This window comes from Lactuca virosa, chromosome 5 (genome assembly GCF_052849685.1).
Source record: "Lactuca virosa cultivar CGN04683 chromosome 5, Lactuca_virosa_CGN04683_v6, whole genome shotgun sequence".
Lineage (NCBI taxonomy): Eukaryota > Viridiplantae > Streptophyta > Magnoliopsida > Asterales > Asteraceae > Lactuca > Lactuca virosa.
Window position 1 is genome coordinate 12,410,046 of NC_136430.1, and position 144,179 is coordinate 12,554,224.

General features: G+C 42.2%; 1 protein-coding gene across 1 annotated transcript; it reads right to left on the bottom strand.

Moving 5' to 3' along the window:
- Positions 1 to 36,380: 36,380 nt before the first annotated feature.
- LOC145111001 (uncharacterized) lies at positions 36,381 to 121,436 on the bottom strand. Its single transcript, XM_079047305.1, has 5 exons — positions 121,328 to 121,436; positions 40,183 to 41,349; positions 39,341 to 39,528; positions 37,704 to 38,111; positions 36,381 to 37,376 (listed from the first exon to the last, which is right to left on the bottom strand). Exons 1-5 carry the CDS (start codon positions 121,434 to 121,436, stop codon positions 36,381 to 36,383), a joined length of 2,868 nt encoding a protein of 955 aa, XP_078903431.1.
- Positions 121,437 to 144,179: the final 22,743 nt, after the last annotated feature.

A 144,179-nucleotide genomic window follows, 5' to 3' on the forward strand; every position in this document is an offset into this window, starting at 1 on the left:
TAATATGATTTTATATTAATATATTAGGACTTATAATATATTAATAAATCATAACTTATACTATTCTCAAACGATTATCCATAAATTGTTCGGGTGAAGTGCAACCCAAATGGACCATGTCGGGTCGGGTCAAGTACATACCAAATATAGTTATGGACTTAGACACTATATCCAACAGAAACTTGTGCCTTTAAAGAAGGAGATTGGAAGGTAGAAGCGCTTGAAGAGAGGAGAAAGCTTGGGATCCAGCATCTGCTGGTTGTGAGCATCCATTTAGAGGTAAAAAGTTGTGAGCATCCATTTAAAGGTAGAAGCGCTTGAAGAGAGGAGAAAGCTTCTGAATGAGTGCAGTGAAGGATTAGGGTTTTGGTCGGAACGAACTTTAGTTTTCTGGACGTTTGATGAACTCGACGAGTCACTAGGGTGACTCGGCGAGTTGACTCAGGATTCAGTGGAATGGACTCAGGAGGAACTCGACGAGTTACAAAGGTAACTCGGCGAGTTGACAAGTCATGCAGCTAACTCGACGAGTTGTTGGATGTACTCGATAAGTTAAGGTCAACATGGACTGTTGACCTTGACTTTGACCAGGCTTGACCTTGACGTGGGATATATCTGATTTTAGCTTGTCAGATCAGCATTCGAGAGGTGAGTCTTCTCAGCATACCAATCGGTCTATGACACCAAGGCCGACCCATTTTATGATATGTGGTACACTAGTTGTAGTAGAGATATGTAGTATGATAGTTAGCTTTATGCTAAGTGGTATGCTAGTGATTACATGATATTTGCATGGAAGACCCCAGGGGGAGCCCGTGGCATTCGGATATTAGACCATGTGGGGGAGCCATTGGCACATTGGAATAAGACCCTGGAGGGAGTCCACAACATCCTTATATGTTTATGTATGAGTTATGTCGTATGATAGATACTTCTGTGATATATGATATGCTAGTTGATTATTATGTTATTGCATGGAAGACCCCGGGGGGAGTCTGTGACAGTTGGATATAAGACCATGTGGGGGAGCCCATGGCATTCCTAGGTAAAGACCATGGGGGAGCCCATGGCATGAAGGTATAAGACCCCGGGAGGAGCCCACGACATCCTTATATGTTAGTATGCATGGCTTATGTATTATATGTAGCTTTTATAGCTAATATGATATGTGTTATGTGGATTGTGTGTGGGGTATGCTTTGGGGGACTCACTAAGCATTAGCTTATAGTTTGTGGATTTGTTTCAGGTACATCTGAGCCCAAGGGCAAAGGCAAAGCTTAATGGCGTGACGTGCACTCTCTCTCAGGAGTTTGTGGGACACTCTGATGTTTTGGAATAAAATTGTTATTGTTACTAAATTGAAAACAATTGTATTTGGGGATTTTATGGTTTGTGGAAAATATTTGACTTATTAAAAATGAAAAATTTCTTTTGAAAAATTGGGTTGTGACAAGTTGGTATCAGAGCCTTGGTTTGAGGGATTCAGACACACTCTCGGGTGTGTCAGGACTCAAACTAAGGAAATGGTAAAATTGTTTTCAAAAATAGAATAAAGTTTAAACTTTTAAAGTATGGAAAATAGGAGAGTGCAACGTGCGTGATCGGCCAAGCCAAGTAAGTAGTTCCCCACTATGTTAGCCATGTTATACTGATATTTGAGCTATGATAATCGTATGGATCTTGCTATGTGTATGCTTTTAAAATTGTATACGGTGAGGAGCTTATAGCCTTAGAATGATTGATTTGGCCTTATTTCCTGTTCCTTATTTGGTTGTGGTCCTAGGGTAGAATCTATTATTCGAAAGTCTATTTGATCCTTTTCTGTGTATAATTTGCATGCATAAAGGCAACATGCTATGATTGGTCTGATTGATGTGAGTAGAGCAAATCTTAGGACAACCTAGGATTTGAGATATGCGGTAGTCTGTGGGATGTGATTTATTTTGGGACGAATTGGAGTTATCAGGTAGAGCCATGGGAAAGGTACAAGTAGGTGTGGAAGGTAGTATTAGGCCCTGACTACTGAAAGCACATGACCTGTACCCGAACCAATGTTAGATCTGATAGCTCTAAGGAGGACCGGTGTGGGAAGATCCCCTATATAGATATCCTGATCATTATAATTTATGACATTTCAGTTCAGCATGGTGGTGACACGATTGGGAGCAGGGGGATCAGGATCGGGATCTGGATCCGGGTCGGGCAGTGGTGATGAGAGGTTGTGCGAGCTCATTACAGCCGAGGTGACGAAGGGAATCCTTGATGATACCCCAGTGATCTTTGGGATGGTCAAGGAGGGCATGATGAAGATTATGGAGGAGAGGCTCAGGTCATTTAGAGCCGAGATTGTTGCGGGCCAAGTCGGGGCCCGAACTCCCTCGTTCCGGGAGTTCAAGGCGTGCGGAGCGCCAGAGTTTTTCGGGGTCAGGGACCCCATTGTTAGCCGATGCTGGATGGCGGATATAGAGAACGCCCAACGCACGAGTTCTTGCCCTGATGCGGCGAAGGTGGGTTTTGCTTCATGTAGGCTTAGAGATAGAGCCCGATACTGGTGGGGCGAGGTGACTAGTTAGGTGCGAGCAGCCGGTGTGGCTGAGATGATATGGGCCGAGTTTGTTCGGCAATTTGATTTGGAGTTTGCACCAGCTATTGAGATGCAGCGGTTGGTGAGGGAGTTCCAGGAGCTCCAGCAGACCACCGAGACTGTGGCGGAGATCACCGCCAAGTTTCGGGAGCGAGCATATTTGATCCCACAGTATGCTACCGATGAGGACATGCAGATGACGAGATACCATTCCATGATGATGGATGATATTCGGGAGTTTGTGAGCTTCACAGGGTGCAAGACCCTGAATGAGATGGTGGAGAAGGCCCATGAGCAGGAGATGGAGCTGGACTTCCGCACCAAGCGGAAGCCGAAGCAGGCACATGCAGCGGTAGGTCAGGCTAAAAAGCCTAAGACCTCAGATACTTCCAGTAGGGGCCAGCAGGGCCGGGTACGGTGTGCCAAGTGCGGTAAACCGCACAGTGGCGCTTGTCGGATAGCAGGCTCAGGATGCTACTCATGTGACCAGCCGGGTCACTTGAGCAGGGATTTCCCCAAGAAGGGCTTGATTTGTTTCCACTACAACCAGGCCATAAAAACGGATTGTCCGAGGTTGCAGGGAGGGGGAGGAGGAGTGGCGGTGCCCGCACCCGCCACGATGAGGATTACTGATGGCCGCCCTGCTAAGGCGGATGCTCCAGCTGTGAAGAGCCGCGCATTTCAGTTGACTACCGAGGAGGCTCGGGCAGCGCTAGACGTTATGGCTGGTACGTGTTTATTCTCCTCTGCTCTATGTTATTTGCATTGCTTATGTGTACATTGTGCTTGTATAGGGACCTTTTTGGTCAATGGAATGTCGGCACATGTTTTGTTCGATTCGGGAGCTACCCGATCGTTCGTGTCTCTTGCGCTCAGCAAGAAGTTTCAAGATGCGCCGGGAACTTTGGATTCCTCACTCAAGGTGGAGATTGCGGATGACCACACTGTGAGGGTGTATCGAGACTGTGTCCTGAATGTTCTTGGGGAGAGGTTTCGTGTTGATCTAGTCTCGATACCGTTGCGAGGGATGAAGGTGATTTTCGGGATGGACTGGTTGGGGGCCAACGGGGCCATGATCGATTGCGAGTGCCAGTTGGTGAGGGTTCGAACCCCAAGTGGGGGAGAACTGGCTGTTCATGGTGAGAGGGCCTCGCAGGGGCCAACCCTCTGTTCAACTGCGAGGGCTAGGAGATTTCTACAGCAGGGATGTACGGGATTTCTGGCTATATCTTAGATACGAGAGTTGAGCCCACGACAGATGTGGGTAATGTGCCGGTCATACAGGAGTTTCGGGATGTCTTTCCCGAGGAGTTACCGGGAGTGCCTCCATGTAACATCCTAAGATTTTGCAGGTATTTTCGAATCCTCTCTTCTATTATTATGTTGTCATTTGTAGTCCTTGGGGTTAGAAGAGTCGACCCATGAGAAGCCTAAGGGCTAAAGTTGCAACTTTGGGATAAAAAGAGCACACTAAGCGTACATAAGGTACGCTGAGTGTACTAGGCGTGCCCTAGTATGTTGGGCGTACTCACGTCAGGTGGAAACCCTAATATTTAGGGTTTGAGTGCTATATAAACAACCTTATGAACTTATAACCCTCCCTTACCTCAGCCTCTACTGTTTAGAGCCGTTTTCCCCAAACCCTAATCATTTCCTTGAGTGTGTGATCTTATATAGTGTATTTTGAGTAGTTGTTGAAGAAGGTGTTGCATCAAGGAGTTGCAGAAGGAGAACAAGCTTGTAGATCTGAAGTTGTTTGGTGCCCTAGAAGCTCCAGAAGGTAGAAAGCTTCAAACTTTATGCTTGTAAGATATAGATCTTGCCATTCTAGCTTTAAGGAACCATTTCTTGTCCCAAAAGTCCCAAGTTGGTGCATGATGTGATTTCGACGAGATGAGCTGTCCTTTCAGACCCTTGAAGGGGTCCTAAGTGATAAAAATGAGGTCCCAATAGCTAAATGCGTCTCATGCATGGAGTAGGAAGGTCTTAATGGATTAAGACCATGTGTTAAGAGCTTTCTGGACGTCCAAAGTGTTAAAGTTCGAGACTTTATGATTCTTAGGCATATTTGGTCAATGGATATGAAGTTTGGGTTTAAGTGCTTAAGCCATTAAGCACTTATTAGGGTTTTGGCAAAACCCTGCGTACGTCCCGCGTAATTTCTGTATGCCCAGCGTACTGAGTCAACTACCCCGATGGTGGTCAACGCAAATGGAAGTATGCCCAGCGTACTAGAGGAGTACGCCTCGCGTACGCCCTCTGTTGGGCTTTTGACAAATTGGGCTTCGGGGTTGGGCCGCTTTTGGACTAATTGGAATTGGGCCTTGCTGGGTTTTCTGAATAAATGATTTTTGGGCCATTGGTGGAATAGATCTTACAATGAGGCCCAATTAGGGAGTTGGGCCCAATTTGGAAAATTGGGCCATTAATGGGCTTATGTATGTGGACTTTTGGATAGTGAATTTGATATTGGGCCTTGGCACAAATTAGAAATGGACTATGTGGATTCTTAGTCAAGATTAGTATTCCCATTTGTTGACTTAATATTCGTTATTTTGGATAGTTAGTATTTTGGTGAGACAGCGATTCGGGAGTTCGATTCATCAGTTGAGATCGACATTGAGAGGCGAGTTACCCTCACTATACTAAGGGGTCTAAGGCACCAAGGCCGACCCATTAGATTTGATATCCCAGTAGTTGATTACGTGTTGAGTATGAGATGATTATACATGCTAGTTTGCTATATGCCAGTTAGGTAGATCTGTAGGACTACCTGTGTTACTGTTTGATTATCTGTATGTGCAATTAGTTGTATATGTAGACATGTTGTGTGGGTAGGGTTGAGGTTGCATTGTCTCGTGCAGGGACCAACAAACCCTGGAGTATGCCAGATATGAGTTGAGGGCCGGGAAGGCATACCAGACTCATATTGTGGACTCATTAGCATACCAGATATGAGCTGAGGACCAAGTGGTATGCCAGACTTGTACTGAGGGTTGATCGGTTATGTTTCAGTCTTAGGACCGAAGGAGGCAAGCCAGATGTGAGCTGTGGGCCCGGAAGGCAAGCCAGACTCACACTGTGGGCCCAGGGGGTAATCCAGTCTGTAGAGCTGTGGACCCATTACATGTTGTTATTATGTGTACTATTTGTTATGTATCAGTATATTGGGGGAACTCACTAAGCTTCGGGCTTACAGTTTCAGTTTTGGTTACAGGTACCTCAGATGATCGCGGGAGGGCAAAGGCGTGATCGTACCGCTCCTCACATTTTATGACTATGTTTTTGGGATACTCTGATATAGAACTATTTTGAAAACAAATTTGTAATAATTGCTGGTTTTCTAAATGTTTTAAAAAGTTTAAATTTGGCATGATTTTTATGGATGTTACACTCCGGAGAGGCAAGTGGAGTTTCGCATTGATTTAGTGTTGGGTGCTGCACCGATAGCAAAGGCACCGTACCGGCTAGCACCGCCCGAGATGCAGGAGTTATCTACGCAGCTTCAAGAGCTGCTAGACCGAGGGTTTATCCGACCGAGCAGTTCCCCGTGTGGAGCTCTGATCCTGTTCGTGAAAAAGAAGGATGGGTCACACAAGATGTGTGTTGATTATCGAGAGCTGAACAAACTAACCGTGAAGAACTGTTATTCGTTACCGAGGATCGATGATTTGTTCGATCAGCTGCAGGGTGCGTCTTGGTTTTCCAAGATTGACCTTCGGTCGGGATACCATCAGATGAGGATTCGGGATGAGGATATACCGAAGACAGCTTTCAGGACTTGGTATGGGCACTATGAGTTCGTGGTGATGCCATTCGGGCTCACCAATGCCCCAGCAGCGTGCATGGATCTCATGAACAGAGTGTGTAGACCGATGTGGGATCGGTCGGTGATCGTTTTTATTGATGATATCCTGGTCTATTCTAAGACTAAGGAGCAGCATCTAAGAGAGGTATTGGAGACCCTAAGGGCGGAGAGGCTGTATGCCAAGTTTTCCAAGTGTGATTTATGGCTGCGAGAGGTACATTTTTTGGGGCACATCATCAACCAGGACGGTATTTCGGTTGATCCAGCCAAGGTTGAGGCAGTGATACGGTGGGAAGTGCCGAAGAATGCTTCCGAGATCCGTAGCTTCTTGGGTCTAGTAGGCTATTGTCGGAGATTCATCCAGGATTTCACCAAGATTGTTGTGCCTTTGACCCTCTTGACCAAGAAGAATGTGACATTTCGATGGGGCACGAATCAACAGTTGGATTTTGAGACCCTGAGACGGAGGTTATGCGAGGTTCCGATTCTAGTACTACCTGAGGGGTTAGATGATTTGGCGGTGTATAGTGATGCATCGGTCTCAGAGTTAGCACAGTACTAATGCATAGGGGGCATGTGATAGCTTACGCCTCGAGGCAGTTGAAGCCTCATGAGGCGAATTACTCCACTCACGACCTGGAATTGGGGGCAATGGTGTTTTCCCTTAATATTTGGAGGCACTATCTGTATGAAGTACGATGCACTATTTATACTGATCACAAGAGTTTGAAGTATTTGATGGATCAGTAGAACCTCAACATGCGGCAGAGGAGGTGGTTGGATGTGCTGAAAGATTATGACCGTGAGATCTTGTACCATCCAGGGAAGGCCAACGTGATAGCCGATGCTTTGAGCCGCAAGGTAGCAGTTTCCCCGATTGGGAACATTTGTTTGAGGATGACGGTGATGAAGAAGGAGAATTGGAAGATAGAGCAGATATTGGAGAATTGGAAGATAGAGCAGATTCGGGGACAATATCAAGGAGGCTTAGTTCGAGGGGATGAAGAAGGAGAATTGGAAGATAGAGCAGATTCTGGGACAATATCCTTTGTTTGTTAAGGATAGCCGAGGTCTTCTGATGCAGTGTGGTCGAGTGTGGGTACCAGTAACTGGAGGAGTGAGACAAAAGATATTGGAGGAGGCACACAAGTCCAAGTTCTCTATATATCCAGGGGCTACGAAAATGTATAGAGATTTGAGACTGAGTTACTGGTGGCCCCGCATGAAGCAGGAGATCGCCTGGTTTGTGGAGCGGTGCTTGACCTGCAGGAAGGTCAAGGCTGAGCATCAGCGGCCTCATGGCAAGGTTCAGCCGCTACCCATTACCATGTGGAAGTGGGAGGAGATCACTATGAACTTCATCACGAAGTTACCGAGGATAGCGAGGGGTGTGGACGTCATATGGGTGATTATGGACAGGTTGACGAAGAGTGCCCACTTAATTCCATTCTCTGAGAGTATATCCGCTGAAACGTTGGTGGATATTTATGTGCGAGAGGTGGTGGCTAGACACGGGGTGCCAGTGTCGGTAGTCTCTGACAGAGATGTTCGATTTACATCTAGATTCTGGAAGAAGTTCCACGAGGAACTGGGCACTCAGTTGCATTTTATCACGACGTACCCCCCAGATAGATGGCCAGAGTGAGAGGATAATCTAGACACTTGAGGATATGTTGCGGGCATGTGTGTTGGATTTTGGAGGGAGTTGGGATACGTACCTTCCATTGGGAGAGTTTTCATACAATAACAGTTACCATGCCACTATCGACCGACCCCTGTTTGAGATGTTGTATGGTCGGAGGTGTAGGACCCCGATTTATTCGGGCTAGGTTGGACACCGGGTCATGGGGAGCACTGAGGTAGTGCTCAAGACTACCCGGCTGATTCAGCAGGTGCGTGACCGGCTGCGGTTCGCGCAAAGCTGTCAGAAAAGTTATGCTGACCGGTGGCGATCGGATCTTGAGTTCCACGTGGGGGACCTTGTGTTACTAAAGGTGTCACCATGGAAGGGAGTCATCAGGTTTCAGAAGAGGGGCAAGCTAGGGCCACAATATATAGGACCGTTCAGGATTACGGCCCAGGTGGGCAAGGTGTCCTATCGCTTGGATCTGCTGGAGGAGCTTAGCCAGATTCACAACACCTTCCATGTGTCACAGCTTTCAGAAGTGTGTCACCGACAAGGCTGCGGTCTTTTCTCTGGACGACATTCAGGTGGATGAGAGCCTAAACTACATTGAGAGGTCTGTTGCGATCTTAGATAGAAAGACCAAGGTTCTTCGGAACAAGGAAGGGAAGCTGGTGAAGGTGCAATGGCAGCACCGCAGGGGCTCCGAGTGGACTTGGGAGCCGGAGGACGAGCTGCGAGACCACCACCCGGATTTGTTTGGGCCAACAGACTTCAAGGACGAAGTCTAGTTCAAGTACGAGAGACTTGTAATACATGTTCCAGGTATTATTTAATTTATATAAGTTTTAGGGTTTTGTGCATGGACTCGGCGAGTTGGGGTGCTCCAACTCGTCGAGTAGAAAATATTATGAGGATGCGGGAATTGGATTCTACTCGACGAGTCGGAAGGCCCCGACTCGACGAGTAGGCATTGTAGAGAGAAACCCTAATTTTCAGGGGTTTGCACCCTATTTAAAGGACTTATGGCTCATTTTTAGCCTCCCTCATCGTCCTTACAGCCCAGAAAGAAACCCTGGCCGCATATTGAGCTTCCTTGAGTGTGTGTGAGCCTTAGAGAGTGAAACTTGTGCCTTTGAAGAAGGAAACTTGAAGGTAGAGGAGCTTGAAGAGAGGAGAAAGCTTAGGATCCAACATCTACTGGTTGTGAGCATCCATTTAGAGGTAAAAAGATACCACCTTGATCTCTATTTGCTTAGATCTCATTTCTTGGAAGGATGTGGTCACTTTTGGGTGCAAAATGGGGTCAAACTCGGATCTGGACTTATCACAAGGATATGGTTCCATATTTGGACCTCTCTAGGTCCCCAATGACATAAAGTTGCTCACTTTATCCAGCTTAGCCCCTTTCCATGCACTAAAACCTTGTAGGAAGCTTAGTTTTGATGTTATAGCCTTGGAGGGCCTTGCATGCACGTAAAGTTTGCAACATTACGTGGTATCTGTACTAGGGGAGGTTGGATCTGAAGTTTGGGACCTTAGATCCCACTGAAAAGGGCTGAACATGAAAGGGACTGAAGGAACTCGTCGAGTCCCTTAGTTGACTCGACGGGTCGGGGTAGGGTTTGCCCGTTTCTGAGTTTCTGAATGAGTGCAGTGAAGGATTAAGGTTTTGGTCTGAACGGACTTTAGTTTTCTGGACGTTTGATGAACTCGATGAGTCACTAGGGTGACTCGACAAGTTGACTCGGGATTCAGTAGAATGGACTCAAGAGGAACTTGACGAGTTACAAAGGTAAATCAGCGAATTAACAAGTTATGCAGCTAACTCGACGAGTTGCTGGATGCACTCGACGAGTTGAGGTCAACATGGACTGTTGACCTTGACTTTGACCAGGGTTGACTTTGAGGATAATTATGGTATTTCGGGATTGTGACAAGTGAATCACATGATGATTATAGGCAGTTGAGTTGGAGCGGGACGTGGGATATATCTGATTTTAGCTTGTCAGATCAGCATTCGAGAGGTGAGTCTCATCACCATACCAATGGGTCTACGACACCGAGGCCGGCCCATTTTATGATATGTGGTACACTAACTGTAGTAGAGATATGTGGTATGATAGTTAGCTTTATGCTAAGTGGTATGCTAGTGATTATATGATATTTTCATGGAAGACCCCGGGGGGAGCTCGTGGCAATCAGATATAAGACCATGTGGGGGAGCCAATGACACATTGGAGTAAGACCCTGGAGGGAGTCCACGACATCCTTATATGTTTATGTATAAGTTTTGTAGTATGATAGATACATCTGTGATATATGATATGCTATTTGATTATTATGTTATTGCATGGAAGACCCCGGGGGGAGCCCGTGGCAGTTGGATATAAGACCATGTGGGGGAGCCCGTGGCATTCCTAGGTAAATACCATGGGGGGAGCCCATGACATGAAGGTATAAGACCCCGGGAGGAGCCCACGACATCCTTATATGTTAGTATGCACGACTTATGTGATATATGTAGCTTTCATAGCTAATATGATATGTGTTATGTGGATTGTGTGTGGGGTATGCTCTGGGGGATTCACTAAGCATTAACTTACAGTTTGTAGATTTGTTTTAGGTACATCTGAGCCCAAGGGCAAAGACAAGGCTTAATGGTGCGGCCTGCACTCTCTCTCAGGCGTTTGTAGGACACTATGATGTTTTGGAATAAAATTATTATTGTTACTAAATTGAAAACAATTGTATTTGGGGATTTTATGGTTTGTGGCAAATATTTGACTTATTAAAAATGAAAAATTTCTTTTGAAAAATTGGGTTGTTACAACTTTATATTTAATATATGTTTAACATTTTAATTATAATAATAAGTGTCTTTTAAAAGTTTTCTTTCGTTTATTATTAATAATAAGTGGTTTTAAAACTAATGAACCATAATTATAAATAATAAAATCAAATTATAAAAATCAAGGATATGTCATGTTATCCCTGCAAATCTTTTTTGAAATGCAAATTGTCTATCTTATCGGTTTATTATTTAGTGTATGTTTCACATTTTAATAGTAATATTAAGTGTTTCTTAAAAGTCTTTTTTATCTTATTAATAATAATAAATTGTTTAAAAATAAAGAACAATAATTTTAAATGATAACAACATCAATTTATAACTTACATAACGTTAACAACAAACAAATTGTATTTTAAATGAACATCATTATTCAAATTAGAAAATAATTGCATAAGTAAAATTTAAATTAATCAATCATAACAATTGTTAAAAATAATATTAAATAGATAATTATATTTAATTTTATTAACGAGGAAGGTGGGTTGATGTCAATGAATAATATTGTTCAAAATATTTTGTCAAAGTTAATGTCAATAACATAACCATTTTAAACATATATTTTTCAACATTTTAACAATATATTGTTAACCTACGTTGCACAACGCGCGGTAATTCGTCTAGTGAGTGTATAAAGTTTAGTGTGCGGTCGGAATAGTAGGATTGTCAAATAGTACTAGCTTAAGGTAATATAAGAGTAAATTGCAAAATTGGTCCCTCTCGTATATCAAAAATTACAGTTTAAGTCTATTTTTTTGTCACATGGTTAGTCCAAAATTATAACTTTCATGCGGATTTGGTCCCTCGCGTTAACTGTCGTTATCTTTCTCCAGTTAAATTGGTATGCTCCTCATGTAAGGGTATATTTGTCATTTTACATGTATTTACACAACAATTAAATAAAAACAAAAATAAAATACTATTACCCCTCCTCTACCCTATCTCTCTCTTACAATTCTCCTATTGTTCATTTGATTTTTACAGCTAGAAGATACCACCATCGCCGCAATCCTCGTCCGAACGCCGCCCCCATCGCTGGAACTTTGCCCTCATCGTCGGAAAATCGCCATCCTCGCTGAACGTTGCCTTCCTTATGGGAATATAGCCTCCTGGTCATAACAAACCCCTTATCTCTCATATATGATCTTACCAGCTCCAACGACAAACATAACCACCAAGATCAATCACAACACAACCACCACCACCGGTTAACATTTCTATTTATAAACGACGTCGTCGTCATATATCTGGAAACGATCGTAACATCCCGAAAATCATAAGTAAAAATTTCATTTTTAATTCAACCAAAAATCATCAAATATTCATATTCAACCATCCAGAAGTATGTCAAAGTAAAAATAGATATCAGATGACAATCCCAAAATCATAAAAGTGTGAAAACATGGGTGGATGCGTTGCGATCAAGTCGAGCCATTTTCCTTCGAACTGGAAGTACCTAAAACAAAACTAAAACCGTAAGCACAAAGTTTAGGGTGTGTTTGGTTGTGGAAAAATTTCCAGTTTTCTAGGAAAATTTTCCAAGAAAAACGAAAATTTTGAAAACGCGTTTGGTTCTTTTAGTTTTCCAAGAAAATTAAAATTTTTAGTTTTCCAAATTGTTTATAAATTAGAAAAGTGATTTTTACAGTTTTCCAAATTTCTAAGATGGAAAATGAAAACTCCACCAGTTCCAACCAAACGCGTTTTCTAAAATTTTCATTGAAAACTAAAATTGAAAACGTAACTCTGTTTTTTGAAAACATTTTCTTGAAAAACGAAAACAGTTTTCCACAACCATACGCACCCTTAGTGATTTATCCCCAAAATACCACATACCATACATAAAATGGGCATCGCCCAACATCCATCGGGCCTCGTGAGACGTCCCAAATATTAAGACTAAAAATTTCAAATTTTAAATTAGTAAAAGAATTATCCAAAACAATATCATAAAGACCATAGTGAATCAGAGTTTATCAATAAACATCCAAGTACATCAGAGTCATGTAATATGCGGAGCAATGTGGTGTGTGCATTGCAATCATCCTGAGCTCTTCCCTTTCGAACCAGAAGTACCTGAAACATAAACTAAAAATCATAAGCACAAACATTAGTGAGTTCCCCAAAATACTACATACCATACACATCAAACATATAATGGGCCCCACCCGTCATCGCGCCCCACTCGGAACAGATCTGCCAGTCATCAGGCCCCGCCTGGCATCGGGCCCCGCCCGGTATACATCCAAACACATAAACACATGCAAAAATCACAAAGATAAATAACATACAATATAATCATCAGACCCCTGATGGGTTTTGAGCATTCTAACACTTCCTAAGTGTACATGCAACCCTAATAACCTTGAATCTATGTTTTCTCTATATACATGCAAATTTCTTTTACAATGTTATTTCCTAACTAGCATGACATGGGGATTTCATAAAACATAAAACTAGTAGAAATACATACCTTGTTGTTGCTTGGATTCCTTCAAGACTTTGTGAGCCTAGCACCCCAAATGTTGTGCCTGAAATGCTTCACACAACACCACAAAACTTGGAATAACTTGAGAGAATGCTTCTTACACTTGAAAATCGGTTATGCCCTCTCTAGAAACACTAGGTCCCAATTTTACTAGCCAAAGGGTTCCTTTTATAGTGTAGTCACAATTAGGGTTTTCACATGAATACTCTTAATTGTCATGACTCTTGATTTCTCATGACCCATGGGTTTGTAACTCCCATGGACTATCCATGGAGCTCCATATGGTTACAACCAAACCCATAAACCATGGATCATTAATCCACCATAAAAGAATTGATGATTGTCATAATCAACCCTTTGTATATAATTAGTATCACTTTGATCACCAAATTAATACTAGATTAATATTTGATCAACACTAATTAAATAATACTATTATTAATATATTAGAACTTATAATATATTAATAACCACAAGTGTCCTTTCTCTCATTTAGTCTATCCAAGTATTGCAATGCCATGCAACCCAAATGGACCATGCCGGGTCGGGTCAAGTACATACCAAATAAAGTTATGGACTTAGACACTATATCCAACAGTCTCCCACTTGGATAAGTCTAATAACTATATTTGCAAATATGACTTCAAAATCCGACTAGCAATCGTAACTCTTTAAAAGTCTCTCGGAACTGAGATGATGATGATACGCCATTTAAGATAAGTGATCATATAATCCTCTGTTCTCATGATATCAGCCGGACAAACACATGGAACATGGTCTTACTTATTGTCCAGCATTTGTTTCTCGATCTCTGATTTGTTTCGACATAGAACTAAATTGAACACATCAATTAGGTTCTGACCGGGCCCGGTACATAGGTCAAAACCAAATCATCAAGGGGCCCAGATATCGCTTCTATTTCTAGAAGGAACAGATAAACTTCGATTGATATGCTTGTACTAACTACTTGTTGACTTATTCACAAAGGCACGTTTTATGACATCGAGTTACCAATGCGTTTTCGTGCAATCAATGAATAACCAACTCATAGTCAACAACTCATATCTATAGGTTTGAAGATTTATATGATATTACCATCTCACGATCACTCGAGATAAATTCCATGAAGTGATGCAAGTGAGCGTGGGTTGAATCCAATACCCAGAACTTATGAGCACTCATGAATGTTGTAGCAACTATTGCTATGTCTAATACCCTTTAGACATATCATACAAACCAGATTCATGACAGTCTTAATTCATATATACTTCCGACATATGATCGACTGTGGAGAGTTCGAATAAAATAATTATTCTGGAAGTCAAAACATGCAAAATTGAAACCATAGTAAACGATTAACATAAGATAGTAACACTTTACTCATAAATAAATAACAACTTTTATTTAATCATCAAAATGTTAATTACATTTTACAAGTTTCAGAAATCTAATTATTGAAACTAATATCATCCTTCAGCCCAATGCGCCTCGCATGCTGTAAATGCTTAACCCTGCTCAGTCCCTTCGTGAGGGGATCTGCTGGGTTCTCATCTGATGATACCCTCTTAGCCACGAGGAGTCCTTCTTCTATTCGATGTCTGATGAAATGGTATTTTCTGTCAATATGCCTAGATCTCCCGTGATCTCTTGGTTCCTTAGCCAAAGCAACCGCACTTTCACTGTCACAGAAAATTTTCATTGGCTCCTTTATAACTGGTATAACTCCAAGGTCTCCGATGAAGTTCTTTAGCCATATCGCCTCCTTTGCTGCTTCACTTGCTGCTATGTACTCTGATTCACAAGTAGAATCAGCTACTGTCTCCTGCTTGGAACTTTTCCAAGTAATTGCCCCTCCATTTAGGATAAAGACCCAGCCTGACTGAGAGCGGAAATTATCCCTATCAGTCTGGAAGCTAGCATCGCTATATCCTTCCACTCTCAAGTCATCACTGCCTCCGAGGGTAAGGACCCAATCCTTAGTCCTCCGCAGATACTTGAGAATGTTCTTTACCGCTGTCCAGTGTGCCTTGCCAGGGTTCCCTTGATATCTACTGACCATGCTCAAAGCAAAGGCCACATCAAGGCGAGTACAAGTCATAGCATACATGATCGAGCCCACAGCGGAAGCATATGGTATATGACTCATCTCAGCTATCTCAGCCTCTGTACTCGGACTCTGAGTCTTACTCAGCTTGGCATTACTCTGGATGGGTAATTCCCCTTTCTTGGATTCTTGCATGCTGAACCTCTTCAGCACCTTATCCAAGTAATTACTTTGACTAAGTCCAATTAGTCTCTTACTCCTATTTCTCAATATCCTTATCCCTAGGATATAGGCAGCTTCCCCAAGGTCCTTCATAGCGAAACACTTCCCAAGCCAGGACTTAACCTCCTGCAAGGTTGGGACGTCGTTTCCTATGAGAAGTATGTCATCCACATACAACACCAAGAAGCTAACTATGCTCCCACTAGCCCTGACGTACACACAAGACTCATCCTCACTCCTAGAAAAGCCAAACTCTTTGACTTTCTCATCAAAGCAAAGATTCCATCTGCGAGATGCTTGTTTCAATCCATAAATGGATTTATCAAGCTTACACACTCTATTAGGGTATCTTGTATCGACAAAACCCTCTGGTTGAGCCATGTAAACATCCTCAGCCAACTTTCCATTAAGGAAAGCGGTTTTGACATCCATTTGCCATATTTCATAATCATGAAATGCAGCTATGGCTAACAACACTCTAATAGACTTAATCTTAGCTACTGGTGAGAAGGTATCATCATAGTCAACTCCCGGAGTTTGAGTAAAGCCCTTCGCAACCAGTCATGCTTTATAAGTGTGTACTTTCCCATCCATGTCGGTCTTCTTCTTGAAGATCCATTTTCACCCAACTGTCTTACGACCTGGTACATTGTCAACCAAGTTCCACACTTGATTGTCATACATGGACTGAATCTCGCTGTCCATAGCCTCCTTCCATTTAGCAGACTCAGGGCCTGCCATGGCTTCCCTGTAATTATTAGGTTCATTCAAATCTATTAGTGTACTATCACTAATAAATGTATCACCTTCAGTGGTGATGTGATAACCATAATAAAAATCAGGTGTGTTCCTCACCCTAGTGGAACATCTTGGAGGTACATACTCATCTATCGGCTCAACAGGAGTTTCCTCCTCAGGTTGGTCGATAGCATTTGAGGTTCCTTCACCACTTGAATCTTGAAGCTCTTCAAGGTCAATTTGCCTCCCACTGTCCCCTTGGCTTATGAATTCTCTCTCACGAAAGACTCCTCTTCTTGCTACAAAGACCACATTATCACTGGGTCTGTAGAAGAGGTAACCAAAGGATCTCTGTGGGTAGCCGATGAAAATACACCTCTCACTTCGAGGTTCAAGCTTATCATGAGTCTCACGCCTCACGAAAGCTTCACAACCCCAAACCTTGATGTGGTCCAAATTGGGAACTTTCCCAGTCCACATCTCGTGAGGTGTTTTGGCAACCTTTTTAGTAGGGACTAGATTAAGGATATGGGCGGCAGTCTCTAAGGCATACCCCCAGAAAGAGATTGGCAATGAAGTTCGACTCATCATGGAACGAACCATATCCAACAAGGTTCGATTGCTCCTCTCAGCCACACCATTCAACTGTGGTGTCCTGGGAGGTGTCAATTGTGAGACAATCCCACATTCCTTAAGATAGTCAAGGAACTCAATGCTAAGATACTCTCCTCCCCGATCGGATCGGAGCATCTTGATGTTCCTGCCCAATTGATTCTCAACTTCCTGCTTAAACTCTTTGAACTTTTCAAAGGTTTCTGACTTATGCTTGATTAAGTAAATATATCCATATCTACTGTAATCATCAGTAAAAGTCACATAATAGCGATTAGCTTCCCTTGTAGCAACTCTGAAGGGCCCACACACATCTGTGTGTACCAAGTCCAACAAGCCTTCACCCCTATCACATGTACCTGTGAAGGGTGATTTTGTCATTTTTCCAAGTAAACAAGACTCGCAACTATCATCTGACTTTAGGTCAAATGATTCCAAGACTCCAGCCTTTTGAAGTTGGCCTATGCGCTTCTTGTTAACATGTCCAAGACGACAATGCCACAAGGATGCTTTATCCAAGCTATTTGAAGAATCAATATACAACACATTATTCCCTAGATTGTCTACAACATTCACATCTTCATATACACCATCACAAGGTAATGCTTTAAAGTAAAATACATCATTGTAATAAACATTAATAGCACCATTATTATTATCAAATAAAAATGTAAACCCTTGTTTGTACAAGCCATGAAAGGAAATAATATTTCTCGTCATTTCAGGCGAGTAACAACATTTATTCAAATCTAACATTAACCCATTATTAAGCAATAAAGAATAAACTCCTATCTTGGTGACAGGTGATGCTTTCCTGTTGCCCATGACTAAGTTTATCTTCCCGTGCTCCACTTGCTCACTTCTTCTTAGGCCCTGCAAATCAGTACAAATGTGAATACCACAACCTGTATCAAGCACCCAAGAATTAGCATTAGATGAGTTATTAGACAATATTGTATAAATACCTGCATGGGTGGGTTTAACTTTCCCATCCTTCACATCTTGCAAGTATTTGGGGCAGCTTCGCTTCCAGTGCCCCTTTTCTTGACAATAGAAGCATTGTGCTTCCTTTGGGTTTGAGGAAGGAGTAATGGGACCTTTCTTTGTCCCACTAGAAGAGGAACCATCAAGGGGCTTACCCTTGGTACCCTTCGAAGGGGTTTTCCTCTTCTTACCCTTTCCCTGCCCAATCGCAAGAACAGGGGTTGCTGAAGGAGTAGAAGTAGAAGTAACAACCGCTTTACTCTTAAGGCCATTTTCAGCTGTCCTTAAAAGTCCTTGAAGTTTACTCAGTGTGACTTCCTCCTTGTTCATATGATACGTCATACGAAACTGATCATAACTTGGAGGTAAGGAATGGAGAATGATATCAATCGCCATTTCTTCAGGAAAGTCCACATTAAGCTTCAATAACCGGTCAACGAACCTTTGCATCTTCTGCAAGTGACCGGTGATGGGTTCACCATACTTTATCCTTGCGGTTATCATGGAGGAGATGATTTCATACCTCTCCTGACGCGCTCTCTGATGGTACCTTTCCATCAGATCCAGGTGCATCTCATAGGGGTAGAAATCTTCATAGGATTTTTGAAGTTCAGGAGTCATGGTGGCCATCATGATGCATGCTACTTTAGTAGCATCCTTTTCATGTGAAACAAACTCCGCAAACTCTTCAGGAGTAGCAGTGGCTTCATTCACAACCTTAAGCTCCCTATCAAGGACATATTCTTTGTCCTCATAGCGGGTAATCATTCTGATGTTTCTGATCCACTCATTGAAATTGGATCCATCAAAGATGACCTTACCACACAAGTTCATAAGGGAAAAGGAGCCTGTTGGGTTTGAGCCAGAAGCATTGTTGGAAGACATCTGAAAGGAAAGAAAGACAAGTTTCATTAGATTAGGAATCCTTAATAATTCACCCAAATGAAATATTAAGGCTAGGATCCAACAAACTATTTATAGTTGGAAGAGGGATGCCGTAATCCATACTATAAAATATTTGAAGGTAGGTAAATGACGATTTACCAATTTCCACCATAAGAACGAAATATTTTATTATTAGGTTTTATTGGTTTTGAAACTCCTAGATCTTTTGAGATACATTGAACTTTTCAATGGCATGTTTGAATCTCGATTGTGCCCTCTCAAGTTTGCGACTGGGATGCCGAGGATCACAAACAAGGTGTGAATAACCATACAAATTGACTTGGTACCCTCAACAATATTACCTAATCGATGTGCCGGTTAACCACACACGCTCCACCGATCTATAATAAAGTCAAGTTACCCTTTGCCACTCTTACTAGTCCATGTTAGTGTGCCGGTTAACCACACACGCTCCACTAACGACTTGGTAAGGTACAAAGTGTAATTTTATGGGCTAGCACCAATTTCACATTTTCCTAAAGTAACTAAGATTGGGAATTTATAATGTATAGTTACTTTATAATTCATTATACTTTTAATGAGAATTTAAAGTCGTATCCTACCCGTTCGGCTAACGACCCTCCACCAGTCAAGGAAGCGGTGGGTGAGAGTTGACACCCATTAAGTCGCCATTTTATAGGCAACAACCTTATACCCCCCTTATAGAACGGCTTCGTGAATGAGGCCTACTTGCGGTAAGTGTGACATAGTCTTATACATATCTATATAATAAAATTATAATAATAGTATAAGTGTTGATTTTTAAACCTTTTAAAAAAACTAAGGTTTAATTTGGAATTAAAGTATTAAAGTGTAAGACTTTTCAAATTCCAAAACTTGAGGGCATGATTTGAAACTATTCCAAGTCTCTTCAATTTGTAACTTATGAGTTTTAATGGTTCATAAAAATGAAGACTCTTCATTTTATGAAACCTCTTTAGTTCTTTAATCACAATTTAAAGAAGTGACTTTTGGTTATCCATAACTTGAGGACAAGTTATGGACACCATCATTGCCATTAAGATCATGAATTAAACACACATGGAGGTTACACATAATTCCTATGATCTTCTAAAACTCATAAGAACACAAATTCATGTCAAGTAATTTCAAGAAATCATATAAACATATACAATACTTGAAAATTGATAAAAGTCATGTAAAATGGGTTAACATAATCATTATCATTTTGAAAAACAGATTTTACAAGTCCAAAACAGATTGAGATAATGATTTTAATCCATTTCCAGCAACAAAACTCGGAAAACTGCCCAGCACGCTCCTACTCGCCGAGTGCATTATCCTACTCGACGAGTAGGATGAATTTGTTCATGGACTCGGCGAGTCCTCCCCATGGACTCGGCGAGTCCAGTCGTCAGAGTGCAAAATTTTCGATTTTTAAGCAGTTTTGCATCAAGTATACAGAAAACAATCCTAGGCTCTGATACCACTGATGAGTTTTGAGCATTCTAACACTTCCTAAGTGTACATGCAACCCTAATAACCTTGAATCTATGTTTTCTCTATATACATGCAAATTTCTTTTACAATGTTATTTCCTAACTAGCATGGCATGGGGATTTCATAAAACATAAAACTAGTAGAAATACATACCTTGTTGTTGCTTGGATTCCTTTAAGACTTTGTGAGCCTAGCACCCCAAATGTTGTGCCTGAAATGCTTCACACAACACCACAAAACTTGGAATAACTTGAGAGAATGCTTCTTACACTTGAAAATCGGTTATGCCCTCTCTAGAAACACTAGGTCCCAATTTTACTAGCCAAAGGGTTCCTTTTATAGTGTAGTCACAATTAGGGTTTTCACATGAATACTCTTAATTTTCATGACTCTTGATTTCTCATGACCCATGGGTTTGTAACTCCCATGGACTATCCATGGAGCTCCATATGGTTACAACCAAACCCATAAACCATGGATCATTAATCCACCATAAAAGAATTGATGATTGTCATAATCAACCCTTTGTATTTAATTAGTATCACTTTGATCACCAAATTAATACTAGATTAATATTTGATCAACACTAATTAAATAATACTATTATTAATATATTAGAACTTATAATATATTAATAACCACAAGTGTCCTTTCTCTCATTTAGTCTATCCAAGTATTGCAATGCCATGCAACCCAAATGGACCATGCCGGGTCGGGTCAAGTACATACCAAATAAAGTTATGGACTTAGACACTATATCCAACAACCCCGCCCTGTAAACATATCAGAAGACATACATACAGAGTCATGCAAACATCTAGCATCCTAATCATAATGAATCCCCACGCGCTAGCACTATCAAATAATATCCATATAATAATTGGATCTCTACCCATAATCAAGAATCTAAATTACTTGTTCAATATCCATGGTAAAATACCATTTTACCCTTTTCTTAATTGGCCCAAAACCAAGGCCCAACCCACTTGCTCGACAAGCCCAATTTCCTAAATGGCATCCCAAGGCCCAATATGGCCCAACTTTCTAATTGGGCCCAAAAACCATCATGGACTTAATTCCAAGAAAGCTCATAATCTATCCATGGCCCAAAGTCAGAAGTCCAATGGCCCAACAAGGCCCAAACCCTAAAAGGCCCAAAATAGACACCCAGGGGAGTACGCCATGCGCACCAGAAACGTACGCCCCGCGTACTCACCCCAAAGCACCGCGTACAAGCAGTCGATGCATAATACAAGCATTACGCCGAGCGTACTCCTACGTACACCCATCGTACTCATCAGAGGCCCAAAAATCCATATTAAGCTCTTATTGGGTTAAGTCAAGTGGTCTAAACACAGATCAGATCCCTATATAAGGTCTTAAACCATAAAGTTGCCAACTTTACTCCCTTACATGCCTTAATGGGACCTAAAACCCGTTTTTATCCTTCTAAACTCATAATATGAATACCAACTTAATCACGACTCACCCAAACCTATCAAGATGACATTTTTATGCACCCACAACCTTATAAGTGCTAAGATCTAACATTCTAAGCTCTTGAAGTAGTTCATACTCACAAGGATGACTCCAAGGACCAAAATAAACCCAATACATACCCTAGACTAGATCTAACACATAGAGTCATCAAGTTAGAAACTTTATACCTCCTGGGAGTTGATGAAGATGATTAGAGCTTGGATCCACAAGCTCCAAGCCAAGCAATGCTTCCAACAAGAACTCATTTTTCTCCAAGGCACACCAAAATCACACTAAAACCTCAAAAATGCTAAAATGAAAGATAGTGTTTCGAATCTAGGGTTTAATGGGGTGGAGGCTGAACATAAGAGGGATTGGAGTTGAGTTAAGATCATTAAACAATGTCCAAGACCCTAAATTAGGGTTCTCATGAAGCTGGAGTATGTCCTGCATACTCCCAATACGCCCAACATACTCTATAAGGTGCCCGCGATCCTCCTGCCTAGTACGCCCATCGTACTACCCATGTACGCTCATCATACCAGGCTTAGACTTGAAGCCACCAAACTTCCGAAAGCCATAACTTCTTCATTTTAAATATGATTTCGACGGTCCTTATATCCACAGAAAGGTAATGAGAAGCTCTACACTTATCAACTCCCCCTTGCCATAAAAATTTCCGAACTAAAATCCAAAATCCATAAAAGGCCCGAACTGCCACTTTACCGATATACCCTTGTGGAACACCCCGAATCTCAGGAATAAACTTTTCAGCCTTATATTCATTTTGAAAGGTCTACTCGACGAGTTGGATGCCCTGACTCGTCGAGTAGGAATGAATTTGGCTGCGTGTCTTAATTGACCAACTCGACAAGTTGGAGGATACAAATCGACGAGTTAGAGCTGGAGGAAAAAACCCTAATTTCTAGGGTTTTGCATCCTATTTAAAGGGTCATTAGCCTCCCTTACAGCCTCCCTTGAGCCCATAAACCCTAAATCGTGTTTACTCTCCATATTTGTGTGTTTTAAGCTTGGAAGGTGGATCTTGGTGAGAAGAACTTGAAGTTCAAGAAGCTTGGAACAAGGAGAAGTTGTAGATCTGAACTCTACTCCATTTTAGCATCACATTGAAGGTAACAAGTCGTTACCTTGGCTCTCCATTAGCTAGATCTCTTCATTCATGGGTTTAGAACCCTTTTTGGTGTATTGTTGTGGTATTTCCGGTTTTGGGGCAATATATGAGGTTACAACTTCAGAACTGGACTCCTTTAGCCCCTTATTGTCATAAACTCTCAGTCTTTGTCAAACTATGGCCTTCTCTTTGCCTTAAGCTTCTTCTTTAGCTTAGTTTTGGCTCTTAAGACCTTGCATGCATGTAAATTTTGCAACTTTACGTGATAACTAGGCCCTAGGAGGCTAGATCTACCAATTAGAGCTTTGGAGTGGCTCAAAATCATCTGGACAAGAAATGGACTGTATGAACTTGACGAGTCGGATAAGCCGACTCGACGAGTTGGGAAGGGTTTCCCGTTGTTTGGTTTCTGCATGGACTCGGCGAGTCAGTAAGAGGACTCGACGAGTCAGTTAGGGTTTTCCCCGACTTCTGGACATGCATGGACTCGACGAGTTGGTCGGAAACTCAACGATTCAGTGAGGGTTTTATAACTTTCTGAGTTCTTAAGGAACTCGACGAGGTTCTAGCTGCACTCGACGAGTTGGGTCAACATGGACTGTTGACTTGACCGTTAACTTTGACTTGGACCAAGGGTTGACCAGTTGACCTATGGGGGTATTTTGGTAATTTGGGAATTTATGGAAGTGAGGGTTTTATAACTTTCTGAGTTCTTAAGGAACTCGACGAGGTTCTAGCTGCACTCGACGAGTTGGGTCAACATGGACTGTTGACTTGACCGTTAACTTTGACTTGGACCAAGGGTTGACCAGTTGACCTATGGGGGTATTTTGGTAATTTGGGAATTTATGGAAGTGAGTCATCGGTGGATGTAGGTGTTGGATTTGGAGTTGCATTTGGTGGAGTTGACTTTATCATTTCGAGCTACTTGTGAGGTGAGTTCTCCTCACTATATCAACAGGGTCTAAGGCACCAATGCCGACCCTTATCGGATTTGCATCTGGGTTTATTGCATGATATGCTTATTGATTACATCCTGGTAGTTAGGATGGTGATATGCTTAGTGACCTGGTTAGGTCGGTATCCTGGTATATAGGATGATGTTATGTTAGTGACCTGTTAGGTCTGTATACTGGTTATAGGATGTTGATTTGATGGTGATCTGTTAGATTGGTTTGACTGTTATATATATATATATATATATATATATATATATATATATATATATATATATATATATATATATATATATATATATATATATATATATATATATGCTAGCGTATGATATTTATGTGCACATGTTTGTTTGATTGGGGGTTGGGTTGAGGCGGTCCTGCTTTGTGCTGAAGGCCAATATACCCAGGGCGGTCTGGATAGACTACATGCCCAGAAGGGCATGTTAGTCAGACCGAAGGCTCGACGAGCAGTCCGGATAGGCTGTAGGCCCTACGAGGCGGTCCAGACGTGCCGAAGGCTCGGAGAGCGGTCCATATAGGTTGAAGGCCTGTGAGGTTGTCCAGTCAGGCTGAAGGCTCATTATGCATGCTATTTGCTTATATGTTATTGATATGTTTTATGGCGTTGGTATTTTGGGGGTAACTCACTAAGCCTTCGAGCTTACATTTATCGATTATTGTTTCAGGTACTTCTGATGATCATGGGAAGGCGAAGGCGTGATAGTACAGCTCCTCATATTTCATTATTTTATGATTTGATTCTGGGATACTCTGACATTATACTATTTTGAAAAACAAGTTTTGTAATAATCATGGGTTTTGAAACGTTTTAAAAAGTTTAAATTTGGCATGATTTTTATGAGTGTTACACCTTGGGGTCCAAAACACAAGTCGAACTCCCAGATCATCTAACCTACATTATCCACACTCAAAGGGGTCTATGTCTCTTTCCTAAAGGCCCTAAGCCTTATGATAACCGGTCTTCGGGTCATGGCCCCGATTTATGAAATGATTCGAAACAGGGTGTTACAACTCTCCCCCACTTAAATTAGATTTCGTCCTCAAAATCATTCCTTACTACTTCCTCTGCCGTTAGTCGATCCTACGCAAACTTCCTGAATTCTGATTAAGACTGAAGAATCATCCCATACTGATGACCACCACCCAAACCTGCCTCCAGGCACTGACTTGGCAGAAATTTCTTATACCTCCGAAAGAATGAACCTTAACACTTTGTCCTCAGGCCAAAAGAAGGAAGCCCAGCTGCCCTGCCTGAGAAATGAAACAACTACCTTACTCTTGCTAACTGGAAGACCTCATAACACAACGATAACCACTCGAAGCAGGAACTTCCCGAAAACATGAACCCATCAATTAAAACCCTAGAAGATTATTCCCTAGGACTATTTATCATCCATTCATCGCACCCACCCCCTAGTACCTGACTAGGAATACCATTCTACTATGCAAAAGGAATGCTCAAAATATACCGATACTAGATTACACCAAATCCCCAATTCGAAGGTTGCGCCTAACAACCTCAAATATGCGCTTGACGTCCTGACAAGTCATCACCAACCTACTGATCCCACAAGCATAAGGATGGTTAATCCAAAAATTCTCACGCCGCATCCAAATACCATGTCAGCTCAGGTGTACCCCCACCTGACGAATCGTTCGAGACATTCACAATGTACTTCATGGCTTGAGATTCCATAACCGATGCCCAATATTGGTAACCGAACTCCTGATAGACTGACCTCAAGCAACCAAAGTTCACAATTCAAACACTCTGCAAGCGGCTACTGGTGCACAACTATCATTCCTAACAACCTTTAGCTGCCCTCATGATCCAACCCAACTGGTCACCGAATCTCCCGACTCCCAAAATGCACTAACACCTAAATAAGCCAAGAAAGCTAATGATCCGAGACCTAAGAGTCTCAAACAAAAGACTATCGGGATTTACCCATATAATTCATACAACCACTGGTTCACAATACATCGTGATACCTGCTATCCCCTAAAGGATAAGCTCACGATACCAAACCGATCTTGCCGTCATCATATCCGTAGCCTGAAGACCCGCGACCAGTACCACAGGGACCTAAAGATACCAAACCATCAGTCCACCGACTTGCAGGAACCCAAACAACGTCCCTCTCAATGCTATTTGAACACAACATGGTCCATACTCTTCTATCACGTACAATTCCTTTCACAACACATAGTGATATCAACGCAAAACTAGATGAACCCCAACTGATAACGGAAACATCCTCATGAATGATCGATACAAGAGTCCACACATTGATTGAAACTGAACAGGTTCCACCAATACACGACTAGCTCGAGAAAACTCCCAAGGTGATCTAGAAAGACTGAGAAAACCTGAACCTGCTATGCAGCGAAATCCCACACCACAATTGAGGGTAGACATACCCAGAAACCAAATAAAATATAAAACATACGGAACTTGACGATAGGTTGACGCATCCATTGATCTTCAACTGACACAACTTGAAACTTTCAAAGAACCTCCACCGTTGACGATGAACGAAAAGACCAACGATCGAGAATGCATTGACAACTAACCCAATACATTAATTGAACAAAACCCATGTGAGACTAAATATACCAAACTCTAAAGTTGATTTACCGATCAATACTGCCCACCCTAGAACATGGATTGCAATCTATACATCGAGTTGAGGAATCCCTCAGTACTCGATGCTCAACCTGAGCGTCCCAAACACCTCTTGATTTATTCAACGACATTCTGAAAGGAACCATTGGCTACAACAATATCTTTATCCAACATATTCTTGCCGCGAAGAGGAATCTTGCATTCCTTAACATATACATCTGATGATAACCTGCTCTGCACCTCCGTCCTGACCAAATCCTAAAACAAAGTTCCGCATACCCGAACCATAAATCCCGAAGACCCATTCTTCTGAAATCATAAAATCAAACATAACAATGACCCTTCAACCAAAATAGTTTGTTCTCCCCCACCCAGGGTTCGAACTACCACCAAATGACGTTGCAGACATACCACATCTCAAATCGGTCTTCCAGATAAGGACCAAGCGAACACAAAGTTATCCCGAATCTCAAATGGAAACCTCGCAAACCTCCTAATCATAACCACCTCTAATATCATAATCTCATGAAGATGCAGAAACAATAATTATATCCACTCATGAAACCAATTCTGCATCTAGAAACAAATGAACTACCACACACCTCGCCTAATTCCCCAACAAACAATTCATCGCGAGCATTACTCATAATGATAAGAAGTATCATTCTCTTAGTCAGGATACATCAAAGACAGTAGAAGTTGGTCTTACTGATTCACTTCCCTTGGTTCCTGAAACAATCAACTAGCATCTGCCTTAACTAAATTCAAGAAAGCAGAACCCTGATCTCATCTCAAGGCAACCGTACCATAAAAACCTTTTATGCATTCCTACGCTGCCATACACGTCAACAAAGAAAACCATAATCTTCTAGACTCGTGTGGGGACTACATCCCATCTCTAAAAATCGCATGTCTATTCTCCCTTTCCTCCGACCACGGAAAGATGGAAGTACATAACCCCTGTCGATGATAGTGACATCCCAATCCATCTGCCAATCACTTAATCTTCGGCTGTAATCCTCGAGCCATTCATCACAATCGCTTCCTTCTTGAGTCCTGCGATTCAACTGTCACTATTTGAGCAAGGCCCTCTAGACCTCAAAATCAACTACCTCTCATGTGTTTACACCATTGAAACCCAAAAGACATGGCCACTAAGGTCCAAACAATCATCTGACCCAACCTCAACATGGACGACCCTACCTGGTAAACCGATAAGGGCGGAAATACTCTTCAATGAATCATGGTGCCAAACCATGCCATCTTCCATAACCAGTTCCATAGAATCCCCCAAATTTTCCTCTAGTCGAGTATGGATCCTGTGCTTTCGGTAGTACGGGCCTAATACTACCTTCAACACCTATCCATACTTTCCTCAAGAATCATATCAGATCCTCTAAGTAAATACTCCTACCCACATCCATCATATCCATTCTTATACACCCGTTCTAAAACGAATACCCATCGCTAAAAAGCGCGAGTGAATCCACTACAGAATACCTTAGGCTCTCCTAGGTTCCCGACCTCATCCTATCATCAGCTGCTGAAGGACTCCCGATAATGCTAGTTAACTACTTCATGAATACAATCACATACAACAAAACTTAGATAATCCTTCGAGTAAAAGACTCATCCTTACAACGGTTAGACTCAAACGTGAGTTGTACAGTAGGGTCAGATCTGTTACTCTGAGATTATCTAACCTATGCAACATGTGAATTAACATAGTCACTTAATAGTTAACACACATCATCATGAGTCCCATAAAGCACAAAGAAAGCAGCATTCATGCAGTAACACTCCAAATCACAGCCAAACAGAGGACATATCAATCTCACTTCCTACCAAGAAAGATTTCAAATCTAGTATAACATCTAATTCCTCTTAGACTACAAGGCATCGTATATTAGGCCAATCTATCCACCAAATATTTCCGTAACTAAGAGACATGAAACGTGTTATGGATCTCACTAAATAACTTTGAAAGATCCAAGCGATAAGCAACCCGGCCCACCCAGGTCAAAAAACTGAAAAGGACCGATGTACCTAGGGAAACCACCACACTACTCCCCGCCATCAGCTACAGAAGGAACTCCCCCTAACATCCTCTAACTAGCTCATGAATACAATTACATATCCCCGACACCAGATAATTCTTCGAATGAAAAGTCTCACACTACAACGGTTCGACTCAAACAAGAGTTGCGCAATAGAGTTAAAACCTAACCTTCTAAAATTATTTAGTCTCAATAATATGTAACTCAATATAATCGCTTACTAGTTAGCTGAGGTTAATGGAAACTCCTAAAAACACAAGGCAATCAACATTCGAGCATCGAGTAATCGAAACAGGCATAACCTAAACAGGCCATCCTATCACTGACTAATCAATACTAGCATGTAAGTCTACAAACTCATATAGTAGGAATATAAGGGCATCTCTCCTAGCATTCTATCATGCAAATCCTGAGCAAATCCTTTGCCCTAACAAGCATGCGATTCACGGATTCATAAATCAAATCATATTGTTGGGATAAAACCCTTAATGATCGACAAGATTCAAAAACAGTATGTAAATAAGAACACGACAATGATTCAAATAAGTTGAATGATTAAGCTTCATAGCCTCATAAGAGCTCGACAAAGAACTTCTACTGTAGAGGCGTGATTAGGGTTTACAAAAGATTACTTGAGATCAAAAGCATTTACGACCTACGGTGCATGCATGCACTGTATATACATCAACCCTAATAAATGAGACGGATGGACAGGCCCAAAACCGTGTACATGTTGGACTAAATATTGTAAGCCTAATGACGCAACACCTAATACCCAACAATCTCCCCCTTTGCGTCAATTGAGGCGAGAGATGCTTCACTGCTGAGTCTTCTTAACGGTCTTGAAGAGTTTGGGTATCACAACGAGAAGAGTTCTGCGAAAGGCGATATACCACCGAATCATATCGTTGAGGTTCTTCTTTGCAGCAACATCATTCAAGCTACACTTGTTAATGATCTCCAAAATGTGTTCTAAGCAGATGGTGGAGAACAAGTGTTTGTTTGGTAAAGCGAAGAGACATTTTTGGTAAGCTCCAGGAGTATCAGTCCCATGGTGAAACATCAGTCATGTAATCTGTATTAGTCTTACCCATACGTATTTCGCTCATGTTACTGGCTTTTCCAGTCAGTTTGACAGTAGGATTTCATTTCAGAACACCAACAATTTCAACATCAAGCTTTGCCACTTCATATATATATGAAACCAACATTCGATTTAGGTGAGCTAGAATGGGTTCATATTTTCGCTCTTCAGTCAACAGGAGGTTGAGCAACATAATCCAATCATGAGGATTAAGATTGGGTAAACCAGCAAGAGTGAATTCATGTATAACATTAGCTGGGCCTATTGTTGCCTTGAACTTCGCATTCACAAAGCTTCCTGTAGCGATCGGTCCTGTGACTTTGACTGTTGTTAATTTCTGAGCACTCCAGGTCAGATATTGAGGTTTAGCATAAGCGAGATAAAAGTCAATTACGGCTTTATCTACTTTCACATCAGGAGAAGGAACTGTTGCAATTGAATCGAAGCAATGAAAAACGAAGGCTTTAAGTGTTATTGGCATGTCGAATTGGGAATCCTTCATTTTTTATAATTCAAAAGAAGCAGTTGGCTCCAACCAGTGAACACTTGGGAATTCAACTACCTCATGCAACATTCGCTCCAACGTCCACAATGGAAAGAGTGTTTTTCTGCTCTCCAGAGCGTCGTGAGCTTCTTTTTCTCTTCTTTCCTTCTCTTCGGCTTCTCTCACAATGCGAGCATTTTCGTTTAACTCATGATCACGAGCCTTTCGCTTTATTTGATCTTCTTCACTATCTTCATCAACATCAACCATTGGATCTTTTCCCTTTGAACTCGAAGCTACATTATCCTTCGGTTCGTTTCGCTTTGATGATTCCCCTGCCTTTGTAGATTGAACTTTCTCAGCTTCTCCCCCTTGTTTCAGAGGGACATTTGCCTCAAAAACACCTTCCAGTCTGTTATGAATAGCGAAAGTAGGACGGAGTTTATCTGCCAAGTGTCTGCGAACACTAATGGTCAGAATGGAATCATGTGCCTTAAGAAGATTTGAGAGTAGCGAATTGACATCTCCGATGCACGTTTTCATTACTGTTCGTTCAGACTTGAGCTCCTCGATTTCTTTGTTCGCTTGCTTGAGCTTGACAGTTTGAGTTCGGAGTTGAGTGGTGCGAAGAGCAAGTTCGTCCCTCACTTTATTTTCTAGAGCCAGATCGTCTTGGAGTGAAGTAAGCCTTGAAGACATAGAAGTGTGAAACGCTGTGTTATTAGCAGAGATACTTGTACGAATTTGCTCCAGTTTCTCCCGTTCAGTGCGAAGCGAAGTGGTTAATTTGGAAACCTCATCATTTGCTTTGGAAGAATTCGTTTGAGCTGCGGTTTGGAGCTCTGTCATAAAGGTCTTTGTTTCTGGGATTTGTTTATCGACTTTTACGGTCGCTTGTTTACATGAAGAAGTAGAATCAGCAACTGCCTGGTTTGCTTTTTCGAGAGTGGCTGCATGTTCCTTTACAAGAGTATCAAACATACTCTTAACCGCCGCTTCAGAATATGCTTGGATGGAGGAGGCAGTAGAAGATGCAATAAGAGTATCCAGCTTGGCGTGTAGATCTTTGAGATGCTTTTGAGTGATAGGGACATCATCATCACTCTCTCCTTGGACAGAGAATGGACTATAATGGAATGTGTCAAAATCTAGTCCATCAACATCGAATAAAATTGTTGGAATCATGTTGAGGTTGAGGAGAAAGGGAAGGTGTGGTAGAAGTAGTTGCAAAACCTGAAGTCTATGCTCCCACATCAGATATGTTGACATTGACAGGAGGTTCGCTTATAGTGGTAGTTGTAGTGGTAGTGGTTTCAGTGAAGATAGGTGATTGAAAAGGAATGGAAGTAGGTGGTTGAGTAGTAATAGGAGGTGGGCAAGGAGCAATCGTTATAGGAATAGATGTGGAAGTAGGAGATGGTGGATTAGAGAAATTTACCCCCTGATCATTGCGGTTGACATCATCCTCAGATTCGCCTCGATTTTCATCATCAGATTCGCTTGATGAAGATGAGGAAGGAATGCGAGCTTTACGAACTGACTTCTTGACTCTTTTTGGTTTTGGAGAAGAGGGAGCTGGCTTGGAAGATTTGTCTTTAGTCTTTCGCTTTTTGGGAGTCGGAGGGTTAGCAGATGGACCCTCTTTTGGTTGCTTCGGTTTGCCCCCTTTCTTGACTTTATCCGATGCATCGAGAGTAAGCTGCATCTAAGGAGTGATGACCCTGGGTCCTGAACCTGGATTCTTCTTGTATTCCCCAATGATTTTGCTTGCCCCAGACACGCACCTATACATAGATTCAGGAATTGAACCCACAAAAGAAAACTTGGAAGTATCAGCAACGATTATCTTGGTAGTGTGAAAGGTTACAATCGATGACATCAAAGAATTTGCCATGACTTGAATGTTGAACTTCTCCATTGCACGTTGTACAACGATGGTACAAAATCGACCACAGGAAATCTCGCTGTGTCGAGTAGTGGAGTTTGTGCTTTGCACCAGTTGAGCCCATAAAACAAAGCCATAATCAAGGTTGAGCCCATGGTAGAGGCCATAGATGGTCGTCATGAAGGACTTACCGGCGCAGTACGAACTAGTTACACGTTAAGAAAAGGCTTTGAAGAGAAGGGTAAATAGGCCATTCCACTGGAGAGGAAGGTTCGACTTCTTGAACTTAGTGATGGAGGTGATGAGTTCGATGTACCCCATCTGATAGAACATGTCGGAGATTTGAGCAGTGGAGATCGACTCCAGATTGACCATTGAATCGTTATAGGAAGCCCTAGAAGAGAGCAAAACCTAGCCTTCGTGATGGAAGACTTCTTGTCAAGTATCTCAAAGGTTATCCGTTCCTCCTCCTTGACATAGGATGCTGAAGAATAAGCTTTTGACATCAGTGACATCGGAACACTCTCGAACTTGGTTAGGGCAGTGACCAACGACGAGTACTTCAAACATTCGACAATCGGCAACATGTATGCATCGTATTTGAATGGAGCCAAATCGAGAACCAAGTTTTGATTCTGTTTGATCGTGAGAAGAGATGACTGAGCAGATTGTACTTGAATTGAGGAAGAGTCAGCCATTGTTGCAGGTCGGAGAAGAAGATGAAAAGTTGTGAGAGAAATCCCCTTTTAGGGTTCGTAAAAGCTTTAAAAGTGGTAAAGTCTGAATCGTGGATTGAAAACCCTTTTATAGTGAAAGAGAAAATCAAGCGACGATTGCGTGACGATCCCTGATTTGGCGCCTGTAAAAGTAGGATGTGACAACTGTAGCAGCTGATATGGTGTCAAGTGACATCAGGCGGCGTGAGGAATGGAACCGTTTAAAATTCCACACGCCTTTATTTTGAAAATCTTATCTTCAATTGCCGCGTCAGCAACTTCAATCCCCAACGTAGCAGATTCCTTGATTTCTTTTAAAGATATAATTCCCTTTTACTTTTGAGAAACAAACTTCATAAATGCATGTATTAACGAATCTGCGAAACTGAAAAATGGCATAAGAGTGACAAACTAGACTTTTGGAAAATCATAAAGATCTTCGTGCAAGAGTGTGCCAAAGATAAAGAATTAAAGCAAATGAGAATTGTGGGATTTAAGTGATGTCATGAAACAGTGGATCCCAGGCACGAATCTCTTCCTTCTAAGTCAAGAGAGATTAAGAAGTGTCTGTGTGGTTTCCCGTTGAAGTCCGATCATTTGTTTGTTAAGAAACAATGAAAGGCATCTTTTGAAGTTAGGCTTGAAAAGGTGGTTTAATCTTCAACCCAAACTACGAAACTTAGCATAAGAACGAAAGTTGGATGAAGTAATTGTGTGACCGGTGTAGCCATATCTACAAGTAGGTTTGATATTATTGCAGTGAATGGATGATTTTAGAAATCTCAAAAAAAAAAACTGGATCTTATGGGTAGAAAAGTCTTGGTTTTAGAACAATTCATAAAGATCACGCAAAAAGAAAAGAAATTTCGTGGTACAATCCACAAAGGTGGAGTTACGTCAATTCCATGGTGAGAGGTAGAACTTTTTAATTGTTCACCATCAATTCATTTATGTGTGTTGGATATTGGGTTTCACTCAGTTCGTGGTGAACGAAGCTAAGATCATTAACACAGATGTTTTGTAACCATAAACCTCAGTGGTATAGCTGAGAGTCTCAAGGGTTACTTTTATGAGTGTGAAGGCAAATGGAGAAAATTGAAGGTGGCTCCAGAGAAGAAAATGTACCTCTGCTATGGGAATGAGACCAAGCAGATAACTCTTAACTCAAGATGAGAAGAGTAAGGTAGCTCGTGACTAATGTGGATTAACAGCCTAGTTTGGAAGAAACGAAGGGTAGATTCGGTTCATTAAGGCTTCATATTGGGACTGTTGAGGCTTTGGTCAACATGCAGCAGCATGCTTCTAGGGACACTTAGCTAGTACAAAGATATGGAAATTATACCTGCCCCAACATTCGCTTTGGCAATCTAACCTGCAATGTTACTTAAAAAAATACTTTTGGATTTTGATAATTTCTGAAAAGAGAGATAACAAAACAAAAATAAAATATTTTTGGATTTTAAATTTGGAAGGAAAAACATAAACAAATCAAAATTTTTATGTATTTTTTGAAAGCTTTAGGAAAAGATAAAACGAAACGAGAAAGCCTAATATACAAAATGTACAAAAAGATCAGACCACGAGAGTTCGCTTTAGAAAAATTGGCGCGAGATAGGGCGAACGTTCGTCTCAGTTCGAGTACCGAAAAAATTGGAAAACGAAATAGAGCGAGCGTTCATTCTATTTCGCTTGTCAAAAAGATTAAAAGCGAAAGCGAACAGGTAACCTGAAAGTAAAAGGGCTACTTCATAGGCGAAAGTGGTTTTGGAACTGACTCAGCTTCCATCATTCCCAGTCCTTGGAGTATTCTATTAAAGGATGCTTCCGTAAAGGCTTTCGTGAATATGTCAACCAATTGGTCTGCGGATCGAGCGAAATGAATCTCAACATTTCCATCTTCTACATGATCCTTGATGAAATGATACCTCAGTGCTATGTGTTTCGTCTTTGAGTGCTGCACTGGGTTATGACAGATGCGAATTGCGCTTTTGGAGTCGCAATAGAGTGGGATTCGGTTCATGTTCTGGCCATAGTATCGTAATTGACTCTGAATCCATATGACCTCAGAAGTACAAGATGCAGCAGCAATGTACTCAACTTCGGCTGTTGACAACGAGACGCATGTTTGCTTTTTAGACTGCCAATTGACAAGCTTGCCGTCAAGAAATTGGTATCCTCCAGTTGTGCTTTTTCTGTCTAACCCACATCCTCTAAGATCAGCATCTGAAAACGCTTGGACGAAGAAACCTGATTTCGCAGGATACCATATACCGAGTGAAGTGGTTTGTTTCGGATATCTAAAGATATTCTTAACTGCCACCATATGAGGTTCACGTGGATTATCTTGAAACCTAGCACAATAACAAACGGAAAACATAATATCTGGTCTACTGGCTGTTAGATATATTAGAGACCCTATCATTTGGCGATAAAGAGTCATATCAACAACCGAATTTTCCAGAGATGGTGTTAGTTTCGTTCCGAATGCCATTGGAACCTTCACTTTGGAGTCTCCAGTCATGCCGAACTTAGACAGTAAGGTATTCGTGTATGCTTCTTGATTTATGAAAATGCCTTCTGGTCCCTGTCTTATATTCAGCTAAGGAAAAGTGAATCGGACCCATAAAACTCATCTCAAATTTAGTTTCCATCAACTTTCTGAATTCAGCTGTTAAGCTAGGATTTGTAGAGCCAAATATGATGTCATCAACATAAATTTGGACGATCATTAAGTGGTCACCCTCTTTCTTGCGAAAGAAGGTTGGGTCAACTGAACCTTGTTTAAATTTAGACATTTTAAGGAAGCGAGTAAGAGTTTCATACCAGGCTCTTGGAGCTTGCTTCAGACCATAGACTTCCTTGTCCAATATATAGCAGTGATCGGGGTACTTCTCATTCACAAAACTTGGTGGTTGTTCCATGTATACGGTCTCTTCTAATTCTCCATTTAAGAAAGCACACTTTACATCCATTTGAAATAATTCGAAGTTCTTGTGCGCTGCATATGCCAAGAAGATGCAAACAGATTCCAACCTTGCGACAGGAGCAAAGGTTTCTTCATAATCGATGCCTTCTTCCTGATAGTATCCCTTAACTACGAGTCTCTCTTTGTTCCTTATGACATTGCCTTCTTTGTCCATTTTGTTGTGAAGCACCCATTTCAGACCAACCACAGATGCATCCTTTGGAGTGGGAATCAATCTCCAAACCTTATTTCTTTCGAACTCATTGTGCTTGTCTTGCATTGCCTGTACCCAATCAGAGTGATCAAGAGCAGTATTGACAGTTTTAGGTTCAATATCTGAGACGAACGAATTAAACATGCAGTATTCCACTTGAGAGAATAGGAAAGTCTGTTTCGCTTTTAGTTGAGATCTTGTAAGAACTCCTGCAGATGATTCACCAATCACTTGTGTTTTTGGATGATCTTTGGTCCATTTTGTTAGCGGAGGGTAATTTGGATCAGAAAATGGATCTATTTCAGCATTCACGTGTTCGAATTCAGATTGAACATCTGAATCGTCATTCACATCCTTATTCTCCCCTCAAATGACGAGTGGTCCTCTTCTTCAGGAATTAAAGTATCTCCTGCGAGTGGAGGTTCAAGAGACACTGTGGGAAGAGAGTCATTCGAATCAGTGGGTGGATCAAGAGAAAGAGACGAAGTGTAACCCTCCTCCGGTGGTGGAGTGTTCGTTTCTTGTGGAGTAGGTTGCCCCCTCTGAGGAATTGCATTGGAGTTAGAGTTCTCCCCTGGATTAAAGTGCTCGTGGCTTGAGGCATGTTCGTTGGTGATGGCTGATTGTGCATGTCTTTTGCAGCATCATCAATCATCTTCTCCAATTCATCAATCTTATTATCAGCTGCCTTTGCTTCAGAAGTGATGGCCTTCTCTGGTTCGTCAAATAAAAGCATGAATTCTTCATAAAGATTGGCCAAGGGAATGGTCGCCTGGTTCGTTTGAGGAAAGATCTCTTCAGCTTGACTATCATTCCCTTTTGTCTTCTTTAAGAAATTGTCATCGAACGTAACATAATAGGTTTCTTCAATCTTTTTGGATCGTTTGTTTAGAACCCTATATTCTTTCGACTTAAGCGAATATCCCAGAAAAATGCCTTTATCAGCCTTTGCATCAAACTTATTCCGTTTTTCCTTTGAATAGAAAATGAAACACCTAGAACCGAAAACATGGAAGAACTTGACATTAGGCTTTCGCTTATTGATAATTTCATAGGGAGTGACAACAAATCTTTTATTGAGAAGCGATCTGTTTTGTGTAAAGCAAGCGGTCGCAACGACATCAGCCCAGAAGTAAAGAGGCAGTGATACGAACGAAAGCATGGTCCTGGCTGCTTCACACAACGAACGGTTTCGTCTTTCAACGACCCTATTTTCTTGTGGAGTATAGGGAACATAAAAATTGTAAGATACTCCCTTATTAGTGAGAAAAGCATCGAACGCTTGGTTCTTAAATTCCAGGCCATTATCGCTTCGAACATTGCGAACCAGCTTTCGTAGCTGTAACTCAATCTGCTTGATAAAGTCTTGGAGCTTAGAAGTTGTTTCAGATTTCTGCTTAAGAAAGAACACCCAAGTGAAATGTGTAAAATCATCTACAATAATGAGAATATATTTGTTACCGCCGATGCTTTCGATTGCAGATGGTCCACAAAGATCGATGTGAAGTAGTTCGAGTGGCTCAAGAACCTTTGTGTTCACTTTAGTTGGATGACTTTTCTTGCTTTGCATCCCCATTTCGCAGGCAGCGCAGAGGTGATCATTGTCATATTTCAAGAGAGGAAGACCTCGCACATGATCACCAAGAACTAGCTTGTTGATATCTTTGAAGTTGAGGTGCGAAAGTCTCCTATGCCACAACCAACTATCGTCTAAAGCAACTTTAGTGAGTAGATAGATAGAAGGCTTCCCTCGTATCGGATTGATATTCAATGGATACATCTTGCCTTTGCGTTTTGATTTAAGCAGCACTATTTTAGACTTCTTTTCAGTAATTTCAGATCCTTCATCGTCAAACGAGACCTTTAACCCAGTACCAACAACCAACTGTGAATCACTTATTAAGTTGTGATGCAGTCCTTCAACATATGACACTTTCCAAATTGAGAATTCGCCATTCGTTATCATGCCATACCCTTTGATTTCCTCAAGTGCATTGTTGCCAAACTTCACAAGACCACCATCCTTCAGTTCCCTGTATTCTCTCAACTCCTCTCTTCTTCTTGTCATGTGACACGAACAGCCACTGTCGATATACCACTCAGTGTCGAACTGTTCGTCACGTATAACCTGCAAAAATTAAGCAGATTTAGGAACACAAAGGTGTTTGGGTCCTTGTGAGCCTTTTACAACAACAGGATAAGCAATAGAGAGATCAACCATAAAAGTTCGTTTTATTAAGGTGGTTTGGTCTTTCTTCTTTATTGTGAGAACTTTGATACGATTATCTTTCTTGTTCGCTTCTTTCATGTTCGTTTGTTTTTGTTTTTTTGTTTTTAATTTGATTTTTAACAAACTTTCGCTCTTCCTCCTTTCATCTAAAAGGAGTGTGGGACTCTGAAACTATCTTCATCTTCCCTTTATCGTGCCGCGAGGAGGTGGAAGAGTGCGAAGCTCTAGATTTGGAGACGAAGGTGGTTTTGGGAGAATACTTACGGTTTGAAGAATATGATGGTTTGGAGACAGAGGATCGGTGATGAATTGTATGTATTGTATTCTGAGGGCTGTGAGACTTACGAGATGAGAAGCCTTTTGGATTAGCGTTTGAAGAGAATTTTTGGCTTTTAGAATTAGCATATGATTCAACGTTCGTTTTAGGATTGAAACGCTTTTCATGGTGAACGTAGTTTTGGATTTCTTGACTTCTAAAACTGCTTTCGTTACTGCAGATTTTTGTTGTATCTTGTGTTTCGTTGACGTTTTTGTGATGCGAACTGTTCAGCAGATTTATGAACATTCGCTTTTGCCCTTGATTTTCACACAGGAGTGTTTTCTTGAACCGAGGAGTTACTGGTGAGATTGTCTTTGGTTCCACCGGAACTTCCCTTTTCATAGGTGGTGTTAACCTTATTTAAAGGTTCAGCAACATACCTCCCTTTAACTCTCCAAGAGGTCTTCTTAGATAGACCTACTGTTTCGTCTGCATTGTCAATCGGGGCAGACCAGAAGTGCTCATCACACCCATTAGCATTATCAGTTTCGACTAAGCATGTTAGTTCAACTGTTTGACCTTTAGACAGTCCATTGACTGCAAAAACTTGGTTAGGTGTCGTTTGGACCTTTGGAAAGACAGTCGCAACTTCCTTCAGAACCTTTGGATTATTTTGACAATGTCGTGCGAATTCAACCGAATTTTATGAAACGAGAGCCTTCGCTTTTTCAGGTTCGTTTTTAAGGAACTGCGAGCAGTCAACCTCATCTTCTACAGATATTTCACTCATCTCACTATCCTCATCGAATTCAGAAACATTTTCAACATTTAATTTATTATTTGAACTCAATGAATCAAATTTCTGTACAGTTTCGGTTTTGATCTTTAACTTGTCATTTTCATCGAGTAACTGTCTCAGCATGTCCTTGTGGTCCTTGGACTGAATATGTGATTCAATTTTGTCATGTCTAATTTTATAAGCCTCTGAGGTTTCGTCCGATGAGACGATGGATTCACATTGATAACAATCAACATCAATTTCATCTTCCTTTAATTCTAAAAATGGCAAGATCATCTTATGAATTTTCTTACCAATTTCACAATCCAAATGCAATTGAGTGATATTAAAATAAAGCCTCCTAGCAATCAAACAAAAGATGTTATGTTATTTTAAAAGCTTTAAATTGTCTCGCTGTAAATAAATAGACTCGTCCCTAGACCTAGAAAGCTCAGACTCTATCTTCTCTATCCACATCCTTCGTTCCTCACTTTTTGATGACACCCTGCTGATTTGATCGGTTATGTTAGAGTTTGTTACGCGAGTTTGTTTTAAACTTTCACTTATACTTGAAAAGGTGAATTTTAAATCGTTTAACTCGGTTTCGTAATTAGATATAGGAACATTAAGAGATTCAAGAATGGAATGTACCTTATTAATCAGCTAATCACATTCGCTGATTTGTGCAAGAATTGGCTTCGTAGTGAAGCAGCTATCATCCTTTCTCCCATTCGCTTCTTCTTGTCCTCCATCTATTGCATACCCTCGTATTTGTGACACGTCATTTGTCACCACAAAACACCTTCCGCCCATATGCGAATCCTTTTCATTCGCCACAAAGCTCTTTCCATGAGTGGGTCTTCTAACTTCTTCATCCTCTCAATCAGTGGACCATACCTCCACTCCACCAAACTCATCATCCTCATCATTACCCTGCACAATCAAAGCAGGCATAGACTTATCAGCTTTCTTTTTCTGTTTTATTTCCACAAGCTTGCGCAGATAGTAGGCCTCATCATCTTTTCCCTCTTTCTTCTCCTTCAATCGCCTCAGCATGCACTCTTTAGCCAAATGATTCTTACCATGACAATAGTTGCAGTCATAGCCTGAATCACCTGCAAGCAATTTTTCTTTCTTTTCTTCTTCCTTCTGGAAGCTATTCACTTTCTCCTCCTTCGCTTTTTCTGAACTGTAGCGTCCCTGCCAGTTTGGGTTTTTGGAGGGAAACTTCTTCTTTGCGAATCTCCTGGGATTCGATACCATTAGAGCGAACTCTTCATTTGAAAGCTCAGTATCAGAGAGATTAGTCTCGCCTTCATCCTCAACAATTTGCTTCCCCTTTACAACCAGAGCCAATGTGCCCATGCTATACACAACTTTCGCTTCTTTAGTCACTTCGCTTTCATGTGACTTCAGAATACCTACCAGTTTTGCTAAGGTGTAATATCTTAACTGCTCGTGAGCTTTCACCGTCGATACCACCGCCATCCATTCATACCTTAACCCATTCATAAATGTTACCTTCTGCTCGATGATTTCACGTCCATAGCCATGTTTTGTCATCCTACTCAAAAGATGATTGTAGCAATTAAATGTTTGACTAAGATTTTCTTCAGCCTTTTGCGTAAAAGCATCAAATTCAGAGAGCAATAGCGTTTGATTAGAATGCTCTAGATCTTCATCTGTTGAGTAAAGCTCTTTAAGTCTGTCCCATATGGCTTTGGCAGTGTCACAATAACTAACAAGATGGAATGTATTGGCCTGCAATGTGAATCTGATGATTCTCATTGCTTTGATGTTGCTCTGCAGTTTTTCTTTCTCATCATTAGGAACTTCCTTGACTTCAAGAAGAAGTCGATTGAGATCAGATTGAGTTTTAATCTCCCTTTTTGTTCCAGAGTGAATGAAAGCTCCAACAGTGATAGCTTGCCAGATCAAATAACCATTGTCTTCTAACCCTAGAACATAGTCTTCAAAGTGAAGTGCCCAGACTTCATATTCGCTGGAAAAGAGGATGGGAATCCTTGTTGTTGACCCAATATTGTTGATGGAATTGATCTGAGATTTTTCATGCGACATTTTGACAAGATCTTTGCAACCTGTTTAAGAATCAGACATGTAAAAATATAGGTAATATTGAGATCACGGCGTCAAGAACACAAAGATGATGACTAATCAAGATCCAATATTAACGAAAACCCTAATATCTTCTTTTAACAGAAGAGATGCGTAGAGATTACACAGTCTCCTGCTCTGATAGCAATTGTTGGGATAAAACCCTTAATGATCGACAAGATTCATAAAAACAGTATGTAAATAAGAACATGACAATGATTCAAATAAGTTGAATGATTAAGCTTCATAGCCTCAGAAGAGCTCGACAAAGAACTTCTACTGTAGAGGCGTGATTAGGGTTTACAAAAGATTACTTGAGATCAAAAGCATTTACGACATACGGTGCATGCATGCACTATATATACATAAACCCTAATAAATGAGACGGCTGGACAGGCCCAAAACCGTGTACATGTTGGACTAAATATTGTAAGGCCAATGACGCAACACCTAATACCCAACACATATCATAAAAGATGTATGAGTATTTTGGGAAAACTTACCCGGAGCTCGGTCGATTGCATGCACCACACCCTTCTTCTTTTATTAGAAAACCCCTTTTTATAAAACATTTCTTTTTGAAAAAAATCTACCAAACCCTCAGTTTGAGTTCAGAAATACCCAAAGTATGCCTAAATCCCTCAAACTAAGGCTCTGATACCAACTTGAAACGTCCCAAATATTAAGACTAAAAATTTCAATTTTTAAATTAATAAAACTATTATCCAAAACAATATCATAAAAACCATAATGAATCAGAGTGTATCAATAAACATCCAAGTACATCAAAGTCATGTAATATGCGGAACAATGTGGTGTGTGCAATGCAGTCATCCCGAGCTTTTCCCTTTCGAACCAGAAGTACCTGAAACATAAACTAAAAACCGTAAGCACAAAGCTTAGTGAGTTCCTCAAAATACTACATACCATACATATCAAACAAATAATGGGCCCCGTCCGTCATCGGGCCCCACTCGGAACAGATCTGTCAGTCATCAGGCCCCGCCCTGTAAACATACAAACACATAAACACATGCAAAAATCACAAAGATAAATAGCATACAATATAATCATCAGGCCCTGCCTTACATCGGGCCCCTCCCGGTAAACATATCAAAAGACATACATGCAGAGTCACGCAAACATCTAACATCCTAATCATAATAAACCATGGGCCGACATTGATGCCTTCGACCCACCAAACACAGTGAGGAAACTCAACTCTAGCAACTGAATCTCTCAAATAAGATCTCGGTCTGCTGATCTGGAAAATCCCCACGCGCTACCACCATAAATTAATATCCAATTAATAATTGGATCTCGACCCATAATCAATAATCTAAATTACTTGTCGAGTATCGAGGGTAAAATAACATTTTACCCTTTTTGTACTTGGCCCAAAACCAAGGTCCAACCCATTTGCTCAACAAGCCGAATTTCCTAAATGACATCCCAAGACCCAATATGGCCCAACTTCCTAATTGGGCCCAAAAACCATCATGGACCTAATTCCAAGAAAGCCCATAGTCTATCCATGGCCCAAAGTTAGAAGTCTAATGGCCCAAAAAGGCACAAACCCTAAAACGCCCAAAATGGACACCCTGGGGATGTAAGACTCACAGACTCACCCTGAAGCACCACGTACAAGCAGTCGATGGGTGATACAAGCATTACGCTGAGCATACTCCTACGTACGCCCAACGTACTCATCAGAGGCCCAAAAGTCCATATTAAGCTCTTATTGGGTTAAGTCAAGTCGTCCAAACACATATATGATCCCTAGATAAGGTCTTAAACCATAAAGTTGCCAAATTTACTCCCTTGCATGCCTTAATGGGACCTAAACCCCGTTTTTATCCTTCTAAACCCATAATATAAATACCAACTTAATAACGACTCACCCAAACCCATCAAGATGACATTTTTATGCACCCACAACCTCAGAAGTGCTAAGATCCAACATTCTAAGCTCTTGGAGTAGCTCATACTCACAAGGATGAATCTAAGGACCAAAATAAACCCAAAACATACCCTAGACTAGATCTAACACATAGAGTCATCAAGTTAGAAACTTTATACCTCCTGGGAGTTGATGAAGATGATTAGAGCTTGGATCCACAAGCTCCAAGCCAAGCAATGCTTCCAATACGACCAACACACTCCATAAGGTGCCCGCGATCCTCCTGCCTAGTACGCCCATCGTACTCCCCATGTACGCCCATCATACCAGGCTTAGACTTAAAGCCACCAAACTTCCGAAAGCCATAACTTCTTCGTTCTAAATCTGATTTCGACGGTTCTTATATCCAAAGAAAGCTAATGAGAAACTCTACACTTATCAACTCCCCCTTACCATAAAAATTTCTGAACTAAAATCCAAAATCCATAGAAGGCCCGAACTGCCACTTTACCGATATACACTTGAACTCCAAAACATAAGCCGAACTCCCATATCATCTAACCTACATTGTCCATAATCAAAGGGGTCTAGGTATCTTTCCCAAATGCCCTAAGAGTTATGATAACCGGTCTTCGGGTCACTGCCCCGAATTATGAAATGATTCGAAATAGGGTGTTTGTCACACCCCAAAACCGGAACGGCGGAAACGTTCGGGGGCAGAGGACGTCATGTACAGTATCATAACAATGCAAAGTAGTAAACAAGCAACAACATCATCCATTGCATTAATAGTATAATTTGATACAAGTGTGTTCTTTCATAGTAATAAAACACCAAAACAAGTAATCAAAATAAAAGACGAGTCTTGAACATGCTCCGTCTTCTCAAAACCTGGTCGACTGTACCTGTCTACTGATGACCCGATAATACAAGTTATTTTAAAAGCGTAGATCATCATTTAAGTTGGCGAGTTCATAAGTATTTAGTGTCAATGTTTGTATAAGTTTACTGAAAAAGTTTGTAAATGTTCAATGTAAATGTTTGTATATGTTAGAAAACTCCTAGAAAGTCCTATATTTTCTACTAGTATAAAAAGTAGTCTTCTACCAAGACCCGACTGTTTTGTATGTTTGTTTCTCTATAAAAGTGGATGCTTTTCCCAAATATGACTATTATTACCAAAATATAGTTTTATATTACCCTTTATGTGAGAAGATCACAATTTGAATATAATGGGAAATGTATGTGTATTGTAGTATTATTTGTATTAACTACTGAAGTAATAACTACATTAAAACCAATGGTTTAATTTAGGTATAATGTGATGAGGTTGTTACCATACTAACTGACTAAAACACAATGATGAAAGACGTCGGAAGAAATGACATTTGGCACCCGTAGACTTGCAAGTCCCACTGTAGCGAGCATCAAGGTGTAGGATAGTCAATACAATATAGATCTATACGCAAATTCACGCTCTCCCTCCAGTAGATTCTGGTTACAAAACGAGCCATAGCAGTTATGCTATGCCTTGAAGTAGTATCTCACATTATGATATAGTATTCTTGTATATGTATTGTATGTACTAGTGTAGTGTATGTTCTCTCTGTCTAGTATGTAGTATGTTCTCTTTGTTTCTCATCATAGTATGTTATCTTGTATAGTGTATAGTATGTATTGTTTCTCGTTATAGTATTCTCTATCTGTTTCTCTTTATAGTAAGTATTGTTTCTCGTTATAGTATTCTCTATCTGTTTCTCTTTATAGTAAGTATTGTTTCTCGTTATAGTATTCTCTATCTGTTTCTCTTTATAGTAAGTATTGTTTCTCGTTATAGTATTCTCTATCTGTTTCTCTTTATAGTAAGTATTGTTTCTCGTTATAGTATATGTATATGATAGTATTCTCCTAAACTATACCTATTATAGTTTACTAGTAATTTCTGTAGTGTGAATGAATGAAGGTATGCCCTTGCTACCCAAAGGTACTGAACTGATTGATAGTACTTTTATATCTATATATGTACACATAATATATAACTAATATTTAGACGACATTCGGACAAACAACCGATACCCTAAGGCCACATCCAAACAAGTAAAAGGAAATAAAGCGAGTTATCAGTCCTAAGTCCTTTAAACATTACTTATATAACTATACATATATAGACATGCATTTGACAATATATAAGTTTAAAAAGAAGTTTTGTAAAACATTTGAAGAGTTTAATAATAAATATTGATGACTTGATGTCAATTTGTAAAACGATTTAAAAGCAGTTTGGTTGATAAGACAGTTTAAAGTAGAAGAAATCCTTTGTTTGAAACACAGTTAAAGTATAAGAAATCCTTTGTTTGAAACACAGCTATAAATCATATGTGATTAAATTTATAACTAATATGTTTTATACTTGTATTCCCCCCCATAAAAGCATTTAAAATCATTTAAAAGATAAGTTAAATGGGTATGAACTCACCTGTAGTGAGTGATGCGAATGTAAGATCGGTAAAGGATGCTAAGTGTCAAGTGAAGACTTGAGCACACACGGATCCTATTTAGCATAAAATGACACATATATGCATCTAATTAGTGTTTATAACAACTAATCATGAAATGGAACAACCTTAGGGACTAGGAAACACTTGTAATGAAGTGTTAAACCACATAGGGTTGCATATAAGGGATGTAGGGCCTCACATAGGAGTTTACAGCCCAAATGGCATTACCAACATGAGTTTACGACCCATGGGTTCACGGCCCAATGAGTTTACGGCCGTAAACTCATGGTAATTTGTACCATTTTGTGTGTTAAGGTCTTACAATCATGAAGGAGGTGTTCTAGTCTCTTGTCTAAGCCTTAGGAAGAAGTTATGGTCCTTATGCCACACTAATTAGGGTTTACGGTCAAGGGAGATTGTCTTGGCCGTAAACACCTTTTGTTCTTGAATTCTAGATGCTTTAAAGGTCTAATGGTCTTCCAAGAAGTATTCTAGTTCACAAGTTTAGCTCCTAGAAGAGTTTAGGGTCAATATGGCACCATTTTAAGGGTTTACGACCAAGGGAGATTGTCTTGGCCGTAAACACCTTTTGTTCTTGTCAAATGGATGTTTTCTAAGTGTTCTTCAAGTATTACAAGTATACAACAAGCTTAGGGGAGAGTGCTTACGATATAGAAGCTTGAAAGGGTGATTAAGGTCTAAAAACACTAGTGTGTTCTTGGTGAAATGAAGAACACTTGATGATCTAACCAAAAGAAGAGATTTCATGGATAAAATCATGTATATTCACTAGATATGGAAGGATATCAAGTTGAAATTGGAAAGATTACTTACTATATTGAAGATTTCGATGAACGTTCTTAAGATACTTGAGAGAAAATCCGATTTCTAGGCTTGAAATGTGAAAAGTGATTGAAAATGACTAAGGGCCATATATATAGTATGGAGTTTACGGCCACCATGAGTTTATGGCCGTAAAATCATGGTCCCTGGCCGTAAACTCCTCATTTGAGGGTTTATGGCTTGTTTGGTAGGTTACAACTTCAATTGGCACTTCCTTTGACTCATTCCTTTGGTGCACTAGGCTCAGAATGCTCAAACAGACTCTAAACAGTGCTAAAAGTTAGCAGAAACAAGTCTGACTTTGATTGAAGTGAATGGTTTGTGCAAGATAGAAATTTCGGGTTGTCACAGTGTTACACCTCGCCCAACATTGGGCCCCACCCAGTACAAATATGTCAGCAACATGCGACGGTCCCCGCCTAACACACTCATCAGGCCCCGCCTGGCATCGAGCCACGCTCAATATACATACAAACACGTACAATACATGCAAGAGTCACAAAGACAGCTAGCATTCTAATAACAATAATCAATGGGCCGACATTAGTGCCTTCAACCTTCTGAAAACTGTGAGAAGACTCACCTCAATCAAATAATGAACAGTCACACAAACAGACTGTTGCTACGATGACTCCTCAAATGAACATCTTAAAACTAACTCTAATAAATAATCAGGGTAATGACCATAACTATAAGGCCAATCACAAACCCTCTCACAAAGGGTAAAAGACCATTTTACCCTTCCTACCATAGGCACAACAAGCCATGGCCCAAGCCCAAAAGACCTAACGCCCAAGAAATGGTCCAAAAAGGCTCCTGGTGAGTACGGTAAGCGTACCACCTTCTTACGCCCAACAAACAAGCTCTCATAGAAAGGGAAAACGAGGCTAAAACGCGTTACGATGAGCGTACGCCTATGTACGCCTCTGATTGCCAAAACTCTTATTAAGAACTTAATTCCTTAAGTCCAAACATCCAAATCATAGATCTAGTTCTTCGGAAACGTCTTAAATGATAAATTCGTCAACTTGATGCCTTTGCATGGCTCAAAGAGGCCCAACATCCATTTCAAACACTCTAACTTCATAATATGACCATCAACTCTTGCATGGTAGATCTAAATCTATCAAGATGCCATTTTTATGAACAATGGACCTCAAAAACATCAAGATCTACTATTCTAAACTTTTAGAGTAGCTTATACTCACATGAATCAAATCAAGGGACCAAAATTTGCCAAAACCCTAACTATCCTAGATATAAACAAAGAATCGCCAAGATTGAGACTTTATACCTTCTGGAAGATGATGAAGGTGAATAGATTTTGGATCTAAAAGCTTCAAATCAACAAGGGCCTCTCCAAAGGGTTCTTCTTTCTTCAAGATGCACCCAACACATACCCAAACACACACAAGGCTTAATATTCTCTAAAAAGGGATTAAGGTTTCATGGAAGCTGCTTTGGGACGAAGGAGGTTGATCATGGAAGAGGTATTAGGGTTATAAGGTGCTTAAATGGGGTCCAAACACTAAATCGTGGATTGATTGACCAAAAGCACACATTTTATTCTGATTCAGGAGAGTATCTCTGCTGAGAAGTTGGCCGGAATATACATTAGGGAGGTTGTGGCACATGTAACATCCCAAATTTCAAGACCAAAAATTTTGTTTTTAATTAAGCAATTTATAAAACAGTTTACTGAAAACATCATAATATCATATCCAACCCATAAACCCATAAGTCAAATGTCATAAAACATATCATGGAATAATAATGTCAGATTACAATCCCAAGAACATCATAGTGCGGAAAATAATGGAGTGATGCGTTGCTACCGAGCCGACTCCTTTCCCTTCGAAGAGGAAATACCTGAAACCGAAAAATGTAAACCGTAAGCACAAAGCTTAGTGAGTTCCCCCATCATAACACATACCATTCTATAATATACTGTTGTGTTTTGAGCATTCTAACACTCCTATGGTGTACATGCAACCCTATAAACCTTGGATCTATGTTTTCTCTATTATACATGCAAATATTAAATATTCTAAGGTTTCATCCTAACTAGCATATTATGAAGCACCTATACTACAAAGTTCTAGTTAGATGACATACCTTTTGATGTAGCTTGATGTCTTCAAGCTTTAAGAGCTTAGCCCCAATAGTGTGGAAGCCTCAATTGGAATCACAAATCACCAAAACACCTTGGAAGAACTTGAGAGAATATGTATGCACACTAAAATCGGCCCACTCTTATTTTCACACACTTGTGCCAATTTTGTGAGCCAAGGATCCCTTTATATATTATGAAGGATTACGGTTACATCCATGTAAACCCTAATACCCATGACCTTTCATTTACATAGGATCCATGGGTTAAAAGCTCCATGGACCATCCATGAAAGCTTAGCCCAACCTAAATGAACTTGGCCCATTCCATATATATAAGAGTCCATATTTAATTAGTTCTTTTTGATCACTTAATTAATTCTAAATTAATTCTTGATCAATACTAATTAAATAATATGAGTCCATATTAATATATTAGAACTTATAATATATTAATATAAATCATCAATATACTATTCTCAAAAGACTATCCATATAAATTGTGCCGGTGAAGTGCAACCCAAATGGACCATGCCGGGTCTGGTCAAGTACATACCAAATATAGTTATGGACTTAGACATTAATCCAACAGTCTCCTACTTGGATAAGTCTAAAACTATTATTAAGTATGACTTCAAAACCTAAATAGCAATCGTAGCTCTTAAAGCCGCTATCGAACTCGGACCTTGTAAATGACTTGTCCATTAGATAAGGGATCATATATTCCTCCATTCTAGATATCATATGGACTGAGACATGGATTATAATCATTCTCTCTGTCCATTTGTTGTTTCCCGATTTTCGATTTATGATGACTGACTGATTGAACAAATCAAATCAGTCCTGGCTTGGCCAAGCACTCACATGTGTCATCGCTAAATCATCGAGGGGCCCACAGATATCGCTTTTATCCCGAAGGTAAAAAGAATGGATAAACTTCGACTCATATGGCTTGTTCTACTACTTTTTGAATCATACACAAAGGCACGTTTTATAACATCGAGTTATTAATGCGTTTTCGTGCAATCAATGTATAACCAACTCATAGTAACAACTCATATCTCTAGGTTTTAAGAATATAAGATATTATCGTCTCATGATCGCTTTTTAGGATCTTTAAGACTCCCACTATCCTCTTGACATATAAGACTATCTTGCCAAATATTCAAGAGATAGTGCGGATTCTTTATCAAGACAAACACTTCACACAATTGGCCTTAGTTGGTCTTTGTTTTATCCAAAACATCACAACTTACCAATTTCAAATGTACAAGAGTAGGACACTTTTACTCTTACATTTGACAAGTGTTTTAAACCTTTCTTTAAGATATGTCACTCAAGTTACAATCTTGGAGTATGACTCTAAGAATTGTTTTGGAATGAAGTATGACTCATCTTCCTGATCTAACCATTTCAACAATTCATGACTCCTCTTCTTAGTCATAAGAATGCACTAAGAAGACCTTTAGAGGACTAATTGTGATATGATTTCTAAATCATTAAGATGATCACAAACATGATACTAAAGTACTCTCCCATCTTTTCAGATTTGAGAAACTTTTATCTTTCTGCCTAATTTGATTCTTCCCATTCGTTCTGCCATACATTGAGACTTTTCCAATGTTTCAGAATTATACTTAAACTTGTAAGTATAACTATATTTACTAAACTTTAGTAAATCAAATAGTCTTAACGAGCTTTGTGGTGGACATGACCAGTGCACAAGAATGTGTACTCGATCCCTTTAGTCCTTCACTTGACTCACACATCCATGTGAACAAGTAATTAGTCTTGATTTTCCAATGCTTGAAATTCTCATTCATCATACTATTCAACTTGCATGATTCCAAGTTTCGGTCCAATTGAAACTTGGGTGATGAGGAACTTTCCTGATTTGGTAAATTTAGACACTACCACAAATGAAAGAATCAAATCCATTTTCCAATATTGTTGTCAGTGGAATCATATAAGCAACAATTTTCCACAAATGCCATTGTAAGGATACTTCAAATAAACAAAATTAAACAATTTTCTTTTATTTTAAAACTTTGCGGAAAAACTTATCCTTACAATCCACATGGAAAATTGTTGTTATCTATTTCTTTAGCAATATATCATAACTTCTTAGGCAACTGCTCAAAATTCTGATGCGATCGAAATCCACCTTCGCGATCAGAATCAGCATATACTTCCTTTAATATTTCTCTCTATTCTTTGATTCTTAAAACATCAACATGTGACCCAGTCACATCATGTAATGAGGATCTCAGAATAGAACTTAACAGAGTTAGATAATGGGTTCTACCTGATGTAGAGTCAAACTTATTGACTTTAACATCCTTAGGTAAATTTAGCAGCTTTGCAATCAACGCCCCTTCCTTTGGCAAAATAAACATATGGACCCTTTGGTAATGGGACTATCTCAGACTTAGCATTTCTCTTTACCATTTGGTCAACCAGGTTGACTATGGCCAATCCCTTTCCATTGGGAAGAGAATGCTTTTTATAGATTTCCAGTGTCACCATTGTCACTGTCCATAAAGTTTTTGGGAAGTTGATCTTCTAATCAAATTTGCTTTACTATCGTTCCAAATCATTTGCTGATTCAGCAACACCAAGCAAATAGATATGATCATTAAGGTTCATGTCATAGTCTGTTTCATAGTAGTCCCAAAGGAACTCACTATGTGACTTAGAAAGTGATTGAACATCCAACTTTCTCAAGACTTTGACACCCAACTCTCCCGGCTTGTCAATATGTGACTTCATCTCTAAGATGTGATCACACATAGACCTTGCTTGCCATTAGGGCTTGAGTGACCTTGAGCTTGTGGGTTAGGGAGAATAATTGGAGGAGGTGGAGGAAGAGAAGTATGACTTCCATGAGCCAAACTCGGGAAGTCATATTCATTAGGAAAGCTTGGTTTGGGAAGATCATTGTTGTCTAAACCAGACATCAACAATGGGAGAAATTCACGTAAAGTTGATTTAAGTCCTTAATATAACACCCAATATGATATATTAAGGCTAGGACCCAACAAACTATTTTATAATTTGGAAGAGGGATGCCGTAATCCAAGCTATAAAATATTTGAAGGTAGGTGAATGACGATTCACCAATTTCCACCAAGATAAACGAAATGTATTATTAGGTTTTAATTGGTTTTGAAACTCCTAGATTCTTTTGAGATTCATTGAACTTTTCAAAGGCATGTTTCAATCTCGAGTGTGCCCTTCAAGTTTTGTGACTGGGATGCCGAGGATCACAAAACAAGGTGTAAATAACCATGCAAATATACTTGGTACCCTTAATATTTACCCCTCAATCGATGTGCCGGTTAACCACACACGCTCCACCGATACTATGATAAACATTAAGTTACCCTTTGCCTACCTTGTTAAATCAAGCTAGTGTGCCGGTTAACCACACACGCTCCACTAACTGACTTAAGCAAAGTGCAAAGTGTAATTTCATGGGTTAGCACCAAATTCACATTTTCCTAAGTAACTAAGATTGGGTATTATTAAGAGTTTAGTTACTTAGTATTTATCATTAATACTTTTAATGAAGGGAGAATTATAGTCCTTGTCCTACCCGTTCGGTTAACGACCCTCCACCGGTCAAGGAAGCGGTGGGTGAGAGTAGACACCCATTAAACTGCCATTTTATAGGCAGTAACCTTATACCCCCTTATAGACCGGCTTCGTGAATGAGGCCTACTATTGGTAAGACGACTTGCTCTTATACATATAATATATTAAACTTTTAATATTATAATAGTATAAGGGTGTATTTTAGACATTTAAAATACTTGGTGGTTTAATCTATTAATTAAACTAAACTTTTAATTTAATTAAACTCAAACCATATCTTTATTTATGGATTTAATAATACTCTTTTAATTAAACGCTTTAATTAACTATTAATAAAGTCCATAAGAGTTAATTTGAATTATTCAATAAAACATCATAATTCCAATTATTAAATTCAAAATTAAAACTATTTAATTAATTGTTTAAGTTATGAAGCCAAGAGTTTTAGAATTCAATTCTTTTTTTTCATAAAAAGCTTTTTCCAAATTCCAAAACTTGAGGGCAAGTTTTGTAACTCTTGAAAACCTTTGGATTCCATAACTTATGGAGTTAAATACTTGTTTTATGATGAAACTTTTCATGTTCTATAACTTAAGAACAAGTTATGGAATTCGTTAAAACATTAACTCCAAATTTTGTAACTCCATAAAAACTTTAAATCAATTTTTTTTAAAAAAAAAACTTTCATATCCATAACTTATGGAAGTTTCAAAAACCCTTAAGATCACAACTTTAAAAAAAAAAACTTTTGAGCTCCAAAATTTTATGACAAAATATGTAACTCCTTAAAACATTTAGATCAAACTTTTAAAACTAATAAAATAATCATATCATTTTATATTTTACTAAATTTGACCTAATTCAACTCATATAACAAATGATTCAAATTTTACAAATAATTCGTTTTTCACAAAACAAGTAATTATCTTAAAATTTGACAAACGGCATGTTTTTTCCCTTTTTTTCCAACTTGAAAATAAAACATTTGCATCAATATAACAGAAAACAACCCATGGCTCTGATACCACTGTTGGGTTTTGAGCATTCTAACACTCCTATGGTGTACATGCAACCCTATAAACATTGGATCTATGTTTTCTCTATTATACATGCAAATATTAAATATTCCAAGGTTTCATCCTAACTAGCATATTATGAAGCACCTATACTACAAAGTTCTAGTTAGATGACATACCTTTTGATGTAGCTTGATGTCTTCAAGCTTTAAGAGCTTAGCCCCAATAGTGTGGAAGCCTCAAATGGAATCACAAATCACCAAAACACCTTGGAAGAACTTGAGAGAATATGTATGCACACTAAAATCGGCCCACTCTTATTTTCACACACTTGTGCCAATTTTGTGAGCCAAGGACCCCTTTATATATTATGGAGGATTAGGGTTACATCCATGTAAACCCTAATACCCATGACCTTTCATTTACATAGGATCCATGGGTTAAAAGCTCCATGGACCATCCATGAAAGCTTAGCCCAACCTAAATGAACTTGGCCCATTCCATATATATAAGAGTCCATATTTAATTAGTTCTTTTTGATCACTTAATTAATTCTAAATTAATTCTTGATCAATACTAATTAAATAATATGATTCCATATTAATATATTAGAACTTATAATATATTAATATAAATCATAAATATACTATTCTCAAAAGACTATCCATATAAATTGTGCCGGTGAAGTGCAACCCAAATGGACCATACCGGGTCGGGTCAAGTACATACCAAATATAGTTATGGACTTAGACATTAATCCAACACATACTGCCAAGCATATCTGGGTGCCCGGCCTACCCTGTTAGGCATACTGGGGTGCCTAACCTACCCCTGTCAGACATACCGGGGTGTCCGATCTACCCCTCCGGTTTATCTCAACCGGTTCTGGGGACTATTTCACCCATACTACTACCACATAATAACATAACATAATCATACTACTCTGAATGCATGGGTTCTGACGACCCCTTCGGTATATTTCGACCGGTATCCGGGGACTATTTCACCCCTACTACTATTAACATGTATCATAGAGCATCCTAGCACATAAACATAACAGATAAAGGCATACCAGATAATTATTAGAAAGACAATCATCTAACAAACAACTCCAACTAGCGGGCCGGCATTGTGGCCTTAGACCCACTTCTACTGGAAGGTAACTCGCCTAAATGTCGTGCAGTAACTGAACTGTCCTCGGTGCTGGGATCAACTCTCCTCAAACTCCTACACATATCAGTCTCCTTTAGTTACTCCTTATATTCATATCCCCTTTAAGGGTCAATCTTGGATAAAGGTCAAAGTCAAAGTCAAAGCCCTGGTCAAAGTCAACATCCTGGTTGACTCAACTCGCCGAGTTGATCCATCAACTCGTCGAGTTCCATAAATTAGAGAAACTCAAATTCGCGATCTGACTCGTCGAGTTACCCTCTACCTCGCCGAGTTTCTCCTTATGACAGAATCGGGACATTCTATTTGAACTCGTCGAGTCCTTCCTTGGACTCATCGAGTTCTCCTTCATACAGATAGGACATTTGCTCATTGACTCGGTGAGTTCATCCTTGGACTCGTCGAGTTATTGACCTTTAAGTCCAAAACACATCTAACTGGCTGAGTTATCTTTAAGACTCAACAAGTTTGCTACATAACAGAGAAGGTTGGGGAACCAAGACCCGACTCGCCGAGTCCTAAGAACAACTCGTCGAGTCCCCCATGATCCCAAAACTATTCAATCGATTTCATTCGGGCTTAATGCATCCAAAACATAGATCTGGCCTACTAGGGTCGATATAACACGTAAAGTTACAAACTTTACGTTCATGCATGGGCTATTTAATTACGAAAGCCCTAAAAAGTGGTTCCTAGGATGCATGGGACTCTGATGGCCATAAAGTTGGCACCTTTATGTCATGGAGTCCCTCAAAGGCTCTGGATCTGAAGTCAATGCCCAAAAACATGCTTGCATCATGAATGGTTCCAAAAATGGCTCCTTAAAGCCCTAAACTACCCCAAAAAGAAATCTAATAAATGAATGGTCAAGGTATAAACTTTATACCTCAAAAGAGTTGGAAATGGAACACAACCTCTGGATCTACTTGCTTTATCTTGAACTTCCAAGCTTCTTCTTCCTTCTCAAGCTTCAAAACCACCAACAATACACAAAAATGGCTCAAGAACACTCAAAATGGGTTAGGGTTTCGATGTAGGGTTTTCTGGACTAAGAGAGGCGATGAGGGAGGCCATAGTGGGGGTGTTAAGGTGTTTAAATAGGGTGCAAACCCTGAAATTTAGGGTTTCACTCTGGTAGGCTTACTCGTCGAGTCGAGGCTCCCCGACTCGTCGAGTAGACTTCTAGTCCCGCGTCCACATATCCAATTCCTACTCGACGAGTTTGGGTCCTCCAACTCGTCGAGTCCCTTTGAAAAAAAATGCATAATTCTTATTTAAAATACGTACTAGGAACCGGGCGTTACAAATCTCTCCCACTTATTTTAGACTTCGTCCTCGAAGTCTGCTGCTGCATCCGGAAAAAGCTCAGTGTAGTGCTCCCTCGTATCGTCCTCCGGCTCCTAAGTCCATTTTGAGCCCTTTTGGTGTTGTCATTGCACCTTCACCAACTCGACCTTCTTGTTCCTCAGATCCTTCGTCTTCCTGTCGAGGATGGCTACTGGTCGCTCGATGTAGTTCAGGCTGTCATCAACCTGGATTTCCTCTAGAGGCACCACCGCAGAGTCGTCTACCAGGCACTTCTGCAGCTGGGAGACATGAAAGGTACTGTGGATCTGACTAAGCTCGGATGGAAAATCCAACCTATATGCCACCTTGCCCACCCGGGGTGCAACCCTGAAAGGGCCAATGTATCTGGGGCCCAACTTGCCCTGCTTCCTGAACCGGATGACACATTTCCAAGGTGACACCTTCAGGAGAACCCTATCACCCACTTGAAACTCCAGGTCCGATCGACGCTTGTCAGCATAGCTCTTCTGCCGACTCTGAGAAGTCTGAAGCCTGCTCCGGACCTGCTGGATCCTTTTTGTCGTCTTGAGTACCACCTCGATACTCCCCATGACCCTCTGTCCAACCTCACCCTAGCATATCGGGGTTCTGCACTTCCTCCCATATAACATCTCGAAGGGAGGACGGTCGATACTCGCGTGGTAGCTGTTATTGTAGGAAAACTCTGCCAAGGGAAGATAGGTATCCCAGCTACCACCGAAGTTTAATACGCATGCTCGAAGCATGTCCTCCAAGGTCTGGATGGTCCACTCGCTCTGACCATCCGTTTGTGGGTGAAAAGCCGTGCTAAAGTGAAGACAAGTACCCAACTCGTCATGGAAATTCTTCCATAATCTGGAAGTGAATCGTACGTCCTGATCAGAGATCATAGAAACTGGCACTCTGTGTCGAGCTACTACCTCTCTGATGTAGATATCGGCCAACTTCTCGGCCGAGATGCTCTCTTGGATCTGTATGAAATGAGCGCTCTTGGTCAACCGATCCACGATGACCCAAATCGAATCCACCCCTCGTGCGGTCCTGGGAAGCTTTGTGACGAAATCCATAGTAATATCTTCCCATTTCCACATGAGGATATCCAACAACTACTTCTTGTCGTGAGGCCTCTGATGCTCGGCCTTGACCTTCCTGCAGGTCAGGCATCTCTCGACGTACCAGGCTACATCCCGCTTCATGCAGGGCCACCAGTAATGAGGTCGAAGATCTCTGTACATCTTCGTCACCCCGGAATGAATCGAGAATCCGGATTTATGCGCCTCCTTCATCAAAACCTGGTGCACACCTCCATGATATGGAACCCACACTCTACGGTGTAGTATCAAAAACCCACGGCTATCATAATCGAAGGAGGAAACCTGACCCACAATACGCTCGCTCTTCCGATGTTCCTCCTTCATAGCCTCCTTCTGGGCCTCTCAGATCTGCTCCAAAAGCGGAGTCACTACTGTCATCCGTAAGCAAATATCTTTGATCGGGGCTGCCTTGCAGCTAAGAGCATCGCCCACAACATTGGCTTTCCCCGGGTGGTAGAGGATCCCACAGTCGTAATCCTTCACCACATCTAGCCACCGACGCTGCCTCATGTTCAGATTCGGTTGATCCATGAGGTACCTCAGATTCTTGTGATTCGTGTAAATGGTACAACGGAACCCATAGAGATAATGTCGCCAAATCTTGAGGGCGAAAACAACCGCCCCAACTCCAGATCATACGTCAGGTAGTTTGCCTCGTGAGGCTTCAGCTGCCTCGAGGCGCAGGCGATGATGTGCCCTCTCTGCATCAACACTGTGCCCAATCCCGAAATGGACGCGTCGCAGTATACTACAAAATGCTCCACGCCCTCAGGCAGGGCTAAGATCGGTGCCTCACACAACCTCTGCCTCAAAGTCTCAAATGCTGCCTGCTGCTCAGGCCCCCAGCAAAACACAATGGCCTTCTTCGTCAGTCGGGTCAAGGGTACTGCTATCATGCAGAAATCCTGAATAAATCTCCGGTAATAGTCTGCTAACCCTAGGAAACTCCAAATCTCAGACGGAGACTTCAGAATCTCCCATCTCATCAAGGGTATCCAACACCTCCAAACAGAATACCTCTGATGCTCGGACAGATCGGTCGTCAGCAATCTTAACCTCTAAAGGATAGTCTAACATGCATGAAGACTCACAAAACCTCTTGCTAAGAGCAAGAGAGACAAATGATCGGGTAGCCCCCGAGTCTAATAACACCTGAACTGGGATGTCGTTCACATGGAATGATCCTAATTATAACACATAAACACAGTACATAAATATCATAACCGACATGAAATAAGAGTTAGGGAGAAGAAAACATACCCTTCACCACATCAGGTGCAACACGCGCCTCCTCGACGGTCAGTTGGAAGGCTCGACTCCTCACCACCAGAGCATCTGTCTTGCCCTGTCGGCCATCCGTAATCCGCAGGGTCGCTGGAGCTGGCGCCGCCACTGGCACTGCTGCTATCAATCTCGGGCAGTTGGCCTTTTTATGGCCCTTCTAATTGCAATGAAACAAAATCAGGTTTGATGTCTGAAAGGTAGGTGTAAGATCAGTACAATCCTTGCCCAAGTGCCCAGTCTTGCCGCACTTGTAGCAGCCCGATGACCCTAGTCTACAAACCCCCTCATGTGGCTTGTCGCACTTCCCGCAGTGGCTACGACCCTGATGGCCCTTCGACCTAGAGTCGAACCCCTTGGGTTTCTTCCCCGAAACCCCAGTACCCTGCTCAGTCTCCGCCTTCCTCCTCCGGATGTGCTCAATGTCAATCTCCCTCTCCCTCGCCCTCGCAATCATGTCATCTAATGTCGGGCATGCCGAGTAGCTGACATGTTTCTGAATGTCAGCTCTCAACATGTCATGATAGCAGGTCTTCCGCATCTCCTCATCCCTTGCATACTGAGGTACCAATAAGGCCCTCCCTAAACTTGGCAGTAATCTCCGCCACCAAATCAGTCGTCTGCCTCATATCCATAAACTCCCTGGCCACCTACTGAAGCTCCACAGCCGGTGTAAACTCAGCCCTAAACCTGGTCACAAAATCCGACCAAGTCATAGGCTCAATGGCTGGGGCTCCCAAAGAATCACTGACCGCCTCCCACCAATCTCGAGCTTGGTCCCTCAAACAACCTGGAGCATACCGGACCTTCGACCCCTAAGGGCAGAAGCTCGTCAACTGAGCATACTCCATGTATGTGATCCACCTCCTGGATACAATGAGGTCCTTCACCCCGTGGAAGTCTGACGCACCACATCTCCTGAAGTCCTTTCTATTTGAACTCGTCGAGTCCTTCCTTGGACTCTTCGAGTTCTCCTTCATCCAGTTGGGACATTTGCTCATTGACTCGACGAGTTCATCCTTGGACTCGTCGAGTTATTGACCTTTAAGTCCAAAACACATCTAACTGGCTGAGTTATCTTCAAGACTCAACAAGTTTGCTACATAATAGAGAAGGTTGGGGAACGAAGAACCGACTCTCTGAGTCCTAAGAACAACTCGTCGACTCCCCTATAATCCCAAAACTATACAGTCGATTTCTGTGACAACCCAGAATTTCTATCTTGTAAAGCCAATCAATTCAATCGAAAGTCAGACTTGTTTCTGTTAACTTGTAGCTTTGTTAAGGGTCTGTTTGACAGTTCTAAGCCTAGTACACTCAAGGATTGGGTGTTAGGAAGTATTAACTTAAGATCATTGAGTTGCAATCGAGCCGGAACCACCTTCACAAGGAGTTCACGGCCGCAAACTAGGGTTCACGGCCGTGAACCCATGTTGGCCGTGAACCCCTCTTCGTAAGTATAAATTTCCTTCATTATTCCTTTATTTCTCACATCTTCAAGTTAAGAATTCTCCTTGATCTTCAAAAGTGTAAGTGATTCTTCCATTATTACTTGATATCCTTCTTATTCAAGTGAAGCTCTTTGATTTCATCCATGAATTCCACACTTTTGGCTTAGATCTTCAATTTATTATCTTTTCACCAAGAACACCAAGAACACACACTTATTCTTGGGCCGCAAACACCTTCAAAAACTTACATTAAGTAAGTATCCTTTCCATATACTTGTTATCCATTAGGAGCTCTTGAATCCCCATGAAACAAACACCTTTTAAGCATCATCTTCAATAATTCACGGCCGTGAACCCTTAATGTGGCCATGAACCCTTCAAGTGATCTTGTTAGGACGGTAAACACTTCTTAGACCAAGCTTTGGGCGTAAACTCTTAAGCATTCTTGGCCGTGAACACATCCTTGTGTGGTCGTGAACTCCTTTCATACAATCATATGTGATTGTAACACTTCATTTCAAGTGTTTCCTAGTACCTAAGGTTGTTCCCTTACATTATTAGTTGTTATATATACAAATTGTATGCCTATATATATGTTATTATATGTCTAATAGATGCAATTGTGCTTCGGGACTTCATTTGTGATCTCAAGCATCCTATATCTATCTTTCATTCGAATCACTCACTACAGGTGAGTTCATACCCCTAAATTTACCTTTTAATGATTTTTATGCTTTTATGGGGGGGGGGGAATACAAGTAGAAAACAATATAGTTGTATAATCAATCACACGTGATTTATAACTATCAAAACAAGAGATTCCTTATACTTCAAAACTGTGTTACCAAACAAACTGTTTCAAATCCTTTTATAAACTGACATTAAGTCATCAATAATCATTCAAATGGTTAAAACTCTTTTTATATGATAAACTCTTTAAATGTTTTACAAAACTCTTTTAAACTTATATATTGTCAAAATCATGTCTATATAGATATAGTTATATAAACAAGGTTTAAAGGGCTTAGGACTGATAATTCGCTTTATTTCCTTTTCCTTGTTTGGATGTGGACTTAGGGTATCGGTTGGTTGTCTGAATGTCGTTTAAATCTTAGTTATATATTATGTATATGTATATAGATATAAAAGTACTTCCAATCAGTTCAATACCTTTGGGTAGCAAAGGTGTACAAACATGATCAGTCATTTAATTACAGAGCTTACTAGTAAACTATAATAGGTATAGTTTAGGAGGTTACTACTTACTATTTCTAGATCAATGAAACTTACATGAGTCAGTTCATACATGAGTAAGTTCAAACATATTATAACTAGAACAGAAAGGAACATAAAATAACTAGAACAGAAAGGAACATACAATAACTAGAACAGAAAGGAACATACAATAACAAGAACAGAAAGGAACATACAATAACAAGAACAGAAAGGAACATACAATAATAAGAACAGAAAGGAACATACATCCTTTTACAAGAACAAGATAACATTAATGTGAAACCACTACTTCACAGCATAGCAATATACTTGTTATGTCGCGTTTTGTAACCAGAGTCTCCTGGAGGGAGAGCGGGCATTATGTGTATAGATGTATACGGGACTTACAACCCCACATCCCAACTATTAGCTACAGTCCAGCAGGCAAGCCAAGGGGTGACAAATGTCATATCAGTTTCGACGCCAGCAGGTCGTTGTGTTAAACACTCGTCAATCAGTATGGTTATAACCACATCACATTTTAACCTTAATTAAACAAATTGGTTTTAAGGTAGTTAGTGCTTCAGTAGTTACTTATTACAACATTACTGTACACTATCATTTTCCCATTACATTCATATAGTGATCTTCTCACATAAAAGGTAATGTAAACTATTTTCTGGTAATGATAGTCATATACATGGGAAAACACTCACTTTTACAAAAGAACAAACATACAGAACAGTCGAGTCTTGGTAGAAGACTACTCTCCATTTTAGTAGAAAATATAGGATTTTCTAGGAAGTATACAAACTTTACATCAAACACGTGCAAACATTTTCTTCAAACTTATACAAACATTTGACACTAATATACTTATGAACTCACCATCTTAAATGCTGATCTACTATTTCAAAATAACTTGTATTATCAGGTCACCAGTAGACAGGTACACTGGACCAGGTTATGAGAAGACGGAGCATGTTCAAGACTCGTCTTTTATTTTGATATATATATATATATTTTTGGTGTCTTACAAATACATTCAGAACACACTTGTATTAACTATATTATTAATGCAATGGATGATGTTGTTGCTTGTTTTACTATTGTGCATTGTTATGATATTGAACATGACGTCCTCCGCCCCCGACCGTTTCCGCCATTCTGGTTTGGGGGTGTGACAATTTAGTTCGGGCTTAATGCATCCAAAACATAGATCTGGCCTCCTAGGTTCGATATAACACGTAAAGTTACAAACTTTACGTTCATGCATGGGCTATTTAATTACGAAAGCCCTAAAAAGTGGTTCCTAGGATGCACGGGACTCTGATGGCCATAAAGTTGGCACCTTTATGTCATGGAGTCCCTCAAAGGCTCTGGATCTGAAGTCAATGCCCAAAAACATGCTTGCATCATGAATGGTTCCAAAAATGGCTCCTTAAAGCCCTAAACTACCCCAAAAAGAAATCTAATAAATGAATGGTCAAGGTATAAACTTTATACCTCAAAAGAGTTGGAAATGGAACACAACCTCTGGATCTACTTGCTTTATCTTGAACTTCCAAGCTTCTTCTTCCTTCTCAAGCTTCAAAACCATCAACAATATACAAAAATGGCTCAAGAACACTCAAAATGGGTTAGGGTTTCGAGTTGGGTTTTTTTGGAGTAAGGGAGGCGATGAGGGAGGCCATAGTGGGGGTGTTAAGGTGTTCAAATAGGGTGCAAATCCTGAAAATTAGGGTTTCACTCTGGCAAGCTTACTCGTCGAGTCGAGGCTCCCCGAATCGTCGAGTAGGCTTTTAGTCCCACGTCCACATATCCAATTCCTACTGTACAAGTTTGGGGCCTCCAACTCATCGAGTCCCTTTGAAAAAAATGCATAATTCTTATTTAAAATACGTACCAGGAACCGGGCATTCAGCACAGCATGGGGTGTCAGTTTCTGTGGTTTTAGACAGGGACGTTCGGTTTACTCCCGGGTTTTGGAAGAGGTTCCATGAACAGTTGGGTACTCCTCTACATTTCAGCACGACTTTCCACCCGCATATTGAAGGAAAAAGCGAGCGGGCTATCCAAACCTTGGAGGATATGCTACTGGCGTGTGTATTGGATTTCGGTGGGAGTTGAGATACGTATCTCTCTTTGGCGGAGTTTTCGTATAACAACAGTTATCACGCCAGCATTGATCGACCTCCGTTTGAGATTCTCTATGGGAGGTAATGCAGTACCCCGATATGTTGGGGTGAGGTCGGTCAGCGAGTCATGGGGAGTACGAAAGTGGTACTCAAGACTACCAAGTTGATTCAACAGGTTCGGGTAGACTTCAGACATCATAAAGTCGGTAGAAGAGCTATGCTGAGAAGAGCCGATCAGACCTAGAGTTCCATGTTGGGAATATGGTTCTCCTGAAGGTTTAACCTTAGAAAGGTGTCATCCGATTCAGGAAAAGGAGCAAGTTGGACACCAGATACATCAGTCCTTTCAGGGTTTTGGCTTGGGTGGGCCGGGTTGCTTATCGCTTGGATCTTCCCAAGGAGCTTAGTTAGATCCATAGCACGTCTCACCTCTCTCAGTTGCGGAAATGCTTGGTTTATGATTCCGCAGTGGTCCCATTAGAGGATATTCAGGTGGATAATTGCATGAATTATGTCGAGAGACTGGTGGTGGATCTTGATAGGGGATGAAAACCTTGAGGAACAAGGTTTTTAAGTTGGTGAAAGTATAGTGGTGGAACCGCAAGGGCTCATAATGGAAATGGGAGCCGGAGGACAAGATGAGGGAGCATTACCCAGAGTTATTTGTGGCCGCGGACTTCAGGACGAATTCTGATTCAAGTGGGGGAGAATTGTAACATTCAAGATTATTGGTATGTTCCTTTTTAACCCTTAATGTAAATTTCTCTCATTTTAGTCCCTAGCTCAGTACGTGGGGGCGTACTCTATGAGTACGCTGAGAGTACTAGCTCGTTGGTTGGATCGCGGATGCACCCACGTACTCTAGGCGTACATGGGAGTACATCGAGCATACACAACGCATATGCAAATGTAACGCCCCGACTCTCAGGTATAAACTTTTAATCATGTACTTCCAACTTTTTAGGTTGACTCGACGAGTTGGATGCCCTGACTCGTCGAGTAGGCACGGTTATGGTCGCGGGTCTTAAGTGACCGACTCGACGAGTCGAAAACGGACTCGACGAGTAGGTGCTGAAAGATGAAACCATAATTTCTGGGGTTTCACACCATATTTAAAGGATCATTAGCCTCCTTTGGCCTCCCCTCACCGTCCCCTTGAGCTCTAAAACCCTAATTCGTGTGTGTGCCCCATTTAGTGTGATTTTTCAAGTTGGAAGGAAGATTTTGTTGCAAGCAGCTTGAAGATCGAGAAGTGTGAGGCAAGGAACGTGTGTAGATCTGAAGTCTACCCCAGCTTAGCATCATTTGAAGGTGTCAAGTCATTACCTTGACCTTCTCTTAGTTAGATCCTTCTATGTTTGAGTTTTGGGGCCATTTGGCATTTTGGTACTTCATTTGAGTGGTGAACCAAGATCTGAAGTTGCAACTTCAAATCTAGGCTCATCTTGGCCCTTACAATCATAAAGTCTCAGCCTTTAGCATGCTAGTGTGATCCCTTGCCTAGAACCACTTCTTTAGCTTGATTTAAGTCATTAGCACCTTGCATGTACATAAAGTTTGCAACTTTACGTAAGAAGTATGCCCCTAGGAGCTTAGATCTGCAATATGGAGCCTTTGCATGACTTAAAAAGCATCTGTATGGTTGAAGGATTGAAGGGACTCGACGAGTCGCAAGGTCGACTCGGCGAGTCATATGAAGATAGTCATGTACTCGACGAGTTGGATGAACAACTCGGCGAGTCCGATGAAGATTGCCTTGGGCTCGGCGAGTCAGTCGTATGAATCGGCGAGTCGGCTAGGGTTTTCCCCCAACCCTTGGATACGCGTGAACTCGACGAGTTGCGGGAAACTAGACGAGTCAACCAAGGATTTCACGACTTCTCGAGTCCAGGAAGGACTCGACGAGTCGGTAAACTACACTCGACGAGTCGGGTCAACATGGACTGTTGACCTTGACTGTTGGCTTTAGCTTTGACCAAGGGTTGACCAGTTGACCTCTGGGGGTATTTTGGTAATTTGGAAATTTATGAAAAAGGGTTTTATGGTAACTATAGGTGGTGGAGTTCGTGTTGGTGATTCGAGATTCGAGCCTATCACTTCAGTGCGACATTTGGGAGGTAAGTTATCCTCACTATATCAACAGGGTCTAAGGCACCAAGGCCGACTCTTTACAATTTACATCCTGGGTTAGGATGGTCGCTATGTTACTGCTATGCTAGATTTCATCCTGGTTTAGGATGGTTTCTATGTTAGATTTCATCCTGGTTAGGATGGTTGCTATGCTAGAGATCGGTCAGATCGGTATTCTGGTTATAGGATGGTTGCCATGTTAGTGATCTGTTAGATCTGCATGTTTACTTGTTTATATATATGTGCACATGTTTGTTGGTTTGGGGAAAGGTTTGAGGCAGGTCGTACTGTGTGCAGTAGGCCAAGACACCCTGGGCGGACCAGGTAGACTGCAAGCCCGGGCCGGGCAAATCTAGTCAGGCTGAAGGCCCAGCGAGCGGTCCGGATAGGCTGAAGGCCCCTAGGAGGGCGGTCCAGACGTGGTGAGGGCTCAGAGAGCGGTCAAGATAGACTGAGGACCGGGATTTGGTCTAGTTATAATGATGGCTCATTATGCATGTTGTTTGCTTATATGTTATATGATATGATTATGACTGTATGGCGTTGGTATTTTGGGGGTAACTCACTAAGCCTTTGAGCTTACATTTATCGATTATTGTTTCAGGTACTTCTGATGATCGCGGGAAGGCAAAGGCGTGATCGTACCGCTCCTCACATTTTATGATTTGATTCTGGGATACTCTGACAATATACTATTTTGAAAACAAGTTTGTAATAATCATGTGTTTTGAAATATTTTAAAAAGTTTTAAATTGGCTCGAATTTTATGGATGTTACAAGTTGGTATCAGAGCCTTGGTTTGAGTGAATTGGAGGAAACACTCAGGTGTCTCCAGTCTCAAACTGAGGACAAGGTTATAAAACGATTTTCTTAAAATGTTTTCAAAATAATAAAAGGAGGATGCAAGTGTACGATCAGCCGGAGCTCGCGGATAGACCCCAACATACCTTACGGATTATTTGAGTTATGAGATATGATTAGAACATCATGCTAGTATTAGGCAAGGGATCTTCAGGAATTGCATGATCGAATGGCCTGATTATATGATGTCTGATAGCCTAGGGTTTCCTCATATGAAATTGACATCATTACTGTAGTTGCTTAGTGTATGCATCACGGCTGTACATAATTATGTAATTAGGTAGTTGCTTAGTGTATGCATCACAATTGTACATAATTATAGCCTGAGAATGTTTGGTTTGGCCTTATTTCCTTTTCTTTTCTGATGAAGGGCTTAGGGTAGGATTAGGTATTCGAAAGTATATAGGGTCCAACGTTATGTATGGTTAGCATACACGAGTGCTGCAGGGTTGGTGGAAGTTTCATGGATGGGTAGGTTGTTTGGGATGAATCCGCCGACTACGAGATATTTAGCCTTCCTCTAGGACTGAGGCTTGAGCGCTCGCTATGATTATGTATATTTTTAGGGCGTTGTGATGATACTTGAGACAAATATGGGTAGGCGTGGAAGGTAGTATGGGCCCGTACTACTGAAAGCACAGGACCCATACACGTAGCAAGGAAGTCACAACTCCTAGGGTTTTGTCGGGAGTTGGTTCCCAGTTCTTTGTGTGGATTATCTGATACCTTGTGTTATGTTTCAGAATGGTGATGACTAGGCGCTTTGTGACTGGATCCGGTTCGAGATAAGGACCAGGAGAGGGAGAGGGCGGACAGGGGGCGCCGACAGCGCCCGAGACTATCGGCTAAATGAGGCCAGATGAGATGGACGACAGGATCCGAGAGATCCTGCATGATGAGGTTGTTGCTTTGTTCCGGGCCGAGTTGCCAGAGATGTTCGGGTCTATTAAGACCGCTATGGTGGAGTATTTCGATGATCGCTATGCAGCCCTCACTGAGGCGGCTGCTGCAACAGCTGTATCGGCTACAGGGTTGGGATCCGGTCGGGCTTTTCAGTATCGGGACTTCGACAACACGAAGCCCCCTACTTTTGATGGGACTCAGGACCCCATCAAATCCATGAGGTGACTGTCTGATGTGGAGGGTTGTTTCTTCACATGCTTATGTCCTACTGACCAGAAGGTCAGATGTGCCCTGAACTTGCTGAGGTCCGGGGCAAAGGACTAGTGGAGGTTGATGACTGGGTCGTATTCAGACGAGTAGAGAGCTGCTGTTACTTGGGAGCAGTTCAGGGATATGTTCCGCGCTCGCTACATTCCTCGAGTCGAGCGGGAACGGTTAGCTCAGGAGTTTTTGGAGTTGAGACAGGATCGGGAGACGGTGACGGACATCACCCGTATGTTCACTGAGAGGGCGATGTTCTTCCCGGAGTTTGCTTCTGAGCAAGCTCAGATGACTCGTTATCTGAGCATGTTCAAGACGGATATTCGACAGTTTGTGGCGACTCAGCGTTGTGATACGCTTCTAGAGTTACAGGAGGCCGCCAGGCGGCGGGAGCTTGCGATTGAGTTACAGCTGAGAGAGCAGGGTCGGCCCCCGGCATAGACGCAGCCGGCACCAAAGCGGTCTAATACCGCTGATTCCAGGATAGGGGGACATCAGGGTTGCACTTGTGGCAAGTACGGAAAGGGGCACACGGGGGTTTGTAGGTCTGGTAGCGGATGCCGAAAATGCGGCAAGGAGGGGCATTTTACGAGGGATTGTCGTCAGACGGCCCCGGTTCAGGATATGAGGATCTGCTACCACTGTCATCAGGTTGGTCACGTGAAGACCAACTGTCCACAGCTTGCAGTCAGGCCGGCACAGGCACCATCGCCGGCTACATTGAGGATTATTGACGGGAGTTAGGGTCGAGCAGTGCCCCCAAGGACCCAGGGGCATGCTTTCCAACTTAGAGCGGAGGAGGCCAGGGCAGCACCAGATGTGGTTGCTGGTATGTTTCTATCCTCTATCTCATTTATTATATATGTTTTATGCTTATCCGTTGTACCTGTGATTAGGTACGTTTTTAGTGAACTCCTTGCCTACTTTGGTTTTATTTGACTCGGGGGTGAGTCAGTCTTTCGTATCTCAGACTTTTAATAGGGAGTTTGGTGTGCTAGTGGGTGAGCTAGAGTGTCCGTTGCGAGTCTCTATCGCCAACGAACACAGAGTTTCTGCTTCCTCGGTCTATTGAGGGTGCGAGTTAGAGATCTTCAGAGTGTCATTTCCGATAGATTTGATACCGATTCCCATGGGGGAGGTGTGCGTGATCGTAGGGATGGATTGGCTTAGTCGTTTTGGTGCCATGATAGATTGCGAGGGCCAGAGAGTGGTAGTTCGAACCCCTAGTGGGGGAGAACTGATTGTTTATGGCGAGGGCACCACAGTGGGTTCAAGGTTTTGTTCAGTTGCCAGGGCTCGACAGTAAATTCAGCACGGGTGTGCGGGTTATCTAGCGTACATGGTTGATACGCAGGCCAGGGAGCAGGTTTCAGTTTTAGAGGTCCCGGTGGTCAGAGAGTTTACTGATGTGTTTCCGGAGGAGTTACCCGGAGTACCTCCGGACAGGCAGGTCGAGTTCAGGATTGACCTAGTGCTAGGTGCGGCCCCTATCGCCAAGGCGTTGTACCGGTTGCCACCACCAGAAATGCAGGAGCTGTCATCACAGCTGCAGGAACTGCTGGGCAAGCAGTTCATTCGACCTAGCAGTTCCCCATGGGGAGCACCGATACTCTTCGTCAGGAAGAAGGATGGTTCGCACCGGATGTGCATTGATTACCGGGAGTTGAACAAGTTGACGGTGAAAAACCGTTATCCACTCCCGAGGATAGATGATCTTTTCGATCACTTGCAGGGTGCGTCTTGGTTTTCCAAGATAGACTTGAGGTCTGGATATCATCAGGTCAGGGTCAAAGAGGCGGACATGGAGAAGACCGCGTTCCGAACTCGTTATGGACATTACGAGTTCGTGGTGATGCCGTTTGGGCTCACCAACGCGCCAACGGTATTCATGGACCTGATGAATCGGGTCTGCAGACCGATGCTCGATCGCTTGGTCATAGTGTTTATCGACGATATCTTGGTGTATTCCAGGACCCAAGAGCAGCATGAGGAGCATCTGCGGGAGTTATTGGGAGTGATGAGGCGAAAAAGGCTTTATGCCAAGTTCTCAAAATGCGAGTTTTGGTTACGAGAGGTCCAGTTCCTGGGACACCTCATTAACCAGGAGGGGATTTTGGTCGACCCGGCCAAAATCGAAGCAGTTATGCAGTGGGAGGTTCCGAAATCTCCCTCAGACATCAGGAGCTTTTTAGGATTAGCAGGGTACTACCGGATATACATACAGGCTTTCTCCAAGATTGCAGTACCCCTCACTCGTCTGACGAGGAAGGGAGTGGATTTACGGTGGGGCCCCGAGCAGCAGATGGCGTTTGAGACCCTCAGACAGCGGCTATGCAAGGCTCCAGTTTTGACTCTTCCAGAGGGAGTCGAGGATTTTGTGGTATTCTGTGATGCATCCATCACAGGACTAGGAGTGGTCCTCATGTAGAGGGGACGAGTGATAGCTTATGCGTCGCGGCAGTTGAAACCGTATGAGACGAGATATCCTAATCATGATATAGAGTTGGGAGTGGTGGTTTTCGCTCTCAAAATTTAGAGACATTACCTATATGGGGTCCGTTGTACCATTTACATGGATCACAATAGCTTGAGGCATATTATGGATCAGCCAAATCCGAACATGAGGCAACGCAAGTGGCTGGATGTAGTCAAGGACTATGATTGCGAGATCCTTTACCACCCCAGTAAAGCGAATGTGGCGGCGGACGCTCTGAGCCGCAAGTCAAATGGGTCTTCCACCCCAGCGATATGTATGAGGATAGCGGTGGATTCTCCTCTTGTAAGTTTGATCAGAGATGCTTAGGTCGAGGGCATGCGGCCAGAGAACTGGAAGCTGGAGAGGATCATGGGTCAGAATACCTGGTTTGTGTAGGATAGCCGGGGATTATTAATCCGATGCGGTCGGGTGTGGGTTTCGATGTCTGGTGGGGTCAGAAAGACAGTCATGGATGTGACATCCCCTAATTTCTCGGCCATAAAAGACCGATTTAATTTATGATTTTAAAATAAAATCAGAGAAATCCTTTTAAAAGATGTTGCGGAATTGGTCCCCATAACAAAACATGATAAAAGTTTATCAAAACCTTTCTTTAAGAAATATATAATTTCATTTCATATCAAAACCTCGGGATGTCATGTTCCGATACAGATCAAAAGCATAAACAAGACATTATAAGCCTTACAACAGTTATTTACAACTACTGGCCTATAATCCAAAAATCTCTCATCATCCTCCGACTATGCTCGGGGTCCACTACCTGTAACATAAAAAGCTGAGTGGGTCAGGCTTGGGAGCCTGGTGAGCATATAGGGTTTTTCAACCCACAATAATAATAAACTTATTAAGTTCACCAATCAACAATAACCCTGATTACCCATTCCCGTTGTCCTCACTTTACGTCCCTAAACACCTATCACAAGGGACCTAGCCTAAGGAATATCATCGGGATGGACACTACTGCTAAGGGGACTCCTCAGCCATACATGTCCTAAAGGCAACCATGAGGGGGATGGAGTACGCCAATGAACATTTAGTTCACCAACACCTACAAGTTGCGAACCTGCTAGTGTTCGATTGGACTGTCTAGAAAGGTCTGTGTCGTCATCTATACTCCGCTAGACGACAACAACAACAACAACAACAACATCGAGGCCTCTCATCATTTTAACACCCATCAACTATTTCGTCTACCCATGTTTTACCCAACATATTTGTAGATAAAATACATATACAGTTTAAAACTTGTATAAAACATCTATTCAACAGTCACCTCAAATAAACAATTAATATATTTACACATAGCACGTATTTTATAGGAAATACTTCATATCTATGTGTAAGGTGAAAGTGACTACACACTCACTTGATTTAATGATAATCGGGCAGCACTTCGTTTCCTAAAATGATCGTTTCTAATAAAACCGAGAGTTTTATTGAGAAACCAGGCTCTACGAGGGTTGGGCTTCAAAACCGAAAAGATAAATTTCTCGGGCTTCTCGGGCACTTCGGGACGTGTTTCGGGTGTTTGGTATAATACCGGGGCTTTGGGGGAAGTTGGAATGAAAGAAATATTGAAAGAGGGGTTAAAAATGACAAGTTTCCAAATTATCCCCGGGAGGACTCGCACCCTTCTATTTATAGGGGCGAGGCTTCTGATCGGACGGCTGAGAAGGCTCCACGCGGCAGCAGATCCGAAGAGAGGACAGGTGGCTCGCACGTGCGAGGGGTGAGCTGTTGGCCTCTGATTGAACCGAGATCTAGGTCCGAGGGTTCGGTCGTGGCGCTATGTGCGATGCTCGGATACGTCAAGCAAGGGCACGCGTCGGACTCCTACTGAACCGCGCTTCGGATGCGAGGGCAGCGTCGCCAGCTGGTTTCGGTGACTCAGCAATTTCGGACACGTGGCGCGTTATGAGCGAGGGTGACGTGGCCGAAGTCCACCATGCGAAATTTCTCGGATTTTGCATTTTTTTCTCGATTTTTGTGCAAAAACTTCTAAAATTTATAACTTTCGCATACGAGCTCCGTTTTTGACGTTCTTTATATGCCCGCGTAGTTAAAATTACGCTCTACAACTTTGGTTTAGACTTCGTCGGCTAATTTTGACGTTAATTTTTATATTATTATTTTTAACAGAGTGGGACAGGAAATCAGTAAAAAATTCATAACTTCTTCATCCGACGTCCGTTTTCGTCTGTCTTTTTACCGTTGTACTACTATTGACGAGACCTTCGATTCTCGTTTAGCTTGTGTCGGCTAAAAATCACTCGATCTAAAATTCGAGTTTTTAGTTGTCTACTACTAAGCTGAAACTTAGAAAAATCATAACTTCCTCATACGAAGTCAGGTTTGGGCGTTCTTTTTATACATACTCTCGGTTTAACGAACACTACGACTTTCGTTTAGATCACTTAGGCTAAAAAGTAGTTTATCAAAAACTCACTTTTTACGTCATTCGGCACCGTGCCGGTTTTGTCGCGAAACTTCGACATGTCATAACTTCTTCGTTATAACTCGGATTTCGGTATTCTTTATATATCCGTAATCTTTGTCACGACCACTACAACTTTCTTAATAGATATCGACTTTATCTAATATTTATTTTTTGACGCTCATTTTTATTCTTAATTAATTAAATCCTAATAATTAAGCATAAAACACATAATTCACATAATTCCTTTTCATTTCTTCAAAATGAGTTACAAAGGTTAACCTAGACTATCATGTCAATATTAATGCCTAGCCTAGAAACACGGGCATTACAATTCTCTCCCCCTTAGGATGATTCCGTCCTTGGAATCACACATCAGCAAACAAATGCGGGTAGCGACTCATCATGTCACTCTCCGTTTCACAGGTGAGATTTGGCCCATTCGTATGTTTCCAACGCACAAGCACTAAATCGACCATCTTGCATTGCAACTTCTTAGTCTTACGGTCAACGATAGCCTCAGGTTCTTCAATTAACCTCTTGTTTTCATCTAACCTTAACTCAGAAATGGGAATTATTTCGGGCACATCTCCCGTGAACTTTCTCAAATAACACACATGAAAGGTATTATGAATACCCTCCAGTTCTTCCGGTAATTCTAGCTTGTAAGCTTGATTCCCGATCCTCTGAAGAACTTTAAACGGTCCAATAAACCTTGGACTCAATTTTCCCTTTTACCAAATCTTATAAGTCCCTTCACGGCGAGACTTTAAGTAAAACCGAATCTCCAACTTCGAATGATATCGGTTGTCTTTTCTTGTCAGCATAACTCTTTTGTCGATCTTGAGCTGCTAACATCCTTTCCCTAATCAGTTTCAACTTTTCAGCTGTCTGATGGACTATTTCTGGTCCCATAAACTGCTTTTCCCCAGCTTCCAGCCAACATGACGGCGTTCGACACTTTTCTCCATACAAAGCGTGATAAGGTGCCATCTTGATGCTCGAGTGGAAACTATTATTATAGGAAAATTCTACTAGAGGTAAGTGTTTATCCCAATTACCTTGGAATTCCAGGGTACATGCTCTCAGTATATCCTCCAATGTTTGAATTGTTCGTTCGCTTTGACCATCGGTTTGCGGATGGTAAGCTGTACTCAAACATAACTTGGTACCCAATTCCTCTTGTAGACTCCTCCAAAACCTTGAGGTAAAACGGCTGTCACGATCGGATATAATCGTTAACGGAACACCGTGAAGCCTCACAATTTCCTTCACGTAAGAATTCGCAAGTTTATCCATAGACCATTTCTAGTTGGCGGCTATGAAATGCGCACTCTTAGTGAAGCGATCAACGACCACCCAAATCATGTCGTGACCGTTCCTTGTTCAGGGCAGTTTAGTCACAAAGTCCATGGTAATGTCTTCCCATTTACCCATGGGTATAGGTAAAGGTTCGAAACTCCTATATGGTTTCTGATGTTGTGCCTTAACCCTAGCACATGTTACACACTCGACCACATACTTAGCAACATCGAGCTTCATCGTCGGCCACCAGTAATAGGGTTTTAGATCCCTATACATTTTTCTACTGCCGGGATAAGTCGAGTACATGGTTTTGTGAGCTTCTTCCAGCAGAAGATCTCTTACTCCTCCCGTCTTAGGTACCCAAATCCTATCTTTGAATACCTTCAGTCGTTGACCGTTTGTATCAAACACCAACGTTTTGCCCAAACGTTCCTCCTTTCGGTCATTTTTCTCTAAAGCTTCCTCCTGAGCTTTCTTTATACTTTCCACAATCGTCGAGACAAATTCAATTCTCAACGCTCTTGGCCTTTTCTTTTCAAGATTTACCTTCCGACTGATAGCATCAGCAGCAACATTTGCTTTACCAGGGTGGTAAAGTCAATGTTGTAAAACTCGGTCAACTCGCTGATTAATATGTATAATATACTTAATGATTTATTATTTAACACACACACACATGTGATTATTACTACATATATCTTAAATTTTCAGTAATTATTCACGAAGTGAGACCATTATGTGTTTTTTCAGTTTTTGTGTATTCACATGTATCTAATTTTGTTATATATTTAAATCAACTTATGATTTTAACTTAGGATTTTGACATATATAATTTTCTTTAAAATATTTCTACATGAATTACCGAATCCAAGTACTCCCCGAGTACTCCTGAGTACTCCCGAGTACTCCTGAGTACTCCCGAGTACTCCTGAGTACTCCCGAGTACTCACTACTCGATAGTCGGCCGAACAGGTACCGAGTAACGAGTTCTACAACCTTGGGTAAAGTATCTCACAGTCGTAGTCCTTGAGTAACTCTAGCCAGCGCCGTTGCCTCATGTTCAATTCCTTCTGATTAAAGAGATATTGAAGACTCTTATGATTAGCGAAACGTTTGCATTTAGTACCATAAAGATAGTGCCTCCATATCTTTAAGGCGAATACTACCGCTGCCAACTCCAGATCATGAGTGGGGTAGTTCTTTTCATGCTCTTTCAATTGCCTTGATGCATACACTATCACTTTATCTCTTTGGGTCAGAACACAACCTCAACCAACTCCAGAGGCATCACTATAAACTGCGAAGTCATCAACTCCTTCAGGTAACAAAAGAATCGGTGCTTCACACAATCTCTTGTTTAACTTCTCAAAGGCTTCCTTATGCTTTTCATTCCAAGTATAAGTAGCTCCTTTGTGGGTCAAGGCTGTTAATGGAGTAGCAATCGAAGAAAAGCCTTGGATAAATCGGCGATAATATCCCGCTAATCCTAAAAAGCTTCGAATCTCCGTAGGACTTTTTGGGTGTTCCCACTTCATCACAGCTTCAATCTTTGCTGGGTCAACCATTAGTCCTTCTTGGTTAACCACATGACCTAAAAATTTCACTTCTTGAATCCAAAATTCACATTTGGAGAACTTTGCATACAGCTTCTCCTTTTTCAGAACTTCTAGCACTTCACTCAGATGCTTGTCATGCTCCTGCTTGCTTTTTGAATAAATCAAGATATCATCTATGAATACTATCACTGACTTATCAAGGTATGGTTTACAAACCCTGTGCATCAAATCCATGAAAGCTGCTGGAGCATTGGTTAGTCCGAACGACATAACCAAAAATTCATAGTGTCCATATCTTGTTCTGAACGCAGTCTTTTCGATATCCTGCTCTCTCACCTTTAGTTGATGATATCCTGACCTAAGATTGATCTTCGAAAAATAGCTCGAACCTTGCAACTGATCGAATAGGTCATCAATCCTCGGCAATGGGTACTTGTTCTTTATTGTAGCTTTATTCAGCTCTCTGTAATCGATGCACATTCTCATGCTCCTGTTTTTCTTCTTTACAAATAACACTGGGGCTCCCCAAGGTGATGAACTAGGTCGAATAAAACCTTTGTCCAATAACTCCTGAAGTTCTGTCATAAGTTCTTTCATCTCTGTTGGTGCTAATCGATACGGTGCTTTTGCTATTGGCGTCGTTCCTGGTAACAAGTCGATACAGAATTCTACTTGTCGATCAGGGGCAATCCGGGAAGATCTTCGGGAAAGACTTCCGGATAGTCACACACCACCGGAATATTCCACACCTCCTTCTTTTTCTTCTTAGCATCGATCACGAACGCTAGATATGATGTACATCCCTTGGCCAAACACTTTCTGGCTTTCATTAGGGAAATGATTCCAGAGTTTAATCTGCGTTTGTCTCCATACACCATAAACGACTCTTTCCCTGGCGGGTTTACTTTTACTATCTTCTTCCTACACAATATTTCGACATCATTAGCGCTAAGCCAATCCATTCCTAAAACTATGTCGAATCCATTTAACTCGATAGGCAATAATTCTTCATGGAACTTATTCCCATTCAAGTCAATGAAGATGTTTTTCATACGATGGCTAACAGGTACAAACTTGCCACTAGAAATCTCGACTAATAAAGCATTAACTAGTCTATCAACAGGCAAAGCTAGTTTTCTACCAAATTCATGCGAAATAAAGGAGTAATTGGCTCCAGAATCAAACAAAATTTGGGCAGGCAATTCGTTTACGAGAATGGTACCTGAAGCGACATCGACTTCTTCTTTCACAGCTTCAAGTGACATCTGAAAGGCTCTCGCCTTCGGCTTTGGTGGAAGATTGGGCTTTGCTGCATCCTTCTTCTTCGGGCAATCCTTCAAAATATGCCCTTCTTCATGGCACCCAAAACAGACGTTCTTATTGAAGGTGCATTCATTGGCATAATGCTCGGGCTTTCCACATTTGTAACAAGTGATTTCCACGCTGCATTTCCCAGCATGTTTCTTCTTACACTTGTCACACCACTTGGCTTCGGCTCCTCCTCCGAATTTTCTCGAACCAGTCTTCGAGAATTTGTTCTTTTTATTGGAATTTGAAGTTCCTTCAAACTTTCTCTTTTCGCCTACATCAACCTTGTTGGCGGCTCTCCCCTTAATCATATCTTCAACAGACTTGGCAGCCCAGACGACTGCCTCCAAAGTAAGTGCCTGACGTACTGGCACCGCATACTCCCATGGAAGTCCCTTTGCGTACCTGTCAATTTTTGCCAGCTCATCTGGGACAATACGCAAAGCAAACTCCATTTTGTCTGTGAAGTTATTTGTATATTCACCAACGGTCATACTCTCCTTCTTCAACGTCAGAAATTGGTTTTCTAGCTCAAGCATGTTTTGGGCCGAGCAGTACTTGCGCTTGAAGTGCACCAAGAACTCTGCCCAAGTCAGTTGCAGTGGCTCATTAGGGCTTAGGGTTTTCCCCAGAGTGTTCCACCAACGAGCAGCACTACCCATGAACTGACGTACGGCAAATGTGCTTTGTAACTTGCCTTGGCAACCACAAGTCATGAAAGCCAATTCCATTTCCGAGATCCAATCCATTACTCCGACATGATCTTCTTTTCCAGTGAAGGTCGATGGCTTGCAAGTCATAAAGTCCTTATACGTGCACCCATTTCTCTCCACTCTATCCTCGTGGTTATTTCTCCCAACCACAAGCAGTTCACTATGACCAACAGATCTACTGTTGTTTCCTTCTTCAGATCGATCGTCATTTAATTCACGTTGTTCAACAGGAACTGAAGGTTCATCCCTGTTGTTCAGCAACATTTGCCTCAATTCCTCCCTTTGTTCAGCCATCATGGTCTGAATCATGGCTCGTACTCCAGCCATGGTGATGGGTTCTGGTGCAGCTCCTACTATAGGCACCTGTTCCACCACTTGGGGTTGAGGTTGTTGGTTTCAGTTTGCATTTCCCGCTCCACTTTGAGTTCTTGCTATTAAAATCTATACACCGAATAAGGCGAATTTAGGTCTTTATCCTTGATAGATATTTCAATTCCCTTATCACTCCGAAACGTTTACATGTTAGTTCTAATCTCGTAATCATACGCTTAGAATCCTAAACACATAAGGTTTCCAGATCTGGTCGGCAACAGACCATAGATCCGAACAATTAATGGCACATATGGAAAACATATAGCATTTAGCACATAAAAGCATTTTAGGCATCTTTCCTAAAATAAAATAGTGCTCCTGTCTAAAATATGGTAGACACTCATCTCACAATCATCACTTAGCATTCTAAGTTTAAGTCTAGAAATCCTACAAATTTCTTAGTTCGCTTAAACTAATGCTCTGATACCAACTGTGACATCCCCTAATTTCTCGGCCAGAAAAGACCGATTTAATTTATGCTTTTAAAATAAAATCAGAGAAATCCTTTTAAAAGATGTTGCGAAACTGGTCCCCAAAACAAAACATGATAAAAGTTTATCAAAACCTTTCTTTAAGAAATATATAATTTCATTTCATATCAAAACCTCGGGATGTCATGTTCCGATACAGATCAAAAGCATAAACAAGACATTATAAGCCTTACAACAGTTATTTACAACTACTGGCCTATAATCCAAAAATCTCTCATTATCCTCCGACTATGCTCGGGGTCCACTACCTGTAACATAAAAAGCTGAGTGGGTCAGGCTTGGGAGCCTGGTGAGCATATAGGGTTTTCAACCCACAATAATAATAAACTTATTAAGTTCACCAATCAACAATAACCCTGATTACCCATTCCCGTTGTCCTCACTTTACGTCCCTAAACACCTATCACAAGGGACCTAGTCTAAGGAATATCATCGGGATGGATACTACTGCTAAGGGGACTCCTCAGCCATACATGTCCTAAAGGCAACCATGAGGGGGATGCAGTACGCCAATGAACATTTAGTTCACCAACACCTACAAGTTGCAAACCTGCTAGTGTTCCACTGGACTGTCTAGAAAGGTCTGTGGTCGTCATCTATACTCCGCTAGACGACAACAACAACAACAACAACAACAACAACAACATCGAGGCCTCTCATCATTTTAACACCCATCAACTATTTCGTCTACCCATGTTTTACCCAACATATTTGTAGATAAAATACATATACAGTTTAAAACTTGTATAAAACATCTATTCAACAGTCACCTCAAATAAACAATTAATATATTTACACATAGCATGTATTTTAAGGTAAATACTTCATATCTATGTGTAAGGTGAAAGTGACTACACACTCACTTGATTTAATGATAATCGGGCAACACTTCATTTCCTAAAACGATCGTTTCTAATAAAACCGGGAGTTCTATTGAGAAACCAGGCTCTGCGAGGGTTGGGCTTCAAAACCGAAAAGATAAATTTCTCGGGCTTCTCGGGCACTTCGGGACGTGTTTCGGGTGTTTGGTATGATACCGGGGCTTTGGGGGAAGTTGGAATGAAAGAAATATTGAAAGAGGGGTGACAAGTTTCCAAATTATCCCCGGGAGGTCTCGCACCCTTCTATTTATAGGGGCGAGGCTTCTGATCGGATGGCTGAGAAGGCTTCACGCGGCAGCAGATCCGAAGAGAGGGCAGGCGGCTCGCACGTGCAAGGGGTGAGCTGTTGGCCTCTGATTGGACCGAGGTCTAGGTCCGAGGGTTCGGTCGTGGCGCTATGTGCGAAGCTCGGACACGTCAAGCAAGGGCACGTGTCGGACTCCTACTGGACCGCGCTTCGGATGCGAGGGCAGGCGACACGCCTCGCCATCTGGCTTCGGTGACTCAGCAATTTCGGACACATGGCGCGTTATGAGCGAGGGTGACGTGGCCGAAGTCCACCATGCGAAATTTCTCAGATTTGGCATTCTTTTCTCGATTTTTGTGCAAAAACTTCTAAACTCCATAACTTTCGTATACGAGCTCCGTTTTTGACGTTCTTTATATGCACACGTAGGTAAAATTACGCTCTACAACTTTCATTTAGACTTTATCAGCTAATTTTGACTTTAATTTTTATATTATTATTTTTAACAGACCGGGACAGGAAATCCGTTAAAAATTCATAACTTCTTCATCCGACGTCTGTTGTCGTCTGTCTTTTTACTGTTGTACTACTATTGACGAGACCTTTGATTCTCGTTTAGGTTGTCGGCTAAAAATCACTCGATCTAAAATTCGAGTTTTTAGCTGTCTACTGCTAAGCTGAAACTTAGAAAAATCATAAGTTCCTCATACGAAGTCAGATTTGGGCGTTCTTTTTATACGTACTCTCGGTTTAACGAACACTATGACTTTCGTTTACATCACTAAGGCTAAAAAGTAGTTTATCAAAAACTCACGTTTTACGTCATTCGGCACCGTGTCGGTTTTGTCGCGAAACTTCGACAGGTCATAACTTCTTCGTTATAACTCGGATTTCGGTATTCTTTATATATCCGTAATCCTTATCACGACCACTACAACTTTCTTAATAGATATCGGCTTTATCTAATATTTATTTTCAACGCTCATTTTTATTCTTAATTAATTAAATCCTAATAATTAAGCATAAAACACATAATTCACATAATATTCACATAATTCCTTTTCATTTCTTCAAAATGAGTTACAAAGGTTAACCTAGACTATCATGTCAATATTAATGCCTAGGCTAGAAACACAGGCATTACAATGGAGGAGGCTCATAAGTCGCACTTCTCTATTCACCCGGGGGCCACCAAGATGTACTGGGATTTGAGTTTGAGCTACTGGTGGTCGTGCATGAAGCGAGAAGTCGCTTGGTACGTCGAGAGGTGCTTGACCTGTAGGATGGTCAAGGCCGAGCATCATAGGCCGCATGGCAAGCTGCAGCCCCTTGAGATCCCCATGTGGAAATGGGAACATATCACGATGGATTTTATTACTAAGTTTCCGAGAACGGCGAAGGGGTTTGATGCTATGTGGGTCATCGTGGATCAATTGACCAAGAGTGCCCATTTCTTGGCCATACGGGAGAGCTCATCGGACGAAAAATTGGCTGACGTGTACGTCCGCGAGATCGTGGCTCGCCATGGGGTTTCGGTCTCCATTGTATCCGACCGGGATGTTCGGTTTACCTCCTGTTTCTGGTAGAAGTTCCACGAGGAGTTGGGCACGCGGTTGCACTTCAGCACAGCATTCCATCCTCAGACTGATGGTCAGAGCGAGCGGACTATTCAGACCCTCGAGGACATGTTGAGGGCTTGTGTTATTGACTTCGGTGGGAGCTGGGATTCCCACCTACCCCTTGCAGAGTTTGCCTACAACAACAGCTACTATTCCAGCATTGACGCTCTGCCTTTCGAGCTGTTGTACGGGTGGAGATGTCGCACCCTGGTTTGTTGGGGTGAGGTCGGGCACAGGGTGATGGGACGGACGGAAGTAGTCTTGCAGACTACCGAGAAGATTCAACAGATTAGGCAGCGACTGCAGACCGCTCAAAGTCGGTAGAAGAGTTACGCCGACAGACGCCGATCTGAGCTAGAATTTCAGGTGGGTGATATGGTTCTCCTGAAGGTCTCACCCTGGAAGGGTGTGATCCGCTTCAGGAAGAGGGGGAAATTGGGTCCCCGTTACATTGGGTCATTCAGGATCATTGCCAGGGTTGGCAAGGTGGCTTACAGGCTAGAGCTACCAGAGGAGCTTAGTCGGATCCACAGAACTTTCCATGTTTCGCAGTTGTGAAAGTGCATTATGGATCAGGAGGCGGTGGTGTCGCTTGACGATATTTAGGTCGTGAGCACCTGAATTACGTGGAGAGGCCTGTGGCCATACTGGAGAGAAAGATGAAGATTCTGAGGAACAAGGAGATACCGTTGGTGAAGGTGCAATGGGAGCATCGTAGGGGTCTGAGTGGACGTGGGAGCCAGAGGCAGAGATGCGGGAGCACTATCCGGAGTTGTTCGCCACGACAAACTTCGAGGACAAAGTCTAGTTCAAGTGGGGGAGAACTGTAACGCCCCGACTCTCAGGTATAAACTTTCAATCATGTATTTCCAACTTTTTAGGTCGACTCGACGAGTTGGATGCCCTGACTCGTCGAGTAGGCACGGTTTTGGTCGCGCGTCTTAAGTGACCGACTCGACGAGTCGAAAACGAACTCGGAGAGTAGGTGTTGAAGGATGAAACCCTAATTTTTAGGGTTTCACACCCTATTTAAAGGATCATTAGCCTCCTTTGGCCTCCCCTCACCGTCCCCTTGAGCTCTAAAACCCTAACTCGTGTGTGTGCCCCATTTAGTGTGATTTTTCAAGTTGGAAGGAAGATTTTGTTGCAAGGAGCTTGAAGATCGAGAAGTGTGAGGCAAGGAACGTGTGTAGGTCGGAAGTCTACCCCAGCTTAGAATCATTTGAAGGTGTCAAGTCATTACCTTGACCTTCTCTTAGTTAGATCGTTCTATGTTTGAGTTTTGGGGCCATTTGGCATTTTGGTACTTCATTTGAGTGTTTAACCAAGATCTGAAGTTGCAACTTCAGATCTAGGCTCATCTTGGCCCTTACAATCATCAATTCTCAGCCTTTAGCATGCTAGTGTGATCCCTTTCCTAGAACCACTTCTTTAGCTTGATTTAAGTCATTGGCACCTTGCATGTACGTAAAGTTTGCAACTTTACGTAAGAAGTATGCCCTAGGAGCTTAGATCTGCAATATGGAGCCTTTGCATGATTTAAAAAGCATCTGTATGGTTGAAGGATTGAAGGGACTCAGCGAGTCGCAAGGTCGACTCGGCGAGTCATATGAAGATAGTCATGTACTCGACGAGTTGGATGAACAACTCGGCGAGTCCGATGAAGATTGCCTTGGGCTCGGCGAGTCAGTCGTATGACTCGGCGAGTCGACTAGGGTTTTCCCCCAACCCTTAGATACGCGTGAACTCGACGAGTTGCGGGAAACTCGACGAGTCAACCAAGGATTTCACTACTTCTTGAGTCCAGGAAGGACTCGACGAGTCGGTAAACTGCACTCGACGAGTCGGGTCAACATGGACTGTTGACCTTGACTGTTGGCTTTAGCTTTGACCAAGGGTTGACCAGTTGACCTCTGGGGGTATTTTGGTAATTTGGAAATTTATGAAAAAGGGTTTTATGGTAACTATAGGTGGTGGAGTTCATGTTGGTGATTCGAGAGTCGAGCCTATCACTTCAGTGCGACATTTGGGAGGTGAGTTATCCTCACTATATCAACAAGGTCTAAGGCACCAAGCCCGACCCTTTACAATTTACATCCTGGGTTAGGATGGTCGCTATGTTACTGCTATGCTAGATTTCATCCTGGTTTAGGATGGTTGCTATGTTAGATTTCATCCTGGTTAGGATGGTTGCTATGCTAGAGATCGGTTAGATCGGTATCCTGGTTATAGGATGGTTGCCATGTTAGTGATATGTTAGATCTGCATGTTTACTTGTTTATATATATGTGCACATGTTTGTTGGTTTGGGGAAAGGGTTGAGGCAGGTCCTGCTGTGTGCAGTAGGCCAAGACACCCTGGGCGGACCAGGTAAACTGCAGGCCTGGGCCGGGCAAATCTAGTCAGGCCGAAGGCCCATCGAGCCGTCCGGATAGGCTAAAGGCTCCGAGTAGGGCGGTCCAGACGTGCCGAGGGCTCGGAGAACGGTCTAGATAGACTGAGGACCAGGATTTGGTCTAGTCATACTGATGGATAATTTTGCATGATGTTTGCTTATATGTTATATGATATGATTATGACTGTATGGCGTTGGTATTTTGGGGGTAACTCACTAATCCTTCGAGCTTACATTTACTGATTAGTGTTTCAGGTACTTTTGATGATCGTGGGAAGGCAAAGGCGTGATCGTACCGCTCCTCACATTTTATGATTTGATTCTGGGATACTCTGACAATATACTATTTTGAAAACAAGTTTGTAATAATCATGTGTTTTGAAATGTTTTAAAAAGTTTTAAATTGGCTCGAATTTTATGGATGTTACAGCAAACCCTAATTTTTAGGGTTTGTGCCATATTTAAAAACCTTATGACACCCTTGGACCTTCTTATGAACAACCTCAATCTATCTATACCCTAAGATCGAAACCCTAATTGCCATTTGTGAATTTTGAGCTTGGAAGTGAGTTTTGGTAGTGTTTTTGGTGAAGTGAAGGAAGAAGAACACTTGGAGGTTGCTTGGGAGTGGCTTAAGCTTGTAGATTGTAACACCGTAAATTTTCAAATAAATTTTTCATTTAAAATCGCATAATTCTCATAACACATTTCACGAAAATCTCATTTATTTAATTTATAAATCGCAACTCCAAAATTATTTGATTCAAATCCAGGATCCTCAAACATAACTCTTTCACTGGGGTGTACAATCAAGCCGGTGCCTTCCCGGGATCCTGAGAAAACCTGAAACACATAACACATAACACGGTAAGCACGAAGCTTAGTGAGTTCCCCAAAATACCACACACAAAATAATTAGCCACTCGAGGCTACAGCTCTGTAAGACCCTCCGGTCAATGTGTCTCAGTGGGACCCTCCAGTCCCACGGCTCGTTGGACCCTCTGGTCCGGTCTCTGTGAGGACCCTCTGGTCTCACTGCTCGTTGGACCCTTCGGTTCGGTCAGTAAAGCTCTGCATAGCATAAATCACAAAGACATAATGCACATCATAAAACATAAGGCAGGTTAACATAATACTCAATGTAAGCACATAAGACCCTTCGGTCACAAATAAGTACCACTCTAGGTAAAGTATAGTGGGAATACTCACCTCGCAAGTAGGCGAGCAAATAACCTCGCGCTCGGATCTCAAACTAGCCTCCGCCTAACACAAAGGATGAATATCTCTAATTAATACTCTTTTCACGACTCAGATAACCGAAGGCTATTATTTCTCTCTCTAACTCTTTGAAGTGGGTAAAAGACCATTTTACCCCTCCATGGTCTCTATTACTCATGTTGACCAAAACCCCAAAGTCAACAGAAGTCAAACTCGAGTCAACAGTCCATGTTTGACCCGACTTGCCGATTGCACCCTTATGACTCGTCGATTCCCATCATTTTCCACATAAGTCTCGTGAAGTTTGACTCAGCTCGTCGAGTTGACTCCCAACTCGCCGAGTGATCGCATGATTCAGCTCTACGGGACAAACCCTAATCAACTCGTCGAGTCGGCTCATTGAATCAGCGAGTTCATTCAGACCCAAAGCTCATTCAGACGATTTAAAACGGATCTATCACTCCAAACACTAGATCTTTCCTCTCAAGGCTCAATAGTCACGTAAAGCTTCAATCTTTACGTTCATGCATGATGTTATTGCTCCAAAATGCTAATACATGCCCTGGATGAATGATTAAGCCCAAAAACCCTCATGAGGATGAATAAAGCTAGGACACCTAGACTCTAAGGACCTCACAAGGTCCTGTTGGGTCAGTTAGAAAAGAAAGCTATAAACCAAGGGGGAGATTGTTGGGTCAAAAATATGGTTTATACTTTACTTTTATAGGAAAATGTATTTTTGTGTCTTGGACCGTAAACAGCTTGGTGTTTACGGCCGTATACGTGTTTACGGTTGTGTTTATGGCCGTAAACCCATTCACGGCCCATGTCTACTATATATAGGGTGAGGAGTGCATAATTGTAGAATGGTTGAGAGGAGCTTAAGTGTGTGTATTCTAAGGTGTGAGAGAATATAGAGAGAAGAGCTAGTGTATGAACTATGTGTATGGAGCATCATTCTATTCATTGAATACATCATAGATTCAAGTTATTCTTCTTCTCCTTCTCTTCTATTTTGATCTGGCATCATCCGTTTGATTGGGATTCCGCACCATCAAACGGATTTGATTGATACACCAGCAGATTTGGGACTTACAAGTGGTATCAAAGCTTGGATTGTATCAATCAGTTTTGTCAGATATGGAGCTTATTTGATCTTATTTTTGAAGGATTCCTACGTTTTTGGATAGATCTTGGCAAAATAAGGGGGTTTGTTCTTCGTGTTTTTGATAAAAACGAGTTTTTGATCGAGTTTTGGAGCAAAAAGGGTGAAAAACGTTGTTTTTGGTCATAAACAGCTAGGGGGTGGCGGCGTGTACGGTCAGCAGCTAGGGTTTCCAAAGTTTACGGCCTCGGAGTTTACGGCCTCGGAGTTTACGGTCCAAGGTTTACGGTCAGCATCGCACGTGTACGGCTCGGAGTTTACGGCTCAGCAGCATCGCACGTGTACGGTCAGGGTTTGCGGTCCTCGCCTCGGATTCGTGGTCAGTCTCGCATCTCGTCGTCGCATAGAGTCCGAAGTTCGCATCCTAGCACAACGTCTTATTAAAAAAGAGGGAAGTGATTTTGCATTTGCCAAGAATCGAACCCGGATCATCCGCCTCCTTTCCCCCCCCCCCCCCCCCCCCCCGCCTTACCAGTTGAACCAAACTGTCACATGCTATAAACCTTCGAAATTTAATTGAAAAGGATTCGTTTCTCGGTCCATATTTCGCAAAATTGACACTTTTAGCCCAAAATTCAAAGTTATTTTAATTTTAAATTCTGTTTTCTTCCAAAATTTTAGCTTTTAATTTTTAAATTTCTAAATTGATTTTTTACTTAAAATTTTGACTTTGACTTTAAAGTTTGACCTTTGACTTTAAACATTGACTTTCTCGTTTAACCTTCAAATTTTCAAATTTAGCTTTTCGGTTTGACTTTTAAATTTGACTTTTTTAGTTTGAATTTTTAAATTTGATTTTTAAGATTGACTTTTGAGTTCTTTGGCATTTTTGATAAACAATGAGTTCTTCAAACACCAAAGTCAATGAAATTTATTGTTCTCAAACATGCATTAATAAAGTTAAAATTTTACTTGAGCATATCGAATTATTACGCAGAGAGAACGAGGACTTAAAATACGAAGGATATCAACTTAGGAAAGGACAGAAACCCTTGAAGGCTGAATTAGAAGAAAAAACCAAAGACTTTAGAAAACTTCAGGAAGAGTATAGTACTAAGAGTGCGCATTATAGATATGTGACTGAACAACTTGCTGAGGTAACTGCTGAACTTGACACATTGAAAAACAAATTTGAAAATGCAGATTTTACTTTTAGAAAATTTGATGTGTCAAGTGAAGTAGTTGCATCCATGATAGAAACTAATTTTCAATTTAAAAATAATCAGTCAAAGGGTTTGGGGTATGATAAAGTGTCTCCTCCTTTTAGTCATACCTATACTAATAACCCTTTGACAAAAGAGGAAATAGACAGAGAGCCACATCTTAAATATGGATTTGTGTCAGGAGGTAGTATTAATGTTGAAAATACTAATGTTTCTACTTCTTCTGCAGATCAACCTCTAAGTCATTGCTAGCAAGCAGCTGAAGAGAGTGTGTCTGATAATGAAATTGTATCAAAGTCTGATGAATTAAATTTTTTCGATATATTTGATGATATCTTTGATAATTCTGATGTGGTTGTGCCAGAAAGTGTTGAGCTGAACGACTCTAATGCTTCTACTTCTTGTGCAGGTAAAGTAACAGAAGATGAGAACAAGGAGAAAACTATTGAACAAACCAATGTCTCCTTGAACTCTGAATATGTTGCTTCGAACTCAGTTGCTTCTGATCAACCTGCTGTTGAGAAATACAGGCCACCAATTCTAGTGAAATAGAGTACCTGTTGCAATTGTGCTTATGGGAACAATAAGAGACAAGGCATGGATACGCCACCAGGGGCAGGAAGAAACAATTTCCCAGTGAAGAAAAAGACTTGCTTTCACTGTGGAACACCTGGACACATTGCCAGAAATCATCCAAATCGCGCATATGTTCCCTACTATGCACAAGGGTGGCAGAACGCGACAAGAGGGAGATTTTCCAAAAGAAACCCCTCAAGGTCACGTTCAGACAATGGCGACTGGAATGCCACGAAGGGCAAGAGTTCAACTCCCAACAATAAGAAGGGAATGCCGGCCCAGAAGCAAATTTCAAGAAATGCTCCAACGAATCCAAAACCGGCTAGGTCAAAGTCATCTCGATAGCAGACCTCAAGTTCAAAAGTAAGTGCCGAGGCACCCATCGGATCGAAAAAGAAATGGGTTAAACCCAACTACAGATGGGTGCCAAAGGTTCAATCTCCCAAATCACCCAATGACTCTAATATTTCTTCATCTTCTGTTTGTGATGAACAGGATATGTCATGGAAGAGAGTACCGTGCAAGAATGACAAAGGTCAACCCAGTTTCAAAATGGACTGGGTTCCAAAGACCAACTAATCCTGCTCTATGTCGGAGCAGCTATGGAGGCATGTCATCAGACTTTGGTTTGTTGGTAGTGGCTGTTCCAGGCACATGATAGGAGGCATCTCTCAACTGTGCAACACTCAGAACTTTGTTTGAGAGTATGTGTCCTTTTCGGGAAGGGAAGAAAGGAAGGGATCACTCATGGGGTTTGCGCTTAATGACATGAAGAATTTTCGGATCTGTTCTGAGATTATGCGTGCTGTTCTCAGACCTTCTGGATGCAAATTCAATCGGTGACTTACGGTTTGATTTTTCTTCTCGATACTCCTGAGTTTATCTTACATTGATTCATTTCAAAGACAATTTTCTTTAATTTCCTTATATGTCTTTCTTTAGTACGTTGTTTTGGGAAGTGGTATGAAGTCTAGTGCTAAAGGGCAATATGCAATTCGTGTAATGCACTAAATCCGAATTGTCTAGACTTTGTATTCAATGTGCTGGTAGGCACAAAGGATTCAAAAGGACTAAACATTGATTGACCATGAAAGGACTAGACAATATAGACTTAGATAGTTTCATTTGGACTGACCATACGACGCTCGGGTAGATTGAGCAGTGAGATAAACACGGTAACCCACGAGATACACTAAATTAATTATCTAGAACTGTGGCTCAACATTCTGGTTCTGATAGGGCGACTGGGGGGTTCTGATAAAGTAGGTCTGTAGGAAATTATTTTCTTGCTTTCTATCTGTCAGTCATATGTTGCTTCCTTTGCGTGATTGGAACATATCCGACCTGGAATGCAGCATATACAACTCTATCTCTACGCACCTCCTTATCTATGAAATTCTTTCTATCTGTTAGCCATATGTTGTCCCCTCTGCGTGATCAGAAGATCCGACCTGGGACACAACATATGCAACATTCTACCTCTCAATCCCTCTATCTATGTTGGTCATATGTTGTTCCCTCTTTGTGATTGGAAGACATCCGACCTGGGATACAACATATGCACTTCTATATCTAACTTCTTCCTTAATAATTGTTTACTCACCTAAAGTAAGGAGTTCTTTGGAAGTTCTTGATTACCGGGGTATATCGGGAAGTGGGAAACACGTTCTAGTGCAACTAAAATTGAACCATTTAGAGATTGTTTGTAGATCTTGCTGCTTAATTTAAGTGGACAACAATATCCTTGGTCGTCGTCAGCTAAATGTCCATTAAGGAATATATATCACAATGACTTTTCACTTATAATCTGTCCAAATTGTCAACATCCTTTGTGTTTAAGTGGACCACAATACCGGTGATTGACCAGATATAGACATGCAGGCGTGTGTTGATAAACGATATTGGATTGCTTGACAACTTTGATCCCAAATATTTTTGTTTTGGTTAAATTTGTTCATAGTTTTCCTCTATGCACAAATTTAGGGGGAGAATTAAAAAAAAATCAAAAATCAAAAAATTCAAAAATCAAACAAAAATCAGAAAATTCAAAAATCAAACAAAAATCAGAAAATTAAAAATCCAAAGATAGTGTTATTTCTGTTTTAATTTTTGTGTTCAGAAAAATCAAAAAATCCAAAAATATTTTTGTTTCTGTTTTAATTTTCAGAAAATATGAAAAATCCAAAAATATTGTGTGCTAAGTTTTTTTTTTTTTTTTTTTTTAAGTTTTGTTTTGTCTTGAAAAGTGAATTAAGGTGTAGATGAGACTCATGGAGACTAAATTGAAAATTTCTGAGCCAAGGCTTCATCCGTGAGCATCGAAGAATTCTCATTCGAAGAAGCAAAAAATGAAGATTATTCTTTCAACATTCAATCCTTCAACCCCAGAAGCAAGGTCAAGCTGTAATTGAAGATTATGTGACAGATTGCATTGAAGCCTCCTCAATCAATTTACTACTATCTTGTACCTGCTGAAGTGATCCATAAGTTTCGTTCTCTATTCTCTCTGAAGATTCTCAAGCTGAAAGCGAAATTTTCAAGAATCTTTTCAAGAAGCCTCCTCACCCAACGAGCGTTCAACGTCAAATTTTGAAGAAAAGCCCAACTGCTCAAGATGAAGTCATTCATTGAAGATTCATCAAGTTTCATCTTGAAGTTGTGAAAATTTTGAAGATTAATGTTGAAGCCAAGCTCCCGATGAAGATTAACAAGAAAAGCCAGCTACTTTTTGGGGGGAGTTTGGTGGGTCAATTAGAAAAGAAAGATATAAACCAAGGGGGGGATTGTTGGGTCAAAAATATGGTTTATACTTTACTTTTCTAGGAAAATGTTTTTTTGTGTCTTGGACCGTAAACAGCTTGGTGTTTACGGTCGTATACGTGTTTACAGTTGTGTTTATGGTCGTGAACAGGTTTACGGCCGTAAACCCATTCACGGCCCATGTCTACTATATATATAGGGTGAGGAGTGCATAATTGTAAAAAGGCGGAGAGCTTAAGTGTGCGAAACCCATGGTGTTCTAGAGAGACAAAGTGAGAGAGAAGAGAGGAGCTTTAGTGTGTGTTAGTGTGTGTGTGAATCTTGTATCTGGATCTTAATTCATATCAATTCATACAAGATTCATCATCTTCTTCTTCTCCTTCTTCTTCATTTGATCTGGCATCATCCGTTTGATTGGGATTCCGCACCATCAAACAGATCTGATTGATACACAAGAAGATTGGGGACTTACAGGTCCAGATCTGAGGTCTAGACTTCTTAATAACTCATGCTACTCAAAAACCCAACAAAAGATGGCAAAAAGCCCTAAAACTCCATAGATATGAGATCTATCCAAAATAAGAAGAAAAGGTAAAGACTTCTTACCTTTCTCAGGAGCTCTGGACAGGAAATCATTGGATCCAACAGCCTCACCTCCAACTCCCTGCTTGATAACCTCCTCATCTTCCTCAAATGATGCACAAGAACCACAATATGAGCTTCTCTCTCACTCTCTAGCTCCAATAGCAATTAGGGTTTGCTCTCAGGGGAAGGTAGCCGCAAATGAGGCTATAAGTGTCTTTAAATAGGTCCCAAACCCGGGAAATTAGGGTTTCTCTGCCCAGCACCTACTCGGCGAGTCCCTCCTCTGACTCGTCGAGTCCACTCATTAAATCCACGCAAGCAACTCGACTCGACTCGGCGAGTTAGATCCTAAACTCGTCGAGTCTCTCCTTCAACCTCAAGATTAACATACACAGTAATATCCCTGAAAAAATCGGATGTTACATAGATCCAAAGTCATCTTCATCTTTGCAAGCTATTTGATGTAAAAATATCTCAACTTGATGGTTCCTTATGCTAGATCCAACTTAGGGTATTATTTGTGCATTTTTGGGTCCTTTAAGCAATATTTGAGATTATGGTCTACTCCAGAAGCCATGGATGTTAGATCTTAGCACCTTTGAGGTCCTTTATCCATAAAAATGCAACCTTTATGAGTTAATTGGTCCGTCCATGTGTTAGGATCCTTAATATGGTTCTTTTTGAGTTTTGGGGCCCATTAAGTCATGCATGGGAGTAAAGTTGCCAACTTTACGTGTTAAGTCACCATTTAGGATCAGATCTGAGAGTTTGGCTTAATGGATTGACCGATATAGTGTTTAATGGGTTGGGTTGGTCGTTTGTGGAGTACGCGGGGCATACCCAACTCGTACACTACGCATACTGGCCCCGGAAGGAGTACGCTGAGCGTAAGTCTGAGTACGCCAAGCGTACTTAGCAGTTTGACTTTCGGTTGACTTTCATGGGTTTGGGCCATATTTTTGACTTTTAGGGTTTGGCCCTGTTGGGCCATTGGACTTCTGAATTTGGGCCATTGCGAGGCTATGAGCTTTCTTGGATTGGGGATGTCAAAAAGTCCCATGGGACCCCTGCAACAACGTAAATTTTCAAAACAATTTTTCATTTTTAAATCATACTTTCAATTACACGATAATCATAAAACATAATGTATTCACTGTGTCGTAACGAAAACATGTCCCAGAATCTCAATAACATAAACTCCATAAGTGTGTACGGATCATGCCGGCGCCTTCCCGCGATCATCACTAGTACCTGAAACACATAACATAACAACTGTAAGCATAAATGCTTAGTGAGTTCCCCAAGATACCACATACAACACATACGCCTTTCCAGGCCATAACTCTATAGGATCTTCCGATCCATGTGTCTCAGGGGACTTTCGTCCCGAATCCCGGTAGACCTTCCGGTCCTACCCGTATCGACCTTCCGGTCCGTAACCTCTTGACCTTCCGGTCCATGTCATCTTGACCTTCCGGTCCATACCATACATAGCATACATATCACATAACCGCATATAGCACATACATCTCATAGCATACAAGACCTTCCGGTCACACATAGGTACCCTTCCAGGTACAGTATAGTGAGAAGACTCACCTCAATGAAGTCGGATAAACTCCCGTGCTCAACGTCCCGACCTAGCCTCCTCCTATTATTCAAATAACATTCCCGATCAATATTCTCTCATAATCTCATCTCTACAGATTGGGTAGAAGGCCATTCTACCCCTTTCTGAACTCTCTTGAATCAGTCTTGTCCAGAACCCTAAAGTCAACGAAAGTCAACGGTCAAACTTTGACCCGGCTCGTCGAGTGTACAAGGGCGACTCGGTGAGTCCATGCGGGTTCTCTGAATCCTTCTAGCCTCTCTTGGCTCGTCGAGTCATCGTCCCACTCGACGGGTTACACCTGTCACGAATAGCGGGGCAACCCCGACTCGACTCGTCGAGTCCACTTATGGACTCGGGGAGTTGCTTCCATGTTCTTACTCAAATGACCTTCTAAGGTCAGATCTGCTTCCTTAACTATCAGATCTACCCTTCAAGTGTTCAAATGTCACGTAAAGGTGCAACCTTTACGTGCATGCAACCCACAACAAGTCACAAATGGAGAAATAACTCTAAAAATGGCAACCTAGTCCCCAATCTCTCATTTGCTTGCATAAAGCTGCGGGATAGTGACTCTATGGACCTCTAATGGTCCAGATCTGATGCTATTAACACAAAGGGGACCTCATACTCACTAGATCTTACATAACATGGAGGTAAAAACCCTAAAATCATGAAATCTATCATATCAACATGAAATAGAAAGGATTATACCTCCAGAGATGAATTCTCAAGATGATTAGCCCAGATCCAAGCCCCCTTCACTCTCTAGATGGGTGTTTCCTTCTTCCTTCTAGCAAAACTACACCAAAAGTGATGTATTAGCCTCTTCTTGCTCTCAACTCTCCCACTGCTCTCTCAAGGGTTTCTCTGGGATGAAGTGGCCACAAATGGAGGCTATAAAGGCCTTTAAATAGGGCACAGACCCCGAGAGTTAGGGTTTCAAATTACAGCGTGGACTCGCCGAGTCCACGCATCGACTCGTCGAGTCCTTCATTAAATCAGACAAGAAATGCGCGCTCCTACTCGGCGAGTCTGAGCGCCTACTCGCCGAGTCCCTCCATAAAACTCAAAATAAATGAACTTTATAGCATACCTGGAAATCCGGATGCTACAACCCCATTCCTGTGGGGGCCCCGTCCCGTTTGGGGGATTTAAAAAAAAATCAGGGGCGGGGGCAAGGTTAACCCCTGTTTTAATTTCGGGGACGGGGGCGGGGGTAGGCAGTCTCGTCCCGAAACCCCCATGGGGACCCTGTTAATAAATTACACATATATTTACATATATTAATTATATAAATATAATAAACAATAACATGATTTTGAGCTTCTAAAATTCATCAAAAAACATGTTTTTAAGTTGTTAGTATAATGTTGTTAAGATGCCATAACTTTTTTATTTTTAACATTTAAATTCTGCTATAAATAATTATTTGTTACCTAAAAATAGCTTCTTTTAGCCTAAATAACAACTTCTTTTAGCCCAAAAAAAAAGACAGCCGAAAATCAATCGGGTGCGGGGGATGCACTCCCCGTCCCGTTTGCCCCTGTTGACATCCCTATCCTGGATTTAGGCCATGATGGGTTTTGGGCCCATTTAGGAGGTTGGGCCATATTGGGATTTGGGAGGTCATTTACAAATTTGGGCTTTTGGAGCAAATGGGTTGAGTCTTGGTTTTGGGCTAAGTAAGAAAATGGTAAAATGGTCTTTTACCCTGGATTTGGAAAATTAATTTAGATTCTTGAAAATGGGTTGAGATCCAATTATTAATTGGATATTATTTGATGGTGTTAGCGCGAGGATTTTCCTGATCAGCATACCGAGATTTTATTTGAGAGATTCAGCAGCTTGATGTGAGTTTCCTCACTGTGTTTGGCGGGTCGAAGGCACCAATGCCGACCCATGGTTTATTATGTTTAGGTTGCTAGTTGACTGCGTGACTCTGTATGTATGATATTTGTTATGTATACCGGGTAGGGCATGATGATTATCTTGTATTCTATTTATCTTTGTGATTCTTGCATGTGTTTATGGGTTTGTATGTATACCGGGTGGGGCCCGATGGTGGGTGTGGCCCATTATTGTCACAACTAGCATTTTGGCTAGGAAATCACGTACTCATGTAAGCAATAACTATTGTGAGACTTGTGCTAACACATTGAAAGTGTACTTTATGGTTCCTAATGGACCATGGAAAGATAGAGTGCATTTCGCACCAAGTATGTGAAATCTCTCCCAATTCTCTCCAAGTATGTGAAATCTCTCCTAACTCTCTCCAAGTATGTGAAATCTCTCCTAACTCTCTCCAAGTATGTGAAATCTCTCCCAAATCTCTCCAAGTATGTGGAATCTCTCCCTAATCTCTCCCATATGCGAAATCTCTCCAAGTATGTGAAATCTCTCCCAATTCTCTCCAAGTATGTGAAATCTCTCCCAAATCTCTCCAAGTATGTGGTTTCTCTCCCAAATCTCTCCCATATTCGAAATCTCTCCAATTATGTGAAATCTCTCCCAAATCTCTCCAAGAATGTGAAATCTCTCCTAAATCTCTCCACGTATCTCAAATCTCTCTAAGCACCTTCCTTAGTCGAAAACAGCTCAAAACCGGAAGTGGAACCCCAAAAGGACCCTCTTGGTCCGGAACCCTCTTGGTCCGGAACCCTCTTGGTCCTGAACCTCTTGTCCGGAACCCTCTTGGTCCGGAACCCTCTTGGTCCGGAACCTCTTAGTCCGGAATGTCTTCTAAGGAAACCAAGAGGAATCGCACCACAGAAGCCTCTCATCCGGACCATCTCGCAATCTCGGAACATCCTGGCTCCGGACGATCTCGCACCTCAGAGCTCCTTGGCTCCGGAAGGATCTCGCCTATAGCCTTAATATTACATTTGGTGTTGTGTGAAGCATTTGAGGCATCACACTTGGGGTGCTAGGCTCACAAGGTTTCAAGGATCATAATCAACAACAAGGTAAGTTATTCTATCTTTCATTCAAGTTAAAAATGTTCCCCATGTATGCTAGATAGGAATATAACCTTGGAATTCAACTTTGCATGATAATTAGACAAACATAGATCCAAGGTTATTAGGGTTGCATGTACACTTAGGAAGTGTTAGAATGCTCAAAATCCATCAGTACACTCCTTAAAAGGGGAAATGGTCATTTGGAGACCGCAACTCATAGCAGTCAAGGATTGGACAGCCTTAGCAGCGTATGGAACACAAAAAGGGCACTAATAGTATAAGTACAATGGCCAAGCACTTTGTGCGCCAAAAGAGGATCACCACACTACTCGCCTTAGGTTCATAATGCCCTTAATCACAACAAGTAGTAGTAAATCAAGAGGAGTACATCCTCCAAGAATCCATACAACCAAATCCGTTAACTATAGTGCTAGCTATGTACCATTTTGACGGACTTTACGTCAGACGATACATGTTCCCACTCAATACCATAACTGCATCATGGGGATGTAGGTTGACACAATTAGCACCAGTACGTTAAGATTATAGGAGTAAACCCACTTGAAACTAGCTACAAGTACTTACAAGCTCACTTTTTGTGTGCAACAGGGTCATGTCTTACCATGGAGATAACCAATACCCCGACGATGCACCGGTCCTACAAATAGACTCCACCACATTCCAAGCCACTGTAACAGCTGCCGTGGCAGCTGTCATGGCATACTTCAATGCCAACAGCACGAACGAAAACAGAAACAGTACCGGTAAATTCAATCCTAACAATAACCAAGAAAACCAATGAAGGACGACTCGTCGATGCACCCTAAAACCTAAACCTAAGCTCAAGAAATGAAAGTTTGGAAACGAAAAAGGAGGCAGTTCGACTCAAAGGCCTACTAAAAGACAACAAGTGGAATCAATCCCTACCCCCACTAACCCTACTCCTCCCCCATCGAGACCATCATACCTTGGGGACAACCCACCATGCAACAAGTGCAAATACCATCATTGGGGAGCCTGCCAGACATTTCGTTGCAAAAGGTACAATAAGATGGGGCACACCTCCCGCTACTGTAAGGCCCCGGCCCCATGCGTCACTCCAACCCTTAACTCGGAAGTAAGTCCAGTTTGCCATAAGTGCGGTGCAACAGGACATTTCAAGAGAGATTGTCCAACATATATGACTAACGAAGGAGTTGACAACTAGACAGGAGTCGATGACAAGAAACCCTACCGAGATTTTTGGTACGTTTCAAACAATAAACTTTAGGCATCGAGTTATTACAAAAAGTTTTTGTCACTTAAAAACATAATCCAAAAACTATTGTCTCGTTAGAGCAAATCCTGTAAATTACGGGAAGCTAGGGATCCTTACGAATGGACCATGATGGTCCCATATGAACGTTAGTATCACCTATGATTAGGATTCCGCAAACTACGAACGTTCGATTCTGCCTTAATTTCTGCCCCTGGGCTGAATAGCGATTAGGACAGAACCCCAGTCAACCATCTCTAAAGATCCTAAGATATTAAGTATGTATGGTTAGGTCACATCCATCTATAGCGGAAGGACCTGGCAGAATTCGGATTACGAATTCCCTTGCCTTATAGCAACACCCTCGTGTCGCCAAAACACCTAACAAGCAGAAACGAGATAGACCCAATGGTAGCAACGATAAGAACACGAACACTAGAACACCTAACAAGCAGAAACGAGATAGACCCAATGGTAGCAACGAAAACGAAACTAGCAACGATGAGAACACGAACACTAGAACACCTAACAAACAGAATCGAGATAGACCCAATGGTAGCAACGAAAATGAAACTAGCAACGATAATAACACGAACATAGGAACACCTAACAAGTAGAAACAAGATAGACTCAATGATAACAACGAAAACAAAACTAGCAACGATAAGAACATGAACATAGAACACCTTTTCATTACTAGCAACCAATACACCTCAAATCGACGTAACAACAAGAAGTCCAATGCCATCAATCGGCACAGACAGCAACCAATACACCTCAAATCGACGTAACAACAAGAAGTCCAATGCCATCAATCGGCACAGACAGGCTTGATCCTCACCTTACAAACCTCGAGCTCTGCCAATAGACTTTCATTCTACTCAACCGAATAACAAAACTCTTCCAACCAGTAACGACAAATCCCTAGCAACCCGACACCTAAGTTCTGGTGTAAGAAATACCATGCCCCTCCCTAGCCCAATGAAGATTGAAAATCAAGAAGCAAAGGTCATCAAGGGAATTTGAAAGGCTTACAACCTCCTCCAGAGGTTCCTATAATCCTTTTGGAAATCTCAACCATGTGCTAAGCGGAGATAGAATCACCCCGGCTCCTAGAACCACCCCAATAACCAAACACCCGATACCACTTAGCACAGTCACAAGAACAGCTAGTGTCTGATCGCAAGATCGACATAATAAATAAAGTAAACATAAGACCCAGTCCCTAACCACAGGAAACTCCTGTCTAACTCATAAGGGAGAAAGACGAAAACTACCATAAGCACCACTGACTACGAGTAATCCAAACAAACCCATCATCAAGGATCGATACTCCCTACCCCGAATTAGAGGTTCGCTCAACCACCAGCAAAGAACTGGCAGAGGCCGACCTACCATTAGGTTGGAAAAACCCTTGGGAGAAAACTCCCAAGATAATCTAAGGCTCATAAGGTGAACTATATCACGCAAACTCAACCTTGGTGACCATAGTACCAACTCCTAAGGCCCAGAAAACTCGACTTCTAGGACACCAGGATCCTGATCCTTAGAAGACCATTCAAAAGGCCTCGCCAAGAAAGGGCCCGATAACTCATAGTCTCCGATTAACGTAAGGAACTAGTTTTGGACATTTCTCCTTCCATGTGTTCAGCACTCACAAGTGTCAGACCACCAAAACTCTAGAAATTCCACCTGTCAAGGTCAAGGTAAACACGAACCCACATCCCGAAGAGAAGCATGTGCAGTGGACATTGACAAAGTTTGGAATGCCCACTTGTTTCTAATCGAGTATTCATATGACAACAACTACCACTCGAGCATAGGAGTTGCACCCCTTAGGGCCCTATGTGGCCAGAGGTGCAGATCATCCTCTGTTGGGCTGAGGTGGAAGATACTCAGTCGACAAGATGACAAACGCCCAATAGCACACTCACTAGACCCAAGATTATTCCAGACACCACGGAAAGGATAGTCCAAACCAAACACGACCTCAAACATCGTAACACCGACAAAGGAACTATGTAGATAACATCTTAAAACCTTGAAATCCCAAGTAGGGATCAGGGTATTATTTAAGAACTCCCCTCGAGGAAGAGTGACTCGAATCAAAAGGAAAAGTGAACTAAACCCCCGATGCACCAGACCCTTCGAGATCCTCGCACGGATCGGCCCGGTAGCCTACAAACTCCAATTACCCTCCGAGTTTAGTAACGCACACCCTGTATTCCATGTATCGAACCTAGAAAGTGTCTATCGGACAACCCTCCCAGTCCCACTAGACAAGACTAAGGTGAACTAAAACCTCCTAATCATTGATCAGCCTATCAAGACAATGAACGAGAAAGTTAAGAACACAAAACAAAGCCGCATCCCTATTGTGAAGGTTCGAGAGAACGCTAGGCGTGAACCGTAATTCACTTGGGAACGTAAGGACCAAATAACTCAAAAGTACCCTCACCTATTTTCGCATTCATAACCCTATCCATCAAAAGAATTTCGGGACGAAATTCCCTCTAACGGGGGGATGATGTCACAACTAGCATTTTGGCAAGGAAATTTCGTCCTCATGTAAGCAATAACTATTGTGAGACTTGTGCTAACACATTAAAAGTGTACTTTATGGTTCCTAATGGACCATGGAAAGATAGAGTGCAATTCGCACCAAGTATGTGAAATCTCTCCCAATTCTCTCCAAGTATGTGAAATCTCTCCCAATTCTCTCCAAGTATGTGAAATCTCTCCCAATTCTCTCCAAGTATGTGAAATCTCTCCCAAATCTCTCCAAGTATGTGGAATCTCTCCCAAATCTCTCCCATATGCGAAATCTCTCCAAGTATGTGAAATCTCTCCCAAATCTCTCCAAGTATGTGGAATCTCTCCCAAATCTTTCCCATATGCGAAATCTCTCCAAATATGTGAAATCTCTCCAAGAATGTGAAATCTCTCCCAAATCTCTCCACGTATCTCAAATCTCTCTCTAAGCACCTTCCTTAGTCGAAAACAGCTCAAAACCGAAAGAGGAACCCCAAAAGGACCCTCTTGGTCCGGAACCCTCTTGGTCCAGACTCCTCTTGGTCCGGAACCCTCTTGGTCCTGAACCTCTTGGTCCGGAACCCTCTTGGTCCTGAACCTCTTGTCCGGAACCCTCTTGGTCCGGAACCCTCCTGGTCCGGAACCTCTTAGTCCGGAATGTCTTCTAAGGAAACCAAGAGGAATCGCACCACGGAAGCCTCTCATCTGGACCATCTCGCAATCTCGGAACATCCTGGCTCCGGACGATCTCGCACCTCAGAGCTCCTTGGCTCCGGAAGGACCTCGCCTATGGCCGCTTCGAAAAGTCCAGTTGGCTTCGTACCTTGGACCGGACCACTGACTCCGCCTCCTGACTTCGGAACCGAGGAATTGCTCCGGAAATTGAAACTCAGCTTCGGAACTTCGGCTGTGACTCCGGAACTAGCTAGATGACTTCGGAAATTCAACATGGACTCCGGAATTCACTTAAAGGCTTCGGATTTGTGCCATTTCCAGACCTTTTCATCATTTTAGGACATTTTGACGCCGGAAATCACACCAAACTCTCATTTTTCCTAACCAAGACCCCTAAAACCTTTATTTTATGCCAAATTTAATTATTTATACTATATTTACATAAAATAAAAGTTTAGGATTTAGGAAGATCCTATCCTAAATCAAGAGGTTGACTTTGTGATTTGATGAAGTTCTCATTTCCCATGCAAATCACAGTATTCCATGCTTTACCCACCAAATATCCATGCATGGACCACCAGATCCCCATGCACCAAAGATTCCCTTCCTTTTTCTTATACTCCTCAAGACAACGACAGTAAAGGGGTTAGACTTCACATTTTCTCTCACTCCTCTCATTTTCTCTCAAAAATTCACTTCAAGAGCAAGAACAAGATCTTGCTGAAAACAAAATTCTCGATTTCTCCCTGGAGTTGTAAGGTAAATTCCTCCACCCATCTAATATTTTATAATATTTCAAGATGAATCCATATTATTTTATTCATAATAATATGTGATGATCATCCTTAGGAAAACCTCCCTCCCAGGGAAGTTCTTAATCTCAGCCAAAAGTCTAAGCTTGAGATTTTCACTCCATAACTCCAAACAACTACTCAACCAACTCAAGGTGAGCTTCATACCCCACCTTTTTCAATATTTTAATGTTTTTGGGGGAGTGTACAAGTCAAATCTTGCCTAAATACTTGCATACTTGCATGTATATGTATGTTTGTATGTGTGTGGAAATATTATTAAATTATTATTTTAGTAATATCCTCATGAACGTAAGATTTCACAACTTCATAAGAAACAGAAGATACTTTGTGTACAAAAGAGCCTCCCAACTATTGGATGTGTCCAACTTAAGCCCTTTATCTATGCTTTCATGTCTAGAAATAAAACTTATAAAAAGGAACCTTGATAAGTTGACACTATTTCTAGTGATTTTCGAAAATGGGAACTTTGTGACTATTTTGCAAACTGTGAGGGGGTATTTTATAAATATTCAATATAAAAGTTTGCGTCAAGAAAATACACAAATAGAGCCTTTATGACAGAAATAATTGCATGTCATAAACTGCTGTCGTAAAACCTCCAACAACATAAGTAATGTTCTTTATGTCATAAAACAGAAAATGCGTGTCATAACCGGCAGTTATAAATTTATACAAATTATAACTTGACACTTTTTCTCTTGACTAAAATGACTTATTTTTCATAAGACGAAAAGGAACGAACACGAGCACTTAGTTAACGAGCACAATCAACGATATGGAACGAGAACGATATTCTTATTCAATAAGTACGAATTTCATTATTTATCTAACAAATAATGGATCTCTAATGATTGCTCAAAAGGTTGTTAATATTCTAGTCAGACAAATCTCAAAAGTACCTAAATATAAAAATATTAGTGTATGTCTAAGTCCTGTAAGGAGTTATAGCCAAAGTCTCCTGGAGGGAGAGCGGGAATTTATGTATAGATTTATACGGGGTTGACACCCCGCACCTTCGTTGTTCGGTACAGCTAGACAGGCCAGTCTAGGGTGACAAATGTCTTTTCCAAACCGAGGGCGCCTGAGAAACGCCGAAACAGGCACTTCGTCATATTAGTATGGTTATAACGGCTCACTAGAATATGTTATGTCATCTAGAAATTTATGTAAGGAAAAACCTCATAATTAAATTTTTGGCACGTTGTGTTGACCGTCCTATACATGATAAGTGATGGTCCGCATTTGTTGCGTTGACTGTCCTATTTCATCGCGTAGAATGTCCACAATTGCCATGTTGATTCTTTCTCCTAACAAGTATAGAGTCGTAATACTGCTATTTTTACAAATTAAAAAGCGTAGGACTCTATGGAAAACGTTTGTAAACGATTTTGAAAACGATAAATTAACCCACACATATACATAGTTGGAACTAGAACTTACGAATATTTTATAGCAGAAAACATAGGCATTTCTGGAGAAAACGATTTTCTACGATTTCGATAACGATAAACTAGAACGCACACTCAATTTTACTCGATAAGAGGAACAAGATTTTCAACCATATTCTCTTTTTGAAAATAAGGGATTTTTCTGGAAACGGTTGACTATTACTATTCAAAAGAACTATTCTCGTACACAGGTCGCTTTTACAAACCACACTACTTTTCAAAATCACTCCTTATAAGGATGAATAAAAGTAATGACATGCACACATATATCCATGATTTTCAAGGCAAGACTCCAAACGATTTCATAGAAAATATCGGATTTTCTTAAAGTACAATACAAACGATTCTAAACAAGTGTAAACGATTTTATACAAAAATGCTTATGAACTCACCAACTTTTTAGTTGACGCCTTTCAAAACGACTTGTATTCTCAGGGATCTAGTAAGCAGGTAACAAGGGACGCGGATGCAGGACTATTTAGCTGTAGCTTGGAATTTTCTACTTATGTCTCTTTTATGTAACTCGAAGAACAAATACAATATGTAAACAATGTAAGTTTGTTATCTCAATGTATGATGTTTGGATTGCTCTGTTTCATATATATTCAAGTGTTATGATACTGCACAATGAAGTCACCCGCCTCCGGACGTTTCCGCCGTCTGGTCCGGGGGTGTGACAATTATGTACCGACAAATCTGTTCCGAGCGGGGCCCGATGACGGGTGGGGCCCATTATGTGTTTGTTATGTATGGTATGTGGTATTTTGGGGAACTCACTAAGCTTTGTGCTTATGATTTTCAATTTATGTTTCAGGTACTTCTGGTTCAAAGGGGAAGAGATCGGGATGACTGCATTGCACACACCACATTGTTCCGCATTTGACATTATTCTGATGTATTTGGATGTTTATTGACATACTCTGATTTCAATATGGTTTTATGTTATTTTTTTGGATAATGGTTTTATTAATATGAAAATCGAAATTTTTGGTCTTAAGTTTTGGGACGTTACAGTGGAGACCCTGTGACGCCTTTTATAGACCAAAAAGAATTATGTGTATCGCGCAAATCGTCGGTTCTTGTAAAATCTGTAACTTTTTTCGTGCGAGCTCCGTTTTCGACGTTATTTAAATTCACGTGTAGTTATTGACGAGTACTAGAACTTTCCTTTAGGTTATATTGGCAAATTTTGACTTTGTTTTTAGCCCTTATTTTTATCTAACTTAATGATTTTGCAAAAATCATAACTCTCTCGTACGGACTCTGATTTTGACGTTTTTTTTAAATTTATTTATTTATTTATCAAGATTCCTATCTTAAAAGAGTAATACAATTTTCCTTTTGGTGACTTTACCCAAAAGTCAACCATTCTCTTCGTAGATTTTTACGTTAATAATTTTTAATAACGTGGCTGATTTTTATATCTTTTAAAATTCATATCTCCTTCATATTAACTCGATTTTACGAAATTTATATTTTCAGGATGGGAAGACGCGTACTTTCAATATATATATATATATATATATATATATATATATATATATATATATATATATATATATATATATATATATATATCAAGGTTGTGAAAATCGTTCAACGTTAGCTCGACGGTTGACTGACGTTAAGCAATTAATCGGACTAGGCGGCGATTAATCGGGGACCCTAAATTATTTATAAAACTATTTAAAAAATTAATATATCCTAAAAAATAAGTATTTGGAATTTTTTAATTTTAAAAATTTGAAAATTTGAAAATTTTAGTATAATGTTTTAATATTTGAAAACTTAAAACTTTAAAATTTTAAAATTTTGGTGTAATGTTTGCAATTTACAAAAAATTGAAATGTTCAAATATTTTCCGTCTATGACTGCCAAGGGTCGCCAAGCCCGATTTTGGCCAATTTCCACCAAACACCTTAATCGTTATAGGTTCAAGGCCGCCAAGCAATTAATCAGTCGTTCAGGCCGAACTTTGCAACACTAATATATATATATATATATATATATATATATATATATATATATATATATATATATATATATATATATTAGTGTTGCAGAAATCGGCCTTAGCGGCTTTGAACCGATTATGATTAGGGTGTTTGGCAGAAATTGGTCAAAATCTGTCAAACTCGGGCTTGGCGGTCCTCGGGGGTCATAGGCACAAAATATTTAGAAAATTCAAATTTTTTAATTTAAAATATTACACCAAAATTTTAAATATTCAAAATTTTAAGTTTACAAATTTTAAAATATTATGCTAAAGTTTTCAAATTTTCAAAATTTTAAAATTCTAAATTTTAAAAATTTCAAATACTTTTTTAGGATATATTAATTTTTTAAATAATTTAACTTATAATTTAGGTTCACCGATTGTAACACTCATAAAAATCATGAAAAATTTAAACTTTTTAAAATCAACCAATTTCACAAATTGTTTACGAACATACTTTCAAAAGCATTTCAACATCAGAGTTCCCAAAATCATAAGTCCAAAACATGAGAATGTGTACGGTCACGTTTTCGCCTTCTCGCGGTCCTCTGAAGTACCTGAAATATAACCCAAAACTGTAAGCCAACGCTTAGTGAGTTCCCCCATAATCAGCACATAACAAAAGCACAATACAGACAACATGCATACGAAGCCTTCAGTCTCACTGGAACGCCCCACCGGCCTACAGTCTATCTGGTACGCTCACAAAACCTTCAGCATGACTGGTACGCCTCGCTGGGCCTTCAGCCTATCTGGAACGTTCTCCAGGCATTCGGCCTGACTGGTAAGCCTCTCGGGCCTGCAGTTTATTCGAGACGCCCTAGGTATCTTTCAGTCTACACTGGTACGCCTCAACCCAACCACACATAAACCATGTCGACATATTCATAACAGATAAGCATACAAATAATCAGCCAATAGACAATCAGACAGATCTTACAGATCACTAAGCATAACATCATCCTATCTACAAGGATACAGATCTAACAGATCATTATAGCATACCAACATGTGATGACCCAAGATAACAATCCAATGGGCCGACCTTGGTGCCTTCGACCAAAAGTACAGTAAGGAAAACTCACCTTAGAAACTGAACACTTGTTGATGAGGTCCTGACTCCGAATCTCAGCCCAAACCAACACATAATCATCAGAATGACCCAAATCTCAACATAATATGAAATACCCAAAATATTCTTAAGTCTAACTCGGTCAAACTTGATCAAAGTCAACCCACCTCACGTCGTGGCCAGGCATTGGTCACATCGTGACAGCGAACCCGTTCTGATTCCCACTCGACTCAACCCAACGAGTCAACTCAATAAAAGAAGCCACCTGAATAGACATCACGACGTGAGCACCCATTCTCACGTCGTGAGCCTCAAGGGTCCAAACAGAAAGCGTGGGACGCTTCGATTCTCACGTCTTGAGATGTTAATAAGTCCTTATCCCAATAAGTCCTCGAGTTCACTTCATTCAGCCCAAAAAAAGACAGTCGAAAAACAATCGGGGGCGGGGGAGGGGTAATAAAGGGGATTCGTAGGCGGGGGCAGGTGTAGGAAGGTTGAACATTTTGGGGGCGGGGGCGGGGACGGGGGAACGGGGAAATTTCGGGGGCGGAGGCAGGGTTGCACTCCCCGTCCCATTTGCCCCATTGACATCCCTATCTTGGATTTAGGCCATGATGGGTTTTGGGCCCATTTAGGAGGTTGGGCCATATTGGGCTTTGGGAGGCCATTTAGGAATTTGGGCTTTTTGACCAAATGGGTTGAGCCTTGGTTTTGGGCCAAGTAAGAAAAGGGTAAAATGGTCTTTTACCCTGGATGTTGGAAAAGTAATTTAGATTCTTGAAAATGGGTTGAGATCCAATTATTAATTGGATATTATTTGATGGTGTTAGCGCGGGGATTTCCGTAATCAGCAGACTGATATTTTATCTGGGAGATTCAGCAGCTTGAGGTGAATTTCCTAACTGTGTTTGGCGGGTTGAAGGCACCAATGCCGACCCATGGTTTATTATGTTTAGGTTTCTAGTTGCCTATGTGACTCTACATGTATGATATTTGTTATGTATATCGGGCAGGGCCTAATGTTGGGTAAGGCCTGCTGATTATCTTGTATGCTATTTATCTTTGTGATTCTCGCATGTGTTTATGATTTGTATGTATACCTGGTGGGGCCCGATTTTGACCAATTTCTACCAAACACCCTAATCGTAATAGGTTCAAGGCCTCCAAGCGATTATTTAGCCGTTAAGGCCGAACTCTGCAACACTGATATATATATATATATATATATATATATATATATATATATATATATATATATATATATATATATATATATATATATATATATATATATCAGTGTTGCAGAAATCGGCTTTGGCGGCTTTGAACCGATTATGATAAGGGTGCTTGGTTGAAATTGGTCAAAATCGGCCAAACTCGGGCTTGACGGCCCTTGGCGGTCATAGGCACGAAATACTAAAAAAATTCAAATTTTTTATTTTTCAAATGTTACAACAAAATTTTAAATATTCAAAATTTTAAGTTTTCAAATTTTAAAATATTAGGCAAAAGTTTTCAAATTGTCAAAATTTTAAAATTTAAGATTTCAATTACTTTTTTTAGGATATATTAAATTTTTAAATAATTTAATTAATAATTTAGGGTCACCAATTGTAACACTCATAAAAATCATGAAAAAATTAAACTTTTTAAAATCAACCAATTTCACAAATTGTTTACGAACATACTTTCAAAAGCATTTCAACATCAGAGTTCCCAAAATCATAAGTCCAAACATGAGAATGTGTACGGTCATGCTTTCGCCTTCTCGCGGTCCTCTGAAGTACCTGAAACATAACCCAAAACTATAGGCCAACGCTTAGTGATTTCCCCAAAATACCAACACATAATATAAGCACAATACAGACAGCATGCATACGAAGGCTTCAGTCTAACTGGAACGCCCCACCGGCCTACAGTCTATCTGGTACGCTCACAAAACCTTAAGCATGACTGGTATACCTCACTGGGCCTTCAGCCTATCTGGAACGTTCTCCGGGCCTTCGGCTTGACTGGTACGCCTCTCGGGCCTTATCACAAAACCTTCATCGTGAGTGTTGTATGTGGCTAAGGGTCACCATTTTTAAGTCCTTATCCCAATAAGTCCTCGAGTTCACTTCATTCAAAAGCTAAAGGGGACCCCTAAGGTCCATAAAAATGTTTCCTTTATGGCCATGCATGCACCAAACACGATCATCTATTTTTTAGGTCAAAAAGGGAATAAATGAGCTTCAAACTTTCATGCATGCCTCAAATCTACACCAACTTCCAGATCTGAACACTATAATGCTCTTGGGACTCTTAGAATCCATAAAGTTGCCAACTTTATGGATCTACTTCACTCAATCATGCAATAACATCAATAAAATGGACAAAACTTCAGATCTATCCATGATAAGCAATAAAGTTGGAGCCTTTGATACTTACAAGGGTCCAAAATCAAGAAAAGATGATGATGATGCTGATTCTTTGCCCACACCAACACTAGAGTACTTCCTTCTTCTTATTTTCTTCTTCCCACAAGATAGAAATGCACCCAAAAGACAAAGGATCTTAAGGAGATGAAAGATTAGAGTTTTTGGAGGCTTAGAGAGTGATAGAGGCTGAGGGTGAGAAACCCTAGCCCTCTCATTCCCTTAAATACCGAAAATTTAGAGTTTTTGGTCGCCAACCACCTTCACGTCGTGATCACTATACTGCTCACGTCGTGAATCTTTAAATGATGTACGTGTCCGAATCAATCCTCACGACATGAAAAGGCATTCTTCACGTCGTGATCAGGGCAAATACTAAAACTCTTAACTTCGCAATAAAAAAAAGATAATGTATACCTGATCCAGGTGTTACACCAATTAATCGTTGCCTAGTCTGATTAATCGCTTAACGTCAGTCAACCGTCGAGGTACGGCCGGACAATTTTCACAACCTTGATATATATATATATATATATATATATATATATATATATATATATATATATATATATATGCTTCGGCGCACTAGTTTTTATGTTTTACGGGCGATTCAGTTGATTTTTCCTATTTATCTTAATACAAAACTTATATTTTTTTATAATATATTTATTTATATTGCATATTAATTCTGTTATATTCGAAGTTGGTCACTTTTAGCAAATAAAATGTAACACCCATAAAAATCATGCAAAATTTAAACTTTTTAAAACATTTCAAAACCCATTATTATTACAAAGTTGTTTTCAAAATAGTATATTGTCAGAGTATCCCAGAATCAAATCATAAAATCATAAAGTGTGAGGAGCGGTACGATCATGTCTTCACCTTCCCGCGATCATCAGAAGTACCTGAAACAATAATCGATAAATGTAAGCTTGAAGGCTTAGAGAGTTACCCCCAAAATACCAACGCCATATAGATATAACTATATCATATAAACATATAAGCAAACAACATGCATAATGAGCCTTCAGCCTCACTGGACCGCCTCGCAGGCTTTCAGCCTATCTGGACCGCCTCGCATGGCCTACAGCCTATCCGGACCGCTCGTCGGGCCTTCGGTCTGACTAACATGCTCTCCTGGGCCTGTAGTCTATCCGGACCGCCCTGAGTATGTTGGCCTTCAGCACAAAGCAGGTCCGCCTCAACCCAAACCCCAATCAAACAAACATGTGCACATAATATCATACGTTAGCATATATAACAGTCAAACCGATCTAACAAATCATCAATTATAGCAACATCCTATAACTAGGATACAGACCTAACCGATCACTAACATAGCATCATCCTATATACCAGGATACCGACCTAACCAGGTCACTAAGCATATCACCATCCTAACTACCAGGATGTAAAGTCAATAAGCATATCATGCAATAAACCCGTATACAAATCCGATAAGGGTCGGCATTGGTGCCTTAGACCTTGTTGATATAGTGAGGATAACTCACCTTGCAATGTCGATCTCAACTGATGAATCGAACTCCCGAATCGCTGTCTCACCAAAAATCCCAAACTATCCAAAATAACGAATATTAAGTCAATAAATGGGAACACTAATCTTGACTATGAATCCACACAGTCCATTTCTAATTTGGGCCAAGGCCCAATATCAATTCACTATCCAAAAGTCCATAAGCCCATTAATGGCCCAATTTTCCAAATTGGGCCCAACCCCCTAATTGGGCCTCATTCTAAAATCCATTACCAAAACTGGCCCAAAACATCATTGTTCAGAAAGTCCAGCAAGGCCCATGTCAAACTGGCCCAAGAGTGGCCCAATCCCGAAGCACAAAATGTCAAAAACCCAACAGAGGGTGTACGCGGGGTGTACTCCTCTGGTACGCTGGGCGTACTTACAATTGCGTTGACCACCATCAGGGTGGTTGACTCAATACGACGGGCGTACAGAAACTACATGGGGGGTACGCGAGGTTTTCCAAAACTCTAAGAAGTGCTTAATGGCTTAAGCACTTAAGCCCAAACTTTAGATCCATTGACCAAATATTCCTAAGAATCATAAAGTCTCGAACTTTAACACTTTGGACGTCCATAAAGTTCTTAACACATGGTATTAATCCATTAAGACCTTCCTACTCTATGCATGAGACACATTTAGCTATTGGGACATCATTTTTATCACTTAGGACCTCTTCAAGGGTCTGAAAGGACAGCTCATCTCGTCCAAATCACATCATGCACAAACTTGGGACTTTTAGGACAAGAAATGGTCCCTTAAAGCTAGAATGGAAAGATCTATATCATACAAGCATAAAGTTTGAAGCTTTTTACCTTCTGGAGGTTCTAGGGCACCAAACAACTTCAGATCTACAAGCTTGTTCTCCTTCTCCAACTCCTTGATGCAACACCTTCTTCTCCAACTACTCAAAACACACTCTATAAGCTCACACACTCAAGGAAATAATTAGGGTTTGGGGGAAATGGCTCTAAACTGGGGAGGCTGAGGTAAGGGAGAGTTATGAGCTCATAAGGATGCTTATATAGCACCCAAACCCTAAATATTAGGGTTTCCTCCTGACGTGAGTACGCTTAGCATACACAAGTGTACGCCCAACGTACTAAGGCGCGCCTAGTACGCTTAGCGTACCTTATGTACGCTTAGCGTACCAGCCTTGTTCTCAAAGTTTCAACTTTAGCCCTTAGGCTTCTCATGGGTCGACTCTTCTAACCCCAGGGACCACAAATGACAAAATAATAATAGAAGAGAGGATTCGGAAATACCTGTAAATATCGGGATGTTACAATTCTCCCCCACTTGACCTAGACTTCGTCCTCGAAGTCTGTGGTGGTAAACAGATCCGGGTAATGCTCCCGCATTTCAGACTCTGGCTCCCATGTCAACTCATATCCCCCCCCCCCCGATGTCGCCACTGCACCTTTACCAGAGGTATCTCCTTGTTGCGCAGGACCTTGACCTTCCATTCCAAAATAGCCACTGGCTGCTTCACATAGTTCAGGCGCTCGTCAACTTGAACATCATCCAACTGTTGGGTTTTAGTATACTACAACATCCTATGGTGCACATACAACCCTAAATACATTGGATCTATGTTTTCTCTATTATACATGCAAATATGAAGTTTCCAAGATATTACCCTATACTAGCATACAAATATCATATACTTGGGTAATAAAATAGATAGAATACATACCGTTTGATGTAGCTTGATGTCTTCAAGCTTTAAGAGCTTAGCCCCAATAGTGTGGAAGCCTCAAATGGAATCACAAATCACCAAAACACCTTGGAAGAACTTCAGAGAATATGTATGCACACTAAAATCGGCCCACTCTTATTTTCACACACTTGTTCCAATTTTGTGAGCCAAGGACCCCTTTATATATTATGGAGGATTAGGGTTACATCCATGTAAACCCTAATACCCATGACCTTTCATTTACATAGGATCTATGGGTTAAAAGCTCCATGGACCATCCATGAAAGCTTAGCCCAACCTAAATGAACTTGGCCCATTCCATATATATAAGAGTCCATATTTAATTAGTTCTTTTTGATCACTTAATTAATTCTAAATTAATTCTTGATCAATACTAATTAAATAATATGATTCCATATTAATATATTAAAACTTATAATATATTAATATAAATCATAAATATACTATTCTCAAAAGACTATCCATATAAATTGTGCCGGTGAAGTGCAACCCAAATGGACCATGCCGGGTCGGGTCAAGTACATACCAAATATAGTTATGGACTTAGACATTAATCCAACACCAACGACACTACCTCATCCTCGTCCAATATGCATTTCCGCAACTAGGAAACGTGGAAAGTGTTATGTATCTGACGGAGCTCCTCCGGAAGATCCAGTCTGTACGTAACCTTGCCAACCCTGGCAATAACCCGAAATGGTCCAATGTATCGGGGACCCAACTTTCCCCTCTTTCTGAAGCGACTCACACCCTTCCAAGGTGAAACTTTCAGTAATACCATGTCACCCACCTGGAACTCCAACTTAGATCGGTGTCTGTCGGCGTAACTCTTCTGCTGACTCTGAGCGGTGTGTAGTCGTTGTCTAATCTGCTGAATCTTCTCGCTAGTTTGCAAGACTACCTCTGTCCGTCCCATCACTCTGTGACCAACCTCACCCAAACAGACCGGGGTAGGACATCTCTGCCCGTACAAGAACTCAAAGGGTGGGGCGCCAATGCTGTAAATGATAGATGTTGTTGTAGGCGAACTCTACAAGGGATAGGTGGGAATCCCAGCTCCCACCGAAATCAATGACACAAAGCCCTCAGCATGTCCTTGAGGGTCTGTATGGTCCACTCACTCTGGTCGTCGGTCTGCGGATGATAAGTTGTTCTAAAATGCAGTCGCGTGCCCAGTGCCTCGTGGAACTTCTGCCAGAAGCGGGAGGTGAACCTAACATCACGGTCGAAAACAATAGAGACCGGAACTCCGTGGCGAGCAACGATCTCATGGACATACACGTCGGCCAACTTCTCGGCCAATGAGCTCTCCCGTATGGCCAGGAAATGGGCACTCTTGGTCAATCGATCCACAATGACCCATATAGCATCAAATCCTTTCGCCTTCCTCGGTAACTTGGTAATGAAGTCCATCGTGATCTGTTCCTATTTCCACATGGGAATCTCTAGAGGCTGTAGCTTTCCATGCGGCCTCTGATCCTCGGCCTTGAGCATCCTACAGGTCAAGCACCTCTCGTCGTACCAAGCGATTTCTCGCTTCATGCACGGCCACCAGTAGCTCAAACTCAAATCCCGGTACATCTTAGTGGCCCCCGGTGAATAGAGAAGTGAGACTTATGAGCCTCCTCCATAACCATCTGTCTGACCCCACCAGACATCGGAACCCACACCCGACCGCATCGGGTCAATAATCACCGACTATCGTAAACAAACCGGGTGTTTTCACCCCTAATCCTCTCCAGCTTCCAATTCTCATGACGCATACCCTCTGCATAGGCTTCCCTGATCAAGCCCACAAGTGGAGAATCCACTGATATCCTCATACATATTGTCGGATTGGAAGACCCAGCTGACTTGCGGCTCAGAGCGTCCGCAACCACGTTCGCTTTACCTAGGTGGTAAAGGATCTCACAGTCGTAGTCATTGACTACATCCAGCCACCTGCTCTGTCTCATGTTATAACGCCCGTGTTTTTAGGCTAGGCATTAATATTGATGTGATAGTCTAGGTTAACCTTTGTAACTCATTTTGAAGAAATGAAAAGGAATTATGTGAATATTATGGGAATTATGTGTTTTATGCTTAATTACTAGGATTTAATTAATTAAGAATAAAAATGAGCGTCGAAAATAAATATTAGATAAAGCCGATATCTATTAAGAAAGTTGTAGTTGTCGTGACAAGGATTACTGATATATAAAGAATACCGAAATCCGAGTTATAACGAAGAAGTTATGACCTGTCGAAGTTTCGCGACAAAACCGGCACGGTGCCGAATGACGTAAAAAGTGAGTTTTTGATAAACTACTTTTTAGCCTTAGTGATCTAAACGAAAGTTGTAGTGTTCGTTAAACCGAGAGTACGTATAAAAAGAACGCCCAAATCTAACTTCGTATGAGGAAATTATGATTTTTCTAAGTTTCAGCTTAGCAATAGATAGCTAAAAACTCGAATTTTAGATCGACTGATTTTTAGCCGACACAACCTAAACGAGAATCGAAGGTCTCGTCAATAGTAGTACAACGGTAAAAAGACAGACGAAAACGGACGTTGGATGAAGAAGTTATGAATTTTTAACGGATTTTCAGTCCCGGTCTGTTAAAAATAATAATATAAAAATTAAAGTCAAAATTAGCCAACTAAGTCTAAACGAAAGTTGTAGAGCATAGATTTACCTACGCGTGCTTTTAAAGAACGTCAAAAACGGAGCTCGTATGCGAAAGTTATGAATTTTAGAAGTTTTTGCACAAAAATCGAGAAAAAATGTCAAATCCAAGAAATTTCGCATGGTGGACTTCGGCCACGTCACCCTCGCTCATAACGCGCCACGTGTCCGAAATTTATGAGTCACCGAAGCCAGCTGGCGATGCGTGTCGCCTTCCCTCGCATCCGAAGTGCGGTCCAATGGGTGTCCGACGCGTGCCCTTGCTTGACGTGTCCGAGCTTCGCACATAGCGCCACGACCGAACCCTCGGACCATAGACCTCAGTCCAATCAGAAGGCTACACCAGGACCCTCGCACGTGCGAGCCATGTGCCTCCTCTTCGGATCTGCTGCCACCTGGTAGCCTCTCAGCCGTCCGATCAGAAGCCTCGCCCCTATAAATAGAAGGGTGCGAGACCTCCCGGTGGTACTTTGGAAAATTGCCACTTTTCACCCCTCTTTCAATATTTCTTTCATTCCAACTTCCCCCAAAGCCCCGGTATCATACCAAACACCCGAAACACATCCCGGAGTGCCCGAGAAGCCCGAGAAATTTATCTTTTCGGTTTTGAAGCCCAACCTTCGCAGAGCCCGGTTTCTCAATAAAACTCCCGATTTTATTAGAAACGATCGTTTTAGGAAACGAAGTGCTGCCCGATTATCATTAAATCAAGTAAGTGTGTAGTCACTTTCATCTTACACCTAGATATGAAGTATTTTCTATAAAATACGTGCTATGTGTAATTATATTAAGTGTTTATTTGAGGTGACTGTTGAATAGATATTTTACACAAGTTTTAAACTGTATATGTATTTTATCTACAAATATGTTGGGTGAAACATGGGTAGACGAAATAGTCGATGTGTGTTAAAATGGTGAGAGGCCTCGATGTTGTTGTTGTTGTTGTTGTAGTCGTCTAGCGGAGTATAGATGACGACCACGGACCTTTCTAAACAGTCCAGTGGAACACTAGCAGGTTCGCAACTTGTAGGTGTTGGTGAACTAAATGTTCATTGGCGTACTCCATCCCCCTCATGGTTGCCTCTAGGACATGTATGGCTGAGGAGTCCCCTTAGCAGTAGTGTCCATCCCGATGATATTCCTTAGGCTAGGTCCCTTGTGATAGGTGTTTAGGGACTTAAAGTGAGGATAACGGGAATGGGTAATCAGGGTTATTGTTGATTGGTGAACTTAATAAGTTTATTATTATTGTGGGTTGAAAACCCTATATGCTCACCAGGCTCCCAAGCCTGACCCACTCAGTTTTTTATTATTACAGGTAGTGGACCCCGAGCATAGTCGGAGGATGATGAGAGATTTTTGGATTATAGGCCAGTAGTTGTAAATAACTGATGTAAGGCTTATAATGTCTTGTTTATGCTTTTGATCTGTATCGGAACATGACATCCCGAGGTTTTGATATAAAAGGAAATTATATATTTCTTAAAGGAAGGTTTTGATAAACTTTTATCATGTTTTGTTTTGGGGACCAATTCCGCAACATCTTTTAAAAGGATTTCTCTGATTTTATTTTAAAAGCATAAATTAAATCGGTCTTTTCTGGCCGAGAAATTAGGGGATGTCACAGTTGGTATCAGAGCATTAGTTTAAGCGACCTAAGAAATTTATAGGATTTCTAAACTTAAACTTAGAATGCTAAGTGATGATTGTGAGATGAGTGTCTACCATATTTTAGACACGAGCACTAGTTTATTTTAGGAAAGGTGCCTAAAATGCTTTTATGTGCTAAATGTTATATGTTTGCCATATATGCCATTATTTGTACGGATCTATGGTCTGTTGCCGACCGGATCTGGAAACCCTATGTGTGTAGGATTCTAAGTGTATGATTACGAGATTAGAACTAACATGTAAACGTTTCGGAGTGATAAGGGAATTGAAATATCTATCAAGCTTCTAACCTCAACCTCAAGTGGTGGAACAGGTGCCTATAGTAGGAGTTGCACCAGAACCTATCACCATGGCTGGAGTACGAGCCATGATTCAGACCATGATGGCTGAACAAAGGGAGGAATTGAGGCAAATGTTGCTGAACAACAGGGATGAACCTTCAATTCCTGTTGAACAACGTGAATTATATGACGATCGACCTGAAGAAGGAAACAACAGTAGATCTGTTGGTCATAGTGAACCGCTTGTGGTTGGGAGAAATAACTACGAGGATAGAGTGGAGAGAAATGGGTGCAAGTATAAGGACTTTATAACTTGCAAGCCATCGACCTTCACTGGAAAAGAAGATCCTGTCGGAGTAATAGATTGGATCTCGGAAATGGAATTGGCTTTCATGACTTGTGGTTGCCAAGGCAAGTTACAAACCACATTTGCAGTACGTCAGTTCAGGGGTAGTGCTGCTCGTTGGTGGAACACTTTGGGGAAAACCCTAAGCCCTAACGAGCCACTGCAACTGACTTGGGCAGAGTTCTTGGTGCACTTCAAGCGCAAGTACTGCTCGGCCCAAAATGTGCTTGAGCTAGAAAACCAATTTATGACGTTGAAGAAAGGAAGTATGACCGTTGATAAATATACAAATAACTTCACAGACAAAATGGAGTGTGCTTTGCGTATTGTCCTAGATGAGCTGGCAAAAATTGACAGGTACGCAAAGGGACTTGCATGGGAGTATGCGGTGCCAGTACGTCAGGCACTTACTTTCGGAACCTCCCACTGTATAGCTGCCTCGATTTTGGCCGGATCGACCAAAATCCCCTCCTGGTTAACGAGATGCCCCAGGAATTGGACCTCTCGTAACCAAAAATCGCACTTCGAGAACTTGGCATATAGCCGTGCTCGCCTCAAAACTCCCAATAACTCCCGTAGATTGTAACAACCCAATTTTTCAAAGAAAATTTTCATTTTTAATTATCCAAAATACATTTCCATCATCCACAAAAACCAGTTACAATTGTTTTCAAAACCATAACAAATACAACTTTATTTCAAAATATCAGAGTGTCCCATAAAATGCCCGAGTGAGAGTACACGCCGCGCCATAAAGCCTTGCCCTTTCCCTTGGGCTCAGATGTACCTGAAACAAATCCACAAACTGTAAGCTAATGCTTAGTGAGTCCCCCAGAGCATACCCCAAACACAATCCACATATCACATATCAAGTTAGCTATAAAAGCTACACATATCACATAAGCCATGCATACAACATATAAGGAAGCCATGGAAACCCTCCAGGTTCTTACACCTAATGCCACGGGAACCCTCACGTGGTCTTATCTTCCATGGGAACCCCAACATGGTCTTCCTGCCTTGGGAACCCCCACAAGATCTTCACTACCAAACAAGACATAATGCAAACTATACAAGCAGATATACTACGATGCCATGGAAACCCTCCAAGGTCTTATACCGACACGGTAACCCTCACGTGGTCTTCCGTACAAATGTCATACTATCATATCGCATAATCAATCAACAATCTGCATCACATAAAATGGGCAGGCCTTGGTGCCTTAGACCCGTTTGGTATGGTGAGAAGACTCGCCTCTGTCTGAAGAATCCGAAAGCTGCTCTCCAAACAGTTCCTAACCCCCGCACTGAACAATGATACCATTATTTAATGTTAGGATCAAACCCATCTAAGTGAAGAACCCAAATCCCCAAGTCCCTCCACAATGGCCCAAAAGTCTTCTAGTTAATGGGCCCAAAGTCCATATCCAAAACCATTAATGGGCCTCATGGCCCAATAAAGCCCAACCATAACATCCATGGCCCAAAACAGATAAACTGACCCCAAAACGTGACCGGGCCTAATGACTAATTGAGGCCCAAAGGCTCAAAGGCCCAAAATAAGTCCAAGTCCATCTTTTGTGCGTACGCCTGGCGTACCACCCTAGTACGCGCAGCGTACTGAGTCCCTGAGCCGTACGTGCTGCGTAAGCTAAGTTAGGCATAGCGTACTAACAGATTAAGCACTTCTTCCATTAAGTACTTAATACTCGATTTCCTCACGTCCAATAGTCAGATCTAAGCTTATTAAGACGTCGTAGGGCATAAAGTTGGCAAATTTATGCCTTTGCATGTCTCATATGTTCCCAACAACCCATTAAGACCTTTACAAGGGTCTTAATCCATGCATGAGGTCAAAAATCCCATTAAGACTTCATTTTTATGCTATAAATGGACCAAAGGACCTCCGATCTAACCTTTTCAGCCTCTGGAGTTGCTCAACTCACAAGAGGAGGTCCAAAACCAACTAAAGGGACAAAATAGAAAACCCTAGCTAGATCTAATGAACAAGATGGCAAGATCAAAGCTTTATACCTCCAGAAGCTCCTCAAGGTGAACTAGATGCAGATTCTTGAAGCCCAAAGCCACTCCAATCTTGCTTTAGCAACTCCTCCTTCTTGAATAGACACTAAAATGGCCACAAATGCACTCCTTAAGCTCAAAACACACTCTCAAATGATTCTTGGATTTTTAGGGACGTTAGAAGGTGAGGGAGGCTGGTTAGGGTGGAGATCAAATGAGATAAGGATGCTTATATAGGTCTCAAGTCCGGAAATTAGGGTTTGCACATTTGTCACGTACGCCCCGCGTACTTTTGGTACGCCCAGCGTACGTGCTGGCCCTCCACGTTCATTTACTCGTGGTACGCTAAGCGTACTTATGAAGTACGCCCAGCGTACTCAAGGGCTTAATATGTAAAACTTAATAACTTCAAGGGCTTTTGTGGTAATCCTTGAATTGGAGTGTTACAACTCTCCCCCACTTGGACTAGACTTCGTCCTCGAAGTCCGTAGACACAAATAGATCGGGGTAATGCTCCCGCATCTCATCCTTTGGCTCCCATGTCCATTCGGAGCCCATTCGATGCTGCCACTGCACCTTTACAAGCTTCACTTCCTTGTTCCTTAGAGCCTTGGTCTTCCTATCTAAAATCGCAATGGGCCTCTCAATGTAGTTTAGGCTCTCGTCCACCTGAATATCGTCTAGAGAAACGACCGCGGCCTCGTCTGTGACACACTTCCGGAGCTGTGACACATGGAAAGTGTTGTGAATCTGGCTAAGCTCATCCGGAAGCTCCAAGAGATATGCTACCTTGCCCACCTAGGTCGTAATCCTGAAAGGGCCTATATATCGTGGCCCTAACTTGCCCCTCTTTCAAAACCTGATGACCCCCTTCCACGGAGATACTTTCAATAACACGAAATCCCCCACCTGGAACTCAAGATCCTATCGCCGTCGGTCGGCATAACTTTTCTGACGGCTCTGCGCGACTCACATCCGGTCGCGCACGTGCTGGATCAGCCCGGTAGTCTTGAGCACCACCTCGGTGCTCCCCATGACTCGGTGTCCAACCTCGTCCCAGCAAACCGGAGTCCTACATCTCCTGCCATACATCATCTCAAGTGGAGGTCGGTCGATACTGGCATGGTAACTGTTATTGTATGAAAACTCTGCCAGTGGAAGGTACGTATCCCAACTCCCTCCAAAATCCAACACACATGCTCGTAGCATATCTTCCAGTATCTGGATTGTCCTCTCGCTCTGGCCATCTGTCTGAGGGTGGTACGCTGTACTAAAATGCAGCTGAGTGCCCAGTTCCTTGTGGAACTTCTTCCAGAACCTGGATGTAAACCGAACATCCATGTCAGAGACTACCGATACTGGCACCCCGTGTCTATACACCACCTCTCGTACATAAATATCCGCCAACTTCTCGGTGGATATACTCGTAGAGATCGCAATAAAGTGAGCACTCTTCGTCGGTCTGTCTACGATCACCCATATGGCGTCCACACCCCTTGTCGTCCTCGGTAACTTCATAATGAAGTCCATAGTGATCTCTTCCCACTTCCACATGGGAATGGGTAGCGGCTGAACCTTACCAGGAGGCCGATGATGCTCGGCCTTGAGCTTCCTGCAGGTCAAGCACCGCTCCACAAACCAGGAAATCTCCCGCTTCATGCAGGGCCACCAATAACTCAGTCTCAAATCTCTATACATTTTTGTAGCCCCTGGATGTATAGAGAACTTGGAGTTGTGTGCCTCCTCTAATATCTTACTCTTCACTCCTCCAGTCACCGGTACCCATACTCGGCCACATTGTGTCAGCATGCCACGACTATCCTTAACAAACAAAGGATACTGCCCCCGAATCCGCTCTATCTTCCAGTTCTCCTTCTTCACCCCCTCGACCTGAGCCTCCTCGATCATATCCAACAATGGAGAGATCACGGTCATCCTCAAACAAACATTCCCAATCGGGGAACCTGCCGCCTTGGGATTCAAAGCATTGGCCACCACGTTGGCCTTTCCGGGATGGTATAAGATCTCACAATCATAGTCCTTCAGCACGTCCAACCACCTCCCCTGTCGCATGTTGAGGTTCTGCAGATCCATCAAATACTTCAAACTCTTGTGATCAGTATAAATGGTGCATCTCACTCCATACAAGTAATGCCTCCAAAACTTGAGGGCAAACACCACTGCCCCCAATTCCAGGTCATGAGTGGGGTAATTCGCCTCATGAGGCTTCAACAGTCTCGAGGCGTAAGCCATCACATGCCCCCTCTGCATCAGTACTGCACCTAACCCTGAAATCGATGCGTCACAGTGTACCACCAAATCATCCAACCCCTCGGGTAGTACTAGAATCGAAGCCTAGCATAACCTACGTCTCAGGGTCTCAAAAGCCAACTGCTGATTCGTACCCCATCGAAATGTCACATTCTTCTTGGTCAAGCAGGTCAAGGGCACATGAATCTTTGAGAAATCCTAGATGAATCTCTGATAATAGCCCGCTAGGCCCAAGAAGCTACGGATCTCGGAAGCATTCTTCGGTACTTCCCACTGCATCACTGCCTCAACCTTACCTGGATCAACCGAAATACCCTCCTGGTTGATGATGTGCCCCAAAAATTGTACCTCCCGCGGCCAAAAATCACACTTGGAGAACTTGGCATACAGCCTCTCCGCCCTCAGGGTCTCCAATACCTCCCTCAAATGTTGTTCGTGCTGCTCCTTAGTCTTAGAGTAGACCAGGATATCATCAATAAAAACGATCATCGACCGATCCAACATCGGTCTACATACCCTGTTCATGAGATCCATGAACGCTACTGGGGCATTGGTGAGCCCAAACGGCATCACCACAAACTCGTAATGCCCATACCGAGTCCTGAAAGCTGTCTTCGGTATGTCCTCATCCCGAATCCTCATCTGATGGTATCCCGACCGAAGATCAATCTTGGAAAACCAAGATGCACCTGCAGCTGATCAAACAAATCATCGATCCTCGGTAACGGATTACGGTTCTTCACCGTCAGTTTGTTTAGCTATCGATAATCAATGCACATCCTGTACGATCCATCCTTCTTTTTCACAAACAGGTTTGGAGCTCCCCACAGGGAACTGCTCGGACGGATAAACCCTCGGTCTAGCAGCTCCTGAAGCTGCGTAGATAGCTCCTGCATCTCAGGCGGTGCTAGCTGGTATGGTGCCTTCGCTATCGGAGCGGTACCCGGCACCAAATCAATGCGAAACTCCACCTGCCTCTCCGGAGGCACTCCTAGTAACTCTTCGGGGAAAAACATCTCGAAATTCCTATACAACCAACACACTGCCCGCATCTGTTGTGGTCTCAACCCTCGTATCCGAGATATAAGCCAGAAATCCCGTACACCCCTGCTGCAGAAATCTCCTTGCCCTCGCAGCTGAACTGAGGGTCGGCCCCTGCGAGGCCCTCTCACCATGTATAACCAGTTCTCCCCCACTTGGAGTTCGAACCCTTACTAACTGGCGCTCGCAGCCTATCATGGCCCCATTGGCCCCCAACCAATCCATCCCGACAATCACTTTCAGCCCTCGCAACGGTATCGGAACCAAGTCAACACGAAACCTCTCTCCAAGCACATTCAGGACACAGTCCTGATATACCCTCGCAGCACTCACAGTGCGGTCGTCAGCAATCTCTACCACAAGCGGGGAATCCAAAGTTCCCGGTGCATCCCAAAACTTCTTGTTAACTGCAAGAGACACGAATGATCAGGTAGCACCCGAATCAAACAAAACATGAGCTGACATACCATTGACTAAAAAGGTCCCTATACATAGACACAATGCACATATAAGAAATACAAATAAATAGAGAGCAGAGAAGAATAAACACGTACCATCCACAACGTCTGGCTCCGCCCGAGCCTGCTCGGTAGTCAGCTGAAATGCGCGGCTCTTCACCGCTGGAGCATCCACCTTAGCAGGACGGCCATCAGTAATCCTCATCGTGGCAGGCGCAGGCACCGCCACTGCTCCTCCCCATCCCTGCAACCTCCGACAATCGGCCTTTTATGGCCAGTCTGGTTGTAGTGGAAACATATCAAGCCCTTCTTAGGGCAGTCCCTGCTCACGTGGCCCGACTGACCACACGTATAACACACCGGGTTCGTCCCCCGGCAAGCTCCCCCATGAGATATCCCACACTTGGTACACCGGCCATGGCCCTGCTGCCCCTACTGGATGAATCCGAGGTCTTAGGCTTTTTAGCCTGACCTACTGCTGCATGTGCCTGCTCAGGCTTCCGCTTGGTGCGGAAATTCAACTCCATCTCCCGCTCACGGGCCTTCTCCACCATCTCATTCAGGTTTTTGCACCCTGTAAAGCTCACAAACTCCCGGATATCATCCCTCAGCATGGAATGATACCTCGTCCTCCGCATGTCCTCATCAATAGCATATTGTGGGATCAACAATGCTCAATCCCGAAACTTGGCGGTGATCTCCGCCATAGTCTCGATGGTCTGTTGGAGCTCCTGGAACTCCCACACCATATGTTGAAACTCAATAGCTAGTTCAAACTCCAAGTCAAATCGCCAAACAAACTCAGCCCATTTCATCTCAGCCACATCGGTTGTTCCCACCTGGCTGGTCACCTCTCCACACCAATCCTGGGCTCTGTCCCTCAGAATACAGGAAGCAAATCCCACCTTTTCCGTGTCCGGGCAGGAACTCGTGCGCTGGGCATTCTCGATGTCCACCACCTAGCGTTGACTAACAATGGGGTCCCTGACCCTGAAAAACTCTGGCACTCCACACGCCTTGAACTCCCGAAACGAGGGAGTTCGGGCCCCGATATGGCCCGCAACAATCTCGGCTCTGAATGACCTGAGCCTCTCATCCATAATCTTCATCATACCCTCCCTGACCGTCCCACAGATCACTGGGGTCGAGTCAAGGATGCCCTTCGTAACCTCAGTTGCAATGATCTCGCGCAGCCTCTCATCAATGGGCTCTGCATCGCTGCCAGATCCTGATCCCGATCCTAGTCCCCCTGTCCCAAATCGTGTCACCACCATGTTGAACTGAAATGTCATAAACCATTATAATCAGGACATCTATAGGGGATCTTCCCACACCAGTCCTCCTTAGAGCTGTTAGATCTAACATTGGTTCGGGTACAGGTCCTGTGCTTTCAGTGGTACGGGCCCAATACTACCTTCCACACCTACCTGTACCTTTCCCCAAAGATCTACCTGATAACTCCAATTCGTCCCAAAATAAATCATATACCACAAACCACCGCATAACCCAAATCCCAGGATGTCCTAAGGTTTGCTCTACCCACATCAAACAGACCAATCATAACAGGTTGCCTTTATGCATGCAAATTATACACAGAAAAGGATCAAATAGACTTTCGAATAATAGATTCTACCCTAGGACCACAACCAGACGAGGAACAGGAAATAAGGCCAAATTAATCATTCTAAGGCTATAAGCTCCTAATCGTATACAATTTTAAAAGCATACACATAGCAAGTTCCATACAATTATCACAACTCAAATATCAGTATCACGTGACTAACATATTGGGGAACTACTTACTTGGCTCGGCTGATCACGCGTGTTGCACTCTCCACTTTTACGGTCTCAAAAGTTTTTAACTTTTATTTTTGAAAACAATTTTACCATTTCCTTAGTTTGAGTCCTGACACACCCGAGAGTGTGCCTAAATCCCTCAAACCAAGGCTCTGATACCAACTTGTAATAATCCAATTTTTCAAAGAAAATTTTCATTTTTAATTATCCAAAACACATTTCTATCATCCAAAAAAACCAATTACAATTGTTTTCAAAACCATAACATATACAACTTTATTTCAAAATATTAGAGTGTCCCATAAAATGCCCGAGTGAGAGTGCACGCCGCGCCATCAAGCCTTGCCCTTGCCCTTGGGCTCAGATGTACCTTAAACAAATCCACTAACTGTAGGCTAATGCTTAGTGAGTCCCCCAAAGCATACCCCACACACAATCCACATATCACATATCAAGTTAGCTATAAAAGCTACACATATCACATAAGTCATGCATACAACATATAAGGAAGACATGGAAACCCTCCAGGGTCTTCCACCTAATGCCATGGGAATCCCCACGTGGTCTTATCTGCCATGGGAACCCCCACATGGTCTTCCTACCTTGGGAACCCCCACAAGGTCTTCCTGCCTTGGGAACCCCCATAAGCTCTTCACTACCAAACAAGACATAATGCAAACTATACAAGCAGATATACTAGGATGCCATGGAAACCCTCCAAGGTCTTATACCAAATTCCACAGGAACCCCCACGTGGTGTTCCATGCAAATGTCACACTATCATATCGCATAATCAGTCAACAATTTGCATCACATAAAAAGGGTCGGCCTTGGTGTCTTAGACCCATTGGTATGGTGAGAAGACTCACCTCTATTCGAAGAATCTAAAAGCTGCTCTCCTAACAGTCCGTAACTCCCCGCACTGAACAATGATAGCATTATTTAATGTTAGGATCAAACCCCATCTAAGTGGAGACCCCAAATCCCCAAGTCCCTCCACAATGGCCCAAAAGTATTCCTTAGTTAATGGGCCCAAAGTCCATATCAAAAATCATTAATGGGCCTCATGGCACAATAAATCCCAACCATAACATCCATGGCCCAAAACAGATAAACTGACTCCAAAACGTGACCAGGCCTAATGACTAATTGAGGCCCAAACGCTCAAAGTCCCAAAATAAGTCCAAGTCCATCTGTTGTGCGTACGCTTGGCGTACCACCCTGGTACGCGCGGTGTACTGAGTCCCTGAGACGTGCGCGCTGCGTACGCTAAGTTACGCCCAACGTACAAACAGATTAAGCACTTCTTCCATTAAGTGCTTAATACTCGATTTCCTCACGTCCAATAGTCAGATCTAAGCTTATTAAGACGTCCTAGAGCATAAAGTTGGGAACTTTATGCCTTTGCATGTCTCATATGTTCCCAACAACCCATTAAGACCTTTCCAAGGGTCTTAATCCATGCATGAGGTCAAGACACCCATCAAGACTTCATTTTTATGCTATGAATGGACCAAAGGACCTCAGATCTAACCTTTTCAGCCTCTGGAGTTTCTCAACTCACAAGAGGAGGTCCAAAACCAACTAAAGGGACAAAATAGAAAACCCTAGCTAGATCTAATGAACAAGATGGCAAGATCAAAGCTTTATACCTCCAAAATCTCCTCGATGGTGAACTAGATGCAGATTCTTGAAGCCCAAAGCCACTCCAAGCTTGCTTTAGCAACTCCTCCTTCTTGAATGGACACTAAAATGGCCACAAATGCACTCCTTAAGCTCAAAACACACTCTCAAATGATTCTAGGTTTTTAGGGATGTTTGAAGGTGAGGGAGGCTGGTTAGGGTGGAGCTCAAATGAGATAAGGATGCTTATATAGGTCTCAAGTCCGGAAATTAGGGTTTGCACACCTGTCACGTACGCCCCGCGTACTTTTGGTACGCCCAGCGTATGTGCCGGCCCTCCGCGTTCATTTACTCGTGGTACGCTAAGCGTACTCATGAAGTACGCCCAGAGTACTCAAGGGGCTTAATATGTAAAACTTAATAACTTCAAGGGCTTTTGTGCTAATACCTGAATTGGAGTGCTACATAGATGCTCCTCATGCTGCTCTCGGGTCTTGGAGTATACCAAGATATCGTCTATGAATACGATGACCGAGTAATCGAGAATCGGTCTGCAGATCCGATTCATCAGGTCCATAAATACTACAGGCATGTTCGTGAGCCCAAACGGGATCACCACAAACTCGTAATGTCCATAACGAGTCCGGAACGCGGTCTTCTCCACGTCCTCCTCTCTGACCCTGACCCGATGATACCTAGACCTCAAGTCTATCTTGGAAAACCAAGATGCACCCTACAACTGATCAAATAAATCATCTATCCTCGGAGCGGATAACGGTTCTTCACCGTTAACTTGTTCAACTCCCGGTAGTCGATGCACATCCGGTGTGCACCATCCATCTTCCTGACGAAGAGAATTGGTGCTCCCCACTGGGAACTGCTCGGACGAATGAACTGCTTTCCCAGCAGTTCCTGTAGTTGTGATGACAGCTCCTGCATCTCTGGTGGTGCCAACCGGTACGGAGCCTTGGCGATAAGGGCCGCACCTGGCACTAGGTCGATCCTAAACTTGACCTACCTCTCTGTAGGCACTCCGGGTAACTCCTCCGGGAACACATCAGCAAACTCCCTGACCACCGGAACCTCTGAAAGTGAAACCTGATCTCTGGCCCGTGTATCTACCACATACGCTAGATAACCCGCACACCCGTGCTAAATGCACTGCCGAGCCCTGGCAGCTGAACAAAACCCTGATCCCAATCTGGTACCCTCGCCATAGACAACAAGTTCTCCCCCACTTAGGGTTCGAACTACCACTCGCTGACCCTCGCAGTCGATCATTGCACCGAATCGACTAAGCCAGTCCATACCCACGATCACACATACATCCCCCATGGGAATCAGAATCAGCTCTATGGGGAAAGAAACTCCAAAAATCTCCAATAAGAAACCCCGATAGACCGAAGAAGTAATCTCGTGTTCGTTGGCGATAGAGACTCGCAACGGACACTCTAGCTCTCCTACTGGTAAACCGAACTCCCTACTAAATCTCTGAAAGGCAAACGACCGACTCGCCCCCCAGTCAAAATAATACCAAAGAAGGTAAGGAGTTCACTAAAAACGTACCTAATCACAGGTACAAACATATAAGCATAAAACAGGTATAATCAGTAAGATAAGGGATAGAAACATACCAGCAACCACATCTGGTGCTGCTCTGGCCTCCTCTGCTGTAAGCTGGAAAGCGCGTCCCTGGACCCTCGGGGGCGCTGCTCGACCCTGACTCCCATCAGTAATCCTCAGTGTAGCCGGCGCTGGGGCCTGCGCCGGCCTGGCTGCAAGCTGTGGACAGTTGGTCTTCACGTGACCAGCCTGATGATAGTGGTAGCAGATCCTCATATCCTGATCGGGGCTGTCTGGCGACAATCCTTCGCATAATGCCTCTCCCCGCCGCATTTGCGGCACGCGCTGCTAAACCTGCAAACCCCCGAGCGACCCTTCCCGTACTTGCCACAAGTGTGGTCTTGTTGTCCCCTGACCTGGAGTCAGCGGTCTTAGACCACTTCGGTGCCGGGCGTGACTGTGTCGGGGCCTGCCGCTGCTCCGTCAACTGCAGCTTAATCTCCATCTCACGCCACCTAGCGGCCTCCTGTAAATCCAAAAGCGTATCATAACGTTGGGTCACCACAAACTGCCGAATATCAGTCTTGAGCATGATTAGATAACGAGTTATCTGAGCTTGCTCAGAAGCAAACTCCGGGCAAAACATCGCCCTCTCTGTGAATGTAGCACCCGATTCCTGGTATGTATTTAAATTCAAGAAATATTGCAATTTACTCTGGGACTCGGCGAGTTGGGGGCCCAACTCGTCGAGTAGACTCGACTGTTGATCGGGATTTAAGTGACCTACTCGACGAGTCGGAAGACCGACCCGACGAGTAGGAGCTGTCTGGACAAAACCCTAATATTTAGGTTTTACACCCTATTTAAACAACTTAACTCGTCCCAAACCAGCCTCCATCGTCCCTCTCACTTCCAGAAAACCCTAACTCAAAACCCTAACCATTATTGAGTGTTCTTGAGCTTCTGGTGCCCTCTTTTTGTGTGTTTGAAGTTGGAGAAGAAGAAGGAGGTTTGGAAGTTCAAGTAGAAGCAAGGAGATCCAGAAGTTTTACTTCATTCTCAGATCATTCAAGGTAAAAAGCTGGAACCTTGACCATTTATCTCTTAGATTTTGTTTTGCGGTTATTTCTACCCTTTTAATGAGTACAGAGAAGCAAAAAATCGAATTTGGTGGATGTGCTTAGAGTTGCACTTCGGATCTAGGGCTATTGGGGGTCTTTATGGCATAAAGGTGCCAACTTTGTTGCCATAAACACCCCATGCATCTTGTAGACCTCCTTTTATGGATTTTTTAGCCAAAGGCCCCATGCATGTGCATCAAGTTTGAAGCTTTACGTATAAAATGGACCCTAGGAGGCCAGATCTATGGTTTTTACGCATTAAGACCCATTACAATCGACTACATAGTGTTAGACAAAGAGGGACTCGGCGAGTCACTTGGGTGACTCGGTGAGTCGGGACGGTTTTTCCCCCAAAACGTCTTTTGGAAATGGTTTAGATTGAGTGGAAGGAACACTCACCCTGCTAGCGGTTTGTCTTTGACCTGGAAATCATAGGACTCGGCGAGTGTATGAACAGACTCGACGAGTCCAAGGCAATCTCCCAACTCATGAAGATGGACTCGATGAGTTGTTCATACAACTCGGCGAGTCATAGAATGAACACGTTCGTATGAGGTAGATGAACTCGACGAGTTCAAAGGAAACTCGGCGAGTCGGTTGAAGATGGTCCCGATGCTATGGATGAAGGCGAACTCGTCGAATTCTTGCTAGGCTCGACGAGTAGAGTCGGGGGGTTGTATCATTTGAAAGAATAGGGATTCGACGACTTGGTGGACCAACTCGGCGAGTCGAGTCAACTGGATGTTGACTTTGACCAAGGTGTTGACCTTGACTTTGACTTTGACCTAAGTTGACCAGGAAGTGGTGATTAAGGAAGGTTGTTTTGTGTAGGATCCGAGAGGGGTTGATTTCAGGCAGCAAGTTCAGTTCAGACGCTTTACGACATCAGTAAAATTCACATAGAAGCGGTTAGCATCTCTTGTGGCGGTTCTGAAGGGTCCACACACATCAGTATGTATGAGATCCAACAAACCCTCACCCCTAGCACAGGTACAAGTGAAGGGTGACTTTGTCATTTTACCAAGCAAACAAGATTCACAACTATCATCTGATTTTAGGTCAAATGACTCCAAAACTCCATCCTTTTGGAGTTGGCCTATGTGTTTCTTGCTTACATGTCCAAGACGACAATGCCATAATGATGCTTTATCCAAAGTAATGGAAGAATCGATACACAACACATTATTTCCTAGGTTATCTACAACCGACACAGTTTCATACACACCATCACAAGGTAATGCTTTAAAATAAAGAACATTGTTGAAGAAAGCATTAATACCACCACTATCATTATCAAATGAAAAGGTAAAACCTTGTTTGTACAAACTGTGAAAGGAAATAATATTTCTTGCCATTTCAGGCGAATAACAACATTTATTCAAATCTAATGTTAACCCACTACTTAGCAATAAAGAATAAACTCCAATCTTGGTGACAGGTGTAACTTTCGTATTGCCCATGATCAAGTTTATCTTCCCATGCTCCACATTCTCACTTCTTCTTAGTCCCTGCAAATCACAACATATGTGAATACCACAACATGTATCAAGGACCCAAGAATTAGAATAGGGTGAGTTATTAGACAATATAGTGTAAATACCTGCATGGTTGGGTTTTACTTTCCCATCCTTAACATCTTGCTGGTACTTTGGGCAGTTTCGCTTCCAGTGTGACTTTTCATGGCAATAGAAGCATTCAGCCTCTTTACGGTTAGCAGAAGGAGTGACGAAACCTTTCTTGGTTCCACTTGAAGAGGAGCCATCAAGGAACTTTCCCTTGGTACCCTTTGAAGGGATCTTTCTCTTCTTTCCTTTGCCTTGCCCGATTGCCAAGACAGGGGCCGCGGTAGGAGTAGGAGTAGTAACAACCGACTTACCTTTAAGACCACTTTCTGCGGGCTTCAAAAGTCCTTGAAGTTTGCTGAGTGTAACTTCCTCCTTGTTCATGTGGTATGTAATGCGGAATTAATCATAACATGAAGGTAGGGAGTGCAAAATGATATCAATTGCCAACTCCTCTGGGAAGTTCACATTCAGTTTCAGCAAACGGTCCACATACCTTTGCATTTTCTGCATGTGGCCCGTGATGGGTTCACCATCCTTCATCCTGGTTGTTATCATGGAGGAGATGATTTCATACCGCTCTTGACGAGCACTCTGATGGTAGCGGTCCATCAAGTCCTGGTGCATCTCAAAAGGGTAGAAGTCCTCATAGGACTTTTGGAGCTCGGCTGTCATTGTGGCCAACATGATACATGCCACTTTGGTAGCATCTCTCTCATATACCTGGTATTCAGTGATCTCCTCAGGAGTATCAGATGACTCATCAAGTTCCTTAAGCTCCTTGTCGAGGACATATTCCTTGTCCTCATACCTAGTGACCATCCTGATGTTCCTGATCCAATCCATAAAGTTGGATCCATCAAAGATGACTCTCCCACAAAGATTCATGAGAGAGAAGGAGTCGGTAGGATTTGAGCTAGAAGCAGCATTGTTGGAAGACATCTGAAAAGAAGAAAGACAAGTTTAGATTAGATATAAAGATAGTCCTTAATAAGACACCCAAATGTAATATTAAGGCTAGGACCCAACACAATATTTTATAACTTAGAAGAGGGATGCCGTAATCCAAGCTATAAAATATTTGAAGGTAGGTGAATGACGATTCACCAATTTCCACCATGAAAAACGAAATAAATTATTAGGTTTTAATTGGTTTTGAAACTCCTAGATTCTTTGAGATTCATTGAACTTTTCAATGGCATGTTTCAATCTCGAGTGTCCCCTTCAGGTTTTGTGACTGGGATGTCGAGGATCACAAAACAAGGTGTGAAGTAACCATGCAAATTACTTGGTACCCTTAATATTTACCCCTCAATCGATGTGTCGGTTAACCACACGCGCTCCATCGATACTATGATAAACATTAAGTTACCCTTTTCCTACCTTGTTAAGTCCAGGTTAGTGTGCCGGTTAACCACACACGCTCCACTAACGACTTAATCAAAGTGCAAAGTGTAATTTCATGGGTTAGCACCTTATTCACATTTTCCTAAAGTAACTAATATTGGGAATTTTATAAAACATTTAGTTACTTTATATTCATCATACTTTTAATGAGAATTTAAAGTACTTGTCTTACCCGTTCGGCTACGACCCTCCACCAGTCAAGGAAGCGGTGGGTGAGAGTGGACACCCATTAAGCTGCCATTTTATAGGCAACAGCCTTATACCCCCTTATAGACCGGCTTCGTGAATGAGGCCTACTAACGGTAAAACGACTTGTTCTTATACATATATAATTATTATTAAACTTATAATATTATAAAGTATAAGGGTTGAATTTTAACTTTTAAAATTCTAGGGGTTGGAACTAAAGTTTTTAAAGCGACTTTACATGTTCCAAAACTTGAGGGAAAGTTTTGTAACTTTCAAAACTTTTCAACTTTCATAACTTATGAGTTAAGGTTTATTAAAATGAGAGACTTTTCATTTTATGTAACCTATGTGTTTCTTTAATGGACTTTAAAAGAATGACTTTTGATGATCCATAACTTGAGGACAAATTATGGATTCCATTAAAACACATAATGATCAAGAATTAAACTAACAAGCAAGTTACATATAATTCCTATGATCTTCTAAACTCATAAGTTCATGAATGTTTATATCAACAATTTCAAGAATCATAAATAAACCATATAAAACTTGAAATTTTGATAATAGCTATTGAAAATGGATTAGCATAACCATTACACCATCTAAAATAAGTTTTATAACACCAAAACAGTTTAGGGTAATGTTTTTATTCCATTTCCAGCAGCAAAGCTCCAAAAACTGCTCACTGGATGACAAACTCGTCGAGTTCATCAAGGAACTCGTCGAGTTCATGTAATAACTCATGAACTCGGCGAGTTTTTGGCCAGAACTCGTCGAGTTTTCTTGTCTGGACAGTTTTTGGCTTTTAAAAAACATGTTTGCATCAAGTATCAAGTAAATAAGCCTAGTCTCTGATACCACTGAAGGGTTTTGAGCATTCTAACACTCATAAGGTGTACATGCACCCCTAGAAACCTTGGATCTATGTTTTACTAAGATACATGCAAAATTGATTTTCCAAGGTTCTTATCCTATCTAGCATAGCATGGGGAACTTTTAAACATAAATGCTAGAAGAAGAACATACCTTTTGTGGTTTGGATTCCTTGAGAACCTTGTGAGCCTAGCACCTCAAGTGTGATGCCTCAAATGTCTCACACAACACCACAACACTTGGAATAACCTTGAGAGAAGTTCACTAACACCTCAAAATCGGATTGCCCTCTATCTTGTACAAGTAGTCGTCGATTTTGCTTGCATAGGGTTCTTTATATAGTTGTGGCACAAGTAGGGTTACACCATGTAACCCCTAATTGTCATGGCTTTCCATATTCCATGATCCATAGGTTTGTAACCTCCATGGATTATCCATGGAGCACATTATGGGTTTTAACCCAATCCATACAAACCATGGATCATTAGCCCACTACACAAGAATAGATGATTTACACAATCAACCCCATATATTGAATTAGTCTCTTTTTGATCACTTAATTAATTCCAAATTAATTCTTTGATCAATACTAATTAAATAATATTATTAATATATTAGAACTTATAATATATTAATAAACCTTAAGTGTCCTTTCTCTCAATTTGGTCTATCCAAGTATTGCAATGCCATGCAACCCAAATGGACCATGCTAATCGGGTCAAGTACATTCCAGAAATAGTTATGAACTTAGACACCTAATCCAACAAGCCTAGGATGGGATTAGCAAAGAGAGCAGCAGTAGTAGAAGGGACTTGGTGAAGTCGAAGCAATCCTTGAGGAAAGTACGGATAGATGTGGAAGGTAGTATGGGCCCGTACTACTGAAAGAAGAGGATTCGTACTCGAGTCAAGGAGGGCCGAGATGGAACCAGGAAACTTGTAGAGTGTATGAAACCTCTCGAGGTTTACGTATGATTCTGACGATTATGTGTTATGTTTTAGAATGGTGATGATCACACGTCATGGAGGAGGAGGTTCAGGATCAGGATCCGGTTCAGGATCGGGCTCGGGGGCAGGTTCCGAGCCAGTAGACGAGGGACTACGCGAGTTCATCGCGTCTGAGATCACGAGAGGTATCCTTGAGTCGACCCCGGCGATTTTTGAGTCAATCAAGGAAAGGATCATTGAGCTGATGGAGGATCGCCCCAGGGCATTCAGGAGCGATATGGCATTCAGTCAGTCAGGATCACGCACACTGTCCTTCAAGGAATTCAAGGGCAGTGGTGCGCCAGATTTCCATGGGGTGAAGGACCCCATTACTTCCAGAAGATGGATTGCATACATGGAGTCTGCACGGCTGACGAGCTTCTGCCCTGAGGGGTCGAAGGTTCGTTATGCTACGGGATGTTTGAGGGATAGGGCTAGGGATTGGTGGGAGTTGTTTGGTGACTCTCTGGGAGCCTCGGCTATTGAGGCTATGACTTGGCCGGATTTTGTAGCCCGGTTCAGGGCTGAGTTCGGGCCAGCTGTGGAGCTTCCGCAGCTGGCCAGGGAGTTTCTCGATATGAGGCAGACGACTGAGTAAGTGGCGGAGATTACCGCCAAGTTCTGGGAGAGGGCATTGTTGGTGCCCCAGTATGCGGGGGACGAGGAGATGCGGAAAACCCGCTATCATGATATGTTACGAGCTGATATCCGGGAGCATATTAGCTACTCAGCTTGCCCGACCCTGGATTCTATGATCGCCAGGGCGAGGGAGAGGGAGATTGATTTGGAGCACATCCGGAAGAGGAAGGCGGAGGAGGGTCAGGTGACTGGGGTTTCGGGGAAGAAACCTAAGGGATCCGACGTTAGGTCGAAGGGCCATCAGGGCCAGAGCCGCTGCGGGAAGTGCGGCAAGCCGCACAAGGGGGTGTGTAGACTAGGGTCATCAGGCTACTATAAGTGTGGCAAGGATTGTACTACCACCACTCCCACATTCCAGACATCAGACCTGATTTGCTTTCATTGTAATAAGAAGGGCCATAAAAAGGCCGATTTCCCGAGATTGCCAGTGGCGGCGCCAGCTCCAGCGACCCTGCGGATTACTGATGGCCAGCAGGGCAATTCAGAGGCTCCAGTGGTGAGGAGTCGGGCCTTCCAACTGGCTACCGAGGAGGCACGTGTCGCACCCGATGTGGTGACGAGTATGATTTCTTCTCCCTAGATTTTATTATATGTTGTTTATGATATTGATGTGTCATGTTGTATGCTTGTTTAGGATCGTTCCATTTGAACGGTATCCCAGTACAGGTTTTGTTCGACTCAGGTGCCACTCGATCATTTGTTTCTCTTGAATTTAGCAAGAGGTTCCCTGAGTCTTCGGGCATGTTGGATTGCCCTCTAGAGGTTCAGATTGCCAACGACCGATCAATACGGGCGTCAGCGGTTTTCAGAGATTGTGTTCTAAGGCTATTCGAGGAGCGCTACCTGGTAGACTTAGTTCCCATTCCGTTGCGTGGGAACAAGGTGATTATAGGCATGGATTGGTTGAGCCCCAACAGGGCAGTGATCGATTGCGCGCAACAGTTGGTTCGGATCAGAACCCCGAGTGGGGGAGAGCTGGTGATTCAGGGCGAGAGGCCACAGCGCGGACCAGCACTATGTTCAGCAGCGAGGGCTAGGCGCTATCTTTAGCAGGGCTATGTTGGGTATGTCGCCTATGTTATGGATACCCGGGAGGCAGGTAAGACGATAGTGGCAGATGTTCCGGTGGTGCGAGATTTCGCGGATGTATTCCCAGAGGAGCTGCCTGGGATACCTCCGGAGCGACAGGTGGAGTTCAGGATCGACCTAGTTCGTGGTGCGGCTCTGATATCCAAGGCACCATATCGGTTGGCTCCTCCCAAGATGCAGGAGTTGTCTACGCAGCTGCAGTAGCTGTTAGACAAGGGATTTATCAGGCTGAGTAGTTCGCCTTGGGGAGCCCCGATCCTGTTTGTCAAGAAGAAGGACGGGTCGCATCGCATGTGCATAGATTACCGGGAGCTGAATAAGGTAACTGTGAAGAACCGTTACCCATTCCCGAGGATAGATGATTTGTTCGACCAGCTTCAGGGAGCGTCTTGGTTTTCCAAGATTGACTTGCGGTCAGGATACCACCAGATGAGGGTCAGAGAGGAGGATGTACAGAAGGCTGATTTTCGAACTCGTTATGGCCATTACGAGTTCGTGGTGATGCCCTTCGGGCTCACCAATGCTCCTGCCGCATTCATGGATCTCATGAACCACGTGTGTAGGCCGATGTTGGATCGGTTTGTGATAGTTTTCATTTACGACATCTTGGTTTATTCCAAGACGCAGGAGCATCATGAGGAGCACTTGCGAGAGGTGTTAGATACCCTGAGGAGGGAGAGCTTGTATGCCAAGTTCTCCAAGTGCGAGTTCTGGTTGTGTGAGGTGCAGTTTCTTGGGCACCTTGTCAACTAGAACGGGATATTGGTTGACCCGGCCAAAGTGGAGGTCGTGATGAGATGGGAGGTTCCGAAGTCTCCATCTGAGATTCAGAGTTTCCTCGGACTGGCAGGCTATTATCGGAGATTCATTCAGGACTTCTCCAAGATAGTCGTACCCTTGACCCGGCTGACGAAGAAAGTCGTTGTTTTTCGCTGGGGGCCTGAGCAGCAAACAGCGTTTGAGATGTTGAGACAGAGAATGTGCGAGGCGCCGATCCTCGCCCTACCCGAGGGCGTGGAGGATTTTGTGGTATATTGTGATGTGTCCATCTCAGGGTTGGGCGCGGTATTGATGCAGAGGGGGCACGTTATCGCTTACGCTTCGAGGCAGCTGAAGCCTCACGAAGCGAACTACCCGACGCATGATTTGGAGTTGGGGGTGGTCGTCTTCACCCTCAAGATTTGGCGACACTACCTCTATGGGGTCCGTTGTACCATCTATACGGACCACAAGAGTTTGAGGTACCTCATGGATCAGCCGAATCTGAACATGAGGCAGCGTCGGTGGTTAGATGTGGTGAAGTATTACGATTGTGAGATCCTTTACCACCTGGGGAAGGCCAATGTCGTGGCCGATGCGCTTAGCCGCAAGGCAGCGCCGATCAGAGACATCTGCATGAGGATGACCGTGGTGACTCCGCTGTAGGAGCGGATTCGAGAGTCCCATCAAGAGGCTATGAAGGAGGAACATCGTAAGAGTGAGCGTATTGTGGGTCAGGTTTCCTCCTTCGATTACGACAGCCGAGGGTTATTGACACTACATCATAGGGTATGGGTTCCCTATCATGGGGATGTGCGCCAGGTTCTGATGGAGGAGGCGCACAAGTCCCGATTCTCGATTCATCCCGGGGCGACGAAGATGTACAGAGATCTTCGACCCGATTACTAGTGGCCCTGCATGAAGCGGGACGTCGCCTGGTACGTAGAGTGGTGCTTGACCTGCAGGAAGGTCAAGGCAGAGCAACAGAGGCCACACGACAAGATGCAGCCGCTAGACATTCCCATGTGGAAATGGGAAGATATTACTATGGATTTCATCACCAAGCTTCCCAGGACTGCACGGGGAGTGGATTCGATTTGGGTCATTATAGATCGGTTGACCAAGAGTGCTCACTTCATACCGATCCAGGAGAGCATCTCGGCCGAGAAATTGACCGATATCTCCATCCGAAAGGTGGTGGCTCGGCATGGGGTGCTGGTTTCGGTGATTTCGAACCGAGACGTGCAGTTTACTTCCAGATTTTGGAAGAAGTTTCACAACGAGTTGGGTACTCGTCTGCACTTCAACACTGCTTTCCACCCGCAGACGGATGGTCAGAGTGAGCGGACCATCCAGACTCTGGAGGATATGCTGCGGGCGTGTGTTTTAGACTTTGGAGGTAGTTGGGATACTTACCTTCCTTTGGCTGAGTTTTCCTATAATAACAACTATCCTGCAAGTATTGACCGTTCTCCCTTTGAGATGTTGTACAGAAGGAAGTGCAGGACCCCGATATGTTGGGGTGAAGTCGGACGGAGGGTCATGGGGAGCATCGAAGTGGTGCTCAAGATGACAGAGAGGATTCAGTAGGTTAGGAGCAGGCTTCAGACTGCTCAGAGTCGGCAGAAAAGCTATGCCGACAAGCACCGCTCGGACCTGGAGTTCCAGGTCGGGGATATGGTCCTCCTGAAGGTGTCGCCTTGGAAAGGCGTCATCCGATTCAGGAAATGGGGCAAGTTGGGCCCCAGGTACATTGGACCTTTCAGGGTTGTCGCCCGGGTGGGCAAGGTGGCGTATAGGCTGGACCTGCCAGCCGAACTCAGTCAGATTCATAGTACGTTTCACGTCTCCCAGATACGGAAGGGCCTGGTTGACGACTCGGTAGTGGTTCCCTTTGAGGATATTCAGGTGGACGACAGCCTGAACTACATCGAGCGACCAGTAGCGATCCTCGCTAGGAAGTCGAAGGATCTGAGGAACAAGAGGGTGGAGCTGGTGAAGGTGCAATGGCTGCACCGCAAGGGGTCGGAATGGACTTGGGAGCCGGAGGAAAAGATGAGGGAGCACTATCCCGATCTTTTTCCAGATTCAGCAGCAGACTTCGAGGACGAAGTATAAAATAAGTGGGGGAGATTTTTAGCACCCGATTCCTGGTACGTATTTAAATTCAAGAAATATTGCAATTTACTCTGGGACTCGGCGAGTTGGGGGCCCAACTCGTCGAGTAGACTCGACTGTTGATCGGGATTTAAGTGACCTACTCGACGAGTTGGAAGACCGACCCGACGAGTAGGAGCTGTCTGGACAAAACCCTAATATTTAGGGTTTACACCCTATTTAAACAACTTAACTCGTCCCAAACCAGCCTCCATCGTCCCTCTCACTTCCAGAAAACCCTAACTCGAAACCCTAACCATTATTGAGTGTTCTTGAGCTTCTAGTGCCCTCTTTTTGTGTGTTTGAAGTTGGAGAAGAAGAAGGAGGTTTGGAAGTTCAAGTAGAAGCAAGGAGATCCAGAATTTTTGCTTCATTCTCAGCTCATTCAAGGTAAAAAGTTGGAACCTTGACCATTTATCTCTTAGATTTTGTTTTGCGGTTATTTCTACCCTTTTAATGAGTATAGAGAAGCAAAAATCGAATTTGGTGGATGTGCTTAGAGTTGCACTTCAGATCTAGGGCTATTGGGGGTCTTTATGGCATAAAGGTACCAACTTTGTTGCCATAAACACCCCATGCATCTTGTAGACCTCCTTTTATGGCTTTTTGAGCCAAAGGCCTCATGCATGTGCATCAAGTTTGAAGATTTACGTATAAAATCGACCCTAGGAGGCCATATCTATGGTTTTGACGCGTTAAGACCCATTATAATTGACTGTATAGTGTTAGAAAAAGAGGGACTCGGCGAGTCACATGGGTGACTCGGCAAGTCGGGACGTTTTTCCCCCAAAACGTCTTCTGGAAATGGTTTAGATTGAGTGGAAGGAACACTCAGCCTGCTAGGGGTTTGTCTTGGACCTGGAAATCATAGGACTTGGCGAGTGTATGAACAGACTCGACGACTCCAAGGCAATCTCCCAACTCATGAAGATGGACTCGACGAGTTGTTCATACATCATAGACTGAACACGTTCGTATGAGGGAGATGAACTCGACGAGTTCAAAGGGAACTCGGCGAGTCGGTTGAAGATGGTCCCGATGCTATGGATGAAGGCAAACTCGTCGAGTTCTTGCTAGGCTCAACGAGTAGAGTCGGGGGTTGTATCATTTGAAAGAATAGGGACTCAACGAGTTGGTGGACCAACTCGGCGAGTCGATTCAACTGGATGTTGACTTTGACCAAGGTGCTGACCTTGACTTTGACTTTGACCTAAGTTGACCAGGAAGTGGTGATTAAGGAAGGTTGTTTTGTGTAGGATCGGAGAGGGGTTGATTCCAGGCAGCAAGTTCAGTTCAGACGCTTTACGACATCGAGGTGAGTTACCTTCCAGTAGCGGTGGGTCTACGGCCATAATGTCGGCCCACCAGTAGGAGTTGTATGTTAGATTATTGTATTTGTGATATTCATCTAGGTATGCTACTACCTGAGATGTTTATGTGCTAGTATGATATGTTTTATGTGGTAGTGGTAGTAGGAGGGGAATAGTCCCCAAGTTCGGTTGTTAGTACCGAGGGGTAGGTCGGACACCTCGGTATGTCTGACAGGGGTAGGTTGAGCACCCCGGTATGCTCAACAGGGTAGTTCGGGCACCCAGATATGCCTGACAGTATGTTATTGTATGGTATGTGGTATGATGGGGGAACTCACTAAGCTTCGTGCTTACAGTTTTCAGTTTTGTTTCAGGTACCTCTTCAGCAAAGGGGAAGGAGCCGGCACGGTAGCGACACATCACACGCACATCGGGATTCCGCATTTTGAGATCTATGGGATTGTACTCTGATTTTATTATTATCCGATGAGATGTTTTCGAGACACGACATAATGGTTTTATGAATTAATATAATATTAGCGATGTTTTGACAAATGATTTTTCATGTTACTTAATTAAAAATGAAATTTTTGGCCTTGGAAATTGGGATGTTATAGTGATCATGCGGGTGATCTCCGTCACCGTCTCACCATCCTGTCTCAGATCTAGAAACTCCTGAGCTAGCCGCTCCTGCTCGACTCGCGGAATGTAGCGAGCGCGGATCATATCCCTGAACTGCTCCCAAGTAACTGCAGCTCTCTGATCATCAGTGTAAGACCCAGTCATCAACCTCCACCAGTCCTTTGCCCCAGACCTCAGCAGGTTCAAGGCACATCTGACCTTCTGGTCAGTAGGACATGAACATGTGAAGAAACACCCCTCCACATCAAATAACCACCTCATAGCCTTGATGGGATCTCGAGTCCCATCAAAAGTAGGGGCTTCGTGTTGTCTAAGTCTCGGTACTGAAAAACCTGTCCGGCTCCCAACCCTGCCGCCGATACAGCTGTTGTGGCTGCTGCGGCAGCCGCCTCAGTGAGGGATGCATATCGATCATCAAAATACTCCACCATATCGGTCTTTATAGACCCAAATATCTCCGTCAACTGAGCCCGAAACATAGCAGCATCCTCATCATGCAGGATCTCCCGGATCCTGTCGTCCATCTCGTCTGGCCTCATCTGGCCGATAGTCTCGGGCGCTGTCGGTGCCTCCTGTCCACCCTCTCCTGATCCTGACCTGGATCTAGTCACGAATCATCGTGTAACCACCATGCTGAAAATATACCAAAAAGATATCAGATATTCCACATAACAATCCGGGAACCAACTCCCAACCAAAACCCTATGGGTTGTGACTTCCTTGCTACGCGTATGGGTCTTGTGCTTTCAGTAGTACGGGCCCATACTACCTTCCACGCCTACCCATATTTGTCTCAAGTATCATCACAACGCCCTAAAACTATACATAAGCATGGCATGCACTCAGTCCTCACTCCTAAAGGAAGGCTAAATATCTCATAACCGACGGACTCATCCCAAACAACCCATCCATCCATGAAACTTCCACCAACCCTATAGCACTCATGTATGCTAACCATACATAACGCTGGACCCTATAGACTTTCGAATACCTGATCCTACCCTAAGCCCTTCATCAAACAAGAACAGGAAATAAGGCCAAACCAAACATTCTCAGGCTATAAGATCTTAATTATGTACGGCCGTGATGCATACACTAAATAACTACACTAAGGATATCAATCTCATATAAGGAAAACCCTAGGCTACCAGGCATCATATAATCAGGCAATTCTATCATGAAATTCCTGAAGATCCCTAGCCTAGTACTAGCATGTTGTTCTAACATATCACATAAATCAAATAATTCGTAAGGTATTTTGGGGTCTATCCGCGAGCTCCGGCTGATCGTACACTTGCACCCTCCTTTATTATTTTGAAAACATTTTAAGAAAATCGTTTTAAAACCTTGTCCTTAGTTTGAGACCGGAGACACGCGAGTGTTTCCTCCAATTCACTCACACCAAGGCTTTGATACATCCTTGTAACACCCATAAAAATCATGCAAAATTTAAACTTATTAAAACATTTCAAAACCCATTATTATTACAAACTTGTTTTCAAAATAGTATATTGTCAGAGTATCCCAGAATCAAATCATAAAATCATAAAGTGTGAGGAGCAGTACGATCACGCCTTCGCCTTCCCGCGATCATCAGAAGTACCTGAAACTATAATCGATAAATGTAAGCCCGAAGGCTTAGCGAGTTACCCCCAAAATACCAACGCCATACAAATATAACCATATCATATAAACATATAAGCAAACAACATGCATAATGAGCTTTCAGCCTGACCGGACCGCCTCGCAGGCCTTCAGCCTATCTGGACCGCTCTCCGAGCCTTCGGTACGTTTGGACCGCGTCGTAGGGCCTACAGCCTATCCAGAGCGCTCGCCAGGCCTTCGGTCTGACTAACATGCCCTCCTGGGTCTGTAGTCTATCCGGACCGCCCTCAGTATGTTGGCCTTCAGCACAAAGCAGGTCCGCCTCAACCCAAACCCCAATCAAACAAATATGTGCACATAATATCATACGCTAGCATATATAACAGTCAAACTGATCTAACAGATGATCAATCATAGCAACATCTTATAACCACGATACAGACCTAACCGGTCACTAACATAGCATCATCTTATATACCAGGATACCAACCTAACCAGGTCACTAAGCATATCACCATCCTAACTACCAGGATGTAAATCAATAAGCATATCATGCAATAAACCCGGATACAAATCCGATAAGGTCCGACATTGGTGCCTTAGACCCTGTTGATATAGTGAGGATAAGTCACCTCACAATGTCGATCTCAACTGATGAATCGAACTCCCGAATCGCCGTCTCACCAAAAATCCCAAACTATCCAAAATAACAAATATTAAGTCAATAAATGGGAATACTAATCTTTGTTAGATAAGATGTCTAAGTCCATAACTATATTTGGTATATACTTGACCCGGCTTGGCATGGTCCATTTGGGTTGCTCGGCATCTCAACAATTGGATAGACATAATGAGAAAAGGTCACTTATGGTTTGTTAATATATTATAAGTTCTGATATATTAATATGAAATCAAATTATTTAATTAGTATTGATCAAGAATTAATTTGGAATTAATTTTGTGATCAAAAAGAGACTAATTAAATATATGAGGATTGATTATGTAAATCATTCATTCTTATGTAGTGGGCTTATGGTTCATGATTCACTAGATTGGGCTAGGACCCATTGGGTGCTCCATGGATGCTCCATGGAGGTTATAACCCATGGAACATGGGGGAAATGAGAAGCCATGCACATTATGGTTTACATGGTGTAACCCTACATGTGACACACTATATAAAGAACCTCGTATGGAGTAAAATCGGCCACTAATACAAGACAAGGAGGGCTAGCCGATTTTGTGATCAAAGTGTTCTTCTCTCAAGTTATTCCAAGAGTTGTAGGTGTTGTGTGAAACATTTGAGGCATCACATTTGGGGTGCTAGGCTCACAAGGTCTTAAGGAATCCAAGCTACAAGAAAGGTATGTCATTCTACTAGTTTTTTATATTACAAGTACCCCATGCCATGCTAGTTAGGATGAGACCTTGGAAAATCAATTTGCATGAATATTAGAGAAAACATAGATCCAAGGTTTCTAGGGTTGCATGCACACTATAGGAGTGTTAGAATGCTCAAAGCCCATTAGTGGTATCAGAGCCTAGGCTTGTTTTCTTTGTATTTGATGCAAACTGCTTGAAAAAATCAATTTTTCTGCACACTGTTCAGTGAACTCGCCGAGTCCATGGGGGACTCGATGAGTCCAAGTGAAAATGCATCCTACTCGTCGAGTAGGTTCTTGCACTCGGTGAGTAGGAGCCCCTGTGTGCAAAATTTCGAGTTTTGCTGCTGGAAATCGACTAGAATCATTACCCTAAACTGTTTTGGTCTTACAAAACCTGTTTTTGATGGTGTAATGATTATGTTAATCCATTTACAATGGTTATTATCAAAATTTTAAGTTTTATATGTGTTTATATGATTCTAGAAATTTTTAATATAAATGTTCATACTTATGAGTTTTAGAATATCATAGGAATTATTTGCAAATTTTTTGTTAGTATAATTCTTGATCATAATGCCTATTGATGGAGTCCATAATTTGTCCTCAAGTTATGGATTACCAAAAGTCACTTCTTTAAATTGTCATTAAAGAGCCATAGGTTACATAAAGTGAAGAGTCTTCATTTTAATAAACCATTAAACTCATAGGTTATGAACATGAAAGGTTTTGAATAGTTTCAAAACTTGCCCTCAAGTTTTGGAATTTGTAAAGTCCTTTAGAAAACTTTAATTCCAAACCCTAGGGTTTTAAAAGTTAAAATTCAACCATTATACTTTATAATATTATAATTTAATAATATATATATATATATGTATGTATAAGAGCAAGTCAGTTTTACCGTTAGTAGGCCTCATTCACGAAGCCGGTCTATAAGGGGGGTATAAGGTTGTTGCCTATAAAATAACAGCTTAATGGGTGTCCACTCTCACCCACCGCTTCCTTGACTGGTGGAGGGTCGTTAGCCGAATGGGTAGGACAAGGACTATAATTCTCATTAAAAGTATAATGGAATATATAAAGTAACTAAACTTTTTTAAATTTCGAATCTTAGTTACTTTAGGAAAATGTGAAATTGGTGCTAACCCATGAAATTACACTTTGTACCATACCAAGTCGTTGGTGGAGTGTGTGTGGGTAACCGACACACTAACATGGACAAGTAAGAGTGGAAAAGGGTGACTTAATATTTATCATAGAGCGGTGGAGCGCGTGTGGGTAACCGACACATCGATTAGGTGATAAAGATTAAGGGTACCAAGTAAATTTGCATGGTTATTCACACCTTGTTTGTGATCCTCAGCATCCCAGTCACAAACTTGAGAGGGCACAATTGAGATTTAAACATGCCATTGAAAAGTTCAATGAATCTCAAAAGAATCTAGGAGTTTCAATCCAATTAAAACCTAATAATTTATTTCGTTTTTCATGGTGGAAATTGGTGAATCGTCATTCACCTACCTTCAAATATTTTATAGCTTGGATTACGACATCCCTCTTCCAAGTTATAAAGTATTGTGTTGGGTCCTAGCCTTCATATTACATTTGGGTGTCTTATTAAGGATTCTATATCTAATCTAAACTTGTCTTTCTTCTTTTCAGATGTCTTCCAACAATGTTGCTTCTGGCTCAATCCCTACAGGCTCCTTCTCTCTCATGAACCTTTGTGGGAGAGTCATCTTTGATGGTTCAAACTTTAATGATTGGATCAGGAACATCAGGATGGTCACTCGTTACGAGGACAATGAATATGTCCTCGACAAGGAGCTGAAGGAAATAAATGAGTCTACTGTTACTCCAGAGGAGATCGTTGACTTTAGGGCACATGAGAGAGATGCTACGAAGGTGGCATGTATCATGTTGGCCATAATGAAAGCTGAACTCCAAAAGTCCTATGAGGACTTTTACCCTTTTGAGATGCACATGGACTTGATGGACCGCTACCATCAAAGTTCTCGTCAAGAGAGGTATGAAATCATCTCTTCCATGATAACAACCCGAATGAAGGATGGCGAACCCATCACGGGCCACATGCAGAAAATGCAAAGGTTTGTGGACCGTTTACTCAAGTTGAATGTGAACTTCCCTGAGGAGTTGGCTATTGATATCATATTGCACTCCTTACCTACTTGTTATGATCAATTCCAAATGGCATATAACATGAACAAGGAGGTGGTCACACTT

Bases quoted from the DNA above. Each gene is read 5' to 3' on its own strand.
- LOC145111001 (XM_079047305.1), bottom strand. From the start codon at position 121,436: ATGAGGATTACTGATGGCCGTCCTGCTAAGGTGGATGCTCCAGCGGTG. The intron at 39,529-40,182 runs GTAATGATGAGG...TGCCATTTTTAG, and splicing joins GCCTGCTTTGATTGTGCAGG to AATTAAAGGAAGATGAAATT. The intron at 38,112-39,340 runs GTACAGAAATTT...TAATTTTTGCAG, and splicing joins TAAAGATCAAAACCGAAACT to GTTATACGTGACGAACAGTT.